Here is a 142,012-nt window from a genome sequence, read left to right on the forward strand (position 1 = left end):
AACAGAGAGAGAGAGAGAGAGAGAGAGAGAGAGAAGGTAAGGGGGTGCCTTGGGGGAGGGCCAGCAGGTAGAAGAGTGTGTGAGTGTGTCTGTGTGTCCGCACGCTCGTGTTTGAGAAAGATAGTGTGCCAAAAACAGCCAATTGGCTGTCTAAAAGCAAAAAGGGTGACACAACTCACACATGCACATACACACACGCACACGCACACACAAGATGAGGACACAGTGTGAGGATTAAAAAACAGAACTATCACTAGTGGAGAGAAAAAGGACAGGGGGAGAGAGAGAGAGTCTGAGAGAGAAAAAAGAAAAGAGAGAGAAGGAGTGAGATAGAGAGAGAAATGCAGGCATGCTGGACACAGATCAGCTGGAGGGGGGGGGGGGTGAAGAATGCCTTGGAGCAGCAACTCTGCCCCTGTATCTCTCTCTCATCCTCTCATTCCATCTTCCTCTCACCCTCTCAAATTTAAATTCAAATTCAATTCAACTCTCTCTCACCCAATCATCTCTCCCTGTACTTCAAAATGCATCTCATCCACCCTTCTCTCTACACCCAGATTTTGCCCTCTCTTTTAATAACACTCGCTCGCTCACCCACTGGTCTTGTTTACATTGAGAGGGACACAGTAGGGAAAGCAATACAAAGACACACAGCAAGAGCAAGAACAGGAGCGAAAAGCAGAGCTCGCAGAGCAGAGATCAAAAGGATGACAAAGAAACGATCACAAGCCCAACTGCTTACACAAGTGTGTGGCCACCCCCCACACAGTCAGATGCTGCTTAAACGCACGGCCACAACAACACACACGTTACACACTGGACACCGAATGGCAGGACTAAGCATACACCTCACGTGCAGCAAAGCGGAGTGGCAACCAACCATGTGCAAGCATGCATGCAAGTTTGCTTGTGTGTGTGTGTGTGTGTGTGTTTTTGTGTGTGCATGTGCCAGAGAGAGAGAGAGAGAGAGAGAGAGAGAGAGAGAAGGAGGGGTTAGTAAAGGCCAGGGACAGAGCTGCCCTTGGCTCCCAGCCGTCAGTTTGCAACGTGCAAGCGTGTGTGTGTGTGTGTGTGTGTGTGTGTTGCCAAGCCGATTCCCGTCCCCTCCAGCTCCTCTCCAGCCAGACGCCGGCACGCTTACCTCCTCTTCCCAGAGTATCCACGGATGCAGGGAATCAGCAGCAGGACCCGCACAGCAGAGACGTTCTCTCGCACAAACGCACAGACGCACGAGTGCGCTGGAGAGACGGCGAGAGATAGAGAGAGAGAGAGAGAGGGAGAGAGAGAGAGAGAGAGAGAGGGTGAGTGAGTGAGAAAGAGAGAGAGAGGAGAGAGAGGAAAGGGACAGAGGGCGTTCATACATGCAGGAACACTCACTCGCAATTGTGCCACTCGCTCGCTCACTCACTCTTTTTTTTTTTTCTTTGCTCAGTCTGTGTTTCAGCGGCTCCTCTTCAGTTGGCTTCCGCTTTTCACTTGCTCTGCCGTTTCTCTCTCTCACTCGCTGGATCTTGTGACCCGCCGCTCGAGGCGAAGCCTGTGACGGAAGGATGCAGGACACATATTGCTGGAGACGGACAACAACAAGGAGGAAAGGACGGGGAGGGGTGAGGGGCACGTCTTGTCCAAGAGAAGATGAAGAGAGGGCAGAGGAGGAGGGGGTGAGGAGAAGAAGGGAAGGAAAGAGACAGGCAGCAGAGAGAGAGAGAGAGAGAGAGAGAAAGAAAGAGAGAGGGGAGGAGGAGGAATGGAACGTCTACACTGTAATACATTATGTTTTGTGCCTGACAGGCTGCTATCTCAGTGATTTGTGCATGGATTGTGTGTGTGTGTGTGTGTGTGTGTGCGTGCGTGCGCGCAAAATAAATTCTAGGAGAATGTAAATGGCAAACACAGACATCCAATGTGAAGTATGTGTGTTTCTTTGCACAGGGTGTGCACATGCATGAGAGTTGTAGAGATCAAAATGTCAAAGCAACATTGACAGAACTGTGAGCTTGTGCTACAGAGAGAATAAAATGTCAGTGTGTGTTTGTGTGTGTGTTTGTTTGTGTAGAAAGAGAGTGTTGAAAAGAAGAGCAAATCTGTGAGACTGTGAACTAACGAAAAGAGACAGTGGATGTGGAAGAATCTGTTCAGCTATGTTTACAAAAAGCAGAGAGAGAGAGAGAGAGAGAGAAAGAAAGAGAGAGAGAGAGAGAGAGAGAGAGAGGAGGAGGAGACAGGGGATATGAGGCAAAACTATGTCTGACATGTAATCCAAAATTACATGGAAGAAAGGCACTCTGTATGAGAGAGACCATGTGTGTGTGTGTCTGTGTGTGTCTGTGTCTGAGAAACAGAGATGTAGAGAGGAACAGGCCAAGACACATCTGGGTTGGGTAGGGCTGGACATGGAGGGATATGAGTGAAGTCAAACTGAGTGGCAGATTGTTGAAGGCCCCTTGGAGTGATGCTGGAGTGATGAAAAGCTTTAAGAAAGCTGAATAAAAGTAGATCAAGGTAACGTTAATTTAAACAGCCAAGCCAGCTTGCAAGGATAGACTAGACAAAAAGAGCAAGTCAGAGAATGAGAAAGATAGTGTTTGTGAGTCCCTGATGGGCAATATCAGGTCAGATCAGATGGATAGTGAAAAAAGTTCATGTCTACTTTAGGCCTACACAATATTCACCCATCAACCCACAGGAAAGACCCAACGTGTTGTACAAAAATAGTACATCTTCAATACAGACGAGGCAGGGATTCAAACCACATTATTTGAATTCACAATGTCTATGTCTGTTTTTATTTTATTTGTTTAATTCTGGTATAAATGTCTAGTTATGTGAGAATAGCCTATTATGAGGCACGTGGGTAAAAATGGTCACGTAGCAAAGGTCTAACATAAAAAAAAAATATCTTTGTAGTTTGCCCATTCAACATCTCTGCCTTGCTGACAGGTGGCGGGCCGATTGAATGAGATGATGATATGAGATGGCAATTACATACCGCCCCCCAGAAATCAATCTCGCCCCCACCCCGCGTCAATGGCCACTGTCACCAGCTGACACGAAAGTGTAATTGCCATCCACAAAAAAATAAATTAAGTGATCAGCAAATGTTTAACCCTTTCTCGGGATTCTTTGACATCTCGCCCAAAAATGAGCGGCGATTCGTGCGTTAAAAACCAATAGGTCTATCAGGAAAAAAGAGATTGTAGCCTAGGCCTAGCCTACTATATCCACGACCACGTCTGTCTCGTTTAAAAATGCGTCATGAAACTGCTTCAAATGCCTGACACAACCTAATGACTTGTCATTGTTCCCCCATGAACTCTTTTATCATGTGACACTCTGATCAATAATTTAAGATTGACAGCTGTCTTTCGGTGCTTTGCTCTTTCATCCAGGAACAAAAGGAAAGACGAAGTGCAATTCAAGTAGCCTACAACTCAACCTGGTTTTTAACAGATTTGTGTCCATTGGTCCATTTTAACAAAGAGATCAAGTGACAATTCCCGCACTAGCATGATTAACAGACAATTGAAAACAAGGACTCGTCACGAGGTTATGGCCTGGATAAAAGGCTCTCCTGCATTTCATAAATGCGCACACGTCGCCCCCTAACGGTTCACATTTGTCATCCTTTGATGATTGAGAAAATCAATACCCGAACGATTACCACCACTTCTACCAAAATTATCACTTCTTTAAGCTTGATTTTCATATTCTGTCTGGTTTAGGCCTACCACCTATAATCCACAGAAATGCACATTTCAACGGCAAAACTTCTCTCAATCGCTCGCGCGCTCACTTAGCCATCAATCATTCTCAACATCCACTAACACAAACACTCACGCGCGGTTTAGGTCACCCAGACGAATCCACCGAGGATTTTGGCAGCACAAAGATTTTGGGCTCACAGCGGCTCCTTGACAGCGTAATTAAGGGGGTCCCTGCGCTTTCAGTGACGAGGTGACGAGGTTGTTAAATGGATTAGCCGTCTTCCGATCAAACCCGTAACTTATTTCCTCACGTTAAAATTATCCTGAAAGAACATTCTGTTAATCAGATTTTTTAGTTTTTAGTCGATGATTTGCCAAGGTCCAAGGACACGGCAAGAGTTCCAATGTATTCTAATTGCATGAGGTTTTAGCCTACTGAGTAGGTTAGGCCTATAGGCTACAGCACGTCGAAACAGGTGCCCTTTGGGGGCGACTGTGGTGCATGCCTTATTTTCGCATTCTGATCTGTCCTTCAGTGAACAACATCCACTCGGCATAATACCTGACATTTAATTGGGCTCTTACTGTGCAAATTAATTCGTTTCAATAATTATAAAAGAAGAGGCAATACACTAGGCTAGCAGCAAGCCAGTGTTAATGGCAGGTGTTGGAGTGAGACATGGCAACGTTTGAAGGTGTCACAGAAAGCCAGCCAAATCTCGTCAGGGGGTAAGTGGCTGTTTGGCTCTGAACCCCGACTGAAATTGTTGGCCTGAAGCCAAGGACTTCTGCCCTCAAGTAAGGTGTTGCAGTAGCCTAGTGTCATTCGATGGGCCAGAGAGGAGCTGATATGAACCATGGATAATTTATGGGATAGGCTACTCTATTGTCCTTTTCGGTTATGTGGCTATTTCTTATTTGTTAATCGTCACCATGCTAAATATTTTTAATTTTAGCCATGATTGTTTAAGATTAGAAAATGATGGCCAGATGAATTGATTGATATATAAGAATTGCTGTTATGATGCGGCCCTTTGGGTCACTGCCTCCATAGTTCCCATTTAGAGGAGCATAGGACATAGGATCTACTGTATCCTATGTCCTATGACAACTGGAAGTAAGCTTAGGGATGCCTCAACCATACATGACTCTTAACAAAAGTCCCTCAACATCCCCCAACATTCCTCTCTACCTTCAAAAAACTCCTAAAGACCCAGCTCTTCAGAAAGTCTCCTCTTGTAGCACTACCTACAATGAGACTTGCTAATTCTAGCACGTATACCACCTGACTAGAACTGACACTGACTGTATGGAAGTAGCACTTAACTGCTGCACTAACTTGTCCTTATCACACACTACATTGTTTCCCTTGTTGGAATTTGCTTTGGTTAAAAAGTGTCAGCCATAATGTAATGTAATGTAATGTAATGTAACAAGGGTCATTCAGAAATGCCTTGTTTTTTTTATAAGAGGAAAACATTGTCAGGGATGACTCACCACAAGACAGGAACTAGCAACTTGCACAGCCCTGACTCGGGATACATTTGAGGTTTCCACAGCTCGTGCCTACACCACAGATAAACAAAACAATTAGTCAGTGCTGTTAGAAGTATACACACACAAACACACACACACTTTTTTCTTGGGTAGGCCTACCTTTCCATTATATGAGCTAATGGAAATGGAAAGATGGCAAAAAATTAATAAGTGTGAGTAGGCCTGCAAGTTTTAGTTTTTAGATGTCTGAAGAAGGGCATTCAGCCCGAAACGTCACATGTGGTGATTAAAAATTTTTTTATAAGGAGTTTTCAGTGTGCGGACTAACGTCATTTTTTATTTCTGCAAGTTTAAGTTGCCTACTGGTTGTGAATCAAACCCAGGGGGAACAGAACATAAGCTAATCACACTGCTTTGTAGGAAGGAGGATGCCGGCCTTCAGCATATTGTGATTACTAACCACATGTTTTAACCACATTTCTAGTCCATGGACTTTGATAACTTATGGGAATTATAAAGGAAGATTAAAGATGAGGACCTGATAACACATTTTCTGGTAGAACTTAAGTCTACATCATGACATGATGCTGAAAATAAAATAAAATATTTTAATGGCCACTATCAACTAAACATTCTGCAACTACACCATTTCCAAGTGTGTATTTTGCACATACTATTTCCATCCCACCTCCCATCGTCAGTTGCGGAAATGGACACCTGGGTGCCAGTGACATCAAAAGGATTGGAGCTGAGGATGACAATCAGCCACTGTGATGGCTGACTCTTGGCAGATGGCACTTCTAAAGTGTGTGCTGTTTACACTGGTCCAGCCGGTCAGTGATGTCAACATGGCCAGACCACCCAAGGCTAGAGCAGGGCCAGAGTATTACAGTTTTTCTCAATTGCTAAAACACAATTTCTGAAACCTTGCTCCATTTTCTTAAAAACATTAAACACAAAACCTCATCTCAAAGCACTATTTACAAAACCTCTGACTCCTCTTGCAAAATCAAACTTTCGCCAAAACAGTTTTACCTGTGTTCAAAATCAAACTTTCGCCTCAAAACAGTTTTACCTGAGCTTAAAACCAAACACTGCTCTCAAATCATAAACAAAGCAATCAAAATGATATCCACTATCAAGCAGTCAGTAAACAATACACCGCAAAAATACATTGTTCAAAACAGTTCTCAAGGCTCATAGGGCTTATATTGGTTGTGTCACGTCATTTGAACCAAGTGAAATAAATTTTGAGTGGTTGTGTTTAATCAATGACATGTCTGCTCTATTTGTATTTACAAGTTGCCACTTGTGTTTACCAGTATGGATGACCTGCATTAGAGTCCAGAATGTGTTTTGAGAATGATAATGTGTTTAGAGTTTTGCTTAAAAGTGTAAGTGAGATCTGCAAGTTGTGTTAAACCATGTGAAATGGTTTAAGGTATTGACAACAGACTGAACAATTAGCTAAATGAGTTCAGGCAACTGAGAACTTTCTTCAGCCAATGGGAGTTAGTGTTTTAGCAATTGAGAACAACTGTAACATTGCTGTCACACCAACTAGAGTAGAGGCTATGCAGCATTCCCAAACCTTCAATTGTAAGACAGCAATGCAAAAACTTGGTTGTTGGCTATGCCTTAAAATAATATGCATTTACTGTGCTTAAGCCGTGTCCCACTGGATGCAGATGCCAACAAAATTGACCAGGAGTGAAACATACATATGACTGTACATGCCAACAACAGGTTGATATGGAGAGGGAGGGGGAAAATTAAGAAATATCCTCATCACACTTGGCTGTCACTAAACACATTAGGCCACACAAACATAGGTGTGTTGTTAACCAACACCAGTGTTTCCCCTACAATGTATTCATCAGCGGCGCAGCGCCGCTGCTGGAAATCAAGCGCCACTGCAAAAAAAAGTTGCCTAATTAAAAAAAAAAAAAAAAAGACACAAGTGAACTTCAGGAACAGCTGCCGTTCGTTCAGGTTTCATGTCAACAAATAATAGTAGGCTAACGTTGAAGGCGCAGTCAGGATTCCACAGGAGATCACGCTTGTTTGTGTTTATGTTTAAGTTTATTAGCAGACGCATTTTTGTGCAAGAAAACGTAGCCTACATGTTAACCAAGGAACCAAATTAAACACGCCAGCGAGATAGCTGCCCCTACCTTCAGTAGCCTATTCCCAGATAAATTCCACGCATTGTTTCTTTTTTGTTTGTGATACAGGCAATGATTTCAAGCAGTGTTGCTAATACCTAGGCTGTGAAACTAAGGTCTAGCTAGCCTACTGGTGGGTTTAATTGAATTTGAGTAATAGGATACGCAACCATTTACATCTGAGATAGTTTGTAATTCCTGTAGAGCTCACCAAAATTATAGATATGATACAAGACACTTATCTGCTATAATCCAAGATAGATTTTCTTCGAGTTTTTGAGCATTTATTTTACCAAATGACATGGGAAACATAATTCATTTAAAGGAACCATATGTAAGATTGTGGCCAAAACTGGTACTGCAATCACTTTAAAAATACTGAAGAGCGGTGTATCCCCTCCCCCTCCCCCCTGACTCGAGGTTGCCAACCCTGATGGCGAAACACTACTGACTTCGTGATTAGTAGATAGGTGGAGGGTGGCGCATCAGGCCAAAACACAACATGACATGACAAAACACAACATCAACATCAGTTGAGGGCTGCAACTTCACTTTTTAAATGACAATATCCTGGCCGGACTACTGTTGTCAGTGATATAAGTATTTGAAATGAACATGATTTCTTAATGTCTAGTGACATATCAGGGCCATTTTATGATTAATTGAAATATTTTTCTTGCATAGGCCTACGGTTCCTTTAATCCAGTGTTTCCCAAACTTTTTTTCTGGCGACCCACTTTTTAAAAATGACAGACCATCGCGACCCATTTCACTTCAAATCTACCCTGCAACCACCAATATTGTTTTAGGCCACAGGTTCTCCAACTTTTCTATGCCTCCCCCAACCATACATTGCTATAGGATCCCTGCTTTGAACACGGTTGTGTTGCATTTTGAGCACCATCAGCGTGAAAAGTTGGAAATGACTACTGAAAAGATACGTTTTAATGTGCATCCGAGAGTAGGGCAAATTCTCGCATGTTGCGCAGTCGTCATTCGTCAGCATAGTAAGCTGTTCCTGTATTTCTAAAAATAAAGGTTGTAGGCTACGTTGCGTTGCAGACAAATGGGTCCATAACACTGTGGACGTCAATTCCAATGTAAACAGCAAATAACTCAAGTCGTTATATTGTACTGTTGTATTATATTATATTGTATCAGAACAAGAGGCGTTTGCGCAATAGCCGGAAGAATGCGCCTTTACTTTGGAGTTAGCGAGGTAGAAAACGAGAGGAATAGTGTTTAAAATGCCCATTTAAATTGTAGACTAATATAATGCACTGTTGTGCATTTTAAATCAGAAATAAGAATGTGAGGAGGTTGCTATTAACTTTAAAGATTGCATCTGCAATCGAAACTGTATTCAAATTGAATGGCCTTATGTCCGGTCTATGGATGTTTGCTTTAGTTGACAGCACGGTCACTAGATTTTAATCGGTAAAGTTGAGGAACTGGTATCTATTAATGTTCGTGCAAATAGGCGGATTCATGTCCCTTGCAGTTTGCAACTGCGAGGTACATGGCAGGCGCCCCCATAGAACGGTTTCATTTTGAGAGGTAGATATCCATGCTGGCACCCCCTCTGCGATGCGTTCGTCCCCCAGTTTCATGCGCCAGGTTCATGAGCTTTTATGACAAAACCGTAACTGTGGTAGTTAACAGTCTACATCCTAATAGAAAAATGTTAGCTTTCCTGGTATCAAATGACAAATGGTATCAGTTAGGCCTATAACACAACATAAATTGTGCTGGCGACCCAAATAAAATCTCCTGCGACCCACCCGTGGGTCGCGACCCAGACTTTGGGAAACACTGCTTTAATCCACATATGCACCATGCACAACAACTCTACTAAGTTAGCTTAAAACCTTGAGAATCAAGCAAGCCGTCACGGCATTAAAGTGACAGGCACTCAATTCGACTTGCACAGCACCTGACATGAAAGAGAAGTCTATATAGTTTATACAGTGCTGTGCAAAAGTTAAGACACCCATGCTGAAATTGACTAAAGGGAGGAATAAAACATACTTTGCCTTTTGTCTTAATGCCTTAATTAAAAAAAAAAAATAGGACATAAATTATTTTTTCATGTATCATGTATCGTAAATAAACAAATGTTATTATATAAATAAATGTCAACTTATGCACAGCACTGTATATTCTAAATAGTAATAGTTTGTACAGTGGCCTACAGTGTACCGTTGTACAGTGGCTAATTACTAATAATGTAAATGAAAAAGGTGAAAGAAAAACATGAATAATCCTGTTCAAGTACTGCAATAATCATGCTTTGTAAATGCTTGTGTTGATGGTTATGTCATAATTTGTAACTCAATCTGTCCATTTCTTTCACAAAATCCACCAGAAGTCACCATTTCAGGAATCATTTTTCAAATTTTTCTCCTTTTTTGGGGAGTTGATTCCTACGATCAACAGCACCGCTGCTGGAAAATTTTCTAGGGGAAACACTGAACACACATGTGGCTGACTATGCTTAGCACTTTGATGCTACTACCAGTGCATCTTGTGTTGTCTGACCTCTCACACAGCAGTTGTATAAGGACACCGACTCATCAGAATGCCCTGCACCCATTCGCCACAGGAGCGTCCTCACCAAGCTCGTCTCAGGAGTATACTCAAAGTCTCAAAGCTAACTTTGGTTTTATCTACAGATAAAAGTCACATTGCCTCGAGGGCTGGAGTTGAGAGGGGGTAGGGTTGAGAGGGGGGGTCACCAAAACAGAGGAGAGGGAGATTTAACGTTTTATCAAATAATGAATGATAAGAGAGACAGCCCTGATATGCTTGTGCAGATCGAATGAGTAATTACACTTCCATAACTTCATCATGGTGTGTGGGAAATAAGCTCCTTGGGCACATAATTAGAGAGTACAATGACTGGAGAGTGAAGAGGGTGAAGTTGGAGGTGGACTGGGGCCACAGAGGAGAGCAAAGAAAGAAGCGAGAGAGAGAGAGGAGAAAGAACGGGCCAGTCAGAGGAAGAGGAAGGAGTGAGAAGGGGGAGAAATGTCACGGAAGGTTGGGATAACAACAACACAACTCACGCTAATGCACTCATACATATTCAAACTAGAACTACCACAACATTGCACTCATCATATTCAAACTAGAACTATACCACAACATTGCACTCATACATATTCAAACTAGAACTACCACAACATTGCACTCATCATATTCAAACTAGAACTATACCACAACATTGCACTCATACATATTCAAACTAGAACTACCACAACATTGCACTCATTATATTCAAACTAGAACTACCACAACATTGCACTCATACATATTCAAACTAGGACTACAACACCATTTCACTCATACATATTCAAACTAGAACTACAACATTACGTTGTTATGCCTCAACACAGCCGTACATTTCTAGTTGACATATAGGCTACATGTATGAGGCGAGGCATGGAATACATAGATTATAGAGTTGAAAGGAATCTAACCAGTTGATCTTTTACCCCAAGTGAACATTTATACCAAATTTGAAGAACATACCTCAAGGCATTCTTGAGATATCGCTCATGAACAGGGGACATACGTACAGTAACCTCCAAAATCGAACCACTTCATCTTTGAGTCCAAGTTAACATACCAAATTTGAAGAATGTGCCATCTTGAGATATCGTGTTCACGAGAATGGGACATATGTGGACACAGCATAGAATGTCTATCATGAAGACAGGCTCTGGTCACAGTGACCTTGAACGTTGACCTCCAAAATCAAATCAGTTCATTTTAGAGTACAAGTTAACACTTGTACTAAATTTGAAGCACATACCTCAAGGCATTCACAAACACACAGAGTATACACATGCCCATATAGTGTTATATTAACACAAGCAAGCACCTGCACCTTAAAAGAAATAAACAAGCTTTGTTGGCTTCAAGATTCAGATTGCCTAACAAAGAAATATTTCCTTATCTTGAGATAACAAGATACTTTTTGAATTTCACAATAATTGAGATCTTGAGAAAGCGGGTCTAAAATAAATGTAAAGTTGTGGCATTTTCCATAAGAAAACAAGAGCTACTCTAATCAAAGAAGGGGCACAATGATGACTTATAAATGTCTAGGTCCTTAGGTGACATTCAGATTGTTGAGATAGCCCTCTGACTATCTTCCTCTCGCTGCATAAACACAGATAACCTTATATGTCCACCAAAGGTAGTATAGTCTAATATAAAAAGAAAAGTAAGGACATTCACTTTACCTGTGCACACACCAAAGCCAGCCTCTACAGTAGTTCACTTGACACTATTGCATGTGTTTTCATCAGTGAAATGTTATGGAAATGTTTGCTTACCAAAGACTAAAACTATCCTACACCTCACACTCACATCCCATTATCAGGTCTGTGGCAGCAATAGGAAATTAAATCCAATCTTCAATGGTTTACTTCAGAGTAGGGAATGGAGCAGTGGGCTTTGTACGATTTCGAACGAATGTCACTGTGGCCCCTTGTAATTAGTAATTATGCCATCAAAGAGCAATTAACCCATCAAAGTTACCGAGCTGACCAAGCTTTAATACACCATGCACTGTTTTTGTTTTTTAATTCTAAAAAAGTTGTCAGGAGGGACATAAAAACCCTCCAACCCCCACATAGCAAAAAGCACCTGCTAATTTTCTAAAATCACTTTGTTATCCCCTCTCCTTTTGTAGGCTTTTAACACCCTCTTCTAACCCGCATCCTTTTCTTCTCCGGAGTGATCTGGTCAAACCGTTCTGGTGAATAGGCCCGGTTTCATTTTGGTTTACCAGGCCTAACAATGTACCTCAGCACCCAGTGCGTTTAAAGGTTGGTGGATTGGACCCAAATACATCTAGGTGCACTTTCACACAGTATTTACTCTGCTTGTGTCCTCTTTACATGATGGCTTTCTCAGGGTGTAGTGTTGTAAATGTCTTCATTCGTTCTCCCAAACTGCTCTGCTCTTTTGACAAAAAACAATGTGATGCTGCAGTGCAGCTATCTGCAGTGCAGCATTGTACTGTAGATAGTGAACACCTACCAAAGTCAAATTCCTTGTGTACGTAAGTATACTTGGCCAATAAAACTGACTCTGATTCTGAGTAGGAGCAGAGGTCTGGAGTAGAGCAATGACTGGGCAGCTTTTGGGGGTTAGGGAGCTGATCGCTCATTCATTCAATGTTCTCAGAAACCGGGGAGACAACCTCTTCTAGTGTAGTAGATCACACATTTAATAGAGTATGTGCTATCGCATCATCTGATAGGCTGCACTATAAATTATATACATTTTTACAACATAAGTAGTCTCTTCATCGAAAAAATAGTTATAACAAATATAAAGCCAAAAGAGTTGATAACAACAGGCAGTAGAGGAGGGGGAAAAAGAAGAAAAGGACAGAAAGACAGGAATTTTCAACCGTTCAGCTCCAATGTCCTCTGTGAACTCGGCCTCCGCACGCGTCCGTGCACAAGTGATGCCCAAGCTGGCGTAGCCCCCAGACCGGGGTGGGGATGCCAGTGGCTGTGCCAGGACGCAGTGTGGGTCCGAGGGGCTGAGAAATGTCACAGAGCAGACTGGAACAGGGGCAAGGGGGGGGCCGCGGTCAAGCCGAGACGACACGAGACGGCACGAGGCGCGGCGGACCTCTCCCTCGGACCTGCCGTGCTGCGTCGCCATGGCAACAGGTGTTACACGAGGGGGGGGGAACGCTCCACGTGCCGACCCCGGCTCAGATCTGGCTCCTGCACAGATCAAACGCGCCTGATCCCAACACATGGAGCCACCTGAAGAGATTGTTTACCAAGAACAGGTGTGTGTGTGTGTGTGTGTATATGTGTGTGTACTTGCATGTGCATGTGTGTCTCTGTGTGTCTCTCTCTGTGTGTGTGTCTGTGTGTGAGCTTCCTGGCAACTGAAGGGAATGCATTGTAGTGCGGTTCACTGATCTTGTGGCTGGCATCACACAGAGTAGGTTTCCACTGGCAACTCTCCAAGTAACTCATCCAAGCCATCTGAAAACACAAATACATATGTGGGTGTGTACACACACACACAAACAACAAACAAAGACATAAGTAGTTAACATTAAACTCAACACCCCTGCAGGGGTTGCTCAGACAATCCAGTTGCTGGGAAACCAGAGGACACTAACTGGCCCCACCACAGGGAGAAAACAGCAGCACACAACTCATTCACACACACACAGACATAATAAATGATTTACTTCTAAAAATCTTGCAAACACACACCTGTGTCCCATGCACCCTCATTGGTCAGCAATGGTCCATTGTTGTGGACAGCAGCTTGAGGAAGGCCTTGCTGCACTCTACTGTCCTTCTGTCCCAGCTGCTCCTCGTCCTCTTCGTCCTCAAAGCGGAGCTCCATCTGAGACACAGGACCTCCTACTGTCCTTGAGTCCTCCCCCCACATCTCTGCTGGCCCCTAACACCCACACACACACCATAAAAGAGGAGCGATGACATTAAACACCACCACGTAAGGGGACAATTAATCAAATTACAGAAGAGTCAATCCATAGCAAGTGTTCTTATCCCATTGTTATCTGCAACTTCCACTGTGTGCAATATGTGACGCCCCTGCAAAGGAGACATCCCACAATATGCCCAAACATTTCCCCTGATCCCAATACAACAGTCTAGCCATTGTCCAGCCCATTAATTAAATTCACTATAAAAAGGGTTTCCGGCCCAGGCAGTGGCGCGACTGGCTTGGGCACCTGCACCGTACGCCAGCGACCCGGGTTTGATTCCGGCCCCGTGGTCCTTTCCGGATCCCACCCCGACTCTCTCTCCCACTCACTTCCTGTCATTCTCCACTGTCGCCCCCCCAAAAAAGGGGGTTTCCATGTTTTGAGCAGGTGTGAGAGCGCAGGTTGCCCAAAAATACAGGACACATTCAATACAGAATACTGTGTTAAATACAGGCCATGTAAGACAGCCTGCTCCTTTCTGAGGATATACCTCCACCACACCTTGAAAATAACACTAAAGAGAGGGGGAGACCTTCCGACAGCACGGTTTACCTGCCACTGTGGTAGCTGGAAGGCAGCATTTTTAGATGCTCCTGGCTGACAGACTAAACAGAGACGTAGGCGTAGGTTGCATCATCTGCCGAAAGCCCAAGCCTGAATATGAATGAATTTCACTGTTCACTGATGTAATTTGAGAGTTTTGATGAGTGGCCAGTAAACCTTAGTTTCCTCAGTAAAACCCAGTTTATAGTGAATGGTTTGTTTCATACAGAGAAATTACATTTCTATGAGTGACTTATTTACAACGTGGTATGATTGTGACCTGGACCTATTCAAAATATTTTGTTTATCGAACGTTTCAACAACCACCATTATGAATGAAATGCTACTTGTAGCGAAGGGAGAGAGAGCGGTCACCCCACCTGACCTCGAATCCAGGCCTTCGGGTTACCAAACCTACCTTTGATCGCAACGGCAAAGAGCCTGGCTCGTTGGTATCTATGGCACTCAGTCACACTGCCCTACCCTTTGGGAAGCATGCCCGTGCACTTTGCGCACACTGGTGTCCCTCACACATCCAACAGCTGTACTTCTCCCATCTCAGGGTGCCCCACACACACACACTAGTGCTTCACCCATCTCTGGGATCCCTCACACAGGGGTCGACCCATCCTGGGGGTCTCTCATACGGCTAACACATTGGGCACACCTCCGATGGCCTCACAGCAAGCCAACCCGCCAAAGAGCTTGGCTCATTGGTATGGCAGTCAGAGCGCATACTCATCACACTATTTATTGCAAACTCTTACGTTAAATGTTTGGCCAACGTAGCCTAAAGTGCCATGTGAGGCCTTGTTTCAAATGAAACCTAAGTCATCTGAGGAAGTGGACATTTTAAGAATGGACTAAATTACATTGGCTTATGCACGCTCTCCATTGATTGGAACTGAACTAATTGTCATAGTCTGTGGACTGTAAGAACGTTGTCATTTCTACCATGCGTCTGTGCAAAGCACACAGGCCTATAGCCTTCTTAGAAAAGGTGATGCTTTTCCTGCATTGTTTGCTATACAGGAAACAAACCCATTTAATGTTCTGTTTTGCTCATTCATCAATTTCACCCGTTTTTCTATTTGAGGGTTCAGAAAATGACCATTGTGAGTGAAATGTGAATCTATGAGTCCTGCGTAAGGTGACTGACTACCATTAATTTTCCCCCAAACCTTAATTCAGAGAACAGTAAAACCGTTACACAACACTACCTGGAGCTACCGGTATACACAATCAGCAGGCGGAGGAATCTGTAGCTCACCAGGGCATGCTGAGACAGCAGTGTGCAGGGCTGGAGGCTTCCGTCTGGCGGGTAGATCCGGAGCAGGTTGTTGGGCGTGACATTCAGGTAGTGGTTCCGATGGGAGGGGGAGAACACACCCACCTACGCAAGACAAAAGAGGATGTTGAAACTCCTATGCAACACTTTCACAGACTGTCAGTATGACAAATTACTTCTTTTATGTTTGCACACAGTAAGTGAAACTCTTGAGAGCACTCATGCAATGTACTCTCTTCTAATAAGCAGACTGAAGAGAGTACACTACAAGAGCATGGCACAATACTCTACAGAACAGTCAAGTCCAATGAAGCATTTTACTTGTTTGAGCAACAGCACTGCTCCGGTTTTGAGCTCTGCCTGTCGATCCTCTAGAAGTCGGCGGTGCACAGTCCCCTGCATTTCACCTGTACACACACACACACACACACACACACACACACACACAGAACTGAATATTAGTACAGCACCTTGGCGGTGGAAATGACTGCTGCAGCAGCGATGCGATTGGTGTCACAGTATGCGTGGTTCCAAATGTCGAGCGGAGCCCCACATTTCAGATGGAATGAAGAGAAATGAGTGGCGATGACTGCCGATTAGGAGGAGAAGTACGAGGGCCGCAGGGTGCTGGGGGAGGAATGCCTGAGTGGCCTATGAGTAGCAACATCACAGAGATGGGTAATAAGAGAGGGGGAATGAAAGAACTGCAGAGGACAGAAAACAGATTGAGAGCTGGAGGGCACAAGAGACACAGCAGATGTCTTGCACACTTACAGTGTGTATGAGTGAGTGTGAATGTGTGTGTGTGTGTGTGTGTGTGTCTGTCTGTGTAGTCAAGCATAGAACAAAGGGAGACCCCTTGACCCCTTGCCTCGACTGTTCATTCAGCCACAAATACCAGATGCAAACCAACACAGAAACTCACGATATAGGTCCTCTTCACAAGTAAAGTCCACTAAACCAACACAGAACTCACTATCGGAACGTCATCTATTTCCGCCCATGCCCTATTTCCGCCCTTTTACGTGTATGTGTCACTTAATATTCATTTCTATACAAACCAAGACGTCAGATTCCTAAAGAAACGCAAGCACCCACCCCATAAGTGTATCTAGATTAGCTATGTACCAAAAATGACATTTTACCATGACTCGAAGAGCCGTAAACAGTGTTGCGTGTACAAATCCGCTTGGAGCTCCAGTGGAATTTTGATTTCACGACGAGAATTCTCGGTCTAACCGTTGATGTGCAGAGGGCGGAAATAGGGCACCCACCAGTCCAGCACCAAACTCCGAGCACAGTAAACAAAATCAAATTTTTAAGGCAGTAAATGCTCCCGTTAAGAACCAAACCAGATTTTGTTCAAATCTACAGACCTATGGCTACTGAAAAATGTAAGGTTCATTTATCAAATGTTATTTTGAAGTATTTTTCACATCTTTGTTTTAGAATTTTCGAACAAAAGGGGCGGTAATTGGTGTATATATATATAGGTCTGCTTCACAAGTAAAGTCCACTTCGTCTTAAGCTCTTGTTTGTATTTTGCTCTCTATGGAAAGGGTATGTGACCTGGTAGTAATAGGCTGTTGCGCTGGGAGCATACACTGTGTGGGTGTACGTGTGTGTGTGTAGGGGGTTGCAGAGTGTATTTTACCTGTTGGGTCTTTAAAAACAGCCTTGGCATCAGCATGTGTGTGTAGAATACTCTTCAGTACAACAGCCATGTTGGGAACTTTATTCTTGTTTAGCTGTTTAAGTGCAGCCTGAAAATAAGTCAAATAAAACTGGTGAGGGAGAGAATTAAGAGAGTGACGCACGACACACAGAAAAGAAAAATATACTGAAAAAGATTTGCAAGATGAACAGTGTGAAAGGGAGAGGAAAAGAGGGGAGAGAGAGCATATCAAAATGTATAGTGCTCCAAAAAACTTCCATTAATGAATTCTGCATAAGGCCAATCATTAACATTCATCAATTAGCAGCTGATGAATAATTAACAGGCAAGCGCCATTAGCGAAAGCTCGTTAACGGCAAAACATTGAAATTACAATAATAATCACATCAGGGTGACAGATGAGCGTGACAATACTTATCATAATAACTACAAGCTCCTAAACACTGGAGGAACCATTTATCCTGCTTAGGTTGGTCAGGCCCCACTGGAAAGACAGGCCCATTACCATTAAGCAACAAACACATTTGGAGTAGTCAGCCATACAGCAGCAGCAGGAAAGCCGTAGCAGGAGGAACCCAGACAGATAACAGGAGGGAGTGGAACTGAGGGCCATTCATTTGTTAGCCTGGAGTTTACTCACTAAAGTTCATAAGCCATTTCGTAATTGTGTTCCAATTCAAAGTGAGCAGTCGTTCACAGCAGGAATACAAAACTAAAAGAGTGTGTTTTAAAGATGTAATTTAAAGAGCAATGAGTCACGGCACTTGCACTGCAGGGTTACTCAGAGTTCTTTATACAAGCTGTGCCATTGCAAAGTTAAACGTTGGGACTGCTGAAAAGACACTTATTAAACACATGCTATGCCACTGTAAAAGGGGACCAAAGCACTGTGACAGCCCAAGAAATGCCATGTCCAAACACCTTAGGCAACACCTGAAATGGACAATTCTGAGTTTGTAGAAATGCTTTTAGCAATTTGCATGTGACTGAACATGACAATATTAAAAAGCACTAACATTGGCTGCTTCTCAGAACCATTACTTCACACAGTGGATAATTCAATTCAGTTCAACTAGGTGCACTGTCTCATGTTACTGCAGTTTTCACCATGCCTACATTTGGCAAGCATTGATTTCCAACATCGTGTATAGCCATTTTGAGAAAATTCTAAATTGCCTGAACTACAAGGAACTACAAGGACTTGCTTGTTGAGGTCACTGCCTATAGCAACTAGTAAAGGCAGAGAATGGGAAACACGGGCTGCTGCTATACCCCACAAGGATCACCTGCCATTTGTATGCCAGACGCATGTGATGTCTGTTACAGCATGATCCAGTGCAGCAGAGGCAATGGCTGCTGATCCTTTTCAGGGGTCACTGGCTCATGGTGCCCTCCCTCCCTATCAGTCTTAAGAGTGATCTAATAGACGGGCCGAGAGAGTGTGATGCAGCTGTGCAGATGATTTACAAGCAGCGCTAATGGGGAGACGAATGGGGGGACACCAGGGGACCCACCTTGCGGAGCACCATGACAACGCTGTAGGAGTGCAGGAAGCAGGAGGGGTTCTTCTCATCCAATCCCATCTCAGCTTTCATGGCGGCCCACGCGCCACCACTGAAGTCCTCTTCATCAGGCGCCTGCGAGCTGGGGACCTGCGACACACACACACACACACACACACACACACACACACACACACACACACACACACACACACACACACACACACACACACACACACACACACACACACACACACACACACACACACACACACACACACACACACACACAGAACATATTAAACAGACTAACAGAGATTTGTCCTCTGCCGTGAAGTGACATGTGTATGTGCATATATACCTCACTCCTGAGTCGAGCATCAGCACCATGGGCGGGTGTCTGTGGAACTGCCACAACAATGTCATCCAGACTTTTGCCACTCAACTAGGGGAATGAGAGAGAGCGCAATTTAAATAGGCATTTATTCTTCTCTTCTCAGAAAAGGTTTCAGCAAGAGTGCTGTAGGTCTGCAGTTACCCCTAACAACTTCTCCGGTATCTAAGAAATAATAGGATATTACCAGGCCTGGCAAACCCACCTGCTGAGGAAGCATCCCAGCAGGTCCAGGGAAGCGTCGGGTTTTGGGCCGGGACGGGTCAGTGCGTGGCCTCTGAGGCGTCTTCTTGGAGGCAGACACCAGCTGGACCAGATGATTGGTCAGGACCGGTGTGTGGAGGGGGCGAGGGGTGGGCGTTGGGGACGGGCAGGGGGACACGGCCTGAAACAGCCCCCCCCTGACGTGCCCGGCAGGCTGGCCCATGGCACTGCACGTCTGCCCTGGAGTCTGAGGCCTCCACGGCCTCGGCGCCACAGGGCTGGGAAAGCTGTTCGCCATCCTTGGAATAACCGGACTACGTGGAGGGGCAGGGAGGGCAGCTGGGTTTCGGAAAGGACCTGGAGATGGCCGAGGGGTAGCGAAAGAGTCTCTGGGGATTGGGGCTCTTCCAAGAGGCTCAGGCGTGTGGGCAGCAATGCTGAAGCCTCTCAAACTGGGACCAGGGGGAGTTAAGCCGTTGGCACAGGCTGAAGGGCGCATCCTCTTCGCTGGAGATATGGAATCCTCGCAGGGCCAGTTAGAGATAGTCGTTGGTGGGGCTAAGCTAGTCACTGGAGCAGGCTGCCCTACATGAGGGACATTCTCATCCAGGTCCGTAAGATCCACGTCCCAGTCATCAAAGTCATCCAGTGGGCAGGCACCTGAAGCAGGTGTGAAGGAGTTCTGGTGAGTAGGCCCAGTACTTTGGATGCTGTTTCTCATGTCAGATAGACTGGCTGAGGTTCCAGCACCTGAGGTGGAGGAAAGCTTAGGTGCTGAAAAACCCCTAAGCCCCAAAACTGAGGTCTGGCCAGGGACATTATGAGTAGCTTGTTTCCCTGGGTCAGATTCATTTGGAATGGTAATGGTTGTGGCGGGGATGGCTTGCTTTGAGGTATTTGACGTAGAGGTCCCTTGAACATCTATGGGCTGTAGGGCGGTGGCTGGGGCAGTGGGCACTGTCCAGTCTGCTTGCAGCAAGTCCTATACAACCACAATGTTAATTGAATACTATTTCCAACATAAATCGTTTACCTTAGTTCAACACACATAATCACATGATGTATTATACAAACGCTGGCAACAGTGACGACTGGTGGAGAAATTGTCAAGCATTTAGATTAAAGAAAGACCGTGGTACGTGGTGGCCCACAACTAGTGGGTATATTACAGCATTTCTAACAAATGTATTACCGTCTTGCACTACACGAGGGGTCATCATCAGCGCCAGGTGTGACTGTGCTAATAAGAAATACACGTTCACTAAGGGAACGTTGATGGCCTTGTTTTTCTCCATAACCCAATGATATGAACATAACTGTTACTATTTAAATAGTATTACAACATCGGCAATTGTCACTTGGCCAACACCAGGGTTAAAAGACATGCACATTCAAATATCACCTCGTCGTCGAATTCCTCTCCCACGCTGAAAAGACCATTCCACTTGCAAGCCTGCATTCGTGTAAAAGGAATGAGTAACGTTACCTGGACGAAAACGCTGACTTAGGTTTGTTGGTGGTAGTGTACAGATTTTAACTACTCCCAATAGCTTAAAAGTGTTATGGCAGTGGCAACACTGTATAAGACGTCTATATTTAGCTATCTGACATACAACTTTCGCTTTTCCTAAACAAGATACTGATTTGTTTTATTTTTGGCGTGAACTTAGCTAATGATGGCTGAACCGAGTTAGCCTATTCACGTTAGTCATGAACTTACCATCGCCTTGGCAGTCACGAATGGGCTCTTGTCATCCTGCCATTAAAAAGAATAAACAGATTGACAATACAATGATACACGTTAAATTATCAGCATATTTACAATCGAATGTATTTAAGCTATTCCACAGACTTTGTGATGAAGTGGAAAACCTGCCTAGCCAAGCCCAAGCCAGGCTATACGAACGTAAGCTTTGGCGCCCCTACGTTCAAACAGTGCGTGGCCTGCGTAGCCCTGACGTACAGGGATGTGCCGCAAGTGTCTCGGCGTGCTAGCACCATCTGCTGTGTCGTTTGATACATGGGTGTCGGTTTGCATTCCCAGTTATTAATAACATTGAGCCCATTTGGGTACTGTGCGATCAACAATATCTTGTGACCGACTGAGGGTTTCCCAGGGGCATTCGGACGAGTCTGTCACTGGATAAAGCCAAACGGAAGTAAATTTGGAATACTTGATATTTGCATTCCATTCGCCTAATTCTACACAGTTTTCATCTTTACAGATAGTGCATGTTCGGCCAGTGTTCGTGTTATGTTATAGGCCGCATGTAACATCAAATAGTTTTTCCTAAATACGTTCTTGGGGTAAATGGGTGTTGAAAACAACGACCGTGCTACAGGTAACGGTAGGTTACGTGCTTTTAGCGGCAGTGTTTCGTGAAGCACCCTCTGTCCCTTGTAATATCTGTGTTGCAGGCTCAAGGAACCTAGGTCTCGGGGGTTTAATGGCACGGCAGACGTTCACCTTCACTTCTGCCTCCCTCCGCTCTCTCAGACTGGAACAGGAGATGCAGGATTGGGAGGAGGCGCGGCGGGAGCTGGCCCACAGGCGAGCCATGTCTCGGAGGCCACTGCCACCTGCTCGCAGTACCAGACCCCAACCTCGAACCGGCAAGATTCAGGAGGTCAGGGCACCTCCACCGCAGATCCGCTGTAGAGACCCAGCAGTCCACAACACCTTCATGTGTGGAGACATGGCTGGTATCTATGCTGTCCTTAAAGAACCTGGCATGGTCAATGCACTGATGGAGACTGTACAGGAGGAGATGGTGTGGGCACCAGAAATGGGTAGGGACTAGAATTCTATTAAAATTTAATGATGACAGCTGGATTTGGATGCTAAAATTAAATTGGTGTCTTTGCAGTTGAATGCATAGGCCTACATGCAGACATGTTTTCACATGTAACACAGTACAATTGAGTTAAGATGTTATTTTAAAGGAACCATATGTAAGATTGTGGCCAAAACTGGTATAATGCAATCACTTTCAAAATACTGAAGAGCGGTGTATCCCCTCCCCCTCCCCCCTGACTCGAGGTTGCACACGCGGATGGCGAAACACTACTGACTTCGTGGTGATTAGTAGATAGGTGGAGGGTGGCGCATCAGGCCAAAACACAACATGACATGACAAAACACAACATCAACAACAGTTGAGGGCTGCAACTTCACTTTTTAAATGACAATATCCTGGCTGGACTACTGTTGACAGTGATATAAGTATTTGAAATGAACATGATTTCTTAATGTCTAGTGACATATCAGGGCCATTTTATGATTAATTGAAATATTTTTCTTACATATGGTTCCTTTAATCCATAGTTGTACCAGGTAACTCACCAGTACAGGCCTACATTGAATATTAGTTGTGGGGTTGATCTGCAGTGTTTTGATGTTGAGGCTATTTCATACACTTGTTGAGTTGGATCAGTGTTTTTCAATTTTGTTACATAGCAGCTGGAGGTTGTTAAAGGCAAAATTGGTCAAACTGTAGTCGTGTGTATTTTTTGATAGGTATGTGGACCCTCTCCACCAAGACCAAACAGACATCTGCACTGCGGCTGGCAGCCAGCAGGGGGCACTCTGGCTGTGTGGAGGAGTTGCTGTTTCGCGGGGCCGAGGTGAACGAGGACCCTGGAGGTCGAACAGCCCTCCACGACGCCTGCTTGGGTGGTCATGCCAATTGTGTCCATTTGCTTCTCAACCATGGAGCAGACCCTGATGTTCTGGCAGAGGACGGCAACGCACCTCTTCACCTGTGCAACACTGCAGATACCTATCAGTGAGTTGTGGAGAGAGACAGACAGACAGAGAGAGAAAGAGATAGAAAGACTGATAGTGATGTGTGTTCTTTATGGTGTTAGGCCAAACACATCTGATACTAACTCAGTCGAGATATTCCGTATCCTTTGAATGCTATGATGCTTGAATGCTTGTATTGTTGGTTTCAAGTCTTTAGTTGTTGGTCCAATGTATTTTTTTTTATTATTCTATGAAGCCTTTCTAGATTATCCACCACCCCATCCAGGTTTTTAAACTGATAGTTGTGAGTAATGCATCCTTAGAGCACAACCGCATGTATATGCATTTTGGACAACCCTCTATTGTTCTCATCCAGGTGTGCGGAGTTGTTGGTGAAAAGCGGCGCCGATGTGAACATCTCCCACCGCCAGAGCCGCCTCACCCCACTGCACATGGCGGCGCGGCGGGGCCTGGACGAGCACGTGGAGCTGCTGATCACCCATGATGCCGACGTGGCCGCCCAGAACCTGGAGGGCGAGACCCCGCTCAACGCCGCCTGCTGCGGGGCAGAGAGGGCATCGGAGGTCGGCCGGTACCTGCGCGTGGTCAAGAGGCTGCTGGAGGTAGGTGCCGACCCGAGAAAGGCCGGCAAGAAGCAGCACACGCCGCTACACAATGCCTGCGGCAACTGCAGCCCACGCATCGCCCACCATCTGCTCCAGCACGGGGCTCGCGCAGACGCCGCCAACTGCTTTGGTTATACGCCAATGGACTGCCTGCTGCAGGTGGGAGTGGGATATTGGCAGGTAGTGCTATATTTATGTGTATATATATTTTATATATGTTTATATAGTATAGGCTGAGTCTACACTTATTTAAATAAATATATATATATATATATATGCAGTAAATAACATCTCATTTCCAGATAAAGACAGGTCCAGGTGTTGATATTGCGATGCTAGGAAATCATACTTCTCTCTGGCATAGGTGGTAGAGGATTACCCTGACCAGCATCCTGAGGATATTGCTCGCAGCCTTTTTAACCATGGAGCTCAGCCACCATCACCAAGGGTGAGAAGAGGACGTAGCAAAATTCTGCTGTATTAACTGTCAAGAAACACTGTGCTTTGAGTTATTTAATGTATTTCATGTCATTGTGTTCACATTTACTATCCACTACAATAGTGCAACCTAATAATGACTGTTTTCCCCAAAGATGCTGAAGCTCTGTCTCCTGTCCCCGGCCACTTTGGAGGTGATGATCAACTCATACCATGTTGTCCCACCTTGTGAGGACTGGATAGACGAGGTTCCACAGGATCTCAAGATGGTCAGTGGGAAAAAATATTGTATGGAATCGAGAGAAAGGAATTTGTGTGTTGGACGACTTGTAGTTCCCCATCTTAAGTTTCTAAATCTCTCTCTCTCTCTCTCTCTCTCTCTCTCTCTCTCTCTCTCTCTCTCTCTCTCTCTCTCTCTCTCTATCTATCTATCTATCTATCTATCTATCTCTCTCTGTCCCAGGCGAATCAAGCCTTGTTTGAATCTGTGCAGAGAATGACAGGACAGCCTCGGTCCTTACAGCACCTGTGTCGCTGTTCTGTCCGGTCTTATTTGGGAGAAAAGTGTCACTCTGCTATAAACGACCTCAACATCCCCAGCTGTATGAAAGACTACCTATTACTATGCTTGGAAGGAGAGATTAGATAGGTTTATGAACAAGAATGAACATGTGAACGTGGTAATGGACCTCCTACTTTAAAGTGTGAACATAAATTAATTTTGTTAAGTAGATTATAAACACCTTAGAGTAAAGAGAAAAGTTTTTAAAAACCTATATTTAAAGATGTACGATTGTAAAATATCAGTCTTTCCATTCTACACTGTTGTTCCTTCAAGTCAGGTGTGCTGTAGAATTTCGAAGAATCCAATGCATGTGTTTACAGGCTCATGAAATAGGCTAGAGTAGAATGTTTGAATGCATCAATGACACAGCTTCTTAATTTAGAACAGTTTTATAGATTTACAACTTTTTAAACCTGTTTTTAGTAGGCAAACAACGATTCTGTTTGCCACAATAGTCTACCTACAGTCACAATTGTTTCACCTGCCTGCTCTAACAACAACAAAATGTACGTCTAGTGACAAATCTGAAGATGAGGACTCTCAAAACTTTGGCAACACCCTTTCCCTTGTTGAACAACTGAATAAAATCTCCTTTTCCAATTTGTGAATAATGTCATAACTTGCCTTTCTTTTGTGCTCAGTTCAACTCATTGGAGTTCACTCCAATGCTTAATCTGTGTAACATTTCGCATCAGTAACCATATCAGTAACCATAATATAAATTGGTATGCCTTGGCATTTTGTTTTGACCTTTGGTGTGCCTTAGCCCCAATATTTATGAGCTATTATATGTTATATACATATAAACAACTAAATCTATGCCTTTGAAGTTGTAAACATGTGAGTGGGTTGTGCTGCACCTAAAATGTGCGTGCGCAGCCATCACTGTAGCGCTCGTGACGTCATCCATCAGTATCATCTGTTTTGTGGACAAAGTAGCTTGACAGAAAGTCCACAAGCTAACTTATGAGCTATCAACCATGAACTGAGCAACATTTCGGTGAGTCGGGTTTTCTTAATATATTTTACGTGGTAAATATGTTTGTTTGTTTTTTACTTGTCAAGAAAAACAAAGGTGTCTAGAAAAACAAAGGTCGTCGTTGTCAGCTGAGTTAGCTTGTTAGCCTCGGATTATTAGCAAGTTGGCTAATATATAGCTAGTCGCTCAGCAAACTTGCTGTCTTGTTTCACATTATACGTTTCCCTTTCCTCTTGATGCTTGTGAGAAGGTTGACGAGCATTTGAAACTTGACGGTGCATTTTACACGGACATGCCTGTTCATGGTTTTGCAATAAGATGCATTCTCTGGTTGTGGTGGTGACTTCTTTTAATTAACATAGAAGCTAGATAGCTGGCATTAGCTGTCTTAAATATAGATTGTTTACGTGTCGTGCTTGAGGATTCCGTTTTCTAATGTTAGCATGTAAGTAAGCGCTACCTAAACCATTGACTTTGTGTGTGGGATTAATGGCTTGTCCGAGTTGCATATTTATCTTGGGTCATCAGGTCAGTGCTCTTGCCTTTACCACAAGTTAAGCTCTATGGCAAAAACACTAAAGGCCGAGACGGTTGATAAAGTAACTTAAGAATTTTGTTAAAGGCGTGACACATGGTATGGTCACCTGACCATATAACAAAAGTTCTAATAGACTATAAAACCCTTGCTGCCTTTTGTCCCCTTTAAGCAAAGAGTATAGAACTTCTAAACTCTTTGCTTTAAGTCCACATCCTTTGCTCTTTGCCCTTCTAGGAGAGTACTGAGGGGAAAGTATGGCGGTGTGTGCTCTGACTGTGCTGGACGGAGTTGGGGAGGAGGTAACCGCTCTGGGCGGAGTGGTTCTCCTGGTGGTCGCCATCATCCTAGCCTGGCTGTCCACCCATGTGGCTGACCGTGGAGACCACATTCTGGGCACCATTCTCACAGTGGGTGCCCATGCCTCCCTCATAGGCCTAGGAGGCCACGACGGCTATGTTGGGGGGCCCTCAAGCACGGACGTGGAAGACCAGCCAGACGCCAACTCCAACCCAGAGGAGAAGCCCGAAGAGGAGGAGAGCAGAGCCGAGGAGGACGAGCTCCTGGACATCCAGAGGGTGAGAAGGAAGAAACGCAAAATCCAAAGGGAGAACAAGGGAAGCAGGCAACACCCGGAAGGAGGAGAGGATGAGGAGGAGTATGAAGAGGACGACAATGATTATGACGAGGAGGAGGAGGAGGAGGAAGAAGTCGATGACGAATCGAACAACATCACAGTGCGCTTGAAGTATCTGAATGATACCGAAGAGGTGGCTGTGCTCAGGCCTCATGACACAGTTGGCCTGCTAAAGAGGTGAGAGTGAGTGGCCACTAGATATGTTCAGAGGGTATCACATGAATCTATAAGAAACAGTAATTAACCAGTAGCACTATTCATAAGGCATTAATAAAGGAAGTAAGAAAACTCTATGTAGAATTTGCAGCCTTTGGCATTTTCCTTTGGTTAAACTAAGCAGTGTAAAGGAATGAGTGCCACTAAAATTCATGTCTGTCCTGCCAGATGAGCTTGATCTGACCACATCATCATGTCTCTTTCTGCTCTCTCCCTGCAGTAAGCACTTCTCTGGCCGTGAGCGTCAGATCAAGCTCATCTGGCAGGGCCAACTTCTGCAGGACCCACGCCGCACACTCGCCTCCCTCAACATCACGCACAATAGCGTGCTCCACTGCCACGTGTCCCAGGCGCCGGCCCAGCCCGAGGCCCCCGGCGGCCCAGAGGAGGGCGCCCGGGCCAGGGGAGACTCGGGGCTGAGCGCCGGTCTCCGCTCGGCCGGCCTGACCCTGAGCTCCAGCAGCCTGGTGGTGCCTGTGTTTGTGGTGATGCTGGCCGTGGTGTGGTACTTCCGCATCCACTACCGGCAGCTCTTCACCGCACCTGCCACCGTCTCCCTGGTGGGCGTCACGGTGTTCTTCAGCTTCTTCATTTTCGGGATGCACAGCCGGTGACGGGGAACATGGGTTTAAGAAGGGGGTTTTATTTTGATGGACAAATGATGAGAAGGTGGAGAATGCTAAAAGAGTGGTGGGCTTTGGGCACAGCCCAAGTTTGTTACATAAGCCCTTTTCTATAAACCGGTACAGTATGCTTTCACAACCATGCGCAGATTGCGCTCAGGTGTTCTCCATTTTCAACTGTAAATCAAATCTGATTATACTGGAGGAAAGCAGCCTAACAAGGCCTGCTTTGTGTTTTAAATCTCATCTCAGACCCTCACGTGCTCAATCATTGTCTGCGTTGTGCTGCAGCATTTCCCAAACTTTGTCCTTTCTTTTTGTTTTGGTCTTTTGCTACTTGCAGTCTTTTCCTTTGAGCTCATCCACTGTTGTTTGTAAACAAGACACGTGACATTAAGCACAGCTTAGTTCTTCTCATGATTAATGTAGAAATGTTAACACACACAAACAAACACACACAACATAGAGCGGAGGATTTTATACCACGAGTAGACGGGGCTATCACATTCTGCACTGATAGAGATATGCCCAGCAATTACACTGCATTACAAAAAACAACACACACCAGAAACACACAATCGCAAATTAAGTCACCTCACTGCAACTGCCAACCTATAGCTAAACTATACAAGTAGTTCTTTAGATGGGCTACCACTTCCGAGTATAGTGCAACATGCTGTACTGTGTTATAAGTAGACCACTCGACTATAGAGTCAGTGACTTACTTTCATCAGTGACAAAGACAGTGCGTGTATTTGAAAAGGGTAAAAGAGTGTTGTGATTTTTAAGATGTCAGGAAAAACTGATTGAGTTGTAAGATTAGGAATAGTCTTTCCCAAGATATTTCTTATATGGTTCTTTTCCAACACATGGCTTTGTAGTCATACGTTAGTGTTTGAATATGAGCCCAAAAGCAGACACTTTTTATGAATAATTTAAACCAAGCCCTAATTTGTGCAATGATATCCCTACACACAAACATTACATCCGTGTGTATTAACTGCGTTACTCTGATTAAAAAAGATTATGTTTGGGAAGAATAGGCTCTTTCCATGGAACAGGAATAACTTGTAAATGGCGTCAGTGCACATTTCTACTGTGCCTTAGAGTGTCCCTGATCCCATGCCAAGTATCGTGCCAGGACTTTTGAATTGTGTGCTGTTCTACCACCTCCCTTCCAACCCCCTGTACCACTATCATCACTTTCCATGTCTTCATGCCACATCACATGCAGTGGGTGCAGATAATTTTGCACAAATATTTTAATGGCAGGTGTCTTATTAACAGTGGGGAAAGGGTTGTAGTTTATCAGAAGGTACTGTAAATAATCATTAAGCAATGTTTTCTTTGACAGAATAAGTTGTTGCTACCTTTTTTGTTTTGCTATAATGGTTGCAGTTCTATTTACTAATATAGCTGTTAATTGCAAAGACACAGGCTCGTTGGCCTTTAATGTATGTATAAACCTATTGTATATAAGATATGTAAAGACATTTATGTGATAAAAACAAATGTTGACCCTGCAGAGATGTTGTAATATATATCTCGCAAAGTTAAGTTTCGTCACAAGCATCTCATTTGTAAGACAAATTATTTCCATCCATCCAGCAAAGGCAATATCTGAGAAGTTGAATAGCTTTTCCATTCCATTTGTCATTGGTCCAGTGTAAGTGGATGTCATTGTCAAGAAGTCATTCAAAGGGTCAAATGTTGCAATCAGTTTTCCTCACTGGCTTCCATACTGAAAGACCGATTAAATGAGTTTCAACTGAATCTGGTGATTTTTGTTCACTTTCACAAACAACATTTATCCTGGGCATTACTCAAACAAACAATGCAATTATTATTCACCTTACCTACAGATGACCAGTCGTCACAGTCGTTAAGCTGGAACATGCCAATGGCAACAAACCTAGTGGCAGGCCAACTGTTCTCCAGCATTAAAATGTAGGTACTATAGCAGGTAAGACCATCACCTAGTTTTACATACTGGTTGAGTAAGACAACTACAACTAGTAGACGAACGGGGAAAAAACATCAGTTCCTGAGTCACTTTTTTGTTTATTCTTGACCAGAATGGTCCACCTTAAAAAGATAAAAGGGAAAAATGGCAAGCTACTGAATATTTTCACAAATATATAAATATATACACAACAATATGCATGGGCAAACACAGCACACATGCATGTGTTATGAAAAAATAATTCTGTTTTTGTTTAGATTTTTCTTCAATATTTACATGTTTCATTGCAAGCAGTGTTACAGGTGCAGTAGCACTGGTGCAGAATGCATCACTCATACACACAATGGCATACACAGAGGGGTGAGACACTCAAACAGCCCAACCTTTTCAGACATGTCTCCAAAAACCTTAAAATATATAATATTCTTGGGATTACAGTCGAGTAACCACAATTTCCATCACTTTCACCAAATAGGACATTAAAATGAAGTTTGAATTGTATACATGTCAAGTGCATATGTTGTACAACATACAAACATGGACAACATATACAAAATTTAGATATTAATTTAGAGATAACAATATAATAGGATGCACAAACAAACAAAACAAAAAAACAATGCATTGCTTGAAAATCCCGTGCAACAATAAATACAGATGCAGAGTTCCTGAAGCCAATGACACTAAGCAGCTCTTTGTCTCCAGCAACTCAGAGGAGTCAGTGTGGCACAACGCAGCAGAAAGCATGAGGTGGCAGACTATGAGACAGGAAATGCATGAAGAGGGACTGGCTGACAACAGGGACATGATTTATCAGTGAAACAAGTAAGGATGGCCACCGCTAGTAATTTGAACACAGCATAGTCATAGTGATTGCACAGCTTAGTTATTCTCATGATCCATGTAGAAATGTTAACAAACAAACACACGCGGCACAGAGCATAGGACTTTACACCACCAGTTGACTGGGGGCCATCACACACTCTGCGTTGATAGAAATATGCCCAGCAATTACACCACATACCAAAAAGCAACACACACCAGAACCAAAGGACCAGAATTTATGAACATACAATCCGCACCTCTCACACACACACACACAAATGAAAAAGTTAAAATGAGTAAAATCAAATGCACATGATCAACTAGTCTGAAGCAGAATCTGTCGCAGAGTCTATTCGGTATACCTACAAGACAGGCCATCAACTGATCTGTGGGTTGGACTGGATGAATCTCTACTTCCGGATTGCCAAACCACTGATCCCTAAGCTGAGCTACTGATAACGTGCATCCAATTTCAATTACAAAGGCATCTTTGTGTCAATGTGGGAAACAAAGAGACGAGCAAAACAGGCTGTGAGGATCAGGAGTGCAATATAGGGTATCTGTCTCAGTTCAGGTCGTCGTAGATACTAGGGGCCAAAGGTGCAGGAAGTTTGGGCTTCTTCTTTCGGCCGGGGAGGCCAAGTGCACTCTGGGAACTGCTACTGCATCCTACTCCTCCGCTCCCACTCCCTCCTCGGTCCTCCCTCTCCCCTCTGTCCACTCCCACAGCGGTCAGGGACAGAGAGCTCGGCTTCTTCTTCTTCTTTGTCCTTTTTGGGTCTGAGTTTGTAGTACCTGGGAGAGACAGACAAAGAGAAAGGGAAATCACAGAGGGGTGAAAATAAGTACTATAACATGTACTGTATATTCAATGCAAAAATGAACAGATTTTGGACTATGAAATCTTTCATGACGTACTTTGGAGTAGGATCTAAACCAGTCTCTATAAGGAGGATACTATGTTCTGATATGTAAAGTAAAGCACTACAAATAAGACTTGGTTTAAAAGAGAGAGTTCCTGACAGTAGCCACTAAAACTGAACTCACTAGCTTTGGATGAGGCGGAGTCTGAGGGGGAGATGTCCGAGGAGCCGTCCCAGTGAAGGCGACTCATGAGCACCTGTCCATCAGAGACATCGTAGCCGTCGCTCTCCATCACCAGTTCTGGCTCAGGGAGCGTGGACCTGCCGGACACAACCACACAAGCTACTCCACCATCCACCGACTTTAACGACTTCAATAACTGAGTCACACTTGGGATGGTCAGTAAGAGTAAAAGGTACATTACCTGGACAGATATACCTCACATAAATAAAAACATCCTTTTGATATCTAAATAATAAAATGCAGGAGTGAACTTTGCCTCATTCATTCACCCCACTACATAGCTATCAAGTCCTGAAGCATCGTCATATTGGAATAAGAATATAAAAAAAAAAGTTTATGTGGAAGTGACCACTACTTTAACCAGCCAACCACTAACAACTGTAGACAGTTTAAAGCTTTATCAACAACTACTGCCAGACCAGCAAACACAGCGAGATGCTTTTCTTTTAGTGGTCTGACGTAAGGTGCCACACTTTCAATAGGATCTGAGAAAGCAAAGATGAGCTGTACTCTGTAGGTATTCTGTGCTGATGATGATGATTTTCACAGCAACACTGTGACACAAAGCAATGGGTGCACTGTCACAAGGGGGGGGGGGGGGGTTAAGTTACAGGTTTAGGTAAGGATGGGTTGAGGTGGGGCGGGGTGGGGTAGGGGGCAGAAACTCACGCGGACGGCCCAAGGAGGAACACCCTGACGGCCCTCCTCTGTTCGTCCGTGTGCTGGGGACACCGGTGGGACCTGGCAGGACACAACGTGGCATTACGCACAGCTCGGGCTGGCCACAGCAGAGACACTCCAATGGCAGCGAGAGAATGGGGCACTGCCAGCGTCCAATCACACGTGAGAGCAGGGCAGAGGGGTGAGCGGGCAGTCAGAGGTTAGAGGTGAGATGGGTGGGCGCTGGCAGTGTCCTCGAGAGTCTCTGCCCATATGTGGCAAGTGTTGCCAGGTTACCATCTCCATATGCCCAATGATTGTGTTGTCAGTCCAATCAGAACACTCAGTTTTAGCCAACTGTCTTTGGGAATGTTCAGTTAATGGCAAAATCCAGTCTTTTTTAGTAGTAAAATTTGTGGAGAAAACAGAATGTTAACAGTTTCAAAACTTCAGTGACTTGACAATGGCACTGATTTGAATTGCAATTTAGATGAATAGAGTTGCCACTTGTGTACCAAAAGTAAGTCCCAAAATGGCATGGCCCTTTCCACCCATTGATGAAAAAGGCCATGCCTTCACACCAATATTATGGACAACAGCATGGCATGAACCCTATGTTGAAAACATCCTGTGCTTTTTCAAGAGTTCATAGCGCAATACTACACACCATCATTTTAATATGAACAGAGTTAGTATGATACTAATCTGGTTACTGGTTAACATGAAAAAGCTTTGATCTAACAGTGATCAAGAAGTTCAGCCAATTGCATTTAAATCACGCTACCATTAGCTTGATAAGTGCAGTGTGTACGCAGTGTATGGCCAACAGCACGTGGAGAAAACAGGGCCTATGGTCCCTTTAAAGCAACACCAAAGAGTTTTTTGTACCTTAAAATAATGTTTCCAAAATCGTTTCAGTGGTTCATCAACTCGTAACAGGGTGAACGGCACTTTCTGCATTCGCTTCGCGGCCCTCTATCGGCTATTACCGCACTATGTAAGTTTGCTGCATCGGGTAGCGGATCTGTAGTTCGATGGAATGAGACATGAGAAACTACAAATTTCACTTGCATCTGATGTCGCAATACATCGTACTTTCATAAAATCATGCAACTTATTCTACCTTGTCTGTGGACATTGTTATTTGCAAAGCCGGTGCTGGATAAACAAATAGTGCGTGCGACAGATGAAAAGTTCTTTGGTGTTGCTTTAATGCCAATAGGAAGTATGGATGCCCTAAGCAAGACTATTCTACACAAAGTTTCAAAAACAGTGGAATGTTCTATGATGTTTATTGACTAAATTTGCCATATCAATGTGGGGCGGTGGTAGTGTAGTGGTTAAGGAGCTGGGCTAGCGTGCAGTAGCCTGAAAGTTGTCGGTTCAATTCCCAGCTTCCACCGTTGTGCCCTTGAGCAAGGCACTTAACCCCAAGTTGCTCCGGGGACAATGTGATCCCTTGTAATATAGCTGACATATGTAATTCACTTTGGTCAAGAAGTGTCTGCTAAATATAATGTAATAAATAATAATAATATCAGGTGTCCCAGAAATGCTACCTGAGCTCTTACCAAGACAAATGCTACCTGAGCTCTTACCAAGACTGTTTAATGTAAAAGTCCAAGAATGTTTATTGTAAAAATGTAGAGAAGAGTTAGTAACTGAGTGGACGATGAGGGTTCTTTTTCAGAAAAGAGAGTGTGGTGATAGACTATGGTAGACTAGACTAGACACTTGAAATTCAACAGAGAGTTTAAGCCCTTACATATATTACATGTGTCTCACTCAGTCAGAGAAAAAAACTGCTACACATGTTTAAAATTCAAGTGCACACATAAGAGTACTGGGTACCATTTTGTTTTTGGAGTGTAAATTATTTCTGGAGCCTGAGATGGAATCTGATAAGAGGGGGGAAACTCGCCCACATGGATTGCTATGGTGGCATCAGCCTTACCTGGTGCACATTTTCTTGGTGTGCTCTGATACAACCCCACATTGCTATGGAGACAGAATTACAATCATTAGAAATGGATGAATCAAACAAAACTCTCATCACTCTCAAGCTTTCATCAAAAGAATTGTACAAATATGATAAGCTTGAATGAGTATGAGGGGAAAAAATGGTAATGGAGGATAAGAGAGGCAAAGATACCGTAGTCAGCAAAGATCTCAGTTCCTCCGGACCCAGAGTTTCATAACTGATGCCTGTGTTATAGTTATACTGCAAGGCAGCAAAGAACATGCAAGCACTTAAGTGTTACCAAGCAAGTCATGAAACATTAAAGACTCACCACCAAATGTATTCATATATTCAATATTTTAATACAACACCATGCTAATTTATCTGTAGATGGCTATTTTGAAACAAACACTAATCTTGTCTGCCTAGTCAAGAGATAAAATCTGGATATCCAAATTATTTTTTTTTTTTTTTACCTTGTAGATGTCTGTGCTGACACTACTGTTGAGCTCCCCTGTAAACAGACAAGAGTGGGCATTACTATTGCAGAGCCAGGCCATCAGTGGAGATGCTCAGGCCCACTGGGACTGCAGGCTGGATGGCCTGACTTTCCATTGCCTACTTCTTTTGACTTGTCAGATGTGGAAGACGAAAGAAATGAATGTGCACCACAGCGGCACTCGACTGCAGGATACTAAAAAGAACCCGAAGGGAATCTCACAATGCTCATGACATAAGGGTCATTCCATGTGAAAACAGCCAATATCGGGGTATCATGTACATGGTACCTCTCAGATTTTGCTGAAAAGCGGTGAAAATATGCCTTATGTTACCAAACAATGGAATCTGAAGTTTCAGGTCATTATCTCAAACGGTTTGCCCGTGACGTCCATTTGAATTTCGGGTGCCACAGCCCTAATTGACACATTGGAATTTCACATTTCATCCTTTGCCATTTTTGGAAGCCCATAACGTCTGTTCTAATAGTGGTAGAAGGCTGGAAACTGGTGTGGTAGTTCATTGTAGCCTGTACTACACAATTCTGGAGAATCAACATTCCTTACTGTTTGGGTGAGAGGTGGGTCACCAAAGTCCTAAAAAATGTTGAGGGCATGTGTGATTTTTCACTTTTTGGGTGGCCGTAGCACCACAATTAATGATCATATTTATTCTAAACAGGATTATTTGTTATATGTGGGAACATTGCTCTTGACAAAATTAATTTGAAGGGTATGGTACCACTGGTGGGGGTTTCATGGGGGTCCAAAAACCCTCTCCGGCAGAGGTGACTCTTTTGGAACCCCATATTTGGACCCCCAAATGACCATGTGGGCACTTGATGATCCTAATGGGATTTATACCAGATAAAGATACATATTTGTTCTTTCTTTTAATGAAATACAATTGTTGACTATGAAGCTCCATAATATGAATTTTATTCTTCATAATGCACCATTTTGGACATTGTTTCCAGAAGTCTGGAATGTAGATCAGGGAAAATTTAGTGATGATAAAGCATGAAAATAGTGGAAATAACTTTTATCCTCAGTATCCTCAACTATTATCCTCAGTGATGGCAAACAATTAAATACTGAGACTGTCACAGATTAACCCCTTACCCCCCATGAGAGAGACCCACCATCAAACTTTTAAAGAACTAAATAACAAGAATGTTACATGTAAGAACACTACAAATAAAAGGTTTTTCCTTGCCCCTGTCACTCTCCAAATAAAATTGAAAATTAAATTGAATAGTGTCTTTAACTATTATCCAAGAAATGTGGAAGCAGTGGCATAATTTTGTCATGGTCCTTTTGGTCAAGTTTGTATTGGTGAGCACTGCGTCCATGGATGTCTGGCACACTGACACAACAAATGATATGTTGGAATGGCACCCAACAGGGGATCTGTCTTTAGTCCTATGGCCATGTGAGGATGTTGTTGACACACTTCATGAATTTCACAAAAACGTCACCATGTTCATCTGAACGTTCAACAATGTTTCCAATGAACCAGTCATCACCATAGATACCGGCAATGTATTTTCCTGGCTGGAAAACTGAGTTTTGTGGCTGATCTGACTACGAGTGTCTCCGGGTGGCTGATAGCCTATGACTACGACTGCCTCCGGGTGTTCTGTATCCAAGTATTCTGAATCCGATTGTTGTCCTGCATCGACATCTGTGAATATTGTATCCTGTGATATTATTTTTATCCGTATCTTATTTTTGGAAATTGGTATTTATGCGATCATGTTCCACTGATCGTTTTGGTCGAGGCGTAACGTCTCTCCAATTCGTATGTTTCCTCGTGTTTTTTAATATCTCCTGCACTAACAAAGAAGAATGTAATTTCCACTATTTCCATGCTTTATCATCACTAAATTCTCCCTGATCTACATTCCAGACTTCTGGAAACAATGTCCAAAATGGTGCATTATGAAGAATAAAATTCATATTATGGAGCTTTATAGTCAAACATTTTATTTCATTAAAAGAAAGAACAAATATGTATCTTTATCTGGTATAAATCTCATTAGGATCATCCCACAAGTGCCCACATGGTCTTTTTGGGGTTCAAATATGGTGTTCCAAAAGAGTCACCTCTGCCGGAGAGGGTTTTTGGACCCCCATGAAACCCCCACCAGTGGTACCATTCCAAATTTCATTTGAAGGGTATGAGCAAGGTTCCCACATATAACAAATAATCTAAATATAAATGTTTAGAATAAATATGATCATTAATTGTGGTGTTACGGCCACCCAAAAAGTAAAAAATCACACATGCCGTCAACATTTTTTAGGACTTTGGTGACCCTCCTCTCACCCAAACAGTAAGGAATGTTGATTCTGCCTCCATAATTGTGTAGTAGGCAGGCTACAATGAACTACCACACCAGTTTCCAGCCTTCTACCACTATTAGAACAGACGTTATGGGCTTCCAAAAATGGCTAAAGATGAAATATGAAATTCCAATGTGTCAATTAGGGCCACAGGCAAACCGTTTGAGATATTGACCTGAAACTTCAGATTCCTTTGTTTGGTAACATAAGGCATATATTCACCGCTTTTCAGCAAAATCTGAGAGGTGTCATGTACATGGGTAGCTGAGTTGGCGTGGAATGACCCATAACTTCTGCCAAGATTCGGTTCTTCCTTGGCTCCATGCCACACCCTCCACCCTGTCATCAAAATCGAGTCAGTGATTTTTGTGTAATCTTGCTGACAAACCTCCCTGAAAACATTGGTAATGCAGTGGTAATAGACCCTTTCAAGAGAGTTCAGCATCATAGTTGGCCCCACAAGGCTTCCGTTTTAACATTCCATGTTATCTTAATGCAGAGGAAGTAGATTGGGACCCAAATAGAACGTTCAAGCATTGTTTTTGTTTTTATTGTTGAAAGTGTCTATAGGCACCATGAGACTATAGAAACCAGTCAGTGCAGTGCTGTCTGTGCTGCTCTTTCTGCCTCACTACACTTCCATCCTTCAAAGTATTTCTATCTGACTAATTTGACACGATGACTACACATCATCTGCCCCATCATAAAGCTGTTTATTATTTAGTGGACACCAAGTAATGGGATGGCAAATATGACTGGGATCAAAGGGCAAATAAGGGAACAGTCACACAAGTGTGGCTTGTTGATCAGATCATTTATTTTGTGAGGCTGGAGGGGAAATTGGTGTTCTATTTATTTTATTATTTTACAGAGCACGGCAGCATTGTTGTCTTATCACGGATGTTTATGCATGATGAAGTTGTCATATCACTGCAGTTTATGCATGATGAAGTTGTCATATCACTGAAGTTTATGCATGATGAAATGATCAGTACTCCAGAATAACAGAAATAAAACATCGGACAACAAAATACTAAATAAACCAAAAGCACACACTGACAGTGGGTTGGCCTCTGCAAAGCAACAGCTCAGTGCAGAGATCGGGGAAGTCTGTAAGCAAGTCTTTACCAATGTCACAAACATGATCTCATACCCAGTCCTTCCCACCATCCAAACCAGCAACACGTGTGACTATCAAAGTGCAGTAATGTAAACACTGTTGTTGTTTGATTTTTTGTTGTTGTTGTAATGTCCATGATCCACGAAACAGCATTAAAAGAGCCATCATAAAGAAAGGCTGACATTCAGGGCAGCAGGTCACAGAGTGCTTTTGCCTGGTCTTTACCGAGTTGTGTCTTGCTCTGTGAGCTAAATAAAAGTGACAATGCACCCTGTTACTCCCACGATCCACTGGTGCTCTGCTAACAACCAGGGAGTGGGCCATCATCTTAAAAATAATACTGACCACTAGTTCTCTTTTGAGACAAAGCTTTGGCAAGGCTCTAGGAAGAGAAATGAGAAACATTTGAAGGCAGTAATTGGCATTCTTCTCAAGGTGCCTTATAGTTTCTTTAGTTCTTTCCCACCCCCAAAGGCATTCAGAATTTTGTATTTTAATGATCACTGCCACCAACCAATTTCCCATAATTCTTTGCTCATGGTGCACGTTGGGAACAAAGAGGCTGTATGCCCCGCTTCCTTTCACAGAGGAAACGCATCATTATCCCCTAACAGCAAGCATGGGGGCTCCTGATCCACAACATGTCGCTTTGGGCCAAGCACTGCGGAAAACGAGAGTCAGACTTCCATAATGCACACTGTGCATGCGCTTAGACTTAGACAGACAGACACACACACACACACACACACACACACACACACCAAAATAGGACCACCACATTATCCCAAACATGCACCCACCATCCACTACATCTACTGACACAGACACAGTGCCACTTAGAATGGAATGAATGGATTACACCAGCCTAAATATAAGGAACTCACACACACACTCTATACTGACCTACATTGACTATCCAGTCACTATCAGAGAGTTATAGAACTCTTGTTGGTTTGAAAGTAAAATCAGATTATCTATCCATATCTAAGCAATAATGCAACCATCAGTCAAAGGACTCACCATTTTTATGCTTTAAGGATTTTGATCTTCTGGGTGAATTGGGATTCTGGAGACAGAAGAAAATGCTTAAAAATGTCCAACCCATGTGACTTGGAAGTGCATTAACAATTGAAGTAGAAATGTATAAATGTTGTTAGTATGTAGACAAAAGACACACATTCCAAAATTAAGATTTCCATAAAACATACCTTTTCTGATCGTCTCTTCTTAGCTGTGGAAGGATAGACGATTGGAATATTAGGAGTAATTATTATGAGGAAGAATGTGCAAGAGAGAGATATTGAGCTGTGTGTGTGTGTGTGTGTGTGTGTGTGCATAAAGTGGAATACTCTGATACCTTTTTTCTCTGAGCCATAAGACCAGTCATTGTCATTGATGTCATCATTATCTTCTTGGTCACTCTCTGACTTATTTAAATTGTTGCTACTGGCTATCCTGAAAGGTTAAAACACAAGGCATTCCTGTAGCACATATATGATAGATGACTGAAAATTTGCATTTGTAGAGAGTGCACTTGAAGACATCACTACACATACAGAAGGTGTGCATTCACATTCACGTGCATGTGCACGCACGCACGCTTAATCATCCTTCTCTTTAACAGCAGCTTCAAGTGTCTCATTCAATTCAGGCAAGCAAATTGTTCAGACACATTGATAGTTTCACTAATCCAGAGAGGATAATGACAGAGCTCTGTAGAGTGGTTTTCAGTTCGTCACAGAAGCATTTCCATCAGCTGTGACCATCAGCTGAACACTATTTTGACAAAAGCAAAAATGGAATTAAACACACACACATACACTCTATTTTAAGAATGTACCTGCGGTTAGCAATGCGACTGCTATTCCTCCCCATTCCCATGCACTTCTCAAGATGTGGAGCAAATCGTGATGCAGCAATGCTTCGGTTGCAGTTAGGACAGACGCACTCCTTGTTCTTCCACTGGTTGAACACCTGGCCAAAGATGTCCACCCCTGGCTGGTCCACAATTTCTAGACCGAGGGACAAATCTTCAGAAAAATATTTTGGCCAAGAAGATTTTAAGTTTTTGACAATTTCACATGCTTGAGACAACCGTCCTTGTAACACTCACCAAACTCCTTCATGCTTTCTTGATCAGTGTCATCCAGAAAGAAATACCCTTGTTTCACGGACCGGTGCACATCAAAGCATAGCCCCAAGCAGGCATCCTCAACAAGGTCTGAGTATATGTCCTGAGCCAAGGCCTGTCAGAGAACCAGAAACAAATGAACAACTTAAGGTCAGTTTCATAAGATTTACCCAGACAACATGCTTTAATGTGTATTCAATTAGAGTATTGATTCAATTAGATTTCATACCTCCAGCTTGGTATTGTCTAGGCCTGACAGAGACATATCCTCCATTTTCATTTGAAAAACTAGATGGAGGTAGACAGTTGTCAGATCTACATGACAGGTGGCATGGCTACAGGTCACTGAGGGTAGAAAAATGAACATGACGTCATGTCTCTAATTAACACAATCTGTTATTTCAAGCAGTCCCATGTACTGTCAGAAATGTGTTAGAAATGTGACGTGTTACTGTGTAAACAAACTAGAAGTTGAATGATAACCATCATCTTAGCTGACATTAAACATAAAAGTACTACATTTAAGTTCAGTTAACCAACACATAAAACACTGCAAATTCAAGCCAGATTGTCGAGTTAGTACATTCATGTTCGTTCATAACTTTAGCTTGCGAGTTCGGTTTCATGGATGGTTATCACTTGCCTCATGAATGTGGTGACTCGTAAGAAACGTTTAAAATTAGTCGAACAGCAATACTTTTGTGATCAATACCTTAAAATTATGACAAACCTGACTTATGTCAATGCCACCAAAGCCCGTCTACTCATTAGACATTCTCTGATGCAACCAACACTACTATCCAGTTAAGTCAAACATCATTGTAAACAGACACGCTGACAGGCGTAAACAGGCACGTTTGTTATTAGTGAGAACTATGGCGAACCGAGCTAGTTAAGCTATCACTGAAGAACGAAAGGCTAATGAAAATCATGCTAGAGATAGCTAACGTTACAAAATTAACGTTTGTTTCCTATCTTGTTATTTCAGCGAAAGAGAACGGAAGTCCTTCATGGGTTCAGTGAGGTATCGAACAAGGATGTGGTGGTTTGGTTAGTCAAACAATAGAGATTAAAGAATATGTAAGTTCCCTAGGTTAACTTAGCTATTTAGCTATAACTAGCCAGCAAGCTAACACTCAGCTAGCTAGCTTCTAGGTTAGTTTGCTCGACACCAAGAGGTGGCGTGACCACACACAGGCTATTATGGAAATGTTACAATGTATTGAGATGTTATCTACGTGACCAGTTTGGACAGGACACATAACTAATTCTATGAAAAATGATATTTTAACATTTGGAATATAACTATGGCTATTAATCCAGGTGTAACGTTACTTACAGCGTGAATTGGGGGTCAGTGTAGACTATGTACATCATACTGATTTTGTTCTCGCATCCTCTTGGTGTGGCTCAAGCCGAATGACAAGACAGCGTTTTAAACTTGTCCATATACCAGTCGCAGAGTGATGTGAGGATAGTCTCTGCGTGAATGGCCTTAAACCCGATCAATTATGACAGCTACGAAATGGATGCGCCATATTATTCTGAGTTAAGGCGTCACTAATCAATCATAAACACAAACGTCAGTCAGACAGTAAGGAAGAACGCGACCAATGTACGTCGAGCGCTGACATATCTGTGACCAGAAATGTTTGGTCTACTGGCAAACGTCACCTACTTAGAAATTGCACCTAAAAGCAAAAACACGCTCTTACCGTAGGCCTAGGTGATCATAGGAAGAAGATAATCATGGGATCATTTTTCAGTTTTGTGTGAGGCTTGGTCAATATATAAATGAATCAATTCACTCCATCCTTCCATCATTCGGTTATTTAATATTTCTCCTTCAACGTATATATTGATGAACTTACAAAAAATAAAAACAAATAATGAGCCTAAAACGCAAATTCTGCCATAAACTTTCCCACTTATACAATTTGCTTACCATATGGGTGTTGTCCTGTAGCATAGGCAGGAGTTGCTCAAACCACTTTGTAGTTTTCATTATTGTGCTTTTAAAGATTGTGTGTGTGTGTGTGTAAATAATGCAATGCATGCAAACTCACTGTCAAAGACAAAATTTATTTTCCCAAATGGTAAATCGCGGGGACATAACACCTCCTGCTATACAAAACATCCAAATGTTTCAAATCAGCCGTACAAATCTGTAAAGCCATTTTGTCCTCTTAAGTAAATTCTACAAATAAACAAACATGGGGAGATCTTTAAAAACTAAAAACATTAAATCAAAAGTGTTTCCTCCACTCCCCCTCAACGCAACACAGACTCGTTGGCCACAGCCAGTGCCTTTGGGCAGGCGTCACTAAATAAAAGGACAAATTAAACTATATTTACTCAAAATACAAAAAAGCAATATTTACAAATACCTTACAACAGCATTTAAACCAAACATCCTCTGTAAGATCAAGTAAGCCTGGTGACTTTGTTCAATCACCCTGAAAATAGTAATGACCCTCATTCCCCCTGGACAGCTATGTGCTCTTTTTTTCTGGGAAAAGCATGATGGCTAGGAATAGGAGAACGTCATCTTGTGAAAACACCTGGCTATAATCTGAGAGGCTATTCCAACTCAAACACTCCAAAACTACCAAACTATCTTTCCACTGTATGGACAAGGTTTTTTTTTTTTAAGGTGAAGCATCCATCTACATTCATGAATCGTACAAGACTCGTTTCCTTGACCAGACATGGATTTGGACATGGAGTTTGGTGTATGTTGTACCTAAATGCGGTGACAGTGGGCAAGGCAAATCTTTTAGATTCAATATTAAGTGCACAGTATTTAGACGAGGGGAGGGGGCTCCAATGTATGTCAGTCACTTTTAAAAAATTAAAAGAAATTTTTTTTTAAAAATTAAAAGAATAGAACCAAGTAAGCAGTATCAGATAAAAACAAAACAGTGGTTGGATGGAAGAGAACAAATGTGCATCAGCTAGCCAAAAAATAAAAACTATATATGTATGTATATATAAATATACACACACACACACACACATATATATATATACCCCAAGTCAAGAAAAAAGCCTCATAGAAGTTTGATCACTGAGATCATAGTTACATTAATATCAAAACTTAACATTGCTTAATCCATTTCTACCATTTCTGAGGCCATTGGAACGGCTATTCAGCCTGCCGGTGGTCAAAACCTTTGCTTTCTACAGAAAAATAACCAGATCTCCTCTTGAACGTGAGGGTGTCCCTACACAGGACAGATTTGTGGTCCATACAAACCAGACCAAGGACAGGTGCCTTATAAATAAACTGCACAATCAGTCCGGTAACTGTGTCCTTTCACTGGGGGAACATTCAAAATGGCTTCAATTTTCCTGAAGACACCACATCATCATGAACCAAATAGTTTTTGAACAACAAACAATTAATCACTGGAAACGAGAAATGGACCGGAGGTAACGGAGCAGCTACAAAGAAAAGAAACAAGAAGATGGCGGTGGAGATGAACAAACAGAGCACATTCTTAGAGTGCAATTATTTGGTCCCCTGCACTTCTTGACATAACCATGTGGACAGACAGATTCTTTGGCTCAGGATGAGACATGTAAGGAACGTCAGATTAGGGTGTGAATAACTGCGTCCCAAATACAACTGCAATCACAAAACTGAAGCCAGTTTCCTATAGAAAACCACAAGGACCCATTTAGCACTGTCAAGCCACCTGACAAGCCAAAGGGAATTTGAAAAGCTGAGGTGTAAGCTGGTCTGGGTCATCGGTTCAAATAATTTTGCCCAATGATTTTGCCACGGTGGACTGAACAACCGGAAGGGGGGGGACGCAACAGATGAACAATAAAGGTGGATGACACCGTGTGGACGTGGTGCAGAGGGAGTGCTCCCCCTTGTGGTTGGAGGAGTGCAGGACAGGTTCAGAGAGCCTGTCTGTGCAACTCATGGCTCAGCTTGGGCGCTGCTCTGAAGTCTCTAGGGTCAGAAGTGAGCCGACCTGGCTCACTCAGAGTCCGACCCGGAACCTGATGAGTCCTGAGAGCTAGCACTGCTGCTTTCGGATTTGTTCTCTTTATCGTCCGCCTCTTCATCGTCATCATTCTGCATGAGGAAGGATGACATACATCAAACAGACAGTAGGACCCCCAAATGTTCCACATTGATCTGAGTACCCTTATTAGGCATCTTATTTAACAAACACAGCCTTACATCATCATTGTCGTCGTCGTCCTCTTCATCACTGTCCTCTGCGCTGGATGAGTCCTCTTCAGACTCTTTCTCCTCCTCCTCTTCATCATCATCATCATCTTCGTCCTCTTCGTCCTCTTCCTCTGAAACCTGGCCGTGACAGAAAAATACGGACCTTATTTTAAACAAGACTGGGCTACTACATCAACAAAAGCTCTGCTAAAAATCAGCACCGTCTTCAACTTTAGTGGTAATTTGATTGAGACATTGAATAGAAATAAGCACAACTCACCGACTTCTTCCTTGCCTTAGGTTTCACCTTAGCAGTTGTGCCACCGGGCTTTGCTGTGCTCTTTCTTTTCTATCATGGAAGAACAAAGAAGAAAAGTCAGTTAAGAAAATAAATTAGTTATTATTATTATTATTATTATTATTGCCCAGCCTACTAGTCTTAAACACATTTGTGCATCTTTTGTACCATCTAAATAATTAAAAAGTAAGATTTAAAAAAAATCAATACAATAAAGAACTCAAATAAAGAACTTACCTGTGAGTTATACTCCTTGTAGGTGGCTCTCTCCTGTGAGGACAAACTCTGCAAACAAATTCAGGAAAAGAGAACTATGAGAAACACTGCATTCATCTAATGGGCTTTACATATGACTGGAGAACAGGTTTCCTAGCATGCAATCGGGATTTTATTTCACAAGTTGTGTAACAGAGCAGGATGCATAATGTGGTGTGGCACGTAGTGGTACCCACCGCCAGCCACTCTTCCAGTAGCCCCTTGTACTGCCTCTGCTTCTCCTCAGCAATCTTCTTGTATCGGTCCTTCTCCTTCTGTGGGAGCCTCTGCCAACGGCCCCCAATCTCAGCCATGCGCTCTTTCATAGGGAGGTGGTTGAGCTCACCGTTGGACAGCATCTCCTGAGAGAACTTTTGATAGCCATTCCTGCGGAACAGTAAAAGCACTCTCAGGGGCAGGCGCATTTAAGAGCACTTTATGCAGTCACCTGTAGGTCACTGCTAACAGCTGATTTAAAAGCATGGATGAGACATATGTGCACACACACACACACACACACTAGGGCTGCACGATATTAGGAAAACATGCGATATGCGATAACATTATTGAGTACTGCGATAACGATATAATTTGCGATATTTAAATATACTGCTCAAAAAAGGTTTTCCACACATTTTTGAAACCTTCCACCCTTTCCCCCATTCTCAAACTACATTCACAGAATGTCTGACAGTTCTCGCCTCAAAAGTTTTACTTGTGCTCAGAACCAAACAGTGTCAGAGTACTGATCCAGTGTATAATTGAAGTGTTCCCTTAATTTTTTTGAGCAGTATATTTAATGTTTTTTTCCCCCATTCTGCTTGGGGGGGGGGGGGGGGGGGTAAATGTATAATTACAGAAATAAATGTATAATTTTCTACATAAACAATATAAAATATCATGTAGCCTAGGCTATATATGGCCTGATGGACAGCTAAGAGACCTGATAGGCTATCGAAGTTGTGTGGAAGATCTGCTCCTAATCCTCATAAAAGACGGATGGACAGCCAATCTGAACACTTGTGCACCAACCAGCGGAATATTCCACATTGCCAGTCTTCGATGGGCCTAGCAAAGAAGCTACTTGCTATATCGCGGCAGTCATCTCAGTCTGTAACCTCATAGGCTGTGCATCCCACGTTATTAGGCTACCGGCATGCCGACTACGAGGGCAGCGGAAAGTGAAAGTAATTGGGCTGCAATCGCACAGTCCAGGCTAAGAAGTAGGTTAAACAACTTTTACAAATAACGAATCCTGATTACCTCTGTGCTGCTGTCTGAGGCTTTTGCTAAATGCAAATCATGAAATACAAGCCTTACAGACAGTGAAAGACAGATATCTTCTGATATAACGATAACGAAAGAAATTGTTTATTTTAACACGGTGGAGAAGGACGCATTTGCGCTGTGTTTGTAACACGGCATCCTTTATAAAACCAAAATATTCCCATATAACAGACGTGCTTTTCCTTTTAGTCACTAATTCCTCTTCACCCAAGTGTAGCCTACCTCGCTCGACTCACTATCTTCAGCCATCACGACTTAGCTCCCGCTTCCAACACCTAAAACACCACACACCTAAACTGGTAGGGGACGGGCTTCTTGGGCAGCATGACAGCATCGGTTTGGTAAAATATGTTGACATTCAGAATGTGAATACACCAGACTGTATGGAATGCGCACGGCACAGAAAATGTATCGAAATTTATCGAAAATTACGTAATCTTTGCGGTATGTCCATCGCAAGCGTTGATATCGCGATAACGATAGATTTTAGATATATCGTGCAGCCCTAACACACACACACACACACACACACACACACACACACACACACACACACACACACACACACACACACACACACACACACACACACACACACAGTGTATTGAGAGATACTCACGATGGGGGCTTCTTGGGCTCGCCCTCAAACTTCATCTTCTTGCCTGGAACAATCACCGGAGGTGGGGCTCGCATCTCGCTTAACTCTCTCTGTCAAAATTAAGTGGGGGTGGGCTCTGGTTAATTACACTCTAACTATATCAGGATGTATGACAAGCAATTATTTTAAATCTTACAGTTCTAATATTTTTGTTATTGCAAAGCAGATCTTCAAGAGAAACATAGGGCTTGGGTTCCTTACACACCTCGTATCGCTTCTGGTCCTCAGCCGCCTTTTTGATCCACAGAATCTTCTCCTTCTTCTCCATGGTGTTCCAGCAGCTCTCCATGGCTTTCTGGGCCTTGGGCCGATCATTCTTGGGGAAAGAATGAACAAACATAGGCCTTATTAATTATTTACTGACTACAATTTGAACCAGGGCTTACCACAACCTCAGTCTATGTTTTATACAACTCCAAAAAAAGAGTCAGACAGAGGTAATACCTTAAATTTGGCAAGGTAGTCACCAATGACACTCTGCTGCCAAATCTCCTGAGCGTTCTTGGGGGTTTCTGGCAGCTTGCTCTTCTCTTCCTGTGCCGCCTTCTCTGTCTGTGCCTTTAGGGTTGCCTCTAGGTTCTTGTACTTCTCCTGAAGACATACGATGCAGTAAATCTCAAATGTACTCTGCTAAGAACTCAGCCGGTCTTCTGAATTTTCAGTTTCTTTGTCTTTACCTTTTTCTTCTCTGGAAGGTCGTTCCACACGCGAGCAAGTTGCCTGCTGAGTTCACTCTCAGAGAGGTCAGGCCTTTCGTGCTTGAGCTTAGGCCGTTTTTCCTCCGCAAAGATGAACATAGCCGAGATGGGCCGTTTGGGCTTGTCTGGGCCACTCTGTGCCTGGAGGGGACGAGGCAAAAGGTGAAATAAGCAGTTGAGGAGTGAAGAGAGTCCAAGGTGCAAAACATATCAAACAAATATTTGAAAGTGTCTCAGTATAAGAGGAAAGAATAATGCAACCCCCCCCCCCACCACCACCAAACACACACACACACACACACACACACACACACACACACACACATCGTTCAAAGGACACTGTAACAAGTGTGGTAAGAGTATGAATGAAATGTTAACTTGAATGACCTTGGCTTTGGAGGTTTTCTTTTTAGTGGACGGACTGCTGACCCCACTGCTCTTTTTAAAGCCTGCCATCTTATACTCTCCTAGAACTCTCTGCTGCTCCTCTTCAGATATACTCTGTGCCACACATACAAGAAAGACAGAAATTGATAAAGTTATCAGACATGCTCTATACACCAAGGTGCGATATAGTACATACGCCAGACAAAAAACCTATATGTAATATCACAAGCAACTATAAATGTGTAACTCAATACTTACAAGAAGGAAGCGGTTCATTTCTACTTCATACTCTTTCTTTCTCTGTAAACAAAGGACAAAAACCATAAGCTTGAAGCTGTAAACAAACAGTAAATACCACAGGTGAGTATATTCATAAAATGTATCTGTGTGTGTGTGTGTGTGTGTGTTGTACACATGGCTTTAGTTTCTTGATAATATGAGTGTGTAAACCTGTTCACAGCGCTTCTGATAGCCGTCCTTCTCGCCTTGTTTGAGCAGCTTCCACCGCTGGCTGCACATGACCATGCGTTCTGTGCTAGGCACATCCTTCATGCTGGACATCAACTCGGCACAGAACATGGAGTAACCGTTCCTATGGAGAACACCAAAGTAACCCTTTTTGCTGTCCCTTTTCCATATGAGAGAAACATGTAAAATAAAATGTACAAGAGAAAGTGCCACTTACGGTGGAGGCTTATCCGGTCGGCCGTCAAATTTGTCTTTTAGCTGTCGCTCAGCCTTGGTCAGGGTGGACTTCACAATGTCCTCCTCCGTCATATTAAGCTCCGGATGCTGCTGGATGAAATCTCGCATTGTCTCCTGAGGACAAGACCAGAGGGGTCAGAAGGCTATTATTACATAACTGAATTGGGAATCTTATTACTTGTTGAAAAACAAGATGGGAAAACCCAATGCAACAGTTGTCACAAACTTTTGGCTTACTTCATATAGTTTATGCTGCTCTAGAGACTTAGCGATCCACTTAAGTCTCTTCTTGTCTGAGAGCTGTGTCCACTGTTTTCCCAAGCTGTCCTTTATGTCTTTGGTTGTTGCCTAAATACAAAAAGAGTTACACACTGTTTTAGCCAGGTTTTTTAATATACTCGGGATGTGTGTGTGTGTGTATGCGTGTGTGTGTGTTGTGTTTAGAGTGAAGAGACCTACACTTGGGGTTGTTTTAAGGAAGGCCTTCTTTTCATGGTTGTACCACAGCTGTTGTGGTGTCTTGGGCTTCTCAGGAACATTGGAACCTTTCTTCGTCAAGCTCTCTAACAGGTCTGGGTGTAGTTCTCTATATAAACATCCATACACATAAACACAATCAAATCCACAAGCCCACACAGGCACAATTCTAATAGAAGCTAGAAATGTAAGCTACCTGGAGATATTTATATAGTAATACCAGTACAAATCTCCAGAAATTGATAGAACACTATTCAGTTGGGTCAACGCCCACACATCCATACCTGAACTTATGCATACTCTGCTCAAACGTTTCCTTGTCCTTCAGAAAGTCCTGAACATACTTTGCCTGTAGACAGAACCAAAATCTGATTAAAAGACGTCCACTAAGTGGTAAAAATGAAATATCAATAAATATCGATAAACAAATGGAAAACCAGGGCTACATTTACATTCCACTATTTTGCTAACCAGTAGCCTATTTTGCAGACTTCTCAAGAAGGTCACTTTGAAAAGTAGATGTAAACAGGCAGTAAAAAAAAGAAAACTGTGCATCAACCCCTACCAGTGTACATGCAGCCACACAACACAGGTAAACACTCAGTAGTAGTTTACAAAACAAAACATAACAAAACAGGATCAGGTCAGGTGGATGCAACACTGAAATTGTTTCATTTAGTCTTCCATCTGGTCTCAGATTATCTTCCTCACCTTCTTGCGCTCTGGCAACTCTTTGTATTTCTTGGAGAGAATCTTTGTTAGGTCAAGATTGCTCATTTCAGGGTGTAGCTTTGCATACTTCGCCCTCTTTTCCATAAAAAAACGAAAGTATGGCGTCAAAGGCTTCTTGGGAAAGTCGGGATGTTTCTACAAAAGAATAAGACAGAGATAACTAATGAGGCAAAACCGTTGTTCCATTTTAATAAACACTACAGTCACATAATTACACCACTGAGTAAAAGTTATGTTAAGAGAATACATCGAGACAGACATACCTTCAGTTTCTTGCCCTTGAAGGGATTCTTGATGCAATCCTGTGCATCTATTATTATCTCTGTTAATGTACGGAATTTGCGTACCTAAGGTTGAAAATAAAATAATTATAATAACTAGAAACGCAATTCCCAAGGAATTACCAGTGCATGAAAATGCAAAAGTTGTGAAAAAAAAAAAAAAAAAAGAGTTAAAATAGATAATACAGAGCTGGTTACTGCGTTGATCCTAGAACAGACATGGTGGTTGCATAGCTTAATAAAAGTTGATAGTTTAAAAGTAGACTGTTTAAAAGCTGAACTGAGCAAAACTGAAGCCCTTTCTGTCCTTCTCCGATCTTGAAACTCTTATACATGCTTTCATAACATCTAGACTAGATTATTGCAATTCATTATATGCAGGCCTGACCCACTCCACTCTCAACAGACTTCAGCTAGTTCAAAATGCAGCAACTAGATTATTAAGTGGCTCTAAGAAACGTGAGCATATAACTCCTGTGTTGGCTAATCTGCACTGGTTACCTGTGGAGCACAGAGTTCATTTTAAATTTCCTCAGTGGTTTGGCACCTAGTTACATAGGTGACCTACTAATTCCGTACAGCGCTCCAAGATCACTTAGATCTTCATCTCAGAATCTTCTCTGTATCCCCAAAACACGCCTTAAAACCCAGGGTGATAGAGCCTTCTCTGTTGTTGCCCCCCAACTCTGGAATAGTCTACATATTAAGTCCTCTCCAACCATTGACTGCTTTAAGTCTAACTTAAAGACTTTCATTTTCTCCCAAGCTTTTAATCTACCTTAATACCCCCCCCCACACACACACACACACACACACACTCTCTTTATTCTTTATTTTATTTTTGACTAATTTGTTTATTATTTTTATTTGTATTTATTTATTTCCCCCCCATGTTATATTATTATTGTTGTTGTACCATTGTCATTGTTTTATGTTTGTTTGTAAGCACTTTGGTTCAACTCAGTTGTTTTTAAATGTGCTATAGAAATAAAGTTGACTTGACTTGAATGTAGATAGTTTAAAAGTTGTTGATAGACAGCTAGTTTAATAGATAGATAGTTTAATGATAGTTTAAAAGTAGACCGTTTAAAAGTTGAAGGTAAATAGTTTAAAAGTTGTTGACAGACTGGAAGTTTAATGAATGTTGATATTCAAATAGTTTGATGGCTGTGTATAGGTAGATATTTGACGATAACTGAAAGTTGGAATGGCTCTAATGTTTGCTAGCAGTTATGCTAACATTTTTAACTAAGCAAACCATGCTACTTAACTAATGTTTTCTAGCAGTTTTGCTAAAAATTGTAACTATGCTAACATGCTAACCATGCTACTTAGCCAACTTAGCTAATGTTTTCTAGCAGTTTTGCTAAACATGCTTACTATGCTAGCAATGCTAACATGTTAACCATGCTACTTAGCTAACTTAGCTAATGTTTTCTAGCAGTTTTGCTAAAAATGTTAAAATGTTAACTATTCTAACAATGCTAACTAGCTACAGTGGGTAGGAGTCATAGTTGATGACAAGTTAAAAGTTGTTGATAGACAGCTAGTTTAATAGATAGATGGTTTAATGATAGTTTAAAAGTAGACCGTTTAAAAGTTGAATGTAAAAAGTTCAGTAGTTTAATGGGTTAAATTGTTTAACAGTGGATTATTGTAGTGAGGACTTTTATTTTGAAACAGTTTTGGGCAGAGGAAACAGTTGAATAGGATGTGTAGTCTTAATAGAGTCCCGAAGCCATGACGTAGCGTTGTCAAGGCAGCGATATCACTGGATCTAAACAAATCAATCTACCATTAGAAATCACCATAGCGGTGGCTTTCTTAATATATTTCAATCATTTTACAACGTTTCTTAGACGTTAGTATATATTTTTTACACTGTAGGAATCACATATTACAACATATATTCATACCAACACAATCAAATTCGTGACTACAGAGTTTTATTTTAGCATGGGTTTCCTCCGTAAAAGAGACCTGCATGTAACTTCACAGCATGCGTTTAAAATCCTTAAATTCACGGACGTGTTTTGGCTTTATTTTTTGGGCAAAAAACGTCACTCTTAACAGCCGCCAGTCTTTGAGAAGACGTGAAATATCCACTGGAATTTTGTTTCTTACTATTACACCTGCCAGGGAATCCGTGTTATGTGGCTAAGCTGCTGCCTAGCAGGTATATCACGTTTAAATGGCTATAGCCTACATTTAAAACAATTTATTAGCTAGAAATGATGCCACATGTCTACATTCAATGCTATTTAAGCCACTTCGAAAGTTTGTTTAGATCGAGTGATTCTGCCGTCATGGAAACGCTACGTCACACTTCACGACTCCATTGACCCAGATTGTATGCTTAAAGCCTGAGGCTGCAGGTGACCTGAACACCTGGCATAGGATTCTAATTGCTTAATAGCCGTATTGTGATGTCACAATCACAATGTTAAGTCTATGGGGATTTTTAAAAAGTTTTTCTTTAATAGTTTAAAAAGTATAAAAGTTTCAAAGTTGAAAAGACATAGCAGCTTGGTCCGTTTGAAGACCTATGTTACAAAGTTTGAACGAAGTTTCTAAGTTAAACTGTTCAAGAGAAATACGGAAAAAGTGGTAAGCGGAATAATAATAAGTTGAAGTTGCCTAGGAAGAACAGTACTGCATTTTCATGCACTGTAATTAAAATTATATATTTTAACACACTGATAACTGTGAAAAATAATTGTCACACTTCACAATCCCATCAAAATACTCTAACAGAAATACAGTAAATAGATAATCTTCATGAAAAATGTTTAAGACTTTCAGCAGCTTGTGGAGTGGACTGACCTCTTTAGAGACTTCCTGCCATTTCTGCTTGCACATCTCTGCAGTGTAGGAGTTGAAAGCCACCTTCTCCCAGTTCAGGTGGGACTCTGATGTCTTATATTTGGTGATGTCCAACTGTGGCAGGTTCACTTTCATGCAATCCAGGAGTTTCAACATATCATCCTGAGACCACACTACAAACAGGAATACAGGTTATCTGTCAATGTAATATGCCTCAAAGATAGGAAGCAGTGCAAATTAATTACAGTTAAGCCCACCTTGGTCTTTAGTGGAGGCATCCATGTCTCCATTCATTTTCAACTATCTTCTTTATCTGAGGGAGCAAACAAATACACAATACAAATCTGTTAATTGTGTACATTTCCCCAATATACAAATTAACTCAAATCAAATTCTGGCCTATAAAATGGAACAGCAAACTGTCCGATAGTGAAAATGAGTTTCAAATCACATAGTGCGTGCTTTGGGCGTTCTTAAATATCACCTTGCATCGATGTCTTCACTGAGCGCATTCTTACCGATTCGTATACTAGCTCTACCATATCAAGAACGTCGTGTGAATAGTTACATATATTTTCATAAATAAGGTACACAGACGGGCCATATAAAAACACTGCTTCTTATTTTAAAACTTTTTGACTTTTTGAATGAATAAGTTGACTATGCTTATTTAAATCAGGGAACTGAAATCCACCCCAACACATAATAGAAGATGTTCATTACACCGCCCCTAACCGTTTACGCTGCATCGTGAGACAGAGCCTATTGCTTGTGACGGCTTCAAATCTCAAATAACTCAGCAGAGGGCAGCGACTACGGCTATGCTTTGTATCACTCACTTTTCTTTCGGCTCTAGGAACGTAAACGTTAAATTTTAGCCACTCAACAACTCCAGTATACGCCTTTTGTGTCGACCATTCCACCGGAGTCGGCTCTCGTATGGAGGATTTTTTTCGGGACGAATGGGCGCTGGGAGGAACCACGGAAAGAGGAAGCGAGCATTTGGACGACAGGCAGCTGTAGGCAACCAGCTGACCAAGGACGGGGGCTCTGCTTTCGGTCTCCGTCGAGGGGGGAAAGGTGGCCAGGGAACATACTCCATACTGCACCACTCGACACAGCCTCACAACCAACAGGGCGCGGAGCTCGTTTCCGCCATGGACATCTGCCCTCGTCCTTCAGCTCAGCCGACCGATCATGGACGAACGCATTTCGTTCTTCGAATAAAACTATCGGCTCATTCAAAGACTTTTCGTCATTATGGTCCAAAATTGTCACTTAGCAAGCAATTCGCGTATGTTTACGCCTGAAATAACATGAATATTTCTCAAGCGAGGCGTTGTCGAATGAGAGCCTGTAATGGCGTCGGTCTCTCCAGCCCTTTCCCGCACCTTCAGTGGGGAAACAGTCAGGGTGTAGATTTGTTTAGTTTCCATCGTACCAAGTAACCAGACCCTTCGTCAGCTCACTGATATTTTAGAATATGTCACGACTACGAGCTACATGTATTACGACTGTTTCATTCACAATGATTTTAAGAATATTTGGCTAGATGCAAAGTCAGTTTGTTGGGACGTCAGTGAGTTCTTAATGACCAGGGTTTACACAGCCATGGCGCATAACAAAATGACTGGAAATTGCGAGACACGCTACAAAAAGAAGTCCGTGAAGCAGTAATTGTAGATAGTTCAAGTAACAATTGAGGACTATGTTCCCGGTGTCTTTTAAAGTTTACTTGATACGCGTAAATAAAAATGGTTCTAGATTGGCGGTGAAATGCAAACCCTTAGCGACCCAAACATTGACCAAGGTTACGGCTACACAGCCGGCTACAACTAGATCAGGCTTGACGGAGAACCAGACGCATTGGCTATTAAAAGAGTATCGAAATACCAGGGGGGAAGTATGCCTACAACCCCCTATACATGTTAATGCTCCATGTATTATAAACTCGTATTATAGTAACAAGCGCGGAAACTCTCGAGTACAGGGGATTGAAACAGGCGAATGAACCCGTATGGCGGTGGTCTGTAGGCTACAGCAGACTGTTCAAAGCCATGGAAGGTGAAACTACAAAATAAATAGAAATAACTTGGACTGCACACAGTAAATAATCATGGTCTTCGTCGACTTAAGTAAATGGTTCAAAATATGTTAAAATTCTCAATGTCCGCGGGAAAAATAGCAATATTCAGGTGTAGCGAAGGAAAAAATGTTACATCCGAGACAGATACCAGTGCTCTGGCGTGACGATGGTTCTAGAGCCGCCATACTAAAGCCAGGCATGGCGAGAGCTTGATTCAACCGAAGCAAGACATTGTCCGTCTAGTCGACACAATACACAAAGAACAAAAATATATATGATTTTGTATAAAATAGTAGATTGAGACTAACCTTATCTTTTCTTCGAATATGTGCGACTGCCCAGAGAACGGTAGAATTTTCTAAACTCTGCTTTGGCGGTTCTACTGACGGGTGCTCGAGAAGGCAAACCTACACGGAGAGATATTTAACCGAGCTCCCTGTTGGCTAACCAGAGACGGTTGGCTGTTCCTTGATCAGCCTCATGGAGACTTGACTCGGCGCGGAAACGTAGTCGACTCATCAAACACACTTCCAAGCACACAGTTAGCGATAATGTACGCTACACTTACATATTTTGGTTGACTTTCAGCATATTCCAAAACTACACACGTGGTTTATACGATGCACATCGGCTCTCTCTTACCCCAGTCGCAAGACAAGAAATTCGGGTATGGCGACCACGGTGTGCTGCCTTCTGGTTCACGCAACATAGCACATTGTTTTAAATTAGGCATTTTTTGAAACTCACCCGCATAAGAAAATAAAAACAAACTCGGTGCAATCGGCTGTTATGATTTCGAATTGTGTCACTACATAAATGTTTTTCTAAAAGGTTTGTTTATCAAACTGTCGATTAGTAGAACGTGGGAGGCGGCGGTGAACCCTACCTGTCGCTGCGTGTGTGGAACTGGTTGTGGAACAAGGGGAGGGTTGAATGTTAGCCAGCACTGCGCTGTCGGTCCAGGGCGCTGGTGTTCCAGTCCCCGCAGAGATGGGAACTTCCCCCCGCCTCCATTTCACTCGCTCGCTCTCTCCACTCAGCGCGCAACCTTCTCGATCCGACCATTTCTCTTCCCAGAGACATCCACATTTTCGCTCTCTCTTCGGCTGCCGCCAGCATCATGCTCGTGCTCCTGAGTGCCGATTTGGATTTTTGCGAGAACTCCTGCATGATGCTTCTGTAGAATAACGGGTAGACTACGATAGCTTCCACAACGCTCACTTGACATGCGTTGTAGCCTACTTAAAGTAACGGTTGATCATGTATCTAGTTTTAGGCTACTTAGCTTGGCAAAGTAAACTGAAACGATTCGCAATAAAGTTATAAAAACTGACATGCGATATGTTTGCGGGATAGGCTACATGTTTGCGAGAAATGGACATTAGCTGTAGTGTTTTTGCTCTATTGATTTCGAAAGCGAAACTGTCTATGTAGGCTACAAATTCCTGATGCAGTGTACTTTTTAAATACCACCCGCTTATTTAGCAAAGTCTATTTGACAGCTATTTTTTCTCCATGTAATTTCTTTCAACTCCACCTTGTCTATTTGTGGGCGTTACCTACCTCATCCAATCAAGGCTGCGCTTCTCTCTGAAAACAAATGACTTTCCAATAAGAGCACAGCTTGGTTGTAACATCAGAGGGGTGGCAGATTTTGCACTGAGTTTGTTGATATGTCACGCTGCTCAACTCAAACTGTTGATGTCAGGCAAGCCTTCTCCAACTGCTTTGAGGAGTAGGCTACCTTGTGGAGTGTGTGTGAGTGTGTTTAAGTATTTGACTACATTAATTTGTACATCATGTAAAATTGAATAAAACACTTGGGACAGAATGAAGTTCATGTGTATAGCCTATATATGACATCTATATGTCTGTTTCAGGGCTATAGACTACTGATATGAAAATGAAAAATTCAGGATAGGTTTTAATTTAACTTTATTTATAACTCGGGCAACAGTCAATAATTAGCACACTGGTAGAAAATACAGATTAAATGTACATCAGTCATGTTTGCTAATGACCTGATGGAGATGCAAGACAAACACTTGATAGGTTTTGATCAGAGGTATTTACAGACAAGATTTACTAAGGCATATCCCTAGAACTTTATCCAAAAACAGGCTAAAGCTATATTTAATAAACAGTGATTTCTTAATAACCTAAACATTCCATTCAGCACTGACCTTTATTTATTGGCAATAACTTTTTTTTTAAGAAAAGAGGGCCCCAATAAGGACCCTAATTGATATGGCTATTGCTCCAAATGCAATCTCCCAGCCAACACCACTCTCAAAGTATAAGTAAACTAACGTATGGTATGTTACATAACATAACATGAAGCAAAGCTGACATGAATTCCAAATGCACTAAAGCGTTGAAATAATTTGCTCATATCTAATACACAACAGCACTGAAATGTGAGGATCTTGTGTCAATTTTGTAAGACTTGCTGTCAACATAAAATTGAAATGTAATCCTTTTCTATTTCACACAAGCAAAGGATATGTGATGGACACTGCTTTGACATATACACGTTTTTGGTCCAATTGATGGCAGTCAGTAATACTAACATTCACATGATGAAGGCCAAGTCCAGACTGCGTGAGAGATTATATGATTGGTATAATGTTGTAATTTCCCTTGATAAATTTGTATGTACACGTGTCAGTTGACAGACGGTTTGTACACTATTTGTTGCCAAATGTGTAAAGCCAAAAACTATTTTTGGCAGCTGGCTATGGTGATGTTCATTGAGAGACAGCCAGGTAAAGCACCCTAATTCTGCTGTGAAGGGTGGACTCTTAGGGCAGTGGGGACTCCGAATACACATCTACTCCTGGCTCTTCCTCCAGCACCACTTTGACATCATCAGCATCCAGCTGAGGAGATATGAAATCAAGTCATTAATCAAAGCATATGTGTTATCATGGGGATCAAATTGCTTGAATAATCAAATACTACCCATTCTCTGCACATTAACAGATTTGATTTGTTACTGCACTACCAACATGGGTCAGTAAACATCTCAAAGCTTGCCGGCAAGATTGATTTTTATGGTTATGTCTATGGTTATGGTTATGGTATTTAGCAGACACTTTTGTCCAAAGTGACATAGAAATAACAATACAATAGTTACATTTAACAGTAAACAATTAAAAAAATGGTACATTAAGGAGAATGGCAATAATAAACAACAATGTGAATTCAATCAATAGCCTAATGAAAATAAATAAATACTACAAACCATAACACACATGGATATTCAAATATTGATGTTTCTATTTCATATACATTTCAAATAAGTGCACATATGATATAACATTCTAGCAAATAAAATAAACTCAAAACTCTGCTCCAACAGCCTCAGACACTCACGCATTTTATCTCAAAGTTGGTAAAGAGAGTTCCAGTCATCAGCATACGGAGCGGGATGGTGAGGATGAGGATGAAGGGCAGGGCCAGAGAGACAGGGCTGGACTTCACTGCCCACAGGATACCCAGGCACACAATCTGGATTATTGTGAACAGGTGCATCTTGAGAATGGGCACCTGTACAAAAAAAGAGAACAGTTAGGCTAGAACACCACCATTGACAGACAAATATAGTTAAAACATTAAGATGTCCATGAGAAATGCTGGCAATGCATGCAACAAAACAAAATGGATGAGCAACATGACATGATAAAAGTGGCACCGTTGCATTACCCTGGTAGCATAGGGCAGGTTGGGGTGGTATTTCTTTGGTACAATAAGGAGCAATATTCGGTCCCAAAGCTGGATGCCTTGCAGAGATGTAATACCCATGTAAAGGAAAATACCAAACAGGGCCGTCATGGGAATCATCTTCAGGATTGGCTCCATTAGAAGTGATATACCTTAGAAGATGGGGAATAAACAAGATCTGTCTGAGGGCTGAGTACCTAACATCAACATAACATCACAAAATACCAAAACAGCTGCCTACATCCAGAAATGAGATTGAGAAAACCTAGTATTCATATTAAAAATGCTAATTTCACCTATGAAATTAGGATCATAAATGTACTTCATTAAATGTATTTATCAGGGCAGTCACTCGCTGGGATGTTCAGAGACCAGCAGGAGGCAGCACTCACCAACCAATATGGCCACCAGAATGCCACTAATCCTTTGCTCCAAGACCTTCTCAATCTCAGGTTTTGGACCCTTCGTCATGACAGTGAGAGCATTAGCATGCGTCACAGAGCGCACAGTGGCAGCGCTAAGCCAGGGGACACCAAAGATGGATGCCGCTCCCCCCATGGCCACAAGCAGGAGGAGGTCAAAGTGGAATCCCGATCCCTTTACCATTTTCCGCTCAGGTTTGCTCACAATCAGCCTGGGCGAGAAAGTCAAAAAGGCGAACAAGAGGCATAATTAAATCATGAGTGCAGATTTCTGTCCTTCAACAGTAACACCAATGTTTAAGTCCTTCAAGCTTGTAAACAATAATAAAGTGCCATTGAAGTGAGTTGTTGAGTGCTGCAGACATTGCTGGTACAGACACTCACGTGGTGATCTGGGACTCCATGAAGATCAGGATAAAGACCAGGAGAGCTGGGCCGATTGAAGCTATCATCATCCACACTGGGAATGGCTTCTTCTCACCCATGGGGTCGATAAGCCAGCCCCTGGCAGAGGTGTTGGACACAGTCAGACCCTTGGGCACCACCAGTTTCTGTTTGGATGAGATAACATATGATTGTTGTTGATTTGATTTTTGATTTGCCTCAATTGATTTGACCATTAATATATATATATATATAGTGAGATATTTATAGTGAGATTTCCCTAACCTGGGTGTAGGCGTCTTCAATGCAGATGTCCACAGCAATCATGAAGAAAATTGCAATGGGCACACCAAAGTCTCCAATCATGCGACGTAACTGTGGTGAAGAGGGAAAATGTTCAGCATTAGCACAATAGTAAATACAGTAAAATCTAAGACTGCGAACCTTAAATTATCTTGGTAATGCAGTGGACATCAACTAATAATTGATATCAATATAAACAAATAACATATTTTTGGATAAGGCTAGTGTCACAACTTCAGAACGGCTTGATGCACATGTTTCAAATTTGGTGTGAGCATTTGTATGGACTTAATGATGAAGTCAAATGTCTTTTACCGGGCCTGGAAAGAAGACTCCATTCTTGAACTGTCGCAGGAAGTAGGCAATGAAGAAACATCCGAACATAAGGCACATGGAGAGCAGAGCAGTGTTGGGGTAGGCACGCTCTTTGTGGCGAATTAGAACAGTGAAATTCATACCATCGTGTGAGATGTTATGAACTTCAGGAATAAGGTGGAAAGGGTCTTCCAAGGACTCATTCAGATGTTCGTAGTTCAGAATCAGTGGGTGAGCTTTGAAAATCTACAAGGTGGAGGAATTAAGAGGAAAGAGTGACAAAATGAGATGAAAACAAAGGAGAAAGAGACAAACTTGAGTTGGCTTTGTTGTACCTGTGTGTAACTTGTGTAAGAGCATTTCTTTTTTTATTTAAACTTTAAGAGCTGGTATATGGATTACACCTTGTCATAAAAGCTAAACTGTTTTTTACAATCTCCACTGAAGTTCTTCTTTTAGTCTAGGACTAGGCTTTGCATGTAAGACACTGGAACTAAGAATTCAAAGTGGTCCATACCCTAATGAGCTTGGAAAAGGTCTCATAGATGAAGATGAGGGAGATCAGGATGGAGAAGATCTCCTGGGTGAAGCGTGAGATGAACTTGACTAGGAAGCTACCCTCCACGGCCACAATGACCACCACAATCACAATCAGCCAGAGTCCCACCCAGATACGGCCCACAATGTACTCCATGTCCTGCGACTTGCAAAACTGAAGGAAAGAAATGAGAAACAGCACATGTACATAAAGGTAACTCAATTCATTTTAAATCTTAAATCTTCTTGTATAAATCTCATAATTAATACACAAGGTGCCTAATGCACAAAACAAATAGATACTTAGTTATCACACATGACTGAAACTGGCAGTAAACCTGTTTTTATATTTTTAATTCTAATAATACCTGTGTGTCTGTGTCTGAGTCATACCTGAAAGAAAGCTTCCTCAAACACCAACAAGGGGCCAGTGAAGCCAATGACCAGGACAGGCTGTGCGGACAGAAGGCAAAAGAGGACACCCTGCACGCAGGTGGAGATCATCAGCTCCGACACACCCATCATATGCTCTGTCTTGTCAGCTGGTGAGGACAAAATAAACGTCAGTGGCAGCAGGTGTGGGTTTTGAAGGCATTGCTGAGTAGATGGTTTGGAGAGAGGTCAGAAAAATAAGGCCAGAAAAATGATGAGCACAGGAACTGTTAGCACTGAGCTAGGCAAATGACAGGCATGAGAAATAAAAAAAAAAAATAGGTTTACTAATAGGTAAACAAAATATGGGGCCTTAGGAGAGATGAAAAAAGACAGGCATGAGACAAAATGAGGGTTGACATATGAGTAAACAGACATCTAAGACAAAGAACATTAGCACATCTCATGATAAACGTTTCTTTTACCCAGTAGACCTCCAAAGGTGATCGCAGGAGACAGTGCAGCAAAGTAGATGAAGATAACGGCAGCCAGGACTTGGGCATTCACAGCATCTGTAAAGTCACTGAGGTAGTGGCGGTAGCGGCGTTTTATATCGTTTATCATTCCTCCAAACGGCACCCCTGTACGGGCCAGTGGGTCCTCTCGAGGCTCCTCAGGGCCACTTGGACCTGCACAAACAGGGAACGAATGAATGAATAGCATCAAAGTTACACATTTTACACATTTCAATGCATTACGCTGTGGTTGTAACCAGAGAAGTATGTAGACAGATTACACCAATCGCATTATGCTATTTACAAGACGATGCAAAGAGGGCTGACCTAGAACTTTTTGACCAAAGTAAATTCTGGTGTCAGTTGGGCGGAGTCGATCCCGTAGCATCTTCTGCTGGAAGTCAATGATCGGCGTCAACATGGCCTCATCTTGGATCTCAGTAGGCGGAATAACAATGCTGCAGTCCATGAAGTCAGCAATGGCATTGGTTATCTCCTTGTCACTTTTTGCCAGGTATGCCTCCAGGCTGAATACCTATGGGACAGATGGTTTTAAATCAATAGTGATATTACCCCATTTGATTGTTGTATTTATTCTTACTTATTTCTTTCCTGTCATATGTGTATTTCTGTTGCACTAATTCCATTCTTCCCGAACCTTAACTCTTCCCTCCCCTCCTCCTCCTCCAATCTCACCCAGTCGGCCATCAGAGTGGCCATGGCACGTCCATTCTCATGGAAGTCCAGTCCGCTCTGGCTGGGCCCCACAAGAACAAACACGAAGCGCACAGGCACTGGAGACTCCAGGACGGAGTCCATCACCACAGAGTCACTCAACCTGGCAAAAGCCACAGCTGGTTTCTGCAGAGTTTCCACCATTCCTACAGTGCACAGCACACATACAAACACACAGTACAGCATGCACGCAATATCTCCATATTATTTTACAATACTTCCACTGTTCAAGATTCACAACACCCATTTTTTAACCCATTTTAGGAGACAATTTTCATTTCAGATGTGTCAGATATCATTGAAGAAGACAGACACACACTACATACCTGAGAGAACAACAGAAGCCTCCACAGCCTCGGCAGAGTCTCGCTAGGCAAGAGAGAAAGAGGGGGGAGTTACGATAGTCACAAGACAGCACAGTAGACCACTTCGCAGACAGAAGGAACATGGAGACAGAGAGAGACGGTGCGGTCAGATGAAGTGATACCTGCTTGGTCACTGAGAAGGTCTGCATTTCAATGTCTCCACCAGGGGCTCCAGTACCGGTACCTGCTTGACTAAGATAGTGCGAACGAACACACAGAGGAGAGTGAGTGCGCGAACACAATTCGCCTTATTCACCCGGTGGCCAGAACGAGGCTACAGGGTACACTTGCCATCACACTTCAGTCCAGCAGATGGTGGTAATGCACTCCGTTTGCAAACTACCAGAACGCTCACAGAAAAATAAGAAGGGTTCGCTGGCCTGCCCATATACAGTAAAAGACCTGCCAAAGTAACCTTCTTCTTTTTCTTCAGTGAGTTTTTTTTGGTAGTTTGCAAATGGAGTGAATTACCATCATCTGCTGGACTGAAGTGTGAAGGGCAAGTGTACCCTGTAACCTCGTTCTGGCCGCCAGGTGAATAAAGCGAATGGCACAGTGTGATAACATCAGTAGGTTAATCATTCAAATGTGTCATAACTTGATCAGTCATTTTTAGATGAGTTGGAGTGATGTTGAGTGAGTGACTGATGTTGGTCCATGTGTCTGTTGTCCCTGCGTTTGTACCTGCGTCTCTGTTGTAATGCACTCAGCAGGGGGTCACGGTCATTGGGGCGTATCTCTCCTTTGTTCATCAGCTCATCAACAAGCTTTTCCAGTGCACCAGACAAGCTGCTTTCATCAAGGTCCAAAATGATCGCACCTGAAGGAAAAGAACATGGAGATGGACACAAGTAACCATCACGTCATCTTAAAAACAAAAGACACAGAGATTGCAAGACCTATACTTTCCTTATTTACCAACTGCAATTAACCAGGCAACAATTCATGTAGCAGCTAACACCTAAAGTCAGAGTGATTTAGTTCTAAGAACAACACGGTGTGTTCCCTGAAAGTGTTCTGTGATCCGTCCGGCGCTGTTGCCTCACCGCTGCTCATGGCCTTGCGGAGTTGGATCAGGCTTTTGAAGGTCAGGTAGGAGATGTGGGATGACCCCCACTTCCTGGAGGCTGGGTTGTAGCTCTCCTCATAGCCGGCCCATCGTCCTGTCTCCTGCCACATCCCCCCTTTGAGCTCGTTCAGCTCCACGTAGGCCTGGGATACAGAGGGAAACACACACACACACACACACACACACACACACACACACACACACACACACACATGCACACACGCCACAATGACAACAACAATATATGACTGAAATGTCTTCTGTTTGTTTGCGTTGTGAGAGTATATGTTGTGGTGTATGTGTTTTTTATGTGTGGTTTGGGTGCCTGGGCCATGGGTGAAGATACCTGAGCATCTCCTCTGGTTGTTGCATTGGTGTTGTAATTCAATGCAGCTGTAACACACAAACAAAAAGCAATGCTACATGAGAAGAACAAGTGCACCAATCTAAGTTGTGAAAGCCTATATGACAAAAAACAAACCTAAAGGAAATACTTTGCCAAAGCAGGAAATGCTAATTGAAAAAGCTATCACACATATTCATGCAAGATTACCCAATCACCTTGGAGCTTGAGCACTTCAAGCAGTCTAAACTCTGCACTGTTTACTTGGACTATTCAAAATGTTTGTCTTTTGGTGTGCTCTAATAAACACGTGTTTCATGAAACTCTTTATGCTTGAGTACATGTGCCTAGCTCACCCTCGGGGTCAGCGCGGACGATGAAACTCTCGACAGGCTGCTCCTCTTCCTCCTCCTGCCGCCTCTGCTCCAGGTCATACCCCCCCTGGTGCCCTGGCGGGGTCCTGCGGGGAAGGTGAGTGGGACACACACAGGTGAGATTGGCCCCCAATGAGGCGTAGCAGGAGTCCTACTCACTAACCACCACAGCACCACACACCACCACAACCAAGTCTCACCAGATCTTACGCACAACAGACCAGAGTGCTCCCTGTCTCCTTATAAGCTGGTGAAAGGCAGGCCTGACAAGGAGAGAAAATGTACCACCTTCTAGTTGTCAGTATCTAGTGCTGGTGCTTGTAGTAGCTGCTGAGCTATGAGACCACTACCCTCACTGTCTGATAACGAACTGGCAGGCAACAGGCCTCATTCAGGCTTCCTTATCTCTAGATGGAAGGAGAGACCAGCTCCTGCAATTCTGCCTTCTACCACAAGGAGATACAAAACCCTGTCACTCACTTGCTGGACAGCTTTGGGGTCTTCTGAAGAAAAATGTGTGTGTGTGTGTGTGTGTGTGTGTGTGTGTGTGTGTGTGTGTGTGTGTGTGTGTGTGTATGTGTGTGTGAGTGTGTGTGTGTGTGTGTGTGTGTGTGAGTGTGTGTGTGTGTGTGTGTGTGTGTGTGTGTGTGTGTGTGTGTGTGTGTGTGCGTGTGCGTGCGTGCGTGTGCGTGTGTGTGTGTCTGTGTGTGTGTATCAAGTGACTCACAGACGTAGTGGTGATGGAAAGGGAGAATCGCTGTCCTCAAAGGACAAGTCATTGTCCTAGATAGATAGATAGATAGATAGAGGAGTCAAATATAATGGACATGGTAAATATACTGAAAGAAAGATGCTTGTGTTGTCTTCTAAAGTTGTTAATAAATGCAAATGTTATTTACCCCTTCAAAGGTTGGAGCCCCTTCCATCAGCAAGTCTTTCTGTGCTCCTCTTTATGCCTGTGCAGAAACACAAGTTAGCTTATAACCAGCTTTGTCAGAACACACAAACAAGCATTGCCAAATCAGCTATAGTCTGAAAAGTCTAAAGTCTTAAACTTTTAAAAGTCAGACAACAGAGGCTAGAAGGTATGTTGATGGTAAATGGTTTGCATGGAGGTATTGCTTCTCTTATCTCTTTGCTAACGTTACACCCTTCAAAAATGCTGAAAATTATCTCCTCCAACACATGCCAATATAATGCTGCTTAAAGGCTGAGGACCTAAGGACTTTTACTGTACCCAAAACATTCACTTTCATTAACCTAAATATCTTCTGATCTCACTCTTGAACCATAACATAATATATGTGTATTCATTCATTAGACTTGATACAATTAAATGTATGTTTTCCAATTTTGAGTACAAAGAGGAACATTGTTTTATGTTTAAGTCTCTTTTTTAGATAAAAAAATGAATATACTGTTTATTCTGACCAGTTCTGAAATTATATGAACAGAATCATAGTAGATAACCATAAAGTTCCATAAAATTGTCCATTATAAAGAGATTCAGAGGTTTTAATATTATGTTTGTTCTGAGTTGGATGTTATCCAAACCAACATCTCCCTCCAAAAGCATGTAGAGCGATCTTCATACGACCTACCGAGATCATACTAACACTCTATTCTGTTCTATTCTGAAATGACTGCTATTGCACTTAAATTGCTGTTAGAAAATAGGCCATAAACGAATAAGGGTTTCCAAGCCTTAATTACTTTATCCCTAATGGCTGATGCTGTTTAAAAGCTTAAAGAGTCAATGAAAGCATTAACGTTATATGATGAAAGACCTTTAAACTTTATAGAATTAGAAAATGATTGATGGTCATTGATAGATAGATGAAAGATGACACGGCATCTTAATATACATATTTTAAAACCATCCGAATGATTAGTTAACTGACTTGAAGCTGACATCAGACCTTTCCCAATCACCTTTCTTATTATTACTTTAAGCACATCCAAATCCATCATCAATCAATTCTTGTGTACACATAGACATATAGAAGACATATCTGAGTGCTGAAGCATAGAGCCACTCCCTTACCTGTGGACAGGTGATCCTGACAGCACAATGAGTGCGGGTTCCCCTGTGTATGGAGATGTGCCCAACGTACAAGTGAACAGTCGGGCGTAGTAGAACACTCAACAGGGCGCCAGTCGAAAAGCGAGGGAACACCCATGGAATATACGTAGCTGAGTCATGCATTACACTCCATTCCGCAAAAGCAACGGCACCCTACAGAGAACCCCTCCCCCCACGACGTCAGGCGTGTAGCACCAAGGGGAGGTAAGGGGCAGATAAGGCCCAGGGTGCAGACAAACAGTCCTATCGCCCTGTCCCACCTTGAGCCAGGGATACCCCAGCCCTTCCCCAGCCCTCAGCCAACCAGAGACGGGGGCCAAGCTATGGCAAGTGCAGGAAGAGGAAGAGAAGGAGGTGTCAATGATCAATAATGAGAACACTTGAATGAAAGGAGGTGTCAATGATCAATAATGAGAACACTTGGATGAAAGGTGATCGCGGATTGAAAAGGCCAAAACCTTAATAAGAGCCTACACTACACATATTTAGAAAGGAAAAGGTGGCTTAGAGAGAGTGTTATGATGGTTAGGTGTATAGTGTTGGTGGTACAGAGTTGACAGTTATGAGGGGGTCATACTCTCAAGAGTGTGTGTGTGTGTGTGTGTGTATTTAAGGGACAGTTATCTCTGAGGGTGCATCTTGACCTCTGATGTCGTGCTGTTGACACACTGGGGATGCCCTTGGACCCGTGATGCTGGTTCTGTTGGTAACAGCTGAGGAGGGAGAGGAGAGGACACCCCCACCCCCTCTCCACACACACACCTCTGAGGTACACAGCTGAGGAGGGAGATGACCCCCCCCCCTCTCCACACACACACACACACCTCTGAGGTACACAGCTGAGGAGGGAGAAGACCCCCCCCCCTCTCCACACACACACACACACCTCTGAGGTACACAGCTGAGGAGGGAGAAGAACCCCCCCCCCCCTCTCCACACACACACACACACACACACACCTCTGAGGTACACGGCTGAGGAGAGAGAAGACCCCCCCCCTCTCCACACACACACACACACCTCTGAGGTGCAAGCTGAGGGAGAAGAGAGGACAACCCCCCCCCCTCCCAGAGGTGCACTGCTGATTTTCCGTTTGATAGACAGTTTTTCCGCTGACTCACTAGCATATCTTAAAGTTCAACTCAAGTGTCAGATCTCTCTCTCGCATACATCTAGCCTCCCACATGCACTCACAGACACCAGCAAGCTTGTACTAACATAGTCTCTTTGTCAGGCAAGCCCTAATAAGACCACAGACATAATACCATTTACAGTTACAGTACAATTAAGCTAAATTCTCCAGTGTCCTCACTCAAAAAGACATTTTCCTGCACAGCTGAAGAGCCATAGACATTGCCTCAGGAGTACAGGAGGGGTGGGTCAAGGCAATGTGTTATCCACATGCATGTGATATCTAGACAATTACCAAATACAGCCCATACTGAATCTAATGTGCCATGTGACATGTCAGGCAACAGAATCATTGACATATTTCCTTAAAGCATAAATCCCCCAAAGAAATGGTTCAGTCTTGCACATGTTTTGGGTAGTATAGACACTGGATAGAGGGAAATGGTGTGCTAGACCTGGTTTGGTGATAGAGGCCTCTTATCATTCGATTGCAAACAGAGTGAGGCCCTCTAGGGTTACATACTGTATACAACCATCGGTACTCTACTGGCATTATGTAACCCTCTCATACATACATAAATATAGCCATAAAGACACACATGTACGTATATAAGCACAATAACAGTCATCCCCACACTGAGTTGTACCTGAACATGGAAAACTCAAACCTTTCAAACCTTTTAAAACCTTAATGGTGCTCTGTTTGACTGAGGAAGACGATGTGCACGTTGAAACATTGGTCAGTTGCACCGTTAAAGTTTGAAAGAGTTTTTTGTGTGCTCCAGTCCTTCCCTGGGTTCTATCATCCGAAGAGGCCCAGAACCTGCTGCTGATTCTGTGGTCCTGCTCCGTGAGCAACGACAAACCAGAGCACGAGTGTTACCCATTTCATTGTACCTGAACATGTTCTATATACACACACGCACAGACACACACATTTAAAATTCAAACAACCATATCATATTGTGAAACCAGAAAAAGTCAATTCCAATTTCAATTCAGTCTTTATTCCAGACTGACAGAAGGGTCCATATAAAATATTCAGTCAATAGATTAAAATAAAATGAATCAACTCATAAAAGTGAGACTATCAATCAATCAAGTGATCAATCAATCAATCAATCAATCAATCAACCAATCAATCAAATGATCAATCAATCAATCAATGTATCAATCAATCTACAGTATAGCTTCTCTCGCCAGTGTTTTCTAAGCCTGGATGAGTACCGCACACAGCTCTTTGTAGGGCTGGTTAAGGCCTCTACACTGTTCTCAGATTCGTCCAGACGACACATAAACTTACACACACATAAGGTTTCTGAGGACTGCCTCACATGTAGGCACACCAGTGGTCACAAACAGATGACTGGCACGACCTGGAGCAGCAACCTCATAGCATCATTATAAGCCACTATGAGCCTTCTCAAGCTACTTATCTTGTAGCTACACCAAAGTGCTGCATACATATGGGGTGTACAGAATGCTATAAATAATGACCATTCCACACTGACAGAGCACATACTGAACTTGTGAAGAAGCATATGGCCTGAGAATACACCTGACGTCACTGACAGTATCTCTGTCATCACTCAACTCATCAGTAAGAATATGACTAAGGTTCTTTATTTCCTTGCATGTCATGTCATGTCTTGGATATGGCATAGATAAAATTAAGGAAAATGTAGTTTATTGTCCTCTTTGCTTCTGGCTATCATGACATTACTCTTTTTAGCATTAAACTTAATGTCATAGTCCATGCCATAATGGTAGAGACTTTCAATAATTGTTGGAGACCAGGGTTAAGCATGACCAGATCATCTGCATACATGAGATGTTTATTCCCAACCACAGAATTCAGTTGATTTGACAAATCATCCATACATTAAATAATACAGCAGACAAAAAAGTGATTACAATGTTGTATACTTCACAAATTTATGAGCAAAATGTAACATCTAGTCATCTCCCTAATGCATCTTTATAGTAGTCTGGCAAAAGATGAATGGAGAGGATATCGTTTTGCACCACTCTTAATGTCGAACACTTATAGCCTCATTACATTTGATGCTACATTTGATTCACTTCTATCTCTCCATAAAGCAGCACTCCTAAACATAAGATCCCAGCATAAACATTATCATCGACAAAAGCAAGGGACTGGGTCACATTGGGATAGGTCCCTGTTTGGGACTATTGATACATTTTAATAGGCCCCACGTGACTGTTGCTAAGCTAGCTTCTCCCGTGTCGTCAGAGTTTACTTCTATCTTAGCATTTAATCAAGTTGAACTGTCATGGCGACAACAACCTCAAATCATCCTCAAAATGTTTTTATTCAAAAGAGGGACAGAGAGAAACAGAGAGGAAGGTATGGGTAGACAGATAGGGGGTGAGGTTACAGTGTTGCTCTGAGCCCTCTGTGATAGGGCATATCTTTCTAATGTTGAGCTGAGTGCCACCAGTTATCATGGGGTGCCAGAGACTGTATGTAGGACCCACCTAGTTAGGATCACTACACTTTCCAACTACGTCAAGGGTCTTTTATCTGAAACACTGAGCACTTTTACATAATTACAGCAAATTATAAAATACGTTTAAATTATAAAATAGTTTTTCCACGTGCACTACACTTCATAGTGCATAACATTATTTGACATAATACTTTTAGCCCACTATCATACAGATGAATGAGTACACAAAATTAAAAAGAACGTCATCACTTCATCTCACGAGTGTCTTTAAAAGTCTTTCTGCCCCTATTACGTCATCACTATTCAGAGATCAAACGCCCTTTAGAGAAATGTTTCCCCAACTGTGTGCCAATGTGCCGTGAGTGTGGGCTGCACTGTGCCATAGGGAATAAATCCATATCGATTCATTAACAATTTGCCTGAAATTGTAGGTTACTGAAATAACATTTCATGAAATTCCCCTAAGCTGAACTACATTTATTCTGCATACTGTTTTGCACATTTGTCTATCTTTCTTGAAGCCATTTATACTTTGAGAAGTGTCTTAGCTCACATTATGCCAACAAGACTCGTAAGTTCCTCTGTGTCCCAGCCCTCTACTGCAGAGCCTGGACTGGTCTTCATACTGTAACCTTTGACCTTTGAGCTACAGTAATCATAAATGTCCAAAACCCTACCTCACAGGAGCAGACAGAGAGGACTCACCTGAGGGAACAACCATACGTACAACCATACCTTCCACACCTACTTGTATAAATATTCAACATGAAAGGTGATCTGAGTCAGAAAAGACAGAGTTATGATTTGAAAAGTAGAATGACTCTCATAAGAAAGATTTGTGGAATGTTCAGATTAACAAATGGACACATTTTGAAGCTGTGTGCAACTTACATGTTATAGGGGGGAAAGCCGTAGCCATAGAGTCAACAGTGGGGGTCAACAGTCATCTATTAATGAACAGACGGAGTGATGTTTTTATAGTGGCAAGCATGATTATCACACATGATTATGATCATGTGTGCTCTCTCTCTCTCTCTCTCTAGTGCTCTGAATGCACCAAAGTGAAAACATTATTGTAATTATGGCCTTGTTTGGAACACTTAAAATATTAGCTGTATAGCTATATAGACGTTAATGTTAAAGGAGAAATCCGTCCGATTTTGACATGTATCTTGATCGCTAGACGTCGCCGAGTAGTACTGTTGATAGGAAAAACTAGATGTACCACATAGCAATATAAATATGACTGCCATTCAGTCCTGCACATTCTCTCTGCAAAAAGAAATCACACTTGTCAATTTGTCTCCATCTACTACTCCATTCCCTAGTCTTGCAACTTTTGTATCATGTCCACAAGTATGGGCAGTCGTGGCCTACTGGTTAGGGCTTCGGGCTTGTAACCAAACGGTTCGATCCCCAACCAGTAAGAACGGCTGAAGTGGCCTTGAGCAAGGCACGTAACCCCTCACTGCTGCCTGGGCACTGAGCGCTGCTGTAGCAAGGCAGCTCACTGCTCTGGGTTAGTGTGGGTTCACTGTGTGTTCTGTGTGTTCATTAATTCATGGATGGGATAAATGCAGAGACCAAATTCTTTGTATACACAAGTATACTTGGTCTAGACCAGAACCTGATTTACATTTACAAGCATGTGTATGTGTGTATCATGCACAAGAAATTTGATGCAGTTCAGAAGATCTCAACCGAAGATAAGGACAATGAAAGCGGTATGTTGTTGCATTTTAATTGTTTACTTGGGGGATGCAAATCACAAATGAGTGGTTATGAGGTAGGTTGATGCAGACCAACATACCATTAATATTTCAAGCTATTTTTTTCCGTAAAAGGGTCTTTTCTAGTGGGGCTACATGCCCAGCAAGTTTCATGTGACCCGGTGATTCGGTGTCCCAGAAATTGCTGACCAAAAATTCAGGAAGTTGATGACGGAAAAAACATATATATCAAAAAAAAATATAATAAAATATGACTGCTATGCTAACATCATAATAACAAAATGAAGTAGCAAAGCGTAACGCACCGCAACACTCAGACCAGTGTAGTAGAAGTTACACAAACGGTCTAAGGGCTGTTTCACACCGGGTGCATGGCGTGAGCGTGTCAACTGTGTGGCGTGTCCGTTTTTGTTTCGGCTCCCATGTGAACAGGTTAGAGCTTGCACATGTTTGCGTAACACGCACGTCTCAGGCTGAAATCGTGTGCATGCTAGAAATAGGACCGACGCCTATTTTGCACGCAACACGCAAGCATATTGGAAGCATTTTCATTCAAAACAGTGAAGAAAAAAATTAAGACGCAACGTTCACGCCACGCACCCGGTGTGAAACAAACCTAACCATAGCGAGCAATAGGCTTGCTGCTTGCCACTGGTCAATCTCTGCCTTAGTGTTCAACCTTTGACCTCAACCTTTGTGCTACAGTGGCAGAATATATTTACTGTGTGTGTGTGTGTGTGTGTGTGTGTGTGTATGAAGCCATACCCTAACAAGTGTTTTTTTTCACCCAATGAACTTTGTGTGGCCATTAACTCTGTCACAAATCTCTTTTGGGGCCAAAACTAAACAGCTGATAATCTGATGAGGCTGTCAAAAAACTCAAAGTCTATAGGCATTATTTGCATTCATTATTATTTTTTAGGTATAATTACACCAAAAAAAAGATTTCTATTTGTATCTCACTGTTTGTACTCTATATTGTATTTTATTTCATTTTTAAATTATCGTAATGCTTTTATTTTTCTTTAATATTTGTAAATACATTTTTTGACAAATGGACTAATTGAGGCCTTTGAACATTTTTATTTTACTTTTATTTTTACAGAATTTTTTTTCCGTCAAACAGTTCCATGACTCCCCACATCCTTCTCTCATTTCACTCCTCTTCCATCTTTCTCCATTTCATTTCTTCTTCTTCAGCTTTTGCCTTCATCTTATTTCTGAGTTTTTCCTGCTCTCTTGCTTTTTGTTCCATCTCTCTCTTCTTTCTCTCCTCCTCTCTCACCTTTGCCTCCTTTCCCTCCTCTCTGTTTCTCTCGTCAGTTATTAGTGCTTCTATCCATTGGACGTCCAATAAGATCTGCTCTTTAAGCTTTGCCATTTAAGTGCTTCCTTCTCCTCCTCATCCATCCAAGAAGCTTTTTTTCTGCATTTCTCTGTGCATTCACTCCTGCTCGCTTACTTTCTCTGCCATCTCCTTCAATCGTCTTTCTTCCTCCTTTGCTTTTTTCTCTCCTGCTCTCTCGCTTCCTCCACCATCTCCCTCGTCTTCTGCTTCAGTTTTTCTCTCAACATTCTCTCACATTCTCTCACTTCTGCTTCCATCTCTTTTATCTGTCGTTCTTCCTTCACTTTTTTCTCCGCCTCTCAACATTCTCTCCCGATCTCTCGCTTCTCTTCCATGTCTCATTTTCTTTCCTCCATCGCTTTCTTTCTTCATTTCTTTTCATGATTCTCTCCTCATCTGTCACTTTTTCTTCTGCCTCTCTCAACCGTCTTCCTTATCCCTTCATTTTTTCTCTCAACATTTTCTCCTTCTCTCTCACTTTTACTTCGATCTCTCTCTCTCATATTTCTCCTTCTCTCACTTTTACTTCGATCTCTCTCTCTCATATTTCTCCTTCTCTCTCACTTTTTCTTCCATCTCTCTCTCTCATATTTCTCCTTCTCTCTCACTTTTTCTTCCATCTCTCTCTCTCATATTTCTCCTTCTCTCTCACTTTTTCTTCCATCTCTCTCTCTCATATTTCTCCTTCTCTCTCACTTTTTCTTCCATCTCTCTCTCTCATATTTCTCCTTCTCTCTCACTTTTTCTTCCATCTCTCTCTCTCATATTTCTTCTTCCTGTACAGTAAATATGTTTCTACCAAAAAAAAAAATGGATTTCGTCAAACAGTTCCATGACACCCCCACCTTCTTCTCTGATTAGTCTGTCGCTCCTCTTCCATATTTCTCCTTTTCATTTCCTCTTCTTCAGCTTTTGACTTCATCTTATTTCAGATTTTTTCCTGCTCTCTTGCTTTTTGTTCCAGCTCTCTCTTCTTTCTCTCCTCCTCTCTCACCTTTGCCTCCTTTTCTCCTCTCTTTCTCTCCTCCTCTCTCACCTTTCCCTTTTCCTCCTCTCTCTTTCTCTCATCAGTTATTAGTGCTTCTATCCTTTGGACGTCCAATAAGATCAGCTCTTTAAGCTTTGCCATTTCTTCTTGTCTTAAGTGCTTCCTTCTCCTCCTTCAGTTTTTCTCTCAACATTCTCTCATTTCTCCTCACATCTCTTATCTGTTGTTCTTCCTGTTGTTTTGTAATTCTCTCCTAATCTCTCGCTTTCTCTTCCATGTCTCATTTTCTTTCCTCCACCTTTTTTTTCTTCATTTCTCTCATGATTCTCTCCTCATCTGTCACTTTTTCTTCTGCCTCTCTCAACCGTCTTCCTTCTCCCCTCCCTTTTTCTCTCAACATTTTCTCCTTCTCTCACTTTTACTTCCATCTCTCTCTCTCATATTTCTCCTTCTCTCACTTTTACTTCCATCTCTCTCTCTCATATTTCTCCTTCTCTCACTTTTACTTCCATCTCTCTCTCTCATATTTCTCCTTCTCTCTCACTTTTACTTCCATCTCTCTCTCTCATATTTCTCCTTCTTGTACAGTAAATATGTTTCTACCAAAAAAAAATAGAAATCGTCAAACATTTCCCCGGCTCTTTCCCAGACTGACCTCCTTCTCTGATTAGTCTGTCGCTCCTCTTTCGTATTTCTCCTTTTCCTTTCTTCTTCTTCAGCTTTTGCCTTCCACTTATTTCTGAGTTTTTCCTGCTCTCTTGCTTTTTGTTCCCTCTCTCTCTTCTTTCTCTCCTCTTCTCTCACCTTTGCCTCCTTTTCCTCCTCTCTTTTCTTTCTCTCCTCCTCTCTCACCTTTGCCTTTTCCTCATTTCTCTTTCTCTCTTCAGTTTCTTCTGCTTGTATCCTTTTGACCGCCAACAACATCTCCTCTTTAAGCTTTGCTATTTCTTCTTGTCTCTTTCTCTTCATTTGTTTTTCTTCCTCATTTGATTTTTTCTCCATTTCTCTGTGCATTTGCTCCTGCTCTCTCGCTTTCTCTACCATCTCCTTCATTCCTTTTTCTTCCTCCTTTGCTTTTTTCTCGATCTCAAGATGAATTCTCTCCTGCTCTCTTGCTTTCTCTACCATCTCCCTCGTCTGTCTCTCTTTCTCCTTCAGTTTCTCTCTCAACATTCTTTTACATGCTCTCACTTCTGCTTCCATCTCTTTAATCTGTTGTTCTTCCTCCTTTACTTTTTTCTCAGCCTCTCTCAAAATTCTCTCCCGATATCTCCCGATATTCTCTTTCATGTCTCTAATTTTTCTTTCCTGGTCCTTTGCTGTTTTCTCCAGCTCTCTCAAAATTCCGTTCTGCTCGCTGGCTTTTTCTTCCATCTCTCTCATTTGTATTTCCTCGTCCTTTGCTGTTTTCTGCATTTCTCTCATCATGCTCTGCTGCTCTTTCACTCTCTCTTCCAGCGTTCTCATCCCTTCCTCCTCTTTCTGCACCTCCATCTCTTTCCTCTTTACCGTCTCTCTCAGTTTTGCCATGAATTCTTTTGGTTCTCTCATCCTTCTTTCCTGCTTTCTCACCATCTCTCTTAGCATTCCCTCTTTCTCCCTCAATTGCTCTGCCATCTCCCTCATCCCTCTTTCTGCATCCTTTGCTTTTGCTCTCAACATTCTCTCACACTCTTTCACTTTTTCTTCCATCTCCCTTATCTGTCTTTCATCCTCCACTTTTTCTTTTAACATTCTCTCTTGCTCTCTCACCTTTTCTTCCATGTCTCTTATGTGTCTTTCTTCCTCCTTTGCTTCTTCCCTGAGCTTTCTCTCTTTCTCTCTCACTTTCTCCATCATCTCCCTCAGCTGTCTTTCTTTCTCCTTCACTTTTTCTTTCAACATTGTCTCCTGTTGTCTTGCTTTTTCTTCCATCTCCCTTATTGCCATCTCTTCCTCCATTATTTTCTCTCTCAAGAGTTTCTCCCAGTATCTCACTTTCTCTTCCATCTGTCTTAGATGTCTCTCTTCCTCCACTGCTTTTACCATTTCCATCACCCTCTCCTCCAGTCCTGTCAGCTGGGCACCTTTCACCTCTTTCTGCTTTTTCTTCTGTGTCTCCTGATAGATACTGTAGATTTAAAAACGCTGTGTTAATGTGTGAACCACATTGTAATTGAACCGAAATGTTGGAGAATCTCAAATATAATCATAGCCCTCATAACATACTCCATCCCCACACACAAACAAATACCCCCCCCCCCCCATACACACACACACACACCAACATCCCCCATTTCATCAACCCCCCCAACACACAATTTCAACATCCCCCTTTCACCCCCCCCACCACACAATTTCAACATCCCCCTTTCAGCTCCCCCCCCCACCTAACCTCCATATACACACACACACCATTTCATCACCCCACCCCCACAGGTACACCCCTCCCCCACTCACCCCATTAATCCCCTGCAACACACATATACACTACCCCCCCCCCCCCCCCCGCCACACCACCATTACACCCCCCCCCACCCCCACACACACACACACACACAAACACCCACACCATTACTCCATGTCCCCCAAACACACATACCATACCCACACACTACCCTCCCCCCCATACACACACACAATTTCATCCCCCCCCCCCCCACCCACCCACCCAAACACACAACATAGCTTATTAATGTATAGAGTACATACTGCCACTCCCACCGTCTTGTCCACATCTCTTGGCTCCTTCTGTGAACAGCCTCTCTCATGTGCCGCAGCTCGTCCCTCATCCTGTCCCTCGCCACCTTTCTCTCCAGCTCCTTCACCCACTGGTCCAGCTCTCTCTTGTCAGGAGTCGGCCTCCTCAGCCTCCTCTCCTGGAAGTTGGGGTCCAGCTGCTCTTCAGAGAGGACATGTGGAATCCTAAAAGAGCTTTCAGCCATGGTTGGATCACCAAGCCTTGTGGTCTATACTGGACTCTTTTGCTGTTTGGCTTTCTTTCCCTGTATCTGTAACACTGCTCTGTGGAAGAGATACATAATTTGACCCAGGTAAGTCTTTAAAGAGAAAAAAAGTCTCTATCTTTTAGAATTTTGTTTATCATATGAATCTTTTCATATGTAATAAGAACATAATCTTGTTTAAGCTATTTTAATATATTTAAAAATACTGACACAACAACAACAAAACGGTTGTTACATTACACTCACCTGTAATCACCTGTAGCCTACTTCTTGACTGACTGCTGTAGAATGAAGATCTGAAGCTCTTGGCATCCCCTTTTAAATGTTACCATGGTCACCATGACACTCACAGAACTTTGTGCATTGTTGGATTATGACACTTAACTGCATCATAATGATTCTAGAACTAATTGCTAGAACTCTGTTTGGGAAGTGTTGTGTAGCATATTTTGTTCAATATTGTTTAATTAACATACTACTACTACTACTACTACTACTAATAATAATAATAACAATAATGAATTATGGATATGATTATATGATTTAGCTTTTATCCATAGCGACTTACAGATAGAAACAATAGAATAGTTAAAACTAGATGTACTACAGAGCGGTACAAAATATGATCCCTGCTCATGTAGTTCTGCACATTCTCTCCGCAAATATAAATCACACTTGTCAATTTGTCTCCATCTCCTACTCCATTCTCTACTCTTGCAACATTTGTTTATGTAAATTAGTGTGTGCATGTGTGTGTTTGCTTTTGTATATGTCAAGTCAAGTCAAGTCATATTTATTTATATAGTACACTTAAACACAATGCAATTGACCCAAGGTGCTGACAGAAATAAAATTAAATGAAAACAGTAATAAAACAAAACATAAATGACCAAAAAATAAATAAAAATACAAAAAATAATAGTAAAGATAAAACTTAACATGATTGTAGATAAAGAAGATACGGTTACTAAAACTCCTCTCCTAGTTACTCTCCATTGGCTCCCTATAGTAGCCAGAATTAAATTTAAATCTCTCACTTTGGCCTATAGGACACTAACTGGATCTGCTCCTAGTTATTTTAATTCAATAATCAAGCCTTACATCCCCAACCGCCCACTGCGGTCTTCTGGTGAGCGCATGTTGTGTCGACCAGTCATGAAAACTGGGTCTAATTCCAGACTCTTTTCTTTAGTGGTTGCATGTTGGTGGAATGAATTGCCCAGTGCTCTCCATTCCTGTGGTAGTTTTGGGTCGTTTAAGAGGGGTCTAAAGACATTCCTATTCAACATATACTTAGTTGTTTAAGCTCTTATGTGTTATGGTTTGTATAATGTTGTTTTATTTTAATTGGGCTGTTAAATAATTTGACATTATTGTTTATTACTGATATTCTCCTTAATGTAGTCTTAGCATGTCATTGTTTTATTATTGCCTTTCCCCTTTTTTTCCATTGCTTTTTTATTAGGCTATTGATTGAATTGATATTATTGTGTATTATAAATATTCTCCTCATTATATTTGACCTACATTCTAATCTGTAGGTAATTTTAAATATTATTATGTTGTTTTTTGTATTTATGTGTCGCTTTGGACAAAGGCGTCTGCTAAATCTATAACCATAACCATAAAACTACTACTACTATAGGCCTAGAGCAAAATATACAGTAAAGTTAAAGATGGCAGATAATATAATGCTGAAAATAAATAGAAATATGATAACATCACATGATGTCTCATGATAATATGAGTCGAGGGGCAGCAACAGTTCAGCAACAGCAACCTTTCGTTTTTAGGGTTGCATTGGGGACTGAAAGAAGATGTTGCGAGGGAGATCTTAGTGTAGAAGGAGAGTAAGGACTTAAAAGGTCACAGATATACTGTGGTGCCGTCCCATTTAGGGCTTTGAAAACAAAAAGCAAAACTTTAAAATGAATTCTGTAACCAGTGGAGTTGGGCCAGCACTTATGTGCATATATTTCTTAGTTCCAGTAAGGAGTTGCTATACATTTTGTACTAATTGAAGTCTAGCAAGGGTAGATTGGTTCACACCTAAATACAGAGAGTTACAATAGTCCAGCCTAGATGTAACAAATGCATGGATTATAATTTCTAAATCAGTATATGAGAGCCAGAGCTTTAATTTAGCTATTGTTCTTAGTTGAAAAAAGCTTCTCTTAACCACACTACTAAACACCTATATCTGACCTCACTGTGGCAATTTACAGCCAGAGGCCCAAGTGCATTTTTTAGTTTAGCAACAGAGCTGAGTGGACTGAACATAATTATCTCTGTTTTCTTTTCATTTCATTGTAAGAAATTTGTAGCCATCCAACTATATGTCTTTAAGGCAGTTAAACAGGCTTTGCAAATTGCAGGAACTTTCGGTTGTTAATGGCAGGTGAAATTGAGAGTCATCTGCATAGCAGTGATATTAAATGTTGTGTTTGTTAAAGATGGAGCCGTGTGTGTGCGTGTCTGCTTGCCTGCATGTGTGTGTGTGTTTTATGTGTCTGCGTGTGTGTGTTCGCTTGTGAGTGGGTGTGTGGGGGTAATGGGGTGTGTGTGTGTGTTTATGCGTGTGTGTGCCTGCTTGTGTGTGTTTTTATGTATGTGAAGTTTCTCACACGCACAGCTAAGCTAGCTGGGATCTGTTACACCCCCAGATCTAGCATTGTATCAATGGGAGTACTGACCATTAGCTGCAGCTACTCCAGTTCTGTAGCACTGATTTTGGTCACTATTTTTCCTATCAACAGTAGCCTACTACTCGGCGACGTCTAGCGATCAAGAACCATGTAAAAATCGGCCAGATTTCCCCTTTAACAATACATAAGGCAAAAAGCAATGTGTGTGTTGGTAGCTAGCTCAATAAGTTTAGTTATTCTTTGACAAACAAATGATTCCATGGCATAGATGAATTTGAAATTTGCACTCGTTTTGATTCTGTTGTCAGTTCAACTCATATTTAACAGTCAAATTATTCCATTAGGAAGAAGCAAAGATAACTAATGTAATTTATTAGTTAATAATTGTTAACCTTTGTTAATTGTTAGCCTAGGCTTGAGTATCAGAAACATCTTGGTTGGGTAAGCAAGCTGGTTTTCACCAGATTCTACTGACAGAAATGCAAAGAACAGGTTTGCTTAATTGCCCCTCCATCAATTATTTGTTTTCGAAGTTCCCACCCTAACATTTTTTCTTTTCAAAGAGAGGTCATTTTACCTTCAAGTAACAGAGAGGAGAAGTCCACTGATTTTTTTAGCTGTGTTGGCTATAGTAGTATACAGTATAGTAGTAGACACCATGTTTTTGAGTAATGAATGAGACTACTGTACAACAGGACACAGATTAAGTGTGCGGTGAAGAGCTTATGAAATAACACAGGCCATGGGATTGGTGATGACTTGCCGGTCATTTCTGACCAATGACTTTCCCTCGGAGGCTCTGTGCACAACAGCAATGACCTGAAGACCAGAAGAAAACAGGAAAAATAAAAATAAAATGTCGCGCAACGGAATAACCAACCAGTGATTTAATTAAATAATCACACACTCAAACCTTCAGCAACCAGCTATTGCCTTGACCGTTCCTCTTGTGTTTGAACTATTTATGTATGTGTATTTGAACTCGCCTCAACTCATATTACAGCAGTCGGACAATATTGATCTTTAACAAGCTTTGAAAGCCAAACACCATTTGGTTGTTTTTGTGTAATTGTATTATACTCACATCTTCTTCAGTGGGAAAGCTGCCGCTCTTCAGCTTAGAAAAGACCAGCTCTCCATTAACCTCTACCTCAAAGCTGTCTGCAGGGAACATCACATCAGATGAATTACACACAGGTCTTCCAAGCAAAAAATCACAATAACAGCTTATTGTTTTAAAATTAAGTTTTAAAATTAAGTGGTTTTCCAGTCTGTGGCCAGTATAAATACCATAGATGCATGTGATGTATGACTTTGAGGGCAATGTGTACTTATAATAGAATTCTAGAATACTCTAATAGAATTTCTAGCAGTAAAACCAGAGACTTTCTAATGTGGAGAGACAGCACTCAAAAAATACTCCATAGAAATGCAGGGGCTAGTTTGTCACGCCAATATGGCCGTTGTCTACAAATATCCCACCCCTTCCTCAGCAAAACGTCGACATGTGAATACATTGAGACACTCATATGGTGTGTTGTGAAGACATCGTGCCAATCATGTGTTGTGATCTCGCCGCTGGAGCAAGATTGGTGTCGTGAAGCCTTGCGCACGCGCATTTCTGCCGAAATGGATGCCCGACGAGTGCCCAAAAAGCGTTGTCAAATGGCCGCTGAATGGAGGGACTTGCCTAAAAGGACTTTGGTAAAACTCCTGTAGCGCACAGCGCCTTAACTTTTCTCTAGTTAAATTAGAAGGAAAGGGAATGAGGAGGTTTTTCTGAATACGCTAACTCTGGATTTGCATCTGCATGTCATGGCTATATACTTTCCTTTGCCTGTGTAACACTGTGTGCACATAACATATATAAATAAATCATCCTGTCTCAAAATTATTATATAGGTCAGTGAAGTCAATGATGACATAAGCTAGTAACCTATTTGTGATATCGCACAAATTACCTAACCAATTTATCAAATTTTTTCATGCTTTCTATAGAAAGAGTGTATGCCAGGCTGGCTCATAAAATAACATAAAAAAAAAAACATACAGAGCAGGTTTATCATGATAGGAGGGAACATTTCAGACTGGGAGCACAAGTGAAAAATAAAGTGATTAGCACTCATCAGCCTGCCTACTCTTTTGTCTCCAGGCACATGCTGACACAGTTTTCAGGCACTCCATTTGGTATTTCACCAAGAAAAAGAAAGATTTATATTATGCGATCCATTGGATGGCAATAACCTGTAACAAACTACTCAGTGGAACTGGTTCTCATAAAACCTACCTTTCCTCCCAAGAAAGCCAGAAATCATTGCTCTGGGAAACCGTGTGACTAGCCCCTGTTTGAGGTTCACAAAGCGGGACCCATAGCCTCACCCTCCCCTATCAAACACAATCAACAGAACGTGAATGTTAAATATTAAAAACATTTGTTGATTGTGTTAATATGTTCCGTAAATAAACTCAATTTTAATTTGGGTAAAATGATGATACCATATAGGGTACAGTACAGTTCCATATAGGGTAAGTCCCCTAAAGTTCTTCAATATATATTTATATCTGTTTAAAAGCTAGATTAAAGTTGAACAATAATTGTGAAACCATGCAAAGCTTACCAATATTCAATTGTCACGTTTATATCCATTTCTGCTTTCTTTGAAACCGAACAGCCCATTGGTATTGTTCTTCAATCGGTCACAGACTGAGATGTTTAAAGACTGCTCCTTCGATGCGGGCTGCTTTGAGCTGAGGTTTATGTGATATGAGAGATCATCAGGATTGTGGTGTGCCGTTTCATCTGCTAATGATACCAAATTGTATGAAATGTGCCCATAAAGGTCATATTTCACCTAAGACACCAGGCTCCTGTGATGCATGTCCACTGTACTCTTACAAGCTCCTCCCCCATTGCTCATAATGCAATTTAACATTTACACTGATTATGTTATTGCTAACCCCCCAGCACACACACTGTGATCTGTTTTTTTATTGGTCATATTGGCCATAAAATTAATATGAAATTAGAACAAATGTGAAATTGCACAATATGTAATTAATCATATTTATTGAAGTTATTTAAATCAATAATTAATCATATTTATTGAAGTTATTTAAATCAATCATCCCCGTCATTCATAGCCACTGAAAAATCCCTGAGCAGAATTTCTATCATCGATTAGCTTTACATTAGTAATGATATATCTGAAAGCAACAAAAGAACATAGACTACAAGACCATTGTTAAAATGTCATTAATTCAACAGACAGTACTTTGATGTCTGGGATTTCTCAAAGGTTTATCCTAACTTTCTGATGACTGACCAATGACTGATGGCAATCACACATTATAAATTGACAATAAAACCTTCTGTTACCAGGTCTGGGGGCGAAAACCACTGGAGTACGGTACAGAGCAAACGCCAATATGTACTGCTGACATTAGATACCTGTTTTCAGTTGCCTTTGTAGACCTCTATTTTTAACATACCACAGCAGTTCTCTAGAAAACCTACATTTGCCATAACCAAAGAGAAACTACAGTTAAATCACAAAGACATTTAAAGTGACACTTTAAAGTAAATTTAAAGTGAATTAAGATGATCAAAGACAGAAAGGTGAGGAGGTGAACAAAGCTCGTCAAGAAGAGCACTGCACTATAGACTTCATTTTAGTTAAAGAGAAAAGTTTGTCAGCACTTTGTTCAAGCCAACTAGTTTATTCTCCGTATTACATTGGTGTTATTTGCAATTTGCAAATTGTGCGTAATTATTTTTGCATTTCTTGTAAAAACAGACAACAACAAAAAAAAAAACAATTTTGTCATCCCTTACATATTAAGCATCAATATGACAAGACTACCAACAGCAGCATGTTTCTTCTTTTGAGAAAGAAAAGTCTAATGTGATGATAAAAAAAAAACTAACCAAAATCTGGTATATTTGGACTAGGCAAACTGGCTTTTGGAAAATGATCATGACTCCCAACCCCTATGCCAAACCCCCAGGTCTCCTCTGTCATTCTGTTCCTGCAAAAGGTGCGTCTGGACAGGTCTCTTCATACTGTAACCTTTGACCTTTGAGCTACAGTAATCATAAATGTTCAAACCCCACCTCACAGGAGCAGACAGGAGAGAGGACTCACCTGAGGGACCATTAACGCATCTCTGCAGTCAACTCAACATCACTTAACAGACACAGGATGTTCTGGCAACATGTAAATGGTTACAGAGGAAAATGGTGGCAGTGTTTCCCAGGATCTAAGCTTAAGAGACGTGGACTCTTGAGGAGAGATGCGGTCACAGTCAAGGGCCATGGGTCAGGAGTCAGAGGGGCAACGTGGTTACAAGATGACGCATGGCGGCCGGCTCTTGGTGATCTTCTCCACCGGCTTGCCTTCACTTGCTTTCTGGATGGCATCCATCACCTAAAGGAAACAGGGGCAACGTTCAAGTAAATACGGTTTTCAAATAAACAAACAAATGATCGTATATGGGCTCTGAACAACTTACGTCATCTTCATAGGGAAAGCCGCTGGTTTCCATCTTGGAAAAGATCAGCTGCCCATTGATCTCAATTTCAAAGCTCCCTGTGAAAGAGAAAACAATTGTAAGGTTCAGCAGCCATCCTGAAGTAAACTCCTAAATTAATCAGATTACTGATATAAAACACACAAACAAATGATCATACCTTGCCTCCCTACAAAGCCAGACACCTCCGCCTCAGGAAACTCTGCAGTGACCACCCGCTTGAGCTCCTGATAGCGGGGCTCGTAGCCTCATCCGCCACTGTGAAATAGGAGAGATTACACTAAAAACGATGTTGACTAGATACGTTTTAGATGGGCAGCAACATTGTGTCATTTATCCACATAATGAGATGTTAAATTCATTGTAGCCTACTTTGTTAGATTTCCCACAGCAGCCAAATAAAAATAAATAAATAAATACACGATATATCTGCCCAACATCTAGGTCGGCTGATATTTGTCTTTTTGACTGGTATCAACCTCTGCAAATAATGGCATTTTCCCCGATGGTAGTGGCTAATCTTATAACATCAATTCTGAACTAGCTAGCCTAAACAAAGTCCTTTTAGGCAAGTCCTTCCACTCAGCGGCCATATTGCAACTCTTTTTGGGCACTTATCGGGCATCTATTTCGGCAGAAATGCGTGTGCGCAAGGCTTCACAACACCAATCTTGCTCCAGCAGCGAGATCACAACACATGATTAGCACGATGTCTTCACAACACACCACATGATTGGCTCAATGTATTCACAACACAACACGTTACAAACTAACCCCATGCATTTCTATGGAGGATTTTTTGAGTGCTGTGTCTCCTCATTAGAAAGTCTCTGGCCTAAATCAAACATTTTAGAGTGATATCATATTGGCCTAAATGTTGTGCTGCTCATATGAATCCTACAGTCAATGGCTGTGCTATGGACTGGCATATTTGTGCTATGAAGGGCTGAGAGACTTGATAACATTAAGTTATTTTTCTTATAGTGAATATTTTTGTTTGCCTTGCTGCCACTAAATGGTATGATTCACAACAACAAAAGTAGTAAACAAACAAATGCAAAGATATTGCCATCAGCTGGTATCAGTAGCCTATCTGAAAAGTGTTTAAACATCAACCCAGAATATCACAATCTATGCGCCTCTAAAGATTCTAGAGCGCTTCGCTCTAAGATCTTTGCTGCCACCTACTGGACTATAATGTCGTTGTACCATGCTGGTTGCCAAGGTAAAGATAAACTTCGTTCAAGAAAGAACCATTAAATAATCTAAATTGTACGTTAGAGAGCTGAGTAGTAGACATAAGTTATTCGATTTTATCCTCCTTTAATTAGATGGGTTACTGTTTAAGGAGGATAACAATCATGTTTTATGACAGCATTAGAAGCTGGATTTCAGAATAGAGATAACCCTTAGAAGCTACCTTTAAACTGTCGCTAACAACACACCATAGACAGTCTATGCAACACACAGAACACCTCGCTGATATAATCTGTGCTTAACGTTGCCAACGTCAATGTTTGTTGAATACACATCTACAATCAGATGGTTGAGCAAAATCAGTTCAGGCAGAGCCCGTTTACGGACATTCTCTGGTTCAGGTTAGCAGCTAGCTGCTAATGTTACACAGCTAGCTTTTAGCATTAGCTACATTGCACATCGTGTAACGTTATGTAGCTGTTGCAATGCTCCTAACCAGGCATAGCACCCTCTTATTTAGAACTACTCACCCAACCTGTAAAAATAGTATAAGGTAAGATTAAAACTGTCGGCTAGCAACAAAGCTTGATAACATGTGTGCTAGCCAACGTTAACGTAAACAGATGCTAACGTTGGCTTCTGTTTTGGCTTGGTTGTAAAGAAGGTGGCGGCGTGGCGTGCTGCAATGTTATTATCAAAACCATGTGGCGTTTACACTTAATCTAATATAAAATAACGTTGCATTTCTCACCAGTACTCGACTTTGATTTGGACGCCCATCTCTCTTTTCTCTCTTGCTTCCTGGTGTGTGTGTAATGCTGTGTTGTAATCTCTCAGTTGAGCAGCAGGTTTTAAATGCTGAAACAGCCGCAGAAGGAAGAGACGGTTCTGTGCTGAAATGGGCAGAGCCGGGTGTATACGATTGCCATCTACTGGCCGTAACGTTAAAGGCAACAGACTATTAATTGTAACCCATTGCTGTTATTGACTTCAGTGCATCTCGCTGTTACATCCTAACGCAGTGTTTTTCAACCTTTTTTGTGCCACGGCACACTTTTGACACTTAAAATGTCCCACAGCACACTAACATCCTGTGTGAAGAAAAAATAAACATACCATAGCCTAAAATTTAAACTAATACACAGATATGGCCTTATTATGGCTTCTATGCAAGACCTGCTCAATAAAACAAGCGCCCTCTGTTTCATTTGTAGGTGACTATATCTAATTTAATTGTTGTTATGAACTGGATATACAGTATGATGATTCTGTGAATACTGGATATGGGGCCCCCGTTGTACAATGCCTGCATACCACAAATAGTGCAATCATACAATCAATGAGAGCATGTGAATATAAATTCTTTGATGCAACAGTTGCTTTTCTGGACCAGTGAGTGACATTAGGGTAATTTTCTGTGGCACACCTGATGATCTCTCACGGCACACTAGTGTGCCCGGCACAGTGGTTGAAAAACACTGTCCTAACGAAACCATGTTATCAGCTTCCTACTATAACAAAGATGTTGTTTTCATAGACAGTTAACAGTCGACTTACACCATACATAATTTGTTTTATATATAAATTGTTGAGTTTCGAAGATACTGATGAACCTTAAAGACATGGTTTGACCAGGTATCTAACACTTTAGGCTACATTTCTTAGGCCTATATGGTGGACAAGTGGTGGAACCAGGTGGACTAGTAGCCTAATCAGATTAAATCCGAAATGACAATAGACTATCCATAAAACCGTATACAGTAATGGCCTGTATCTGAATTGAAGTTCCCATCTGAAATGTCATCTGGAATAAGGCAAAAAAAAAAAACAAAAAAAAAAGCCAGATGCTTCCTGGTTGCCTATGTCTAAATGCTATTTCAATTGATAGCCATAATAAATGTCAGTCAAATCACCATTCTGTAAATAAAACAATGAACTGTTGGAGTTGCAGTGTTTCATTCATCAAATTATTTTATTCTACAGTTAGAGTTCTTGAATTTCCCCTGGGAATCAATAAAGTATCTATCTATCTATCTATCTGAGATATAGAAAATGGTAGTTACAGCCTCAAGACAATGCCAACATTGATGATTTCAAGGTGTTCATCACAAAAGACATCATGAAATTCCCTTTAATGTAAGCCAACTTCCAAGTAGTAGCAAATGATATGACATTTCAACACATTTATATTTATGACAAAGAAATACATAACCGACACAAAATCACTGATGTAAAACATGAATGGCTTCAGTAAATGAGAATAAAATGTTGTAAGTTCAGAGACAGTAGCATCAGTAAGTTAGGGGGTTGAGACAAGAGGTATTGAAATCATAGCCTACTGATTTACAAGACTCAGGGTCTTCACTGACAAAATTTGGAAACCTTTCCATGACTTTTCAATAACTGTGTATGAAATTTCCATGACTTTTCATGGCCTACAGGTATGGCTTACTTTACGTCACATGTTGGGGCTAATGATGAAATGTGACTTAAACAATGAGATTGGATAATGTGTTTTCTCCCCAACCATTCTTTATCTATGAAGGAAGCAATTGAGCTCTGTGACATAGTGTACGCTACCTAATGGCATGTCTCCACTGAGCGGTATGGTTCAGTTTGGTACAGTACAGTACACAATTATCTGTGTTTCCATTTCCATTCCGTCAGAATTTGTGAATGGTACCAAAACAACTGATCAATAGCGTAGATCAGTGGTTCTCAAACTTTTTACAATGAGTACCACCCACAAAAACAATTGGCTCTCCAAGTACCACCATTATGACCGGCATTAAAATACAGGTGCGTATAGGCCAATTCAGCTACATATTTTACATTGTACATATTGTTTTGCGTTGTCAAGTCTTTATGAAAAGACACCTTGGAGACTCCCTGAGTACCACTAGTGAGAGTTTGCGTACCACCAGTGGTACCCGTACCACAGTTTGAGAACCACTGGCGTAGATCAATAGTCCGTTGATTGGGCAAAAAAAATACAAAGTTGTCCATCTCGGTCCCAGCTCCTTATCAACTCCACTTATCTGGCTAATGCGGCTATCGGTATCCAGTCTTCACCTCGCCTACCTATCTAAAGGCTGTTGGCAGTCGAGGCACAAGCCAGGTCAGGGTTAACCATTCCAAACCATACTGTACCAAACTGAACCGTACTACTCAATGGTCCCTGGTAGCCTGTAGGACGATGAAACTTCATGACTTTTCCAAAACTTTCAATGAACTTCCTGAATTACATAATTTATCCAGGTCTGGAAATGTGTTTTTACTATTCCATGACTTTTCCAGGGTTTTCATTGCCATGGGAACCCTAGCTCTACTTACTTAAAACATTTTCACAATCCATATTTAACACACAGTGTTTCAATTCCAAATAAGAGCAGCAATTCTTTAAATACAAGGCCTGACCTTGCCCTTATAAGGAAAAATGTTATAGACCCTTTCAAGAGAGTTCCATTATCAGCATCATAGTTGGCCCCACAAGGCTTCCGTTTTAACATTCCATATGTTATCTTAATGCAGAGGAAGTAGATTGGGAACCAAATAGAACGTTCAAGAATTGTTTTTGTTTTTATTGTTGAAAGGGTCTATCCCTGCATTCATGATCCTTCCCAATTAATTTCCCTGGCCCAATTTTTTAAACTATCTTCAATAATGAAAACGGCCAGATTGGTCCCTGTAACACACGCACAGCTGTAGTAAGCGTCACCTAAACATAAATAGTCAACTATTTGTCTCCTATCCCTGAACATATGCTGAATGAAAAACATTTTGAAATAAATCAAGGGACAGTTCCAATGAGGGTGTTCAGCATAGAAAGTGTTCCATCTTCAAGGCACAACAGTCTTTTTTTTTTGTAAGCTACAGTATGGCATCCTTGTCACTCCTGTGGCAGTCAGTGCTTTCTCAAGAAGATGTATGTGACTAGGATGATCAGACCAGCTGACAGTACTCCAATGACACATTGGTGGATGGTCAGCACACTCTCAAGGGCAAGGATACGCTCTTCTATAGCACTGGTTTGGAAGTAGTCATAGATTGAAGCCCCAATGCTCCATACAGCCCAGAGTGCATCCACAATTATTGTCATCGTGGCCCTCTAGAACAGAAGAGCTGCCACAGGAAATGTTGCCATACAGCTGTGGCTATTTAGAGCACTCCACCTAGCAAAAAAGTACAAACGATGTGGGACATCAGGGTATCATGAGTGAACAGACTGTAGATGATCAGGCTACATATTAAAATGACAGAAATAAGCATGTATTTCGACCAAAAGTAAGTTTTTGTATCCATAGAAGCTAGAAGCTAGAATAGTGAAGCTAGTATAATTACATTGTAATAAAATTGACCATTTAGGTTACTAGAAAATAGAAAATAGCCTACATCAAGAAGAGATTTTGAATGTGGGCTACTTCTTCCTAGGCTATCTCTGCATACATCATTCTCATGGATAAGATTAAGATACGTAAATAAGTTACATTTTAGCCTTGTCGATGTAAATACACTACCGGACTATGTCTTACCAAGATTACAACGTGGACAGAAGAATTTCAATCCGACGACAACATCCATTCATACTAAAGACAAAATATACGCCCCGTGCCAGCCACTCAGCTGGCTCTTGTATTTCCTGGTGTGTCACATCCGGGTGAGCATCCTACAGTCTAGCGAGGTAAATATGGCAAGCGATTTTAACATTTACCCGCTAGACTGGATATGTATTGCAGATATCTGTAATTCAGTTTTGCCTAGTCAAAACGAACATTTTAGATATCCGCAATTGAATTCTTCCTATCCATAATTGTCATTTCAGATATCCACAAAGACATTCTTCCTAGGACAAATGACGCCACATTTGCCATTCATTTGTATGGGGTTTATCATTACGGATATCTACAATTCAGTTGCAGATATCTGTAATTCCAGTTAGAGATATCTACAATTTGATTCTGACTAGTCATAACTCCAGTTGAAGATATCTTTAATTCACCTCAATTCAAGATATCTACATGTTCCTTTTCAGATATCTTGAATTAAGTTTTGACTAGGCGAAATGACATTGTAGATATCTCAAACTGGAGTTAGGGATAGTCATAATTTGATTGTAGATATCTATTATCAAGTTATAGATATCTTGAATGAGTTTTGATTAGAGATATCTGAAATTGGAGATATCTATAACTTATTCTGCCTAGTCAAAATGTAATTATAGATATCTTGAATTAGAGTATTGACTAGGCGAAATGACATTAGAGATATTTGTATTGCTATGCAAATTAGGCCCGCATCCCACTTTAGGCGGGAGCAGAGCGTGTTGTTGTTCAAATCATCAAATCACACCTGTTAACTGTTAACTTTGTAATTAGCACTAATTAGCATCATGTCAGAGCAGCCAGAGGGCGAAGGAGTTTTTAATCGTCTTTTTAATGCTGCAGCCTATGCAAGACAGGAGCTGGCAGCAAGAATTGATGATTCAATGTTGCTTTGATTTTTTCGATTAGGCTACAGGCAACACCATTATGAATGGAGTTTCCTGTAGATGGTGCTGGTGCATTTAGTAGCCTATAGGCCTACTAATTTATGTAGGCTACGAAACAGAGATCAAGCCAGTTGATAACGTGAGAGTCTAATAAACCACATGGTGTCCCTGAGTTTTTGTTATTTTAGATGTCAACAAGACATTACAGCCATGACTGCTTCTTCTTCTTCCATTCATAGAAATAAGGAAATAAGCCCACTTCTTCTTCGATTATGTTGGGGAGGGGAAATTAGCCTACGGACAGAGAATGTCTATTAAGTAGACGGGCTCTGCTACGGATCTAAAGAGCAACGTCTTGCACAATAATTTGCACTAGTCATAATGACGTTTGAGATATCTTCACCTTTCATTCTGCCTAGTCAAAACTGAATTAAAGATATCTGCAATTGTTATTTAAGATTTGTGACGAGTTGAATGTTGTTTTCAATGACGTGATGACAGATATCTAATTCAGTTTTGCCTAGTCAATTACGTTATAGATATCTTGAATGACAATTCCAACTATCCAAAATGTAATTGCGACTAGTCAGAAAGATGTTGTTGACATCTACAATGTTAATTCCAGATAGTCAAACTTAGCGGGTAAATGTTAAAATCGCTTGCCATAGGTAAAGGCATTTGTTCTTGTCAGTGAGTGAATTAGAAGTAGGCTATATGATTTAAGAAATAGTACAAGAAATTAGACAAATGTAAGTCTGAAAACTGTAACTAGGCTACTATATAAATAGCCTACGGTATTATTTAAACTTAAGAAATACGGAGAAATACTAGATATATTATTTAATCTCTGCATCGTTTTTGGGGATAATACATTGCAGACTGACATATTTGAACATGCATTTTACTTTAATATTGACAGTATTACAGAGAAAGTCAGAACAAATTGACAGAAGCAGTATGCCTATAAGACATTATAACCAAAATATTAAACCAGTTGACACTTGCTAGTCTGATGCAACCAAAAAAGGATGTGACCAACATTGAAGAAAAATTGCAACATATTGGTTAGATAAAAATATTCTCTGCAATCTTTATAAACCCATCCAACTACCTCGACCACCACCCCTCTCCCACACACAATAACTTTACTTGGTCAAAAATAGTTGTCTTTACATGACAAAGATGCATCAAATTATCATGTTATCATATCCATTGCAGGAAACAATATTAATGATCTCTTGACAGCAGAAGAGAGGGACTTAATGTTTGATCAGCAACTGTTTCACAGGTGTTTGGACATAGACGAAAAGCAGGTAGACCACAGCACTGATCACAGTGGGAAATATCATTACCATGGGATACACCACACATATGAAGCTCTCCTGCTCCACCCTTTCCAGAGCCCAGCAGGTGAGCAGAATGACCTGAGGGAGGCAGTAGATCACAGTGCCCAACAGGATGCACAGGACCACCCAGAAGGCTTGGCGCTTGATGGGGCAGAGATCGGCCAGGCGGTGTCGCCCAGGACCGGCCAGCCACAGGGCCCGAAGTGTGGAGACGTTGAGGAGGATGATAGTGAGCATGGCCATGTAAAATGTGATAATGCCGATGTAGTTGTACGGAGACAGATTCAGTCCAATGATGATGGTTTCCATGGTGATGGTGTAGAGCCAGGTGAACATGGTAAGGAGCAGCGGGTGTCTCCAAGTTGTCCTGAGATGCGTGTACTTCAATGGGTGCCCCACGGCCAGGTAGCAGTCCAGGCAAATTGACACCATGCTGGGTGGCCCGGCTGTGAGCATGACGGTGCCCAACACTTTAATGACCCTAGGTGGGAGGAGATGAGAAACACTATGGAGAGAGTTGATGGCATCAAGCAACTTTGTTATGCAGTGGACGACGGTGACCAGGATGAGGTTGATCATGAGGAGGTCCGAAGAAGTAGAAAGACCGGCGGACCTGCTGTGGCCTCTTTGAGCTGACCGCCAGTGCCTCTGGAGAATCTCCCAGAGGATGGCAGCACATGCCGGTAAACCCACAACCACATTAATGACCTCTGTGGTGGCCAACACAGTGGGGTATATTTGGTAGTGGGATGGGCATTTGCCCATGAATTCAGAGATGTTGGTGGGCTCAGTTGATCCATTATCAGAAGAAATAAATGTCCTCCACATCTCCATTTTTGGTCAACCGTGCAATAAGGCTGGTGAAGTGAAAAGATCATGATGGATGATGGAAATACACTTTATGCAAGTCTATACAACTGAATGGACTTATTTCAAAAAATGACAGCTTATAATACCCTAAATTGATGTTTTTCTTAGTAATGGTTGTTTAAAAAACAGTATGACATATTTTATAGCAGACATACATGATAAAGTACAGGTTACATTTTCTATTTCAGCATGATTTAGTTCAGTGTTCAAGCATCTACATCAACATAAAATGGAAATATTGAAAACTACTTCTTACCACTGAATTCTTGTGAGATTCCAGGCAGCAGTTTGTTATGATGAAACAACTTGTCACTGATCAGTATCTAAGTGATTTGATAGAGACACTGAGTGTGAGTCATGGTGTGATATCATTGCAATGAGGTCCAGAAATAACCACAAATGCAAAGTCATTGTATTCAAATGTTCCACAATGACGTCTATATTGACAGTGTTGACAATTCTACATGATAAAGACTAATAAGAGTAAGAAATTCTTTATTTATCCCGAAGGAAATTTGACTGTCCCAACAACAAATGAATGGTACTTGTTTTATACCTCCTGATCATTGCTTCAACTGTGATTGATTTGTCTGTATCCTTTTCCATCTTTACGAAGTCTCACCAGAGCTTTCAGTCCCTTTGCACTTCTTTTCCGCATGGGGCCATGATCCAGACATGCAGACAAACACAACTCAAAGGTCCAAAACTGACAGGGTTTCCGACAGGGAAAGGGCAGAACAGGGTTTCCATGTGTCAAAACAGCCAGCTGTGTCAGCATCTCATCTCTGCTCATCAATCATTTCCACACACTTCACATGGACCTGTGCAAACATACATGTGCAAATGTGCTAAATGCAAATGTGGTGTCATTGGGCTTCATCAGACAAGTGTTTAACAAACAAATCGCTTGAGAACTGGTATCATATCAACTCATTCTACTTGTTAAATTCTAGCTACAGGAAGATTAAGACTGTCCAAAAATTAGTTTACTTGAGTGATTGAATAGAATTGCAGAAACTTTCTCCAAACAATCATTCAAACCTGGCTATAGGAATAAAATTGAATTAACTCCATAATCAGGAGATTAGAAGTGGTTAATAGCTCCAGTCCAACCATAGACTGTATGTATAACAGACTGTATGTATAATTAAATTACATTCATTAATTCAACTTTTATTTATTCTTTGAGGGTAGTCTTCATTTTCAGTGAAGCTGAGATTACAATAACAATGAAACAACAAAAGTAGCTTATACAATGATTGCAGTGAAAAGTATAGGCCTACAAATAAAACTAAATAAAATAAACAATAAGCCATATATAAAAAGTTAAGGAAAATTAGGGAAATTCATAAAAAATAAAATAATAATATTAATGCATAAAAAATGCAAAAATAAATAACAATTAAATGAATACAGGTACAAATTAATAGGAAGGAAGGTTTGTGATTACTGATCTGAATTGACCATAAAGCAGAGTTCAGAAGGAACACAAACATAAAATGACGAATACATTTTCAATAGCCTACAACTTTGATCAGATTGTTAATAATGATCAATCACAAAAACTCTTCAATATGGAAAAGTATCTGATTGAACTCCCTTTTGATGGTAATTTTGATACCATAGATTTAATAGAGACCCAGTCAGACCAATAGTATGAAAAATCAGAAACAGAGTTTATTTACAATGATGCGCATCAAGGGAGAGACAGCATGACTTCACCTAAAGATCCATCAGCTGCTCTACCTAGACAAAGAAATAGTTAGGGTTTAAGTATCCTTCCAGGCTGACGGGAGATGGCGTTGATCATCCTATCTCATGTGTACTACACTGAATCAGACCCTGATTAGTGGCAACCTGGAAATCCGGAGCAGATAGCTACTGATGCAGCCATGTAGAACAGTGAAACACTGCAGTCATAATATTTCTGCTTATCTCTAAATACAGTCACACACAGATATACACAGGGACAGTATCATACAGTCATTACATATAATATATACTTTTAGTATCAAAGTGACCCACTAATGAGAAATGCAGAAAAACATTAAACCACATATTGGAATATTGCGCATAATGCAGAACATTAAACCACATATTGGAATATTGACATAATGTTCTATTCCACTTTCTCTCACTTTCTAACATCAGTCTATTAAAGTCAACCAAACGCAACGCTGGTTACAGCTGGTAACCTATAATGTATAAATAAAAATTCAGCCATTCACATATGCTATATCTTGATGCCCAAACCTAAGCAGGGTTTATTATAAACAGCTGACCTAGGTCAGGATGCAATAGCCTACAGCCTATAATCTAACAAAAGATGATTTATTTCTGCGAGTAAAAGACAAGACTGTTGAAATCAATAGCCTATTTCCCTCTGGGTGGGTGTGACATTTTGCACTCTCAATGCTATGAAAAATAACAAAAGTCCACATAAGGCTACTTATGATAATGTCCAAAAATGTCACTGTAGTGACATGTGCCATGCTTCATTTTGCATTTCACTGGACCTGGCCACAATGTAACGCAATACAAACAGCATTAATTGTTACCCTTATGAGGGGGTCCTTGGAAATGTGTCCCCCACCACAAGGGCCACAAGGACTCCTTGGAGAGAAAAGTTTGAGAAACTTTGGCACAAACTGCCACAACAGTGCCACGGTTAGTGTGCTTCACCTCACTGTGTGATCACTGAGTGCTCTATGTTCACTAATTCACGGATGGGATAAATGCAGAGACCAAATTCCTTGTATACGCAAGTATACTTGGCCTATACAGTAAACCTGATATACATTAAACATTTTTACATTTACATTCAGGTGTGGTCTATTCGTACAGAACAGTATGTTTTAAGGCACAAATATAGCATGAAACATCAGTGAGCACACTCATCTTAGTGCATTATCACACAGCACTTGGCAGGTTTCATGCTGCAAAAAATGAAGACAATGAGGCAGGTGCCACTCATAACTGGAATCACCATCACCATAGGGAACACTACACAAAATACCACCTGTTCATTCACTTTGAAAAGTGCTTGGTACGTGAACACCCATATTAACGGGACACTGTACAACAAGGTTCCGAGAAGAATGGCCAGGATCAGCCAAAAGGCCCGGCGCTTGACGGAGCTGAGGTCAGCCAGATGTTGACGCTCTGGGCCAGCCAGACTCAGAGAACAGAGCGTGGAGATGTTCAGTAAGATGTACGGAGGCAAAGTCACGTAGCTGGTAATCAGGTTGACAGGGCTGTACACCTTCAGATTGTTAGCAACAATGACGATCTCCATGACAACAGTGTAGAGCCAAGTGAGTGTGCTGAGGAGCTCTGGGAATCTCCACGAGCGCTTCATGCCCATGTACATTACAGGGTGCACCACAGCCAGGTAGCAGTCCAGGGAGAAGGCCAGGCAAGCACAGGGCGTACCCACCATATTGGAGCTGATGAACATCAGGAGGACCTGATGAGGGAGGCTCACCCCGAGGCACATGAGAGAATGAAGCAACAAATAAAAGGGGCCAGTAGCAGCCATCAGTGCACAGTTAAAGAGTAAAATGTCTGAGGAAGAGGAGGAGGCACTAGTGGACGTTCCCTGGCCAGACCTACTGGAACACCAGCGCCTTCTGACCAGCTCCTTCAGTATGGCTGCACAAGCGGGTATAGCCAATGTGAAACTCAGAAAGACTGTTGCAGACCAGATTATGGTGTATGTTTGATGGTCCGAGGTGCAGACTGAATTAGAGATGTTGGATGGTGCAGTTGATTCATTCTCATGAGAGGAAAATGTCCTCCATTTAAATATCTCCATCTTCACTCAACTCAGCCGGGGACCTGGTGAATGCATCTCTGTCAATGTAATGACACCCCGAGATGTTTAATAACCACTGAATAATCATTAAAATGATTACTGGGAATACGTGGAAATATAATTATGTTATTATATAATTGCAATTGTATGCCATGTAAAGAAGCAATTGTGACAATCTTGACTTTCATTCTTTACCCACTTAGGCATAACATCAGGACTCCTAAATTATTGAACAGCATCAAAGACATCTTATGGAGCACTTACCACACTGATAGTTGCTGGAGATTCCAAAGTAGCTTTGGAATTTTGTGTTCCTGGAGTGATTTATGAAGTTTACAGCAGATTGATTGAGCATCTCACACGTTACACGAGTGCAGTAGGTGTGCATTAAGATTAATTTCCATAATAATGCAAATGTTCTAAATGCAAATGTGCAGGGGCATTATATGTTAAAATCCCTTGTGCCAAAATCCAAGGTAAAAACACATTCACAAGCCCCTACTCAAATTAACTTTAAAAAGCACGCTACCCACAAATGGTCACAAACACAAGACAAATGGCCCATCCAACAGCAGTATATAGTATGCGGCATGTCATTGGGGTTATCAAACATGAAATATCATGTTTGACATGTTGACTTTAAAGCCGACATCGTTCTCAATACCAATTTCAAGTTTTTGTCTGAAATTACACAGCGCCTGCTTCCGAGGCCACTGTTCCCACCTAGTTTGGCCTATAATCAAATGCTTTGGACCTCTTTGGAAAGCTGAGACACTGTAGTTTATTGGAAAATAATCAGAAGAACTGTGTGATGTACTGACACAGAGTTACAGAGGCTAGAATATAGTTTTTTCTTTCTGCCGGATAACAAGCATCTCTGAACTGACCACATTTCAGCACTCTCACTTGATATGACTTAGAAAGACACCCGAGCCCTAGCACCAGGTCTTGTTAAGCTGTGCTCAAAAGTAGATCAATATAGAATGAAACCAGTATTTTCGCCCCTTCCCAAGAGTTCTCCAAAAGAAAGTTCTCAGATGGATATGCCGAGCAAATGCAAAGCAATCCATCTGGTGGAGTCAGGTTAATTTCACCACTCTGGAGCAGGATCGTATGAATCTGCAGCAGCTCCTGCAGGATCAGGAAGAGGAGCACGCTAAGGGCTCTGGAGAGGGAGCGCGTGCAGGAGAAAGCCGAGTGGGAGAGACAGATGGCGGAGAGAGAGGAGGCCCTGCTGTCTGCTCTGATCTATATGGCCGTCAGCAGACAGAAGCTCATGAAGGAGCTCAGGAGCCAGCCAGCTACACTGGTGGTGAGACATGATTGCTTTCCTAGAGCACTGACAGCATTACTCAACAGTGACCGTGAATCGAAACTATAAAGTCTATGGAGAAAGTGCGTAAAGTCATTAATGGCTATACATAAACTTGAACTGTTGTCTCAGAATCTCTTGGTCATTTCCATATCTGTGTGTTTTATAATACATAGTGCCAAACACCTGGGTGGAACTGCCCTCAGCAGAAAAACCTGATGTTGCTACTCAGGTACTTCCCAAGACTACGATAATTTATATTGCCCAATGCCCAATGGTCAAGGCAAATGTAGATGAGAAATTGACTTGCCTTACTATTTTTTGAAAACTTGTGCCTTGTAAGATGATTTTGAAAAAACTAAATTTTATAATGTGTTTTTTCATCTTTTTAGGATGCTCCCAGCAGCAGTGCCTGTAAAGACATGAAAGCAGATCCACTGGACCTGAAGGAGCTCATGGAGCTGGAGAGGAAGGTCAGGGATGCTGAGAGGAAGAAACAGCTGAAAGCTCTCGCCAAGGCTGAGAAGAAGGGCAGAAAGGCAAAGAGGCACAGTGGGAAGAACAAGACTAAGAAAACCCAGAAGGATGACCAAGTGAAGGACATCAAGCCCAAGCGACACTGGCATCGCTACATTTTAACCATGGGTTGTGCCACTTCACCTGTTGAACACTGACCAAACCTCTGACCAGGCCATGAAGATAGTTCACAGTGTAATTCTTATTTTTATTATAGGCCTAAATATATTTTTATAGAGAGTATTTTAAAACCCTCTGGAGTTTCTTGTTTGTATGTATGGTAGTGACTGTCATAGAATCAAAGTTTCTGCAGTGTTTTTTCAGTTAGCCTATAGCCTCATTGAGCTCAATGCAAATCAAACCAGCTAATAGGCTAACTGAAATAAAACCATGCCAATCTCTAGGTATGGTGAAGGGTAAGGGTATGTGATGATATGGGGCTATTTTAATTCCAAAGGCCAAGGGAACTTTATCAGGATGCATAGTATCCTGGATCCATGAAATAACTGGCCTTTAAAAAATAAAAATCTGCCTGCCTCTATGGGAATTTAACATAGGGGTATGACCCCTGTATTTTAAGGAAGAACATTTATTTATTTATGATACATTATTCATTCACAAAGAAAATGGGTGTCCTTAAAGGTTGGATATTTTCTCATTTTTTTGCCTAAGGCATTAAGATCAATTTCCAAAAGATGATTTTATATTCCTCTTTTTAGTCAACTTTAGCAGAGGTGCCAATAATTCTGGGGACAACTGTACATACCGGTAGGTTTGTTTTATCTGAGCTGGTCTTATCTGTTTTATCTATTTTGAGTATTTTGATTGGTCTCCAACACTCAAGCTGTTTTTTGTTTTGTTTTTACAGCTGATGCAGGTCTGTTTACAGCTTTGCAATACAAATGCATGTGCCATATTTAAATAAATTTGATAAAGTCAGTCACCCAAATGGTCAGCTCAGGGACAGCGAGGAGGGATGACCACGAGGCTTGTGATAATACAAAGAAACAAATAAAAGCAGGAAATGACAAGGACCAAATCCACTGGCCTCAGGTCAAGGATCAACTCCAGTGACTTAGTGTGAAGACTCCAGATTAAAGGGATGACAGGTACCAAACAGAGTTATGCCCATAGATATATCTATGGTTATGCTTACACCGTGGAGCTATAGGCTCTCTCCACCCAGCAGTAACATGAGCTGTTGGCCTACTAGGGTGCTTGGGCCTCTGTGCTTGCAGGAACCTGTTATGACAGGTGATGGGAGTCAATTTACATCTTTGCAGTACAAATACACACCACTGACAAGTAAGGCACATGTATTCAAGGTGTATTTGACATCCACCTATCACTGATGCTTGTATTGGCTGACAAAATGCTCATGGAAGGATCTTAAACACATTCAGCTAGCATCCAGATTAAATATTTTTTTAGGGTTATTGCAGGAGTAATTATGCTTTAATAAAATCTTTCAATCCTTCAATCCTGGGCATGATGAAGGCCGGAATGGTAATAGGTTAACACTGCCTCCTGACTGGGTTCCTTAAAGGTTTTCACCAACTCAGACCCACAAGTATACGTGTTTTCCCTTGGAAAAATAATTTTGAGCCTGGCTTTATCAAACGATCTAATTTTGTTTGTAAGCAAATACGTGCATATTTAACGAGATAGGGCCTCATTTGCATATTTAAACATTAAAATTGAAAAAACATGCAATGCATCTTAACATAAGTAATCAACTGAGAAAGTTTCATGGTGATAGCTATAATTTAAATTTGTTACCCTATTCACACTTTAATTATATTATGCTAATTATGCAAATTGCCCAAGGTGCAACTTTTAGCTGAAGTTGAAATCCATCCACTAGGCCTATAGATGACTTTTCTGCAATGAAACTTTAGGGTACTCAACATTTCTGGGTTCACTATTGGGCCTACGGGAGATGCAACTAGACTATGTTATGAGTTGATGAACCACTGAAACGATTTTTGAAACATTATTTTAAGGTACAAAAAAACTCTTTGGTGTTGCTTTAAGGTTTTATTTTCAATAAATTATAAATAATAATATTCTGTGCTGTGCCATTTTATTTATTTATTTATTGTTTCATATCAATTTCTACCCATTATGTACTGTAAATGAAAAAGCTAAAAATAAACACAATAAAAAACATGAATAATCCTGTCTATAATGACTAAGATTTTTGTTGTGACCAGTTCAGATGCTGCGATAATCCTGCTTTGTAACTGGCATCTTTTTTCATAGTAGATGCCTTGAATCTGTTGATGGTAAGGTCATATTTGTAACTCTCACTCTAGCGCCACCAACAGGTCAAAACTCATCAATTTTTTAACAACATTAATGCAAGTAGCTCCGCAATACTTGGACCTATGAAGCTGAAACTTGCAGAGTTGATTAAGGCAAAAGGTACGGCCCCACCCACCAATTTCCAAGACTTTACCATGCTTGCTGTAGTGCCACCAACAGGCCAAGGTGCAAACTTTCCAAAAGTTTCACGGGTCTCAAATTTTGTCCGTTTCTCACGAAACTTGACACATAACACATGATCTTCAGACCAAGCCTCACAAAAGTTAGAAGTCAGATTTTTCAATTTCAAAAGTGTCGGCAGGTGAGAGACAATCAAATATGAAGTCAGCTCATATCTCATCAGTGCCTTGACTTATAAATTCCAAACTTGGCACATGCCATCAGGGCATGGCCCTGACCACGCACACCAACGTACATGCCATTAAGTCTTACCCTCTAGCGCCACCAACAGTTCAAATTTTTGAAAGCAAGAAAACCTTCAGTGACCAGACACTTTAACCGATCTTGTCAAGAATTGGCACATATGATCTTTAGACAAAGCCCAACAAAAGTTACTGGTCAGATTTTTGACCACTAGGGTGGCGCTAGAGAAACAGGAAGTGAACTCGCATGTCAGCAACCCTTTCAGAAATCCAAACCAAATTTGGTAAGAGGCGTCAGGGCATGGCGATGACCACGCACACCAATTTCCACACCTTTGAGTTTAAGCCTCTAGCGCCACCAACAGGTCAAAATTCATCATTTTCATCAGAGTAACAGGAAATGAGCTCATATCTCAGCAACCCTTTCATGTATCGAAGCCAATCTTGGTACATGGACATGAGACCACATCCTGAGGACGCACAATAAATTAAGTGACCGATGACCACAAGGGGCGTTATAATTCGCAACACTTTCTTGTATCAACACCAAATTTGGTACAGGGACTTCCTGAGGACACCAAAAAACCTTTCAACTTTCGACCACTAGGGGGGCACTAAAGTTACAGGAAATGAGCTAATATCTTGGCAAGGCTTTCAGATATCGGAAGCAAACTTGGTTCATGGACTCGGGACCACATCCTAAGGACGCACAATAAATTTAGTCACCGTTGACCACAAGGGGCGCTATAATTAGTAACACTTTCTCGTATCGACATCAAACTTGGTCCGTAGCCTCGGGATCACATCTTGAGGACGCACAATAAATTTAGTCACCGTTGACCACAAGGGGCGCTATAATTAGCAACACTTTATTTTATTGACACCAAACTTGGTACGTAGACTCAGGACCACATCCCGAGGACGCACAATAAATTTAGTCACCGTTGACCACAAGGGGCGCTATAATTAGCAACAGTTTCTCGTTTCGACACCAAACTTGGTACGTAGACTCAGGACCACATCCCGAGGACGCACAATAAATTTAGCCACCGTTGACCACAAGGGGCGCTATAATTAGCAACAGTTTCTCGTTTCGACACCAAACTTGGTACGTAGACTTAGGACCACATCCTGAGGACGCACAATAAATTTAGTCACCATTGACCACAAGGGGTGCTATAATTAACAACACTTTCTCGTATCAACACCAAATTTTGTACGTAGACTCGGGACCACATCCTGAGGACGCACAAAAAATGTAGTCACCGTTTACCACAAGGGGCGCTATAATTAGCCACACATTCTCGTATCGACACCAAACTTGGTACGTAGACTCGGGACGACATCCTGAGGACGCACAGTACATATAGTAATGTTTGACAACTAGGGCGGGCGCTAGAGGAACAGGAAGTGCTGATGCATGTCAGTTGCAGTGCAGTGCAGTTCAGAGACCCTGGGCAATGGGCAAGTGGTGCAGTAGAGACCTTTAGGCAATTGGCAGGCGAAGCAGTTGAGACCTCGGCAATGTCAAATTTATGTGCCATCTCGGCAGCTCAAGTATCTGCAAATAGCTTGGCCCCCTCATTGCTGTGAAGGCAGCTATATTTCAAATTGTTCTTCCGGGGGAACATGGCCCCCAACCCCCCCAGCTTTACTCAGTTATCAACTTTCTGTGACTAACACCCCTGCTGCTTGAAAAATTTCTAGGGAAACAATAATTGTGGGTACCCAAATCAAAAGCTACGTGATGTTTACTAGGAAAAAGGTCCACTCATTGTGCCCACTTAATTATATTTTAGGTTTGACTCAAGTGAAAAGACAATCTACACAATTTCAGTGTACAACTTCTTTTTAATTTGATCTGTGGTTTGTGTAAGCCAAACACAAACATGACAGGGTCTCATGCCTGCATGGTTCTTTCCTCAAAAGCAATGGCATTACTCACCAAGCTTTTAGTAAAGAACCATTCAAGCCAGAGTCCTATTAAAAAATGCAGTGCATCTTGCATTAGCGTTAAATTAACATGAAAAACACACATCATTCCATCCTGACAACTTGGTTTAAAAAAAAAAAAAAAATCTCCAACATGCCTACAATTCACCTAAAAAAAAATGAGATTTCCGTCATGGGCGTAGTTGAGCGGAGAAGGCGAGCTATTTTATCACAAGTGCAACCTTCAATTAAAAACACTCCCTTGCACCTGCAAAGAGCTTCTAACAAGCAACCCCAGACCACAGGAAGAGGAAGAGACCAAATCAGAGCAGGACGTGACAGACACATGCTGGCAAGGTGACAGCTCTATGATATGGAAGATCTTTTGCAGCAGGTAGAAGAGGCGCACATTCAACCAGAAAGAGGAGTGTGTTGGAGACTTCAGAATATAAATGTGTGTGCACACATACACACACACCTCACAAGGTAAGGATGGAAGCAGTCATCTCTCTCTGTGTGTGTGTGTATGTGTGTGTGTGTGTGTGTAATGGGCTATTGTGCCCCTTCACATGGCTTTCACTTTGATCTGCTTCATCTTCATCTGCTTCTTCTCCATCTTCTTTTGCTCACGGCGCTGAGAAGCCTCCTGGTGGATGGAGAGGGAGAGGGAGAGAGAGATATTAAAATAACTGCTTGCCCTCTACTTTCACTGCAGGAATACTGTAAATTCTACTCTTTCAAAATACTTCTTAGTTGCTAACTCTTGTTTTTCAGGGGCTGACAGGGGCTGACAATGCAACAGCAAAGAATGTAGGCGTCTGACTTTCAAACACAAATGCAGGTCACCAAAACACACGTGCACCCACACACACCTCCATGCGGCGCTGTCTCTCGGGATCCTCCTCGTTCATGATCCGCTCCTTCTCGGCCCGCTTCTTTTCCTCACGTCGTGTCTGAGCAGCCTCCTGCCTCTGGGCGTGAGTCTGCTTCAGGAAGTTCTCCTCCACGCGTGCACGGTTCCTGTCGGCTTTCTGCTTCCCCTGCACAAGGAGGAAGTCCATGGTGAGGGAGGGCAACATCAGATTTCAAACAGATAAGACTTCTAGCCTCTAGACTAGAGGGAGCTTTTGACCAAGGGTAACACACTGGACAGTATTGGCAAAGTCCTCACACTCCTCTTGTGTCTTTGGTGTTGTGCTGTCCATTAGTCAGTATGTTGCAATGCTAGAGGGACATCATCCGGAAATCAAATTCCTTGTATGCCAGAACATACTTGGCCAATAAAAGCAGATTCTGTTTTCAACCTTGCTTGGTTGAAATGTTTTTGTTTTTTTCCAGGACCAAGAGACCCTGGGTATGTGACTACCTCTGAGGGGAAACAGGTTATGAATGTGCAGAAAATAAATAGTTTACAAAACTAAAGAGACGATGGAGACTAATTTAATGGAGAAGAAAGCAAACTTTTTACTAGTCAGCAGGTTTGTCATTGGTGTGTTGTCTACTTACCTCTCTGTTTAGGCGGAGTTTCTTGATCTTATCAATGCTGTAGATCACCATGTTTGTCAGAGGCAGCATTGAGTCCATGTCTTTGGGAGATGTGTTACCCATCCCAGGCACTACACACACAGACACACATTGCAATTCAAGACAAAAGCTTGTGACAAAAGTGTTCTTGTTCATGGATGTTTTGTTTGTTTGTTTACATATGTGTGGTGTGTGATTCTCACCATTAAATGTAAACAGCAGCGTCTTCTTAGTCTCAGGCAGCTTTAAGGGCTGGCCCTCCCTGAAACAAAGCATTTGGGCAGCCATCAGACAACAGTCTCACAACATTCACTTGGCAAACACTGCTTAGCATCGAAGAGCAAGTTAGAGGTCACATACTCTTGCATAACTTTTGGACCAGAGAATTGGTCCGAGAAATGGATGGACTCGATCTTGTCGGCATGGTTGGTGATGTAATGTACCATCTGGAAGAAAGGCAAGCACACAGGAAGAAAAAGGTCATAAATCACACACACACACACACACACACACACACACACACACACACACACACACACACACACACACACACACACACACACACACACACACACACACACACACACACACACACACACACACACACACACACACACACACACACACACACACAGATCAATCTAATAACCACAAAGGCAAGTCACTCTGCAAACCCCATGGGAATACAGATTGAGATGGCTACAACACTACCCCCCCATAAGCCGTTCACCTTGCTGTCCATCAGGCCGTCCGTGACTTCGCCCATCTCTGAGAGGATGGCCAGAGAGTCAGGGAGGCCGTACTTCGCCCCCGACTTGGGCTTGTCGCTGCAGAACTCGCTCTGAGGGAAGAAATGACCAAGGAGAATGAGACCCAGGAACACAGGATCATACACTGGCAGACACGTTCACTGATGCACAGGACATTAAAACAGGGACAGGGAGATCTACACATTTACAAAGCCCAGTTATAATATGAAGTCAGGCTTAAACTCTCTCAGGCTTAAAAATGCATTTATACATGACACCATCATAAACCCCAACAGAACTAAATGGAGTCTCTCTCTTGCCATCTCTTCTTCTCAGCTGCAGATGCTAATGAACACTTATCAGCTCTCTTTTCTGACTTACCAGGTCCTGCATCTCCTTCTGCATGCGAGCCATGGCCTTCTTGGTGCCCAGGGCATAGACAAACGTGTCCATATCGTCATCATTCAGTGTAACTTTGATTTGCTGGAGAGAGAGAGAGAGAGAGAGAGAGAGAGAGAGAGAGAGACAGAGAGAGAGAGAGAGAGAGAGAGAGACTTACTGAGAAAAGGCTTACAGAAATATTGTTTCTACATTAGACATTTTTCTTTCTCCTTGGTTCTGTTTTTGTTCCAGTCTTTATTTTGGTCTGTATGTAAATAACTGCACTTGCCACTTGGTCACAGGCTGGTCTCATCATTCTGGCCAAAACGTTCAGCAGGTCCTGCCTCTTCAGGAACTGGTGGAGAGCAGAAAACGCATTCAGCCATGAAGGAGTAAATCATTAGCATTCATTGTTTACTCATCAACCTAGCTAAACCCTTGCGAAGACAAAACAATGACAAACGCTGACCCTGATCCCGAGATAAAACCAGTCAAACAAGTCTGGGGCTTCGGTCTGATGTTAAGACATTAACAGCTCCCCTTTACACCATTTTCACACACACACACACACACACACACACACACACACACACCTTGAGCTGGATGAGCATGCCTTCGCAGCACACGCGGCCAGAGCACCAGAGGTTGTAGATGTGCTCGTTCTCCTGGTTGAGCTTCCCCGTGCTGGTGGCCTCCTTACTGGTGCCATCATCACCTGCAGGCACAGACCACACCACGGATGTTACACCATGTCCTGACTTCTTGCGATGCGATGCGATCGTTAGTGACAAAACCAATTCGATTACTTGTTTTCAATTGGAATGTCCTAACTAGATGCGACACTGACGTCACACAGTGCTGTGCAACTGCTGCTATGATACTCATATGCAAATATGACACATGAAACCCAACCCTAACCCTAATCCTATAACCCCAATCCTAACCCTAACTCTAAACCTAACCCTAACTTGTTATGACAAAAACCGTTATGTGTCGTTTATGACACGTTCATGTCATGTCACTCATAGTAAAGTGTAACCCTATGTTGTTACATACAGTAGAGTACAGCTCAATCTAGTTTCAGGTCCACTCTTATAGCAAAACAAGCTCATCTTCATTAAAATGAAACTATGTGATTATATCGGAACTCCCCCTATTACGGTCGGTCCCGTATTTCCGGCGTCTTGCGTGTATGTGTCACTTAATATCCATTTCTATACAAACCAAGACGGCAGACTCCTAAAGAAACGCAACCACCCACACCATAGGTGTATCTAAATTAGCTATGTACCAAAAATGACATTTTACCGTGACTCGAAGAGTGACTTATAGTGTTGTAAGGCTGCTTGTACACAACCGTTTGGAACTCCAGTGGAATTTTAATTTCATGACTAGAATTCTCGGTCTAACCGTTCATGTGCCGTTGAAACGGTGTAAATAGGCTACTCATCAGGCCAGCACTATAACTCTGAGCGTGGTAAACAAAATCGGATATTTCAGGCAGTAAATGCTTCTGTTAAGAACCAAACCAGATTTTGTTCAAATCTACACACCTATGGCTCCTGAAAAATGTAAGGTTCATTTAGCAAATGTTATTTTGAAGTGTTAAAAAACATCGTTGTTTTAGAATTTCTGAACAAAAGTGGTGATAATTGGGGGTGTTTACGATACTGTTCTTCAACAGAGAAGTGGAATGAGTGAAGGGTAGATATTAAAACATAAAGCGAAGAGTGAACACAAAGGAATCAAAAGGAGCAAATGACTGAATGAAGTGAAAAGTGGGGGGAATAAAGTGACAGCAGTGACAGCAGTAGGGTTTAATCCCGGGAGACGGGATTCCCGGGAAATCTGATCAAAACTATTTCCCGATTCCCGGGAAATGTTATGACGGGAAACGGGAAATGAAAGTAAAAAACAATTCCAGTGCGCTCCTATTGGAGTGCGCGTCTATTGTTGTCTTACGGTAACGTTGCATTCAGTAGCCTACGCAGCAGTATCTACCGCCTAAGGATGTCTACTGCCAGCTTTGTATGGGAGCATTTTAAAAGACTTGAAAATGAAAACGCAAAGTGCAAGTTGCACATTTCTGTAGGTCGTTCTATTTAATTTATTTGAACTTTGTGATGTTTAAAAGATAAATATGCCTGTCCTGCCTTAATAAAGAAACATTTGGTTAACGAGTGATTATTCCCGTTTGCAGCCGTTAACAAATCTCAATAGCCACATCATGGATTTCGTTTATCAGAATGGTTTAGGAATCATTCCATGGTTTACTTTAGGAGATTTCGTCAGTTTTTATAATGGAGTTCTGTAATATATTGGTTTTATAAGGGTTGCCTAGACAATCCACTTGGCATTTCATAGTTAGTGCTGCGGCAGATAGGCCTATCACGCACGCAGCAGAAATGATAATTGCAAACTTTGTCGATGGACATAAACTGTGTTCTTTTGGCCTAATAATGATACAAATAATATAAAAATGTCAGTTTGCGATTTGGGAACGCATATTTGAGTGATATCATACATTACTTGGGCTAAAAACAACAACTACAAAAAACAGCTATTTCCCGGGATTCCCAGGAAATGCGTCGCCTTTTCCCGGGATTTGATACATCTCATTTTCGGGAAAAATATTAAACCCTAGACAGCAGTATGAAACGAGTGAAGAGAGAAGAGAGGCTGTTACCCACCTACGAGGGCAAAATTATTCTCAAGCAGCTCACGGTGCGAGTTAAACCAGGTGTGCGCCAGGCGGCTGTTCTTGTTCTTGCCGATGATGTAGTTCATGATGTAAGCCAGCAGGCCGGTCACCATCAGGATCTCCATGTAGTAGCTCTCCCAACTGTTCTGCAGGTGGGCTGGGACCTGAAGACCACAACAAGAGACAAAAACAGCCGACATTCATAATCCTGTCTACGGGCCCTCAGGTGAGTCAACCTCAAGGTCAAGGTCAGGACAGGTGTCCACGAGCTTCAGGTGTGTAAGTAGAAGAAGTGTGTAAGTGCAAAAAGCGGTGGGGAGAGACAGTGCGTCCTACCTCTCGCAAGATGAGGGTGTTGTCCTTGAAAGAGGGGTTCGCCTTGGTGTCGTAACCCTCAAACTCATCAGTGTCGTACTTGCTGTACTCCTGATCCTGCAAGAGTGACGCATAATGGACAGTGTACAGGTGTTTTTACCTATAAATAAACTCTCTCTCTCTCTCTCATACTTGACCGAAGTGAATGCCCATGAACTCTGTACTGCTTTGCCATTTAACTTACTAAAGTATAAGACACTAATAATATTCCCCGATGCGACTAGGTCATGTTGTTTAGACAGTCTTATCTTCAAGCTTTGAGAGCAGTGGTTCTCTGAAGTGACCACATCGAAAGGGGCCTTGCGTATATTCTGCTTTACAACCAAATCCTCTTAAGTCCGAGCTTCAGTCCCGATTCTACTCTCTCAATGATCCCACATTCACTGCTCCCCCCCCCCATCCCAACACACACACACACACACACACACACGCTCACCTGCGTGTCCCCATCATAGAACTCATCCTGACCGTCCTCTGTTTCCACGGTGGCCTCATCATCGTCCTCTTCGTCGACAGGTGCTGAAGGCGCTGCCCGAGGCGGGGGAGGGGCCGTCTCAGCCTCTGTGCCCTGGTCCTCGCTCACGTCCTCAAACTCAGCGAAGTCGTTGTCGTCAAACTCAGCCAGGTCCTCACTGTCATCAAAGTCGTCGTTGTAGCGGCCCCTGATAGCCGGGAGGGCCAGCAGCAGGAGCACAGGCACCACGAGCAGCAGCGCACTCTTCATGGTGTTGGATCTGCGGACAGCGAGAGCGAGCGAGTGAGCGAGCGAGCGAGAAAGAAAGAAAGAAAGAGAGAGAGAGAGTCAGTGAGAGAGAGAGAGAGCTAAACAGTCAGACTGCAGAGAACTACGTACTTCCACAAAATACAACTTTGAAAAGACCCATAGGTCTAAATTCAGCTGCTAAGGACAAAGACCTTGGCACACACTGATGATGCATCCCCCTTCTGAGAGTCTCAGCACAGGACTAGTTTGTGGCCTCTGGTATGTACAGTCACACTACAGTTGATACATCGAAATATTAACACAGTAAGTATACTATTTGGTAAAGAAGTACACACCATATAATTTTTTTTTATCTATTACTTAGAATGCATTCCTTAAGCTGTGAACATTTACTAGACATAGCTATGGCTTACGAACAACTCCGAGACGATGGAGAGAAGATTATGCTCAAAACTGCTTAGTCCCAAAAGCTAAGCAACTGCTTATACTGACACCTGCCTAACCGACTCCCTGTAGCATAGGACTATAAGGGTCTTGACTCGAAAACTTGTAAAACACATTAATTGGATTAATAACGCTAGAACTATTAAGAATAATGTTTTCGCATTGTATTTTGACAATATTGGAAAAAATCTGAACTTGATGTTATAGAAGCTCAAAATGACAGTTAGAACGTTAGCACTCAGATCCAACATTAAACACAAAACACGTTTACTGTTTCATTAACAGGTAGTTTAAATCGCAACTGTCCCACTGGAAGGGTGTTGGGGCAACTGCACAGTCCAAATGTAACTGATTACCTTCGTAGGCTAACAAGTTTATTAGATGGCAAGCTAATAGGCATTCTAACCACGTCCAAGTGTCCTGGTTTATAAGAACAAGCGAAGTTGTGAAGAAGCACACACGAACGTAAGTCAAGTCATGTAGCTAGCTAAACGATTCTGCTTTATTTGTCCGTAAGTTAACCCAGATCTGTGACAGACATGACACTCGGTTTCATAGCTAGCTCAACTCATGCAGCTACCCGGCTAACTCCAACGTCTAGCTCAAACAACATGAACACCGTCAAAGCCATCGATTAACCTTATTTCAGGGCACATTGTCCACAAATTCAACTACGATCACGGTCAACTAACTTGCTTCTGTCTTAAAAATGACAAATAGCCATCTACTGTCTTAGCTCACTACTTACTGTTGATAGTAACCAGGTTAGCATTTAAACCCATCCCCCACATACTGTATGGAAGAAATGCTAGTCTTCTACCTTACCCTTGGTTAGCATACGATAAGTAGCTTACAAGTATAACAGCACAGCATGGCAGGGAACGCATTTACATTCCCTGCTATGAAATAAGTATGTTTTTATAAATATATATTTATACCATGTGTGGCACATATTATTACCTTATCGGGCAGATTCTTGTGATCTTCGAAGAAGCACGACCAGGAGCTTCCTCAAGTACTTCACACTAGTTCCCAGGTCCCAGCTTATATTTAGCTACGTGCTAGCACCCCATGGGCAATGACAGGGTGTGTGAACCCAGCTATAACAAGTTCCATTTAAAGGGACCACGGTTGCGGTTTTTTTTCTATGATGTTTGTTCTACTCCAAGATGCATAAGCAGCCCTTATTTCTAGAAAGGTGAGGTGGAAACTAATCAGATCCTTGATTAGAAACCCGCTTCAACCCTCTCTGGTGGAAATATCCGTTGATTTATGGATGATTTACTATTTACCCCACGTGTCAGTTGCGTGAACAATTCATTATATATCATTATTATGAATAATTTGATTATTTATTTCAAAGAACACAACTTTGGAGGCCTGCACTAGCCTTTAAAAGGCGTTGTTTTTACTTAACGGAACTTGCATTTGACCATATCCTTCAGAACAGGATTTTCACCACACACGTGTATTGTCGCCGTTTTCACTTACTTTTAAGGGGAGGAGGCAGGAATCCAAGAAAAAAGTCGGGGGTGAAAAACAGTGGACGTCGGTGGGACCAGGCCGAACAGATTTAATCAGATATTCAAGTCTAGTGAGAGGATAACAAGGGTCCTGTTCTTCTCCATCTTGCCAACATTTTATAACAGTCGTTGCCCGAGCACTGCAGGTTTATGCTAACGAAATTCATTTGTTTCTTTGTTTGACGCTAGCACGCTGCGCAGCTAACCTAGCAGCAGTTCGCAGGAGATATGACATAGCTAACGTTAACCATTACTTTCTCTTGTGGATGGAACGCAATATTGTTAGGGACATTTTTCTGAAAATAGTTACACATATATCGTGACCAGTTTGTACTTTCAGTTAACCTGCTGTTATAATAGAACTTTACATGGCCAGAGAGATGTCGCTACACGGTAAACGAAAAGAAATTTATAAATACGAGGCGCCATGGACAGTGTACGCTATGAATTGGAGCGTGCGGCCCGACAAGCGGTTCCGTTTGGCACTTGGGAGCTTTGTGGAAGAATACAACAACAAGGTAGGATGTGACATTTTTTACGATGATATTATGCTTCGTAGAATTGTCCAACTGAAACTTGTCCTAGTTATTTAGACAATTCATGACTTGTATAACGTACACAAATTTGAGAAGATCCTCTTGTATTCCTACACCGATGCGTTGTAGTATATCTGTAGTATTCATAATGCTTAAACCCCTCAAAACAGCTCTGATAAGCTTGAAATGCTTTGCTGTGTGTGTGTGTGTGTGTGTGTGTGTGTGTGTGTGTGTGACCATTTGTGCATGCACCTGTGTTGTGGGTGATCACAGGTGCAGATTGTGGGTCTGGAAGAGGAGAGTTCAGAGTTTGTTTGCAGGAATACCTTCGATCACCCTTACCCCACCACTAAGCTCATGTGGATTCCAGACACCAAGGGCATGTACCCCGACCTCCTCGCCACCAGTGGGGACTACTTGCGCATCTGGAGGGTGAGCAGTTCATACTTCATATATACAGCTTGATTATTACACTGTAGAGGCTGTTTACAAGAGCATAGATTATCTTCATATTTTGCGCAGGTCAGTGACACGGAGACACGCCTTGAGTGCCTGTTGAACAACAACAAGAACTCCGACTTCTGTGCGCCACTAACGTCCTTTGACTGGAACGAGGTGGACCCTAATTTACTGGGTGAGAGAAGACCCAACTTCTTCTGCCTGGAGTCCGTGTCATGTTTTTGTCTGTAGTTTGCATCTCCTGACTGGTTGTAGTGAAAGTGTATGTAAATGTTTTGATTTGTCTCTATTTCTGAGATAAAGTGTTCAGAGGTGTGTGTGTGTGTGTGTGTGTGTGTGTGTGTGTGTGTGTGTCTGTCTGGATGGCGCTGACTGTGTGTGTGTATGTGTCTGTCTGGATGGCGCTGACTGTGTGTGTGTACACTTGTGAAGAGCTGATTGTAACTGTACCTGTTTCCTCTCCAAGGCACCTCCAGTATCGACACCACCTGTACTATCTGGGGACTGGAGACGGGTCAGGTGTTGGGCCGCGTGAACCTGGTGTCTGGCCATGTGAAGACCCAGCTTATCGCCCACGATAAAGAGGTGAGCAGATGGATCAAAACCTAGTCACTCTAAATGACCGTTGGAATATATAGAAAATGCAAATGCATATTTCCTCAAGCATGAACATGTGACCTCTGGTGCCAACATGCTGCTGAATTGTGCTGGTCATGTCCACATCAATTATTTATTAACTCTGTATGGACTTCAAAAGACAGGAATGTAATGTTCCTTATATTATATTATAATTATACACTTAGCTGACTTAAGTTCAAACAGCAACTTACAGTACAGATACAAATTTCCATGTTAGCTCCATGTTGTAACGGTTGCACTACAGAAACACCCGTGTACTTTATTTACATCTGTTCCCCTTCCTCCTGCCGTCTGCAGGTGTATGACATAGCCTTCAGTCGTGCGGGTGGAGGCAGGGACATGTTTGCGTCGGTCGGCGCGGATGGTTCAGTGCGGATGTTCGACCTGCGGCACCTGGAGCACAGCACCATCATCTACGAGGACCCTCAGCACCACCCGCTGCTGCGCCTGTGCTGGAACAAGCAGGACCCCAACTACCTGGCCACCATGGCCATGGACGGCATGGAGGTCTGTCCATCTGCTCACCTACACACGTAAATGTGACCATGCAAGGCGAAACCAGTCGTCTTGCGCACAGTGCTGTTTTGAGAAAATCCACGATAAACAAACGTACGGGTTAAAATGTCGAATTTCACGTTTTTTTTTGCATAATTCGACAGTATACAGCCTACACTTTCATAGTGTGAACAAATTTCACGGGGAAAACATACGTTTTGACTGTTAAACCCTGACTTTATTAGGCTACTCGTTACTCAATGTGTAAGCTCTCTATCGTTCTTGGCAGATGTAACCGAATATGAATGTGAAAAACTTGCCTTTCAGGGCACGGTCAAAAGCACAAACTTTTAGAAATATCCTGGCGTCATTTTACAGACCAGGAGAAGTTTTCCATTGACGTAGCAGTAGCACATTTTAAAAGTGGGCCTATAGCCTACACAATCTGTGTACATAGAACTTCTTATCCCCTTACTTCCCCCGAAATACATTAATTATATTTTATAGTGACACCTAATGACCGTCCCAGGTATTAACTAGGGGGCAGAAAAAGACACTCACTCGGTTGATAAAACTGGACATAGTCATCCGCTTCAACGATATCGTTGGAAAGCTTAGTCAATTGCCGTTCATGTGAGCACATTAACTTAATTTTGTAAATTTTACCAAAACGACCTTGCCTTGCAGGGTCACAGATGTAAAACATTTAAATCAGGTTTCTAGGCCAAGTATACTTACGTATACAAGGAATTTGGTCTCTGCATTTATCCCATCCGTGAATTAGCGAACACACAGAGCACAGTGAACACACAGTGAGGTGAAGCACACACTAATACGGAGCAGTGAGCTGCCTTGCTACAGCGGCGCTCGGGGTTTAGGTGCCTTGCTCAAGGGCACTTCAGCCGTTCCTACTGGTCGGGGATTGAACCGGTAACCCTTCGGTTCCAAGCCCGAAGCCCCAGTAGGCCACAACTGCCCTAACCTACACACCTACACACTCGCTTGCACCCTGTCTGTCCATCTGCTCACACACACACACACACACACACTCGCGTGCACCCTGTCTGCACTTGCTTGCCCTTTTCAGCTTGTCTGTCATGATTTCAACTCTATTTTTTGTTCTTAATAAGTACATTTTAAACAAGTGTCCACTTGGACTCCACTTCTAACCCTTTGCCTTCTTAACATTATATTACATTCTTTATTTGGTATTTTGTAAAACCCATTTTTATCCTAAGCAACTTTAAAACTGTTAGTCATGTTGGCTGCAGATTGTCTAATTTCTGCTCATCCCCCTGCATCTGCTAGGTGGTGATTCTGGACGTGCGTGTGCCCTGCACGCCGGTCGCTCGGCTCAATAACCACCGCGCGTGCGTCAACGGCATCGCCTGGGCACCTCACTCCTCCTGTCACATCTGCACAGCAGGTGAGAGACTAGTACAAACACACGCGCACACACACGCAGGCCCAGGCAGGAGAGGGACACACGCCTCTACACGCGTGTCCCTCAGCCCTGGCTCCAAACTACACATCACATTATACACCGCCCACACAGAATGCACACACTCATTCACACTGACACTGACACGTATGCACACATACACACACACACACACACACACACACACACACACTCACACCGACATTTACTCACACAGACATTATGCAACAGCTGCAGTTAGGACTGGGGTTATGTTGGGTTGGAGTTCTGATTACACCCCTCCTTGTAAAGACACCATGCTCAATGACACACACACACACACACACACACACACACACACTTTTGCTGCCATTACTTTCTGGCTCAGCTCTTCTGTAGCGCCACCCAGCCTGACACCAGGCTCATGCGTGTCCCGTGGGCTCGTTTGTGCTGTAGACCAGACGGCAGTTGTCTTTACCACGCGCCCTGCTCTCTTTCACCCTCACTGTAGCGGACGATCACCAGGCGCTCATCTGGGACATCCAGCAGATGCCACGGGCCATCGAGGACCCCATCCTGGCCTACACGGCCGAGGGCGAGATCAACAACGTGCAGTGGGCCTCCACCCAGCCCGACTGGATCGCCATCTGCTACAACAACTGCCTGGAGATCCTGCGTGTGTAAACGCTCAGAAAGGGAGGAAACGCATCAGGAAGATTTGTGTGTGTGTGTGTGTCTGTGTGTGTGTGTGGGGGGGGGGGGTATTGTGTATTGTGGTTGAAGGCCTTGAGATGTTGGAGGACTGAAGATGGAAGCAGAATATCTTAAGAGCCCTGAGGGGTGATATGATTATGGGCCTTAAGAGGATTGTAGAGGATGGCTGTGGGTAGAGAGCAGTGAATGTTTCTAACTGGACTGAAGCCTGCTCCTTAGGAACTGACGAGATACGTGGAACACAGCTTCGTTGTGTCTGTGTGTGTGTGTATGGATTCTGGTATGTGTATACACCATTACACAGTCTAAATAATTCTTCCGGACTTTTGGACATTCAGAATGTTTCTGTGCAGCATTTTATGACCATTTGGGTCTACTGGAAGGTGTAACAGAAAGCGACTGAAATATTTTTAACTGAAGTTAAGTTTGCAAGCAACAAAACAAAGCTGGCATATTCTTTTGTATGTTGTGAATATCATGTGTAATGATAGTGTAACACATTCATTTAAAATTGCAAATAGATGCACAGACGGTTTCATTTTTTTGATCATAATGTCCTCTGGACAGGTCAGTACCCTGTCAGTACCATCTTCCATTCCTGTCGAGATTGTTAAATTTTGTACGTGGGAGTTATTTTAAGATAAACCATCACAGAAGACGCTGTAATCATGAGAATGCACCTGACTGTATGGTAGATTTAAAAAAAATCCACAAGAAAGTGAAGAACTGAAGCAGTACTTCTGAGGGTGCTATGTTAGTTTTCAAATATGCAAAAGCATTCTTCAGCTCAACAGTCAAAGGGTATCATTATATTCAAACGCTTTCATCAGCACCGTTCTAACGGTACACTGCAGATAATGGCAGTAGGCCTACACGGAAGTGTATTCTTCCCAGAAAAAGGATAATGCTGTAGCTTTCTCCTTCTCTGTTATAATCACTGTATAGCCTCTTAGTGTTTTTCATTTTAAGGTCTGGTCCTTTGCATGTTGAAAACAGGAGATTGTGTATATTCATATAAATCTTATCTACTCAGTCATGTCATATTTGGTTTAGTGTGTTCTATAGTTTGTTTAGTTTTGTTGCTAGGAAGGGTTGATGTGTAGTCTAACTACAGAATTCTGACTTTGCAGTCCTCTGTAAATCCTGTGCTTTTCATGCCGTTGTAGCCACTTGTTTTAACATCTTTGTTATTTTGCAAACAGTGTGACTAGTGAAGGATTTGTGTAGTCCCAAGCAGTGACTGAGTTTTGTATTTTAATAAACAATTCTTGTTTTAAAGTTGACTTAAATTGTCTTGCTTCGCAACAGTTGACAGTGTAAAGAACTGAATTCTTTGTCAGTTTGAACATAGAGGCAGCAATTCTTAATTTGATTATATATGTATATACATTGTGTACATACATACATACATACATACATACATATACATTTTAATGAGAGCCTATGCAATATTTGTTTGCACCCTCAATAATCGTTATGTTGGCTCCTGTTACCTGTCCTAGCTTTGAACATGATTTGCCGGGTAATTCAGATAATGTTAGGGCTGTCTAGGCAGGTTTGAAATACAGAGACACATCTGTCAATCACATTTCTAACAAAACAGCAGAAATGACACCAGAAGCTTTCAGATATCTGTATTTACATCTATGTACTACTTTGTGTTATAAATAAATCTTCAATCTAAAAAAGGAAACGGTAATGATTGTGTGCTTTAGGAAACCTTTACGTACAAGTAAAAGTTAGAACCTTGGATACATTCACCAGCTCCTGGACTGCCCATGATGTCCATCTAACACTTACAAAGTGATTGGCAGCCACTGTCCACCACTACTGTCCAGTCTTGCCAGCTCCAGAACAAGTATCCACCCACTATGGGTGCAGCATCTGTCACGTGAGTCATCTCACACATTTATTTATCGGGCATACACTTAAAAAAACAAAAACGTGAAACAATCCATGTGAGTAAACAACCAACTCACCATGAGTGTGGATTATGTAACACAAATATATAAATATATATATATATATATACACACACACACATTCAAATACACACGTTATGAATGTCATTTGCAAGGGCATTTCTGTCGATGCCACATCACTGGGGCATCCATTCACAGAGTTCCATTATCTAAGCATGATACACAGGTACAACACACACCATGATCCATGTCTAACGTTCCAGGCAGTTTGTTACAAAAATCAGGTCCTCCAAATCTCAACATGGTCAGGGGACGGTGGAGCAAGACTGCAATAGAAAATGACACGCCAGACAGTGACTTGTCCTTCAACCACAAATACTGAATAATGGCAAAGGGCCTTGACCTGTAGTCCTTGTGAACCGTGTATATTAACTTTTCCCTGGTCAGGTGTGTGTGTGATACAGTGGTTACCACATTCTAGTAGAGATGAGACTGTCAATGAACTGTCAGGACTCAAAAACAGCACCTGGAATATATTATATTATTATCTATTATGGCTTTTCTTCTGGTTACGACTGTGGTTAGTTTGATTTGGTCAGTCCCACTATCACGTTAGGTCTCTGAAGTATGGACAGTAAGCAATTTACTGTTGTCCAACGGTGACAACCACAAAGACACAACTTAGTCAATTATCATCAGTTATCAGCTCAAACTCAAACATACACTGGACATGTTACATGCAAGGCATGTTCACCAAACAGGCTTCTGCCCATCAAACTTCATACAGGACAGCCAATGTGTCTGCTCTTGTGTGAAATATTACAGTAGAAATAACATGGCCATGGAGTTATTTTAGCTTTCATTTCACCAAAGCTGCCATGCTCCATGTTAAATGACAACAACATCCAGAGAGCCTGAGCAAAAACACTACTGGCACAAACTAGAGAAAAGTGCTACATTCTTCAGAATCTCTATTCAAAGTGAGGGTCCGCTTGATTTGAGATACCCACTATTTCCCATAAATAGATAGTATAAAAACATTAGATTGGTTTCAAGAAAAGAAACTTCAAGAAATCTCAAAAGTCCCTGATCAGAGTATATGCTTCTATGTGTATATGTGCACATGCATTTGTGCTGGCCTTTGGCAGTGTGGCAGCTGGCAGAGTCTCACTTAATTTGGTTGACCCATTACAATTACTACTACTGCAAACTGTAATAACAGTAATTACGGATACGTCATAAGAAACATTTTTACCGATAGCAAACATATTTTGAAAAAGACAATGAATCAAATGAATTCTCAGTGAAAGCTATTACTTGGTGTTGGAACATTATCAGTATTGAATTCTTCAAAAAGTGGGGAATATACTCAAGAGGATCATTTTGAAACATTATCCTGTGTGAACCTCCCAATTGGACAGCAGAACATGCCTGGCATTTGAAGTTTCAAATATATATTTATATGGATTTAAAAGTACAAAAGTATGTGTGTTTGTCTATGTCTTTTTCTCTCCTGCTCGCTCTTTCTCTCTCTCTCTTTCTCTCTTTCTCTTTCTCTCATCCACTAGCTTTGGTGTTTTCTGTCCGTCAATAGTTGGAGTATGGAGTATGGACGCAGTCTCTGTTGGAGTGAAGCAGGGAGACCGAAATGGGGACTGAGAAAAACAAGCACCAAGGTGCCCTGTGTCTGGGCAGCCTGTAGGTGGCGCTGAGCTTGGAGGGGGCGACTGCAGAGGCATGAGGTTGAAGTGCTGGTGTGACTGAGGGGGGTTTAGAGGCGAAGTGTGTTTGTGTGTGTGTGTGTGTGTGGTGTGTGTGTGTGTGTGTGTGTGGGGGGGGCTTCTAGCTGGCGGGCAGGACAGGGTCGGACACGTGCCGCTGGATCTCGGTGGGGCTGCTGGGAGCCTCCAGGCTGTCGGGGAGGGAGGGGAAGCGCAGGCTGCCGCACAGCAGTCCAGAGAGCTGGGGTGACTGGGAGGGGTCCTCCGCACCCTGGCCCTTGCCCTGAAGCTGGGCTGTGGGCTGGGGCCTGACCTGGTCCAGTGGCTGGGCCGAGGACACAGGGAGACCGGGCTGCTTCTCCATCTCCGGAGACATGGACATGGTGTCGTCGGAGGCCACGGTCAGGTGGATGCCACTGGACAGTGAGTCTGATGACCTGTGCTGGAAGTTTTCTGACTCAGGGCTCTGTTGGAGAAAGGCAGAGGTTGAGACACAGACATGGGAAGAGGCTTATAGAGATGACATTACTACTAGGAGGAGCTGAATGTTTCCTTAGTAGTACTTAGTAGTACTATTTCATGACACTGCCATAAACTGTACTACTGGTATGCCTACTGTGTGCCAATCCCATATTCCCACATATCTGAGGAATGTATCTGGGCATTGCTGCTGAACACATTGTCAACTGGAGCACTTTAGTAATCAGTGGCTACTTGTATTATCCAATCAAAACAATAACAACTGGTCATGTCGTTGCCTGGCAACATCGCTCAAAAAGTTGTCCTTAAAGCTGCAGTTGGCAAGTCTGACAGATTGAGGGGACTTAGCCAAAATTTTGAAGGTTTACAACTCTCATGCCCCTCCCCCACTACCACCGAGCACCCTCTAATCGAGTTTGTGCTCGTCAGTGCGCACCAGGGGCCTGTTGCACAAAAGCAGAATTAAGACATCCGGGATAAGTTACTGAGCTGCGCTCAATGAATCCAAAACACGAGCGTACAGGCTTAATTGGTTGCACAACGAGCAAGCCAGGATGAGCAGACACGGATTCATCAAGCCAGGTGAAACCTATCCTGGATAAGTGCGCGCTCACGGCTCCCTCAAATAGACCCCGCCACCGATCACAGATTCACTGATTCACCATGGCAACTAGACATAACTAAAGCGGCTTCATTGCTTCTTCCACGGTGAGAAGTAGGAAGCGATAGCCTTTTCACAACAGCAGCAAACAGCAACACCTCTGTTTAGGAGAATATTGCAACTAGTGCCGCGACCACCACGTGCGAAATGGTTAGGCACTCCCGTGACGTCACATTGTTGCATGACAGGTCGGAAATGGCGATATGTAACAGTTAATTAATGATCACAAATGTTTAAATAATGACAGTGGGTCTAGTTATATGTGATAACAATGTGTAGTGGGCAGTGGAATAACTATTGGTTTCCGTTTGTGATGACTGCTGACTGAGATAAGGGATGAGATTAAATAGATCCTGGAACTGGAGCCTGGTCTGGAGCAGGCTAGCTCCACAGAATAAATCGCCATGGTAACTTATACCATAACATATCCTGCTGCCCCCATCCCGCTTTTGTGCAACTGGATCACGGATAAATTGAGCCAGGATAACCAAGATATCCCGGCTTAATCCCTTATCCTAGTTTTGTGCAATAGGCCCCAGGCTGCACCAGACTGTGATTGACAGTCAGATCTCACACAGCCCTTCTCTGATTGGACCAGAAGAACCAGGAGCTGTGGATTTTTGCAAAACAAATAACTAGGTGGAGATAGAAGTGCGGGTTTTTTTCTAAAACCTGCTGATTTATGTTGTTCTGTCGGAGCATAGTGTCGGTTTCAGTGAATATGATCAAAAAAATATTGCCAATTGCAGCTTTAAGGTGATGCTACACAGGGCAATGTTGTTTAGCAATTGTGGCTTGACACTTTCCCATTGAGACCGGGCAATATAATTTCAATCTGAACAATTTTTGATTGTTTTGGGCAACTTTTTGAGATCATCCAATCAAATGCTAGCAGCAAACCACATGACTACCAGTGACCAATCATACATGGCTCATCTCCATCAGGTGAGCTGCTCTGCCACCCTCACCTTGACCAGGTCGTTGATCTGGATGGGTGGGGGGACGGGGGGGTTGACGGTGTGCAGCACCTGTGCGCCGCTGGGGGTGTAGAGGTTGGAGGGGGGCGGCGCTGACACGACGCTGTAGGCCGGCGGCACGGGCGCCATCTGCCTCTGGAGCAGCTGCAGGATCACGTTGATGTCTGCCGTCATCCGCGTCTCCAGCCTGGGACAGGAAGTGGACAGACAGGTGGACATGAACACGCAGAGGAATGGAGACATGAAAGGAGAGAAGCAGGTGGATGGACTATGAGAAATGAGAAGAGAAAATGGAAAACAGTTGCTCCTCACTCTGCATTATTTCTGATTTCTGCTGTTGTGATCTGCACACTACTATACTCTTCAATATGTGCATAGTTCCCAGTTATATTGACAAAGCTTCATTTTTCTACTGCTCCTTTTCACTCACTTCCTGCTCGTGTTTACTGTCCTCCACTCTAAGCGTTCTCCTCTTTTGACTCTTCCTTCTACTCGTCTCTTTTGTTGACCAACTCTGATCTGTTCAAACTAAGTTTGGCTTTTCTTGTTTTCCATCTGCCACAATAGGCCCTTTCGCACTGTAGGGTCTTTTTGCAGTTCCTAGAACATACAGTTCTTTAAAATCATGCCCCCAGAGTGAAGCGCTGTAGCTGCCTGGCTGCAGCAACTTTTTTTTTCGTACCGACAGTACTCCGTGACTTTGAGAATCAGATCTATGTAAAAACTGATCGGAGCTTTTCTTTAACATAAAAACTGCATGAGAAGGCTCCAGAGACTGGCTACTGTCAAGCAACAAATGCCTTCTGGACAGATGAGAAGAAATGTTATTAACATTTATGCTGATTCTTTTTTTTTTAAAGGTATACTATGCAGGTTTAGGTATTTTTGGTGAGTTTAGAGCTCCCTCTAGAGTCGCGATGTATTTATATGTTACTATTACTGCTATTATAAATAGGCAACAGGCAAAAACTTCTAAGAGCTATATCTACTGACAGGGTAATGTTTCAGATTCTTGCGAGTTTTGGCGGGTCGCCACTCTTGGAAGCTGGTTTTCTCAGTAGGGACTCGCTACGTCTATGCTGTATAGCTATGCTAGGTGAACGATTCGCCTATTACAAGTTCATGTACCATCAAATTGACTTCATAAAGGTGAAAATCTTGCATAGTGTGCCTTTAATGCTTCCTGATACCATGAGCCTCTAGTTTGCCAATAAAAGTCATTAGCTAGTAACTAAATAGCAATGCTGTCAGTTTCATTACTTTATGTTCATTTAATAATTGGGCTACTAATGTGTGCCAAGTCATCTCACAGTTCTTACTGTGTGGGAATGCAAACAGAAAAACAGCCCTAGGAACTGTGTAGTTCTAGGGGTAGCCGCTCCAGTTAGTAGTTAGTAGAAATGTGTTCTTAGAACCTCCAACCTTTCCACTGATCACACTTAACCTTTCATCTCCTAAGTAAGACTGAGCCTCTCCTCCTGTTGTCCCTGATAATCCCCTGTGTGTGCATGTGTGTGTGTGTGTGTGTGTGTGTGTGTGTGTGTGTGTGTGTATCGGACCTGTTGAGCTGGGACTGCAGCAGCTCGAGTCGGGCCTGCAGCTCGCTGGGCCTCTCCTCGGGGCAGACATGCGGGCCGTAGGCCGCTCTCACCGAGGACGAGCGTCGCTGCTGGCCCTCCGAGAACTGACTGGGCCGCCGGTCCGGCCAGTAGTTGTACAGCCCCGACACGTTCAGAGGGGGCGCTGGAGCCAGGAGGAGATGGAGAGAGTAAAGAAAGAGAGACAAAGATAGAAAGACAGAGAGAGAGAGAGAGAGAGAAAGAAAGAAAGCAAAAGCATTCATTGCAACAGGAAATCGCTCAAAGCGCCTTCAAGCGTGCTGTGTGTGAATGTGTTAGGTGAAGACGGGAATAAACAGGAAGCCATGCTGATCACAGAGTTGCTTGCAAACTTGGCAATTCTCATCTGCATAGGGTGTAGTCACACACATGAAACTTTAGATCTGCGCTGGGCTTGTAAAACGACTAACAACAGACTCACAGTTTCTATAGGTCCGTCATAGTGAATTAGCTCTTTAGATAGTGATGTGTTTTCAAGATTACATTTGTTTTTGCAATTTCATGACTTACAGTGACAATGGCTTATCAGGGGCCAATATTATAAAGCTACTTTTGTTTTGCAACAAAGAAGCCCAATCACACCACCCAGAAAATATTTTAGTCCTTCCACAAAATTGAGTTTTTATATTGAACATATTTTCTCTTACGCATACAAACACACATGCAAACATTATCTCTCTCTCTCTCTATCTCTTTGTATCTATCTTTATTTTCAGCACACACATACTTACAAACACACACACTGGCTCAAACACACACACAGCCACACACGTACCCATATAAGGGTGCGTACCCATGCTCTGGGCGGTGCTGTTGGGGGGCAGCAGGTTGACAACGGCGGGCTGGTAGTCGCGGGCCTCGGCGTTGCCAGCGGGGGTGGGGTAGAGCTCAGCGCGGCCGGCGCCCAGCACCTTCACGTCCTCCTCGCTGGAGAGCGACGCCGCGCTGCCACTGCTGCACAGCTCGTCCCAGTGGGAACGCGACAGCGCCCCCCGGTGGTTCCCTACCGCCGCACAGGACTGGTCCGGGTATGCGTCGTCCCTGTCCATTCCATCTGGGGGAGAACGAGAGAGAGAGAGAGAGATAGGGGCAGACAGAGAGGGAGTGACAGTGAGAGAAAGACAGAAAGAGAAAGGCAATGAGAATGAGAAAATAGACTAAACAGGACCACTGGAGCATGCTTAGCCCGACGGATCTGCTTGTCCCCTGTGGGAATGATCTCAGTGTCTTTTGTCCATCTTGACAAAACATGTCAAATACAAAATGGCCTTCAGGGTGGAGATAATTCTACTCACCAGGTCGATTGCGTCGGTGCAGAGAGTTTCTCCGGCGTCTGGGTCGGTGGTAGCCACAGTCGGACTCCTCGCTGGGGGTTGGCTGCATGATTCTGTCTACCTGATACACACCAGCTTCAGTAACACATACACACACATCTCACAGCACAAGACCAGCCTCTCTAACCTAGTGGTTCTCTCTGTGGGCTAAGCCACCACTATAAATTACCACCACATAATATTCTTGTATTCAATATTTAGTAAATACACACTGATATTCCAGGACAGTAGATATTTCCATTAAACCCACATCCGAAAAAGGGAATACTTCTGTGTGGGAAACATGCGATTGCAACAGTGTGTGTGTGTGTGTGTGTGTGTGTATGTGTGACTGACTCACATCTCTGAGGTTGAAGGTGATCTCTAGGTTGGTCCAGAAGGTGTCAGAGAAGTCGGGGTACATGTCCAGCACCTCCAGTAGGTCATCACGCAGGATCTTGTGCAGGTCGCAGTAGGTCAGTGCGCGCACGTCCGCGTTGGACTTCCCTGGGCGCCCATACAGACTGATGGGCTCCCCAAAGATGTCATTCTTACCTACAGAGGGAAATACAGTGGAATAGAGGGAGATTGGGGCAAGAGTACAGCATGAACAAGAATAGAATAGAGAGGCACACCAGGGCATAGAGAAAAGAGGAGGTAGGAATGGGGGGGGGGGGATCTGAGAATCTGTCAACAAACAGTTGCTCCCATGTCTTGCTATCATCTCTAGCCATGCTAGAGACTGGGCTAGAGCACCACTGAATGCATGGAAATCTGTTAACAGTAGGGGGCGCCAGAGAGCTAACTCCTACAAAGGTTTTTCAACCAACAGACAGCTGAATTGTAGAATAAAATGAGCGGCCATGTTATGTTAGCGTTTTTTTTTTTTTTTTTTGCGCCACCTCTGATCCAACTTTTCAGGTTCCGAACAGGAGAGCAACTGGAGCATGAACCAGAATTGGAGCTGGTTTTCTGTTGGTGGAAAAGGCCTAAGAGCATTACTCTACTAACTCGCCTGTTCCCATACAGAGCTAGGCAGCTGTCACTTATTCAAATGACTTTGCAGGAAATGGTGTAAAGAAACACAGAAAGCAGAACAGAAACCTGCAACAGTTTTAATTCATTCATGGAAATCACTGCCCCTACCTAAGATGGCCACCACCATATCATCGCGCAGGATCTCAATGGAGCCACGCGAGATGAAGTAGAGGGCGCTGAGGACATCACCGTTGTGGACCAGCGTGTCGCCAGGTGGCGCGTGTGTGGTCTTGAAGCGCATGGCCAACGCACGTAGGCAGCCCTTGCTGGCACCGCGGAAGGCCTTACAGTTCTGTAGCAGCGAGCGGTTCAGGTGCAGGCAAATGTCCGCTTGCAGACACTCCGGGAAGCCCTTCAACACCTGAACGAGAGGGGAGAGGGAGAAGGGAGAGTGTTGTAGAAGGTGAAAGTTATACAGACCAACAGGCATGTGTGTGTGTGTGTGTGTGTGTGTGTGTGTGTGTGTGTGTGTGTGTGTGTGTGTGTGTGTGTGTGTGTGTGTGCGCGTGTGTGTGTGTGTGCGCGTGTGTGTGTGTGTGCGCGCGTGTGTGTGTGTGCGTGCATTTGTGTGTGAGATGGAGTCAGAGAGAGGAAGTGAGAAAAGCAAGATAAGAAAAAGAGTGTCAGAGAAACAGAAGGGAAAATTCAATACACAGCCAGAGTGAGAGACAAGATTAGAGTCAAAAGAGGGACTCAAAGACAGGAGATGTGTCTCATGAGGAGATGTGTCTCATGAGGAGATGTGTCTCTTGAGGAGATGTGTCTCATGAGGAGATGTGTCTCATGAGGAGATGTGTCTCATGAGGAGATGTGTCTCTTGAGGAGATGTGTCTCTTGCATCTGACACAATGGGAATGGCTAGCCTACACATGTGTCTATCTATGTGAGTTTTTTGTGTGTGTGTATGCGTGTGTATTTGTGTGTGTGTGTGTGTGTGTGTGTTTGTGTGTGTGTGTGTGTGTGTGTGTGTGTGTATGTGTGCGTGCGCGCGTGCGTGCTGTCTGCCGCTTACTGCATTCATATCGATGCCGTTGGTGTAGGACCAGGCGTGCTGGAAGTACTCCTCCAGCCTCTGCCGGAGGCCGCTGGGGATCTGGTGGAAGCGGATGAACTCTTTGACCCTCAGCATCTGGGTGTGGTAGCGTGCCGTGCCCGAGTACAGCCGCTGGATGATCGCCGACACGTTCCCAAAGATGCTGGCGTACATCAGAGCTGCGGGGGATAGACAAGAGTCAATGGGAAACCAGCCCACAGTGGACACAGATAACAAGAACAGGGAAGAGAGGGGACACGAGAGAGGACACAAGGGTCTTCAGTCTTCAGTTACCCTGTGTAGCAGTTGTGAAATGGCCAGCTCAATGGTACAATGTGAACAGCTTAAGGCTAGAACAAATGTTTATAATTAAAGCTTTGTATAAAGTAAGTGAGACAAATGTACATATTGTGACAGAATGTTTCTTATTTTAAACAGCTGAGGTGCCTGGAAAACCAGCCATTGATACCCACAATACCCTGTACTTTATTACTGCAATTCCTAGATACACGGGTTACACAAAGAGAGATAATGAAGCTTAACCTGAGAGGAAGTATCGTTTACTGTACTCCATTGTGCTGGTAGGAATCATTTCACTCTACAGTCATAAATGGAACATGAATGGGTTTTTTTTAGATAGATTTTAGAAGTTTAAGAGTTCAATTTTAGATGGAACGTCTTAGAATGGGATTGAACCATCACTGAGACTCACATCCGATGAGCATGACGCAGATGGAGAAGATCTTCTCGGGGTTGGTGTTGGGCGACACGTTGCCGAAGCCCACGCTGGTCAGGCTGCTGAAGGTGAAGTAGAGCGCCGTCACGTACTTGTCCTTGATGGACGGCCCCGACAAGGCGTCGCTGTCGTTGTAGTCCTTGCCGATCTGCTCAGCCAGCGAGTCCAGCCAGCCGATCTTCATGGTGCCCATGCGCGCCGAGCTGGTGCGCTCCACGTTGCCGATGGCGTACCAGATGCAGGCCAGCCAGTGGGCGATGAGTGCGAACGTGCACATGAGCAGGAAGAGCACGGCGGCACCGTACTCCGAGTAACGGTCAAGCTTACGGGCCACACGCACCAGCCGCAGCAACCGGGCCGTCTTCAGCAGGCCGATCAGGGTGGTGGTCTGAGGCTGGGGGCGACGGACAGAGATAGGATGGACAGAGTAAAGAGACAAACAGGAAGTGGAATTAGCACATGGACTTCTGTATAACACTTACAGAACATTTACACACATGCATTTCTGACATTCATACATCATTTCAGAGACACACAGTTCTGTTCTCTCTTATTAGGTGCATTAGGTGCACAGTTATTTACATAATCTGCATAATTCATTACATACAACAAATAAGCCATGGTGTCAACCCCCACAAACACACATACACTTACACGTTACAAACATAAATCTGCCCCATGCTCTTCCCTCCCTCTCTCCCTCACTCTCTCCCCTTTCACCTGCCCTCCTCACCTTTAGTAATCTCCTGGTGTTTGAATAGCAGTATTTATTTTTACCTAAGGTCTCCTTTGCTGTATAGTTTGAATGTTAATCCTCATTGTGTAAGTCGCTTTGGTCAAAGCATCTGTTAAATAAACGTAAATGTAATGTGAATGTTTCCCATACCTCATCTGGACTGGAGCGGAAGATGAGCAGGTCAAAGGGCATGGCGGCCACGATGTCGATGAGGAACCAGCCCTTGAGGTAGTGGCGGGCGATGCGTGCCGGCTGGCTCACCACCTCGTCGTTGCGGTTGACGTAGGTGGTGCGGAAGTTGATGATGATGTCCACCACGAACATGACGTCCACCACCAGGTCCACCACGTTGAGCGGGTTGCAGGTGTAGCCGCAGGTGCGCCGGCGCTTCTCCTCCTGCTCGTTGAGCAGGAAGGCGGCCGAGTAGGGCGTGAAGACGGCCGTGTAGAGCACCAGCAGCAGGATGAGCCAGTCCCACACCGCCTTGAAGGGGCTGTAGTGCAGGATGGTCCACTTGTGGATGCGCGGCGCCTGCAGCTTGTACTCAGGAAGCACGTCCGCCCCCAGAGACAGGACCTGAGGAAGGGGACAGGGGCCAAGAGAGAAGATTAGCATTTTATACAATACTGCACACTTACTAGGCTATACTGTAGAATACTGCACACTTACTAGACTATACTGTAGAATACTGCACACTTACTAGACTATACTGTAGAATACTACACACTTACTATATTGTGGAATACTGCACACTTACTAGGCTATACTATATTAGAAACAATATTATACAATCACGCAAAAAAAGAGAAAAGACAAATAATGTGAGCATCGGCCAATAAGACATTTTGTGTAAAACAGACATATTGCTATATTGACCGCAAAATATTCTGTGATAATAATGTTACAAAGCATCCCCATGAGACATGAGGCATGCCTGTTGGCTGAGTGAGCATTTGTTAAGACTGAATATAAAGTGCCCGTCACTCTACTCACTTCACACAAGTCAGAAGGCTGGAGGTTAAGTAAAGACTGAAAATAAAGTGACCGTCACCCTACTCATTTCAGCGAAGTCAGAAGACCTGGGCTCAGAGAGAGAAGCAAACCACAGCGCACACTCTGGCTAGGGAAGTGACAGAGATAACAGTAACAGTTTGACCTTGCAATGAAGGTGACCGTTACACAAACAGAGCTGTTCCAGACTCACTGATAACGCCCCCCAAAAAAATCAGCCCACACAAACAACTACACTCACACAACATTCTTTCTTCCCGGGCTCCAATAAATGCAATATTTGTATTGCCAGAGCTGCTCCAGACTCGATGATAACACCCAAAAAACTATCAGCACACATAAACAAGTCCACTCATAGTGTTACACACAGATACTATTCTGTTCCCCCCTTTTTGTCATGCTCCAATGAATGAAGTATGTATGGCCAGAAAACAGTCCAACTATTGAAGGATAAAAGGTCGACCCTGCCCATTCTGAGGGATCAAACCAAACAAAAGCCCAAAAGGGCACCAGGAGCTGGCTAGCAGCAGTAGCTGATGTCCCTCTTGGCTGGAGGCCAAACACTGTCATTATGTGCCATATCCTGGATCATATCAAATGCATCGTGACATTTACAGCACAAGCCAGTCATAAATATGACATTTCTTCTACATGCCTGTGTCCTGTAAAATGTTGATGCTTCAGAGCCCCAACACTGATGCTGAACTGGTGGCATGAAACATATGATATATTACACTATACTAAACTATACTAGATGCTATACCTGAGCCTCATGTGAAATAACATCTAGGGACACCTAGAGTCCCTCTTTGTCTTCCACATGGCATTAAAGATTAGGCGTATGAGTAATGTCCTTTGTGACATTGATCGGGAAATATTTACAGAAAGACATTCTTCAAACTCTTTTCACATAAACTAGTCCACTGTGAAATGGCAGAACTGATGCCAAGTTTGCCTTGTGATACTTAGGCCACAGCCAAACATTACAGGAGCAGGGGAACAATTGTCTCAGTGCTATCACACTGGATGGACAAAGAGAAGAACTACTTTGTGAGGGACAACCATATCTAGTTTGTAGAGAAGCCAGAGGTACATTTTAGAACTCGCTGACAGATAACACACACATTAGCTTCACTGACTTTCAGCAAAGTCTGCTCACTAATATAACCCAGCATTACAAATATTCAATGTGAATCAAAAGGCTTAAGCTGGAACACAAAAAACAGCATTCTCTGCAGCAGCATGTTGGCTACAGGATGCTAATCACTGGATGTAGCACTCAGGATGCTAATCTAGACAGGACACCCATAAACATGGGAGACCTTTAGAGGGCATTGAGTGTGCTCAATGGCACGGCCACTTTCAGAGGGTGGTCGTGTGCAAACCAGCAGCAGCAGTGAGAGTGCTCTTAGTCTGGCCTCACTAACACGTCAGGCTGTCACGTCAGCAGCAACAACAAACAGCACAACTTTCCATTAGCTGTCCCAGCTAACAGTCACGCTGATCAATCAGGTTAATATGTAGGTCACAGGGAGAGAGAGAAAGAGACAGACGTACAGAGAGATAGGGGGACACAAAGAGGGAAATAGGGACGCAGACAGACGGATATTTGATGTATAAAATGCTGATATCCTTTCCTGGCCTATTGATGGCCAAGAATCCAGGTGTCAAGTTCTATGGACAGTCTGTTGTCAAATGTGTTGGAAACTTAGACCATTAGGAGACAGAGACAAGATGACCGCAGTCTTTAAATTGTTCCAGTAAATTAGGGCATATGTTTTTGTCATATCAGTTGTCACTGTCACAAATGACCTTCACTGATTTGACCACTGACTACACCTTATAGTGTCACAGAAATGGTCACTAGCAACTGACAACCAATTACTACATGACCATAACGCTCAATCACATTTCTCATGACATATGCATTTACAATTAGCATTGAAGCTTGTCTGCATTACCTGAGAATGATCAGTACAGTATCTCTATTTTAAGTGTTTCCACTGGTCATATTCAAAGGTTCTCACATTTGCATAACTGCAGCGGCTCTCATAAAAGCAGTAGGCCATGGAACATCAAAATACCAGTATAACAACAACAAGCACAGCACATTGCATGTATATAGTGCTTTATCAAGGTACCCAAAAGGCGTTTAAAGTACTCTGTATCCATTAAACTGTGAGTCACTCTTGATAAGAGCTTTAGCTCAACAGCTTGATATAATCTGTAAGCATTCTAACCTGTAACCAGCGCAGACAAACCCTTAAACAAACCTCTCTCTCATGCCATCAAATCTGACCTGGAAGCCCTGGAAGGACGGACTCACTGACCGGCAGTACGATGAGCGCTTCCATGTCCAGGTTCTCCACGCTGTCGCGGCGGGGGCCCCAGCAGCACAGCCAGGTCTTCAGGGAGGCCAGCACGCCAGCCTGTCGCCCGCGCGGGAGGAACCGCCGCTCCCTACACATCCCTCCCACCGCCACCATCCAGATCAGAGCACCGCAGCGCAGCGCGTCGCGTCGCGCCGCACCACACCAGGACGCTGGAGCTGCTCTGGAGCTAATGGGTGCTTGCAGGGGTGGTGTGAGTGGTCGGGTGCATGGTTGTCGTAGTGTATGCGTCTTTGTGTATGTGTGTGTAACGCAGTAGTGCACCTAGTGTGTAAATCATGCTTGCTATCCTTGCTGAACACTGAAACTGGGAAACGCGCAACTCTTTTAAACACACACACACACAGTCATCCTGAAGCTCATGTGACCTTTCGTGAGGTTCGGAACTGAAACACCCAGTTTGCTGGAACAAATCGACAGAAAAAGAGAGTGCAGAGAAATGGTCCGGCATTTTCTAGAAATGGTGTCTGTGTGTGTGTGTGTGTGTGTGTGTGTGTGTGTGTGTGCGTGTGTGTGTGTGTGTGTGTGTGTGTGTGTGTGTGGACTGATAGATATGTAATCATCTAAAGTTTGGTTCAGTGAAAGTGTACTGAGCAAACCCAATTCATGATGTCATTGTTCAAATGTTCCACTCTTAATATTTTGACTCATAATTGCCAGAAGCGTCCTAGAATGGTAGCTTTCACAATTCCAACAACCTGTGTCTTTTCTTAAAGCACCACATATGGACATCCAATACATTTAGCCAACTCCTGTAGAGAACTGTTATAGGCAGAAAGACATTTGAGCATGGCTCTACTATTGTCTCAATACCATATCTTCTTTATCAGATTCCAACATAGAGTACTTTACAAACATGGACCCGAGGACAACAGTTCATTTTCCATGCCAAATTCACCACAAGCATTTACACACTTGACCAGACATCAAAACAGATCAGTTAATACCAACCTGTAGAAAAAGCGCTCCAATAGAAAATACACATTTACATAAGCATAGGTTTATGAACACTTACACAAGTTCAACATATGGCTCTATGTGCCAGTGAACTGCATGTTTTCACACAGCTACCCATCCACTATGACCCTATCTCCTTCCCCATCAGCATCCTGGCTTCCTTCTCAGTTGAAACCTAATGTGGGCGTTGCATCATTTTATTGCATGATCCCTGTCTGCACAGTACTTCCTGACCACACAAGTGGGCTTGAGAGCTGTTTGAGACCATGCCGGACACGAGTGAAAATTTCTGCTCACATTAATTTGACAAATGCAGGACTTGGATGTGAAAACGGGGCTTGAACTCATCTTCCTTGTCATCTTTCTCAGCAGAATGGAATCCTTGTGTTGCAAACCACTTTCACACATAAGGTGTGATACTATAACACAGTGTTTTTAAAACTTTTTCAGACCAAGGACCACTTAACCAGTAAAGAAACTCACGGACCACCTAGCTAATAGACACAATAGGCCTATTCACTGAACCACCTTGCTTATTGTCTTTGCATCTTGCTTATTATGTCAGAGGTTTTTATATGATTTAAATTAATTAAATTGGCATAGCTTAAATAGGCAGTGTTTCAGAACTTTTTGGATTTACATACAAGTTGGTTTAATATTGCAAACAACTCCTCTATCTATTATGTTTACCACGTCTGCTCGCGGACCACTTGGGATAGCTTGCGAACCACCAGTGGTTCCCGGAACACACTTTGAGAAACACTGCTTTAACAGACAGAAGAGCACTATTTAGGCACTTTTGTAAACAACCAATGGTTCACTTATGGTGTCCGTGTTAAATAGCATTGGCAGAGTATTTTCTTTAAAAGAACAAAAAGCATTTATCTTGTTAAATCAACATAAAAAGGTGTGGAAATCGAAAATTAACTGATAGTAGGGTTACCGTGGGGCCTTAAAAAGTCTTTAATATTTCCAGATATTGTATCCTAGATCTTACATTACATTTATACGTCTTAAATATGTTTGTTCATTTACTGCTTCTTCCATAACTCTTTATTTGATATTTTTTTGAGAAATGTGTTAGCGTCATATATAGTTGGTTCTTAAAGATCCAGGTATTTGTATGTTGGTATGTTGTAATAAAACTACAGATAAGACCTATGTGGAACCGATAACTTGTAGCCAGCAAACAGCCTGGTCAGAATTTATCACCGTACAATTTCTTCAAAAGCAATTCTGGGACTTACATTTTCATACTTCATATAAGTCTAAAACTTAATTCATGATTGTCTTAAAAAGTCTTACATTTAATTTGTTGAAACCTGAAGAAACTATGTGATAGGGTCCAGACTAATTATCAAGCTACTGTTAGCATGCTGTTATACAACAAAAAATGACCAAATGTACTGTTCATTTACAGCAAACACATACTATGTTGGCCCATCTCTTTCATCGTCTCGCCTATGTTTCTTATCAACATCACACCTGTTGCTAGGCTACTGCATATTTCTCCCTTGACATGTGTCAGGTGGGATTTTTGCCATCTCTTTTCCACCCAGACAATCAGGGATCCAGCTGTCATTACTTCAAGATATTACTTTCATGTCTGTTGCTCAACCTCTCACTATAGCTCCTGCTAGCAACAGAATGGGGACAGATGAGGCACCTGGTAATACCACAGGACAGGTTCTCCATCCCTAACACCTCACACATATTGAGTGACGATGGACTGAACCACAGAATTGGCTTTATGTCTGATAGTTTTTACTGTAACACCAGCTATGCCATCTGAGGGACCCAGATAGCAAGAGGCTGGCGGACCACTGTCGGTCCACTGGGGGCATAGCTGGCGGTCCGCTGGCATTTTGCTCATTGGTTCTCTGGCGGTCCGTTGGCGGGTTGCAGACAAATTGCCCAATATTTCGCCACTATTGGTCTAAAATCTTTTGCATTTGTTCAGTTATACTCCATATATCATTTTAATAACTTTTCCTAAAATTCGTGAGAAGTTACATTTAAAGAGAATGTGGTCCAACGGCGGACCACAAGTGGCACGCCACCGGCGGCATACCACCAGCGGTCCGCTATCTGCCAATCTGATTTTGACATCTGAGGGACAGACCCTGAGCTGCCTGTGTCCTCCCCAGGTGGTTGGCTAGGGCTGTCATAGGGCTTTCAGAGGGATGTTCCCTATGTGTGAATGTTAATGGTAATGAATGATAAATTGTAATGGCAACAGCAACTAAATACCACCAACAGCAGCGTTCCAAGGTTAAAGGTTGCCTGTGACATTTGCACCGCTGTGTGTATGAAGTATTCTTGTTGCACCTCACAGTGTTGCTGTTGCTGTAACAAGATAACTAGCTAACAACTCCCAGATCATGGGCTCAACATCCTGGGAGGACACAGTGATAACAGTGTACTGTACACCTGTGCTGGACTATTCATCACTATGCATTGCCAACTCAACAAATAATTACAATAAACAAAATGTAACTTCCTTTATATAAAATGAGAATAGCTATTGGTAATCTGGAATGCCTGTTTGTTTCAGTCACCATAATGGAATCCTACTGGTTTACTAGACTAGCAGCCTCTGAGAGGTCTGATGCACACTATGCTTCTGATGCACATTAATATCCAGATGGTGATTTTATCAGTGTACTAGGCCCATCTTACTCTTATTATCTGCTAGAGCCTTAGTGGAGGGACTGCTTTTTCTGCACCTTCTGTATCAACGTAACACCAGGGTCTTTTCACAAGATGTCCTATCTATGCACTTCCTGCACAGAGCAACTAAATAACCCACAAAAATCAGGCCCAACAGTCAACTGTAAAAACAGGTAATATGCAGGCTTTGTGTATTTTCTTATCAATTTATTCAAACATCAAATAGCCCACATACTCCTCATTATGATATTACCATTCATCTCCCTTTACCATCTCACCTACTTATGCAAAACCCCTCCTGCTTATCATACATGCCGGGCTTCAGCCTTTTTAAAGTCAAATGAGGTGCTTTGCATGTTACAAAAGGAAAGCTGTTACTGTGGAATCATGTAGTTGCAATATAGTTATAGTTGCTAAGACGACCTCAAACTGACATTATCTTGATGATATGATCTTCTTGGTTTAGATGTTGGGTGTAATCAGTGGCTGCAGAAACAGTTTCTACAGTCTGGAGTTACTGGGTGCAACATAAAGGACCTGGAGTATTTGTAGTCTGCATGCTGCAGAGCAGCCTGAGAGGGAGGAGATGATCGTATCAGACTCCAGCTCTGTTTGTGCGGAAATCATCATCGGCCTATCTGTCTTCCTCTGTTTCTGTGTCACATGCATGCACATGCACAAGCACACGCATGCACACGCACACACACACACACAAAAGAACACACATGTGAAAAGGAAGTGACAAATACTCACAATCACTTTAACACCACTGATCTTTAGCGCCACAGGGCCGTGGTTCCACCTGAACTAATGCTAAAGGTATACGCTTCCTGACCCACCAATATCAGGCAAGGGCAAGTGAGCCCACTGCCACACGCCTCCCTATGGTTTTTAAACATTTCCGCTACATATGCACTCAAAAAATCTATCTTCCATACACAAACAGACACCACCGAACCCGAGTCCATCCATCACACACTCACACAAAGACACACACATGCATGTGCACACTCACACAAAGACACACACATGCATGGGCACACTCAGACACGCGCCTGCACATGAACCCACTCATGCGAGGTATTGGAGGTTATTGATAGCGGCCTGTTTCATAATGATGGCCCAGGTTTTAATCTATCCCTACTGTCTGCACGGAGATCTCCTTCCTGTCACACAGACATGCACGCAAAGACACACACACACACACGCATGCAGGCACAAACACACACACACACACACAAATGCAGTAACACTCACACACATGCATGCATGTACTTGAACACTTACATGTAAACACACACTTGTGCTCTCACACACATCCATGCATGTACATGAACACTTACATGTAAACACACACTTGTGCTCTCACACACATCCATGCATGTACATGAACACTTACATGTAAACACACTTGTGCGTGTATACAGAGTATCCTGACCACACAAAGACTCATTTGAAGGCAACCATAAACTGAAGTCAAGAAGCGTCAACAAGCACCTTTGCCTCCATTTATAAGTCACAGACACTAGTCATCAAATCACACTCCGAAAATCAGTCCCTCAATCCTCCACAACCAAGATGCAAGTTGAAGTACCAAGAATCCCACACACCTTGACACATTTCCAAACGGTTTGGCAAGATTCAAACAAGACAAACACCACAATTTATTCATTCTAATTCTCACTACGCCAAATCTCTGTGAAAATGACACAATTTAGGAAGCCCACTTTGAGAGATGAGAGGAGAAAGAAGAGAGGGGAAATGAGAAAAAGGGAAAAGTTGCAGAGAAGTAATGTAAGAAGTAAAGTAAGACTTACAGGCTTGAGTTTCTGTTTGAAGCTCATGTTGACATTCTCTGAGTGGTGCTAAGAGCAAAAGCAGTAGCCCACTGACCGCCTGCTCCGACACGCGCACACACACCCATACACACACATACATACACTCACTCACTCACACCCACACACGCGTTCGTAGGTGGGTAATATCCAAGGGGTGAGAGACAGAGGCTGAGAGAGAGAGTGAGAGAGAGAGAGAGAGAGAGAGAGAGAGAGAGATGGAGACGGAGAGAGGGAGGGACAGGAACAGAGAGCAAAAGAGTGTAGGAGTGGAAGAGAAAAAAAGAAAAAGAGGGGTGTCTGCCAGGGAGACACTATCCTGCCCTCCTACTACCTCATACTGCTGTTCCAATTCTCTCTTTCTTTCATTCTTTTCCAATTCAAATCTGCAATTCTCTTCTCACACAAACATGTGAATGCTCATGTAAAGGACAATCCGCACAAATGTACACACATTTTAGGCTGTAAAATACAATTTAAAAATAAAACTTACTTTAGGCTAAGTCAACATTCTTGTATAATGTCCATCAGAAGAATATGGGGAGGTCAACTGTTAGGCCACACACACACACACACACACACACACACACACACACACACACACACACACACACTTCTATGAATCACAGCACCAGGAGATCACATAATGTGCTTGATGTTATGCAGACTAATCAATACAATACAAGAATCAATGATTGTGGTCATTTCCCCTTTGTTGACCTGTGCCAATCGACATCCAATTACAGAAGTGGGAATAAGCAGGGTGGGCCAGGGGTGGGATGGGGTGGGGTGGGGTTGGGGGAGGAGCGAGCATTACATCACAGGAGGCAAGACAGTCGTCTGACACAAACACACACGGAGCCTGAGGGAGCCACACTGACTGGATGTAAACAAAGATGACGACAGCAACGTGACACAGGACCAAATGCCATAAACCAGAGGAGACCATCTTAGAAGCGAGAGCTCCAGACATACTTCTGTGGCAGTCCCAAGGAATGGGGAGAGGAGAGGGACAGAGACTCAAGTGTGAAGGATGAAGAAGAGAACAAGGGACCGAGAGAAAAGAGAGAAGATACATGCCAGAGGACACAACTCTCCCTAGAGTGGTAGAGAGATAAGAAGAGGAGTCTTAAGATGAGTATAAGAGAGTACAGAGAGAGACTGTGAGATAGACAGAGAGAGAGAGAGAGAGAGAGAGAGAGAGAGAGAGAGAGAGAGAGAGAGAGGGGGCAGGTCTTTACTGTCACTGCCCTCTGCATCCATTAGCCCCAGAGGCCAAGGTCATGAGCAGCAGGACACCTCTGTGGAGGATCGATGCCCACCGACTCACTTCCTCTCTCCTCTTCTTCACTCTCCCTCCCCTCACACAACCTGCCTGAACCCCCCCATCACTCCCCCTCACTCCGCCTTGCTCCTCAGAGCCTTCCGCCGTTCTCCACACACACACACACACACACACACACACACACACACACACACACACACACACACACACACACACACACACACACACACACACACACGGTGCTTTAAGGCGAGAGAGGGAGACATTCACAGCCACCACGGCACCCAACAGCCCTAAACCAATTAGTTTAAAGAAGCTCAATGACACAGGCAACCTCTGACTTCATGATAAATGACAGTAAATACAGACACTCTGTGATAAATGAAAGAACACTGACGTAGGCGCAACACTAATAATGCCAATTTAATCAATCAATGCATCAGGCAGTCAGAGGGGACAGTCAAAGTCAACGCTACAATGCTACTGTAACAATGCTAAGAAAATTGCAGCCCTGCTTTAGTGAAAGACGAGACAAGTTGTCAAGGCAGCTAATTGAACATACTAATGAGTCACAGGTTACTAGACTATCAATTTCCAACATACACACATCCACAAGGTCTGAAAATCAAAATAGTACAGAAATGTGACACTTTTACAGTAGCAGAAACTGTTTATGTTGTCAAGCAGAGACTTTATGGCATTATTATTGTTGCTGTTATTATTAATAAATCCGCCTGTGGCACAGATGTTCTGGGTTGGTGGCAAAACCTTTATCTAAAAAGGTTGCAATTTACAACAAAAAAAGCCTGAATGAGTTGTGAACTCAATGGTGTTTCTTAAATGACTACTTTCCAATAAAGTTTCACACGTGCTTGAGTACATAGACACACACACACACACACACACACACACACACACACACACACACACACACACACACACAAGAGCAGTGTGTGCGTGAGCGTGCGTGCGTGTTAGCAGTGATGCAGGGTGGTGTCTATCTGCAGCATGGATTTTTCCACTGGCAGGAGCGACAGGCTGCTTCCCATGTGCGTTGACACAGCAGCGGCCTGTCAATATGTCAGGCTCTCTTTTCTCATACCCCATTCTCTCTCTCTCTGTCTCTCTCTCTCTCCCTCCCTCGCTCTGAATTTGACTCCCTCTATTTATACATCACCCTCAGCACCTGAGCTAGCTAGAGGCACACCTGGGTTGCACACACAAAGAGCACTCTTGGCAGCTCACTCGGCCCTTACTTGTCTGGCCTCTTGATCATTTGCATGATCGCTAACCTACATTACAAAAGGCATTATATTATGTCCACACTAAAAATATGGGACCGTCTACTGTAATGATGATTAGGCTCTATATACATTCACACTCGCACACACATCCATACACATATATACCCACACACACACACACTCACTCTCTAACACACACACACACACTCTCACACACAAACATACATACACGCACACGCACACGCACACACACACACATTCACATACTCTCACAAACAAACATACATACACACACACACACACACACCATCGGCCACCCCCTCCAGAGTGGAGCTGACCACTCTGAGTTGGGGTATATGGGTCACTGTGGTACACAGCGTCGTATCGCGGGGTGGGGTGGGGCGTACGGCTTCGACCTCTCAATCGCTGTGGGTTTTCCATGGTGACCAGAGATGGCGTGCCTGTCTTTTCCACACGACGTCATCATGACAGCGATCCATGAGGGCCACTCTGGAGCCGAACGAACGGCTGGCCAATCAGAGGACAGAGCTCATGTGCACTCAGCTGATTTTTCGGAAACATCACACACCACTCCTCACACATGACTCCTCGCACACGACTCCTCGCACACGACTCCTCACACACGACTCCTCACACACAACCACACGACTCCTCACACAAGACTCCTCACACACGACTCCTCACACACGATTCCTCACACACAACTCCTCACACACGACTCCTCTCACACGACTCCTCACACACGACTCCTCACACACGACTCCTCACACACGACTCCACACACACAACCACACAACTCCTCACACACGACTCCTCACACACGACTCCACACACACAACCACACAACTCCTCACACACGACTCCTCACACACGACTCCTCACACACAACTCCTCACACATGACTCCTCACACAACTCCTCACACACGACTCCTCACACAACTCCTCACACACGACTCCTCACACACGACTCCTCACACACAACTCCTCACACATGACTCCTCACACAACTCCTCACACACGACTCCTCACACACGACTCCTCACACAAGACTCCTCACACACAACTCCTCACACACGACTCCTCTCACACGACTCCTCACACACGACTCCTCACACACGACTCCTCACACACGACTTCACACACACAACCACACAACTCCTCACACACGACTCCTCACACACGACTCCTCACACACAACTCCTCACAGTGCTTTGCTTCTCTCTGCCGCTGGCAGCATTAGTGGGCACTCTGAATAGTTTTCCATCCACTGTGGAATTCATGAGCCAAACTGTGCAAGCATGACGCAGCGTCTTTGATGGGATGTACAATTCATTATGTAACTGAATAAGCCATGTTTTTATTATTTATTACGTCTCAATAACCTTCTTTCAGGCAGCACTTCACCTGCTGCAGGCCACCCCCCCCCCCAAGACCTCTGTAAAGGTTAGAGTTTGAGAGGAGAGGAACAGCCAACATCTTCCTCTTGTGTCGTGCCTTTTAGCAGTGTCGTCTCACACTGGCCTGGTGTGTTAGGTTGCAGGTTCTATCTCACACTGGCCTGGTGTGTTAGGTTGGTCAGAACGTTGGTTCTCTAGCTCATGAGCTGAAAGGCGGGGCACTCCACTGTACGAGCTCTCGGCTCTGACAGAGCCTGCAGAACCTCTCACACACTTTGAAGCCATCATCAAAAAAAAAATAAAAAAAATCATGCATCCTGACAAATATTGTTGAAAGACATAGATTCCAAGAAAGCAGATCTCACATACACACACAAATCTGATTATATTTCATGCGGACATGCGTGAAAGGTAACTTGTGTCTTACCTGTGTGACGTGTGTGACCTTCTCACTGACGTTCTGCGTGCGTTCCTTGA

At 42.7% G+C, this 142,012-nt stretch overlaps 11 protein-coding genes and 1 long non-coding RNA gene across 18 annotated transcripts in view; 3 read left to right on the plus strand and 9 right to left on the minus strand.

The window, feature by feature from the left end:
* Positions 1-12,587: 12,587 nt before the first annotated feature.
* On the minus strand, positions 12,588-21,355 carry hrob (homologous recombination factor with OB-fold). 2 transcript variants are annotated; one of them, XM_076266790.1, is made up of 10 exons: positions 21,192-21,355; positions 20,874-20,924; positions 19,473-20,453; positions 19,235-19,318; positions 18,886-19,023; positions 17,351-17,459; positions 16,018-16,103; positions 15,679-15,801; positions 13,624-13,816; positions 12,588-13,386 (listed from the first exon to the last, which is right to left on the minus strand). In XM_076266790.1, the coding sequence occupies exons 1-10, from the start codon at positions 21,192-21,194 to the stop codon at positions 13,334-13,336; spliced, it is 1,821 nt and encodes a 606-aa protein (XP_076122905.1). In that variant the 5' UTR covers positions 21,195-21,355; the 3' UTR covers positions 12,588-13,333. The 2 variants fall into 2 exon arrangements, with proteins under 2 accessions (XP_076122905.1, XP_076122904.1); XM_076266789.1 differs by lacking the exon at positions 21,192-21,355 and having other exon boundaries at positions 20,874-20,973.
* A 186-nt stretch (positions 21,356-21,541) lies between these two features.
* Positions 21,542-25,432, plus strand: asb16 (ankyrin repeat and SOCS box containing 16). Of its 2 annotated transcripts, none has more exons than XM_076266792.1 (6): positions 21,542-22,261; positions 22,989-23,256; positions 23,593-24,022; positions 24,207-24,290; positions 24,436-24,549; positions 24,744-25,432. In XM_076266792.1, the coding sequence occupies exons 1-6, from the start codon at positions 21,919-21,921 to the stop codon at positions 24,927-24,929; spliced, it is 1,425 nt and encodes a 474-aa protein (XP_076122907.1). In that variant the 5' UTR covers positions 21,542-21,918; the 3' UTR covers positions 24,930-25,432. The 2 variants fall into 2 exon arrangements, with proteins under 2 accessions (XP_076122907.1, XP_076122908.1); XM_076266793.1 differs by having other exon boundaries at positions 23,593-24,001.
* A 310-nt stretch (positions 25,433-25,742) lies between these two features.
* Positions 25,743-29,608, plus strand: tmub2 (transmembrane and ubiquitin-like domain containing 2). Its single transcript, XM_076265040.1, has 3 exons — positions 25,743-25,845; positions 26,597-27,173; positions 27,433-29,608. Exons 2-3 carry the CDS (start codon positions 26,617-26,619, stop codon positions 27,824-27,826), a joined length of 951 nt encoding a protein of 316 aa, XP_076121155.1. The 5' UTR covers positions 25,743-25,845; positions 26,597-26,616; the 3' UTR covers positions 27,827-29,608.
* A 268-nt stretch (positions 29,609-29,876) lies between these two features.
* Positions 29,877-42,025, minus strand: LOC143101812 (ataxin-7-like protein 3). Of its 2 annotated transcripts, XM_076265038.1 has the most exons (13): positions 41,784-42,022; positions 40,674-40,789; positions 40,427-40,559; positions 40,154-40,325; positions 39,671-39,768; positions 39,522-39,544; positions 39,334-39,379; positions 34,827-34,864; positions 34,543-34,611; positions 34,345-34,388; positions 32,400-32,471; positions 31,671-31,807; positions 29,877-31,418 (listed from the first exon to the last, which is right to left on the minus strand). In XM_076265038.1, exons 2-13 carry the CDS (start codon positions 40,722-40,724, stop codon positions 31,189-31,191), a joined length of 1,113 nt encoding a protein of 370 aa, XP_076121153.1. In that variant the 5' UTR covers positions 40,725-40,789; positions 41,784-42,022; the 3' UTR covers positions 29,877-31,188. The 2 variants fall into 2 exon arrangements, with proteins under 2 accessions (XP_076121153.1, XP_076121154.1); XM_076265039.1 differs by lacking the exons at positions 29,877-31,418; positions 31,671-31,807; positions 32,400-32,471; ... (1 more) ...; positions 34,543-34,611; positions 34,827-34,864 and adding an exon at positions 37,455-38,974 and having other exon boundaries at positions 41,784-42,025.
* Positions 42,026-42,506: 481 nt separating this feature from the next.
* Positions 42,507-56,826, minus strand: ubtf (upstream binding transcription factor). Of its 3 annotated transcripts, none has more exons than XM_076265041.1 (21): positions 56,204-56,826; positions 53,489-53,544; positions 53,232-53,404; positions 50,391-50,474; positions 50,107-50,262; positions 49,680-49,744; positions 49,378-49,504; positions 49,156-49,266; positions 48,899-49,032; positions 48,664-48,805; positions 48,472-48,513; positions 48,214-48,327; positions 47,806-47,967; positions 47,573-47,719; positions 47,334-47,444; positions 47,090-47,178; positions 45,381-45,570; positions 45,166-45,213; positions 44,911-44,979; positions 44,640-44,768; positions 42,507-44,531 (listed from the first exon to the last, which is right to left on the minus strand). In XM_076265041.1, exons 2-21 carry the CDS (start codon positions 53,523-53,525, stop codon positions 44,433-44,435), a joined length of 2,229 nt encoding a protein of 742 aa, XP_076121156.1. In that variant the 5' UTR covers positions 53,526-53,544; positions 56,204-56,826; the 3' UTR covers positions 42,507-44,432. The 3 variants fall into 3 exon arrangements, with proteins under 3 accessions (XP_076121156.1, XP_076121157.1, XP_076121158.1); XM_076265042.1 differs by lacking the exon at positions 56,204-56,826 and adding an exon at positions 55,626-56,131; XM_076265043.1 differs by lacking the exon at positions 56,204-56,826 and adding an exon at positions 54,071-55,582.
* A 409-nt stretch (positions 56,827-57,235) lies between these two features.
* Positions 57,236-66,938, minus strand: slc4a1a (solute carrier family 4 member 1a (Diego blood group)). The gene is made up of 21 exons (XM_076265044.1): positions 66,819-66,938; positions 65,674-65,730; positions 65,502-65,557; positions 64,757-64,860; positions 64,404-64,450; positions 64,035-64,200; positions 63,673-63,808; positions 63,111-63,180; positions 62,950-62,992; positions 62,585-62,769; positions 62,216-62,423; positions 61,859-62,062; positions 61,395-61,543; positions 60,982-61,176; positions 60,465-60,710; positions 60,132-60,221; positions 59,847-60,013; positions 59,433-59,674; positions 59,023-59,192; positions 58,693-58,866; positions 57,236-58,196 (listed from the first exon to the last, which is right to left on the minus strand). Exons 2-21 carry the CDS (start codon positions 65,698-65,700, stop codon positions 58,119-58,121), a joined length of 2,757 nt encoding a protein of 918 aa, XP_076121159.1. The 5' UTR covers positions 65,701-65,730; positions 66,819-66,938; the 3' UTR covers positions 57,236-58,118.
* Positions 66,939-83,165: 16,227 nt separating this feature from the next.
* LOC143101816 (migration and invasion enhancer 1-like) lies at positions 83,166-86,717 on the minus strand. Its single transcript, XM_076265045.1, has 4 exons — positions 86,591-86,717; positions 84,803-84,900; positions 84,625-84,701; positions 83,166-84,539 (listed from the first exon to the last, which is right to left on the minus strand). Exons 1-4 carry the CDS (start codon positions 86,617-86,619, stop codon positions 84,456-84,458), a joined length of 288 nt encoding a protein of 95 aa, XP_076121160.1. The 5' UTR covers positions 86,620-86,717; the 3' UTR covers positions 83,166-84,455.
* Positions 86,718-87,956: 1,239 nt separating this feature from the next.
* Positions 87,957-90,457, minus strand: LOC143103007 (uncharacterized). Its single transcript, XR_012982687.1, has 2 exons — positions 90,372-90,457; positions 87,957-90,011 (listed from the first exon to the last, which is right to left on the minus strand). It is a non-coding gene; the product is annotated as an uncharacterized LOC143103007 (long non-coding RNA).
* Positions 90,458-92,444: 1,987 nt separating this feature from the next.
* LOC143103008 (uncharacterized) lies at positions 92,445-93,868 on the minus strand. The gene is made up of 2 exons (XM_076266794.1): positions 93,800-93,868; positions 92,445-93,530 (listed from the first exon to the last, which is right to left on the minus strand). Exon 2 carries the CDS (start codon positions 93,505-93,507, stop codon positions 92,587-92,589), a length of 921 nt encoding a protein of 306 aa, XP_076122909.1. The 5' UTR covers positions 93,508-93,530; positions 93,800-93,868; the 3' UTR covers positions 92,445-92,586.
* A 9,835-nt stretch (positions 93,869-103,703) lies between these two features.
* On the minus strand, positions 103,704-111,801 carry ccdc47 (coiled-coil domain containing 47). The gene is made up of 13 exons (XM_076265046.1): positions 111,663-111,801; positions 109,971-110,268; positions 109,496-109,591; positions 109,149-109,323; positions 107,052-107,173; positions 106,748-106,813; positions 106,459-106,560; positions 106,059-106,169; positions 105,689-105,774; positions 105,532-105,590; positions 105,311-105,420; positions 104,677-104,844; positions 103,704-104,450 (listed from the first exon to the last, which is right to left on the minus strand). Exons 2-13 carry the CDS (start codon positions 110,256-110,258, stop codon positions 104,370-104,372), a joined length of 1,464 nt encoding a protein of 487 aa, XP_076121161.1. The 5' UTR covers positions 110,259-110,268; positions 111,663-111,801; the 3' UTR covers positions 103,704-104,369.
* Positions 111,802-112,184: 383 nt separating this feature from the next.
* dcaf7 (ddb1 and cul4 associated factor 7) lies at positions 112,185-117,771 on the plus strand. The gene is made up of 7 exons (XM_076265049.1): positions 112,185-112,743; positions 113,035-113,193; positions 113,284-113,395; positions 113,687-113,805; positions 114,157-114,366; positions 115,663-115,780; positions 116,286-117,771. Exons 1-7 carry the CDS (start codon positions 112,594-112,596, stop codon positions 116,456-116,458), a joined length of 1,041 nt encoding a protein of 346 aa, XP_076121164.1. The 5' UTR covers positions 112,185-112,593; the 3' UTR covers positions 116,459-117,771.
* Positions 117,772-120,222: 2,451 nt separating this feature from the next.
* The window catches only part of kcnh6a (potassium voltage-gated channel, subfamily H (eag-related), member 6a), a 40,417-nt gene continuing 18,627 nt past the window's right edge, over positions 120,223-142,012 (minus strand). The window contains exons 6-16 of one of the 2 annotated variants that reach the window (XM_076265048.1): positions 141,963-142,012; positions 128,875-129,300; positions 127,965-128,382; positions 127,232-127,431; positions 126,328-126,580; positions 125,543-125,736; positions 125,164-125,263; positions 124,662-124,922; positions 123,809-123,992; positions 122,241-122,436; positions 120,223-120,597 (exon numbers count right to left, since the gene is read on the minus strand). The exon at positions 141,963-142,012 is cut by the window's right edge and continues 153 nt beyond it. In XM_076265048.1, the coding sequence (XP_076121163.1) occupies positions 120,253-120,597; positions 122,241-122,436; positions 123,809-123,992; positions 124,662-124,922; positions 125,164-125,263; positions 125,543-125,736; positions 126,328-126,580; positions 127,232-127,431; positions 127,965-128,382; positions 128,875-129,300; positions 141,963-142,012 (2,627 nt within the window). In that variant the 3' untranslated portion in view covers positions 120,223-120,252. Of the gene's footprint in view, positions 120,598-122,240; positions 122,437-123,808; positions 123,993-124,643; positions 124,923-125,163; positions 125,264-125,542; positions 125,737-126,327; positions 126,581-127,231; positions 127,432-127,964; positions 128,383-128,874; positions 129,301-141,962 lie in introns of both variants that reach the window. The other variant, XM_076265047.1, reaches the window with a different exon arrangement.

Source organism: Alosa pseudoharengus, unplaced genomic scaffold, assembly GCF_046254945.1.
Source record: "Alosa pseudoharengus isolate Yale_2024_CS ecotype anadromous, Long Island Sound unplaced genomic scaffold, YU_APseudo_1.1 YU_APseudo_1.1_scf_4, whole genome shotgun sequence".
NCBI classification, from domain to species: domain Eukaryota; kingdom Metazoa; phylum Chordata; class Actinopteri; order Clupeiformes; family Clupeidae; genus Alosa; species Alosa pseudoharengus.

What these genes read in the sequence shown, in the direction of transcription:
- hrob (XM_076266789.1), bottom strand. Translation starts at nt 20,930, where the DNA reads ATGCAGGCTTGCAAGTGGAATGGTCTTTTCAGCGTGGGAGAGGAATTC. An exon ending in CTGGGATGCTTCCTCAGCAG is followed by an intron (nt 19,319 to 19,472) that starts GTGGGTTTGCCA and finishes TCATTCCCCTAG; the next exon opens with TTGAGTGGCAAAAGTCTGGA. An exon ending in TGTTTTTAAAGACCCAACAG is followed by an intron (nt 16,104 to 17,350) that starts GTAAAATACACT and finishes GTGTGTGTACAG; the next exon opens with GTGAAATGCAGGGGACTGTG.
- asb16 (XM_076266792.1), top strand. Translation starts at nt 21,919, where the DNA reads ATGGCACGGCAGACGTTCACCTTCACTTCTGCCTCCCTCCGCTCTCTC. An exon ending in GGTGTGGGCACCAGAAATGG is followed by an intron (nt 22,262 to 22,988) that starts GTAGGGACTAGA and finishes ATTTTTTGATAG; the next exon opens with GTATGTGGACCCTCTCCACC. An exon ending in TTCCACAGGATCTCAAGATG is followed by an intron (nt 24,550 to 24,743) that starts GTCAGTGGGAAA and finishes TCTCTGTCCCAG; the next exon opens with GCGAATCAAGCCTTGTTTGA.
- tmub2 (XM_076265040.1), top strand. Translation starts at nt 26,617, where the DNA reads ATGGCGGTGTGTGCTCTGACTGTGCTGGACGGAGTTGGGGAGGAGGTA. An exon ending in ACAGTTGGCCTGCTAAAGAG is followed by an intron (nt 27,174 to 27,432) that starts GTGAGAGTGAGT and finishes CTCTCCCTGCAG; the next exon opens with TAAGCACTTCTCTGGCCGTG.
- LOC143101812 (XM_076265038.1), bottom strand. Translation starts at nt 40,724, where the DNA reads ATGAAAATGGAGGATATGTCTCTGTCAGGCCTAGACAATACCAAGCTG. An exon ending in TTATGGCTCAGAGAAAAAAG is followed by an intron (nt 39,545 to 39,670) that starts GTATCAGAGTAT and finishes ATCCTTCCACAG; the next exon opens with CTAAGAAGAGACGATCAGAA. An exon ending in ATCCTTAAAGCATAAAAATG is followed by an intron (nt 34,865 to 39,333) that starts GTGAGTCCTTTG and finishes GTCTGTTTACAG; the next exon opens with GGGAGCTCAACAGTAGTGTC.
- ubtf (XM_076265041.1), bottom strand. Translation starts at nt 53,525, where the DNA reads ATGAATGGAGACATGGATGCCTCCACTAAAGACCAAG. An exon ending in CGACCGGATAAGCCTCCACC is followed by an intron (nt 48,806 to 48,898) that starts GTAAGTGGCACT and finishes TGTTCTCCATAG; the next exon opens with GAACGGTTACTCCATGTTCT. An exon ending in TACTGGAAGAGTGGCTGGCG is followed by an intron (nt 45,214 to 45,380) that starts GTGGGTACCACT and finishes ATTTGTTTGCAG; the next exon opens with AGTTTGTCCTCACAGGAGAG.
- slc4a1a (XM_076265044.1), bottom strand. Translation starts at nt 65,700, where the DNA reads ATGGAAGGGGCTCCAACCTTTGAAGGG. An exon ending in GCATTACAACAGAGACGCAG is followed by an intron (nt 63,181 to 63,672) that starts GTACAAACGCAG and finishes GCACTATCTTAG; the next exon opens with TCAAGCAGGTACCGGTACTG. An exon ending in TTGAAGACGCCTACACCCAG is followed by an intron (nt 60,014 to 60,131) that starts GTTAGGGAAATC and finishes TCATCCAAACAG; the next exon opens with AAACTGGTGGTGCCCAAGGG.
- LOC143103008 (XM_076266794.1), bottom strand. Translation starts at nt 93,507, where the DNA reads ATGGAGATGTGGAGGACATTTATTTCTTCTGATAATGGATCAACTGAG.
- ccdc47 (XM_076265046.1), bottom strand. Translation starts at nt 110,258, where the DNA reads ATGAAGAGTGCGCTGCTGCTCGTGGTGCCTGTGCTCCTGCTGCTGGCC. An exon ending in ACACCCTCATCTTGCGAGAG is followed by an intron (nt 109,324 to 109,495) that starts GTAGGACGCACT and finishes TGTGGTCTTCAG; the next exon opens with GTCCCAGCCCACCTGCAGAA. An exon ending in AGAAGGAGATGCAGGACCTG is followed by an intron (nt 106,170 to 106,458) that starts GTAAGTCAGAAA and finishes TTCTTCCCTCAG; the next exon opens with AGCGAGTTCTGCAGCGACAA.
- dcaf7 (XM_076265049.1), top strand. Translation starts at nt 112,594, where the DNA reads ATGGCCAGAGAGATGTCGCTACACGGTAAACGAAAAGAAATTTATAAA. An exon ending in GGTGGACCCTAATTTACTGG is followed by an intron (nt 113,396 to 113,686) that starts GTGAGAGAAGAC and finishes TTCCTCTCCAAG; the next exon opens with GCACCTCCAGTATCGACACC. An exon ending in CTGTCACATCTGCACAGCAG is followed by an intron (nt 115,781 to 116,285) that starts GTGAGAGACTAG and finishes CCCTCACTGTAG; the next exon opens with CGGACGATCACCAGGCGCTC.